General features: G+C 38.9%; 7 protein-coding genes across 8 annotated transcripts in view; 6 read left to right on the top strand and 1 right to left on the bottom strand.

Moving 5' to 3' along the window:
• The first annotated feature begins 217 nt into the window (after window positions 1-217).
• uba1 (ubiquitin-like modifier activating enzyme 1) lies at window positions 218-29,405 on the top strand. 2 transcript variants are annotated; one of them, XM_063015142.1, is made up of 26 exons: window positions 218-390; window positions 10,810-10,926; window positions 12,239-12,297; window positions 12,419-12,587; window positions 13,668-13,802; window positions 13,916-14,022; window positions 14,957-15,047; window positions 15,154-15,286; window positions 15,446-15,543; window positions 15,630-15,776; window positions 16,758-16,934; window positions 17,457-17,564; window positions 17,853-17,933; window positions 18,074-18,226; window positions 18,869-19,034; window positions 19,316-19,512; window positions 20,275-20,339; window positions 20,472-20,667; window positions 20,805-20,879; window positions 20,974-21,163; window positions 23,800-23,888; window positions 23,970-24,062; window positions 24,151-24,342; window positions 27,166-27,267; window positions 27,354-27,454; window positions 28,377-29,405. In XM_063015142.1, exons 2-26 carry the CDS (start codon window positions 10,810-10,812, stop codon window positions 28,510-28,512), a joined length of 3,177 nt encoding a protein of 1,058 aa, XP_062871212.1. In that variant the 5' UTR covers window positions 218-390; the 3' UTR covers window positions 28,513-29,405. The 2 variants fall into 2 exon arrangements, with proteins under 2 accessions (XP_062871212.1, XP_062871211.1); XM_063015141.1 differs by lacking the exon at window positions 218-390 and adding an exon at window positions 8,387-8,677.
• A 3,742-nt stretch (window positions 29,406-33,147) lies between these two features.
• On the top strand, window positions 33,148-43,621 carry arhgef3l (Rho guanine nucleotide exchange factor (GEF) 3, like). Its single transcript, XM_063015117.1, has 13 exons — window positions 33,148-33,226; window positions 33,472-33,529; window positions 33,638-33,700; window positions 36,480-36,521; window positions 37,440-37,547; window positions 38,071-38,235; window positions 39,799-39,861; window positions 39,957-40,053; window positions 40,130-40,206; window positions 40,465-40,722; window positions 40,851-41,021; window positions 42,165-42,357; window positions 42,862-43,621. Exons 1-13 carry the CDS (start codon window positions 33,171-33,173, stop codon window positions 43,101-43,103), a joined length of 1,593 nt encoding a protein of 530 aa, XP_062871187.1. The 5' UTR covers window positions 33,148-33,170; the 3' UTR covers window positions 43,104-43,621.
• A 2,066-nt stretch (window positions 43,622-45,687) lies between these two features.
• Window positions 45,688-53,059, top strand: usp21 (ubiquitin specific peptidase 21). Its single transcript, XM_063016049.1, has 12 exons — window positions 45,688-45,831; window positions 46,950-47,003; window positions 47,106-47,223; window positions 47,609-47,723; window positions 47,857-47,979; window positions 48,118-48,182; window positions 48,561-48,687; window positions 49,521-49,587; window positions 51,325-51,403; window positions 51,507-51,614; window positions 52,516-52,630; window positions 52,866-53,059. The coding sequence occupies exons 1-12, from the start codon at window positions 45,688-45,690 to the stop codon at window positions 52,954-52,956; spliced, it is 1,206 nt and encodes a 401-aa protein (XP_062872119.1). The 3' UTR covers window positions 52,957-53,059.
• A 4,470-nt stretch (window positions 53,060-57,529) lies between these two features.
• On the top strand, window positions 57,530-74,112 carry ccdc30 (coiled-coil domain containing 30). Its single transcript, XM_063016035.1, has 27 exons — window positions 57,530-57,742; window positions 57,929-58,049; window positions 58,340-58,530; window positions 59,677-59,766; window positions 59,927-60,010; window positions 61,195-61,348; window positions 61,427-61,498; window positions 61,584-61,699; window positions 61,822-61,896; window positions 62,563-62,633; window positions 62,989-63,181; window positions 63,525-63,611; window positions 63,700-63,825; window positions 65,290-65,427; window positions 65,537-65,715; window positions 65,967-66,177; window positions 66,339-66,461; window positions 67,230-67,400; window positions 67,503-67,712; window positions 68,446-68,603; window positions 68,724-68,889; window positions 69,236-69,357; window positions 69,493-69,634; window positions 70,529-70,665; window positions 70,970-71,087; window positions 71,225-71,289; window positions 71,382-74,112. Exons 1-27 carry the CDS (start codon window positions 57,530-57,532, stop codon window positions 71,590-71,592), a joined length of 3,744 nt encoding a protein of 1,247 aa, XP_062872105.1. The 3' UTR covers window positions 71,593-74,112.
• Window positions 74,113-81,508: 7,396 nt separating this feature from the next.
• On the bottom strand, window positions 81,509-91,479 carry znf362b (zinc finger protein 362b). Its single transcript, XM_063015568.1, has 9 exons — window positions 91,409-91,479; window positions 88,984-89,048; window positions 86,999-87,245; window positions 86,761-86,865; window positions 86,277-86,595; window positions 84,490-84,714; window positions 84,301-84,379; window positions 82,723-82,881; window positions 81,509-81,640 (listed from the first exon to the last, which is right to left on the bottom strand). The coding sequence occupies exons 2-9, from the start codon at window positions 89,044-89,046 to the stop codon at window positions 81,524-81,526; spliced, it is 1,314 nt and encodes a 437-aa protein (XP_062871638.1). The 5' UTR covers window positions 89,047-89,048; window positions 91,409-91,479; the 3' UTR covers window positions 81,509-81,523.
• Window positions 91,480-96,024: 4,545 nt separating this feature from the next.
• si:ch211-112c15.8 (tumor necrosis factor receptor superfamily member 25) lies at window positions 96,025-107,574 on the top strand. Its single transcript, XM_063016034.1, has 9 exons — window positions 96,025-96,082; window positions 99,577-99,699; window positions 99,827-99,961; window positions 100,105-100,183; window positions 103,508-103,551; window positions 103,761-103,952; window positions 105,967-106,019; window positions 106,386-106,407; window positions 107,264-107,574. The coding sequence occupies exons 1-9, from the start codon at window positions 96,025-96,027 to the stop codon at window positions 107,572-107,574; spliced, it is 1,017 nt and encodes a 338-aa protein (XP_062872104.1).
• A 10,681-nt stretch (window positions 107,575-118,255) lies between these two features.
• Window positions 118,256-121,896, top strand: part of ttc34 (tetratricopeptide repeat domain 34) — a 9,263-nt gene continuing 5,622 nt past the window's right edge. The window contains exons 1-2 of the mRNA XM_063016033.1: window positions 118,256-119,859; window positions 121,679-121,896. The exon at window positions 121,679-121,896 is cut by the window's right edge and continues 5 nt beyond it. Coding sequence (XP_062872103.1) covers window positions 118,256-119,859; window positions 121,679-121,896 — 1,822 coding nt within the window. The remainder of the gene's footprint in view (window positions 119,860-121,678) is intronic.

Below are 121,896 nucleotides of genomic sequence, written 5' to 3'. Positions count from 1 at the left end.
CAGGGATTCTAATGCGCTGAACAAAAAAAAGTAACCGATTTTATAAATGAAATAATACAATTAAAATAAAACACAAATTCAGCGTGTAGTTTCACTTTATTATTACTAAAAAAATGAGTTTGTGTTAATACGGACACCCCTTGAGGAGTGGACTGTGCTGAAGTCAAACAGTGCACATGTTGCTGCTCCGCTATAGTAGTGAACTGAAGAGAGGACAGTAGTTGAAGTGAGTGTTAACGGTACAAAGCCGGTCAGCTTCAGCCCATCCTCTCAACACGTTCAAACAAGCGCAACTTCCACTTATCAGCCCGTCCACTCCTGTTGCCGGAGAGCTCACTCGTTATTCGGTGTATTCAGTACGGTGGAGAGGCCCGGGTAATATCGGATGTGGTGAGTTGTGCATACTTTTGTGTCTGGTGAAATGCTAGCTAGCTGTACGCGCTTTTTGGAATTGGTTGTTGCTACTTGTTAGCTTGCTAGCGACAGTCAAGCAGAAATAAAGCTTGGAAGCTCGAAAGCTTTAACTGTTGTTAGTAAATAACGCATTATGTGTGTGTGTGTGTGTGTGTGTGTGTTTGTGTGTTTACGTGAAGAGGTTCGTTTTTACACTAAACCCGGCATAGCCTCACCTCAGCTTTTATTGTTTTGGGAAATATGTGAAGTTTTACGGACTGACTACTTTAGCTAAGACGCTTCCTCCCCCCTCACGAGCATACCAGGTTTGGGTGCTTTATGTAGGGTCGGTTATAGCAAACCCAAGCTAGTTAGCGACTATGCTAATGCACTGCATGGTCTGCTGTTCATATTTCCATCACGCATCGTTTCACTGCTAACTGCGTGTATCACTCAATTACAGAACAGTTATTCAGAACCATGTCCCACATATTCGCCTTTGTATTATTCTCGCATTTAAGTATACATATCACAACACGACCTTCAACACATTGTAGTTTTATTCACATTTATCACATTAAAACAGCTTTCCCGACATGTCTCTCTCTTCAAAAAATGTTGCTCTTAGGTAACGAGCTAATGGTAATAGCTTTGGCTAAAACTCGCATCTAAACGCCATTCTTTGTAGCAGTAAACGCAGTTGAATAAAAATGAGTTCAAACTCAAGTGCTTCACTTAGAAAGGGGGTTATACTGGGTATCTTCTCACAGTATGTAAAGTACACAAAGATCCAGAAGCACTAGTCACTTGTGTATATCAAAAATGCTTGCTATTTAGCAAGAGAGTCTGCCTTGTTTTCGTTGTGAGCATCTATAACGTGACTGATAAAAGGAATTTAAACAAGCCAGCCTAAGTGTTTTCAGTGTATTTTCTTTGGATGATAAATCTTCCATTATTCCCCCTATCAGCAATTCAGCAATTTGCTACAATGTGTTTCCTAGAAAATAAAATGAACAATAATTCAATTTAAAAAGATCCATTAACCTGCACCTTTTAAATCCAGCGATGAGCGAATGAACTACCTTAAAACTCAACGTCAGTTGGTTCTGGGAGTGGAGTTTCAAGGTATCGTTGATGCGTTCCACGGTTCTTTGGACTTGCGTGTATTTTAATGTAAAATGTATAATGGGGTTGTTTTTGATACTTATACACTGAAAATAGTGTAAAACAAGAAAGAAGTAAAAACAAAAATACAATTGAGACAGTTAAAAATAAATAACAGTTGCACAAAGCTTAACGTGACATTGTACTAAAACAATGAGCAAGGAATTTCATTAGTGGAGAGAGTCATAATTTTAATACATTAAGTGACTAAGTTTTTTTTTAGATAGATAGATAGAGCTTTATTAATCTCGAGGGAAATTGTTTACCGATAAGTGTTTCAGACTCTCTTAAAATAGTCTAAAACAGCTGATTCTTACAATTTCTCAGAACCCCGAGCTGTAACACAAGTTTAAAAGTGCAACAGCGAGGAAAATCCAGCTGAACACATACATGTGGAGCTTTCGGAGTGAATCCACACAAATGCAGATTCGTCTCATGTGCACACCTTGACGTATTACCGCACCGCTCAAGCCAAGTGCTGAACAAAGTGACTTCATTGTTAATTTGAAATTAAATAAATACATTTAAAAAACAAACTGAACACGTTGAGTTTAAGGGTACAAATTTCTCGACGAGCGTTGAGTTTCAAACATTTTGAGTTTAGGGGATGTTGAGTTACAAGGTAACGCTGTATTCCAATTGTATTTTATGCTTCAGACGTATAAGGCTGTTTTTATTTGTTTGTTTTTCTTTCGACTGCTCATTTATGTTCAGTGGTCGCCATGGTGGGTCATTCAGGTCAGCATGCCTGATTTGACAGTTTTTACATTGCTTGGCTATCGAATGCAACCCTCCTTATTTTTATCTGTGCTTTGAACCAGCGCTGAGATAACGACAACAAGTGCACCTTTTAATGGTTAGGCAGTTTGGACCTTCCCATTAAGACATAGCCAGCGGTGTCTGTTTAGATGCCTGACCAGCCAATAGCACAGCTGAGATTCAAACCCTGGATCTTGGCCGTGTATAGTGTATTTTTCCACTGATTTGAGCACCTGTGCCAGTATAATATGACCTTTTATAGTCATTTGTTTAGTATCTAGAACATAATATCAAAGGTCAAGTGTTTAGTAAAATTAATTAATGTGAAAAAATAAAGCCCTTAAAAGTAATGCTATTTAAAGCTGGCTCTGACAGTTGTGAATAGGCCTTATGAATGTGACATCACACAGTGACGTATAGATCCGCTTTATACTTCTGCTTGTAAATTCTGCTTGACTCTTGAAATGACTAAAATTAGAAATATGTACTTTCAGTCAGGGATGTAAACCTAATGCAGCCAGATCAGTTCAGCGTTCTGGTGATTATTTAATATCCAAAACAATAATAACGCTGTTTTTGTTAACTGAGAAGACACTGGTCATTTATATAAAGAGTAACAAGCGAAAGATGTTTGTAGATATTAGTTTAAAAAAAAAGCATTTCTCTGGGTTACAACTTTTTTAAAGTAGTGTATAAGCAGCACAAAAGAGACAGGAATAGGAAAAGGTATGTTATGAAGTGTACTACTGGCAAAATGCCTTTATATGGTATACTAAATGGCCAGAAGTCTGTGGACACCCATTTTAATTAAGTTCAGTTGTTTTAGCCAAATCAAATACTAATGTGTATAATATATAATCAATTATATAAGATTAATATATTGAACTTAGTTTATGTATTATAATTAGTATAATTGTGGCAGCATACCCTATTTGGAAGTCCCCTATTTGTTCAGCATTGTTGTGCACAAAGCAAAGTCAATAATGACTTTTTATTTATTATATATTTATTTTTCTATTATAGCACCACTGCCCTGTCTTCTTATAAAAGAAAAAAGACATTTAGTCATGTCCAGTACCCTTATTGTTACTTTCTCTGTTGCTGCACCTGAGCAAAAAGAATCTCAGGCTATCATGCACCCCCACCCTTCATTTGCCATCTGCTTCTTTTCCCCTGGCATAGGTAGACTCACAGAGAGTCGTATCTTATAGCGCCATGAAGTGTGTGAATCCTCCATCTCTCGTGCAGATGCCTCCACAAAGCTGCAGTTGCAGCAACAATAAGGAACCCATTCAACTCCCTCCCTCAGGCACAGTCAGTTGTGCCTGTTGGATGTCCAGCTTAGATTTGCGCTTAAGATCTTAGCAGTGGTGAGTTAGCACATAAGAGCGCTGCACTGCCCATGTGCCATGTAAAGACTTGGTTTGACTAGTCTGTTAGTTGTCTGTGTATTGTAGCCTATTACAGATTATATTATTTAGCTCAAGCGTTCTTAGTTTCAGTCCTAGGAAGCCACTTAACGGGCATGGTTGTCTCTTTCCAAAAGGTTTGATTTGCAAATATGGTATTTCAGCAGTAGGAAAATATTTTAAGCTCTGTGGGTCCACAAGCCTAGTGTTAAAAAAACTGTTCTACAGAATTTATTCTTTAAAATATTCTGAATTTTTGCAGAAAGTTGAATATCTTAGCAAAACCGAGGAGTTTATATCAATGTTAAGGTATCATCATCACTACAGATCTGCAGTAAGATATGCTTGTTAAAGCAAATTTCAAACCCATTTGCATGTATCCAGAATTGCCTTGACTGACTGCCTGCCTCACTGCAGCTAAAGCAGCCTTTACGATAGGGTTTTAGGAATTTGTGTCCATTCAGTCTGGCACCAGTGTTTGATAAGAAGAATTAGTGTTCCAATTCATTTAAAAAAAGGGTTGAATGAGATTGAGGCAAGGCTGTAATTAATATTCAGGTAAGCTCAAAATGCCCTCCAATATATCGATGTCAACATTATTAGTAAACATTCCACTTAGGTTTGTGTAACGTTAGGATCAGTCAGTGTTTCCATTAACCCCCCTTTCTTCTGTAGATTTGGTCACCCCCAGTGTTTAGTTCATGGCTACGACCTTGTATTAAGATATGGGCTCTGAAGGCCAGTGAAGTTTATTCATACCAAACTAATTAAACTACGATTGAACTGTTTTCAGATACTTGAAAGTGTAGCGTTTATACAGCAAGGACGTAGCCATGAATTGAACGTCAGAGAGGGACGTTCTTAATCATTCCTGCCGTATTAACAACTGATTTAAACACTGACAGATCCTAAGCTAGTAGACAGCTTTCCATTTGCCCACCTCAGTGGATCAAGAACCTGTCAAACATACTCTATGCATGCCAAAAGATGAACACCACAAGAACGAAATTCTACTATACAAACCATTACACGGAAATCTCCCAAGAAACTTAACACCTTATAATATATGAAAAATCTGTTAAACTCTACACCCTTACAGGCACGGAAACTACACCCTCATCCCTGTCCAAGAGTAAAGAAACAAACTAACCCCCACTTTGATTTTTTTAGGATCTAAATATCAGCCATGATAATAGCCATAGCAGCAGACATGGCATTAAGAATCAAACAAAAACAAAGCTAGTGAGTGGAATGTTTATTTATAAGTTTTACCTCACTGTACTGGGGGTGGCTCTGTGGCTAGCACTGCCACCTCACAGCGATAAGGTCCTGATTCGATTCCCAGGTGGAGTGGTCTGTGTCCGAGTTTGCGTGTTCTCCCCATGTCTCCCCAAAGACATGCAAGTGAGGTTAATTGGAGATACGAAATTATTCATGACTGTGTTTGACATTAACGACTTGAACTGAGAAATCTTGTGTAACAAGTAACTGCCTGTTCTGTCATGAATGTAACCAAAGTGTGTAAAACATAATCCTAATGAATAAATTGTAATTACGGCATTGTTATACAGTATTATTGATGTAATGCACTTGTTAATTCAAATGCTAAACAGGTGTCTACGTACTTTTGGCACTGTGGTGTAGCACAGACGTTTTAGTACTTTCCTCAGCCGGGCAGCACTGTCACCCTGGATTCGATCCCCAGGTGGGGCGGCCTGGGTCCTTTCTGCGTGGTTTGCATGTTCTCCCGGTGTCTGTGTGGGTTTACTCCGTGTGCTCCGGTTTCCTCCCACAGTCCAAAGACGTGCAAGTGGGGTGAATTGGAAATACAAAATTGTCCATGACATGATTGTGTTTGACATTAACACAGACTTGAACTGTTGAATCTTGTGTAACCAGTAAGTACCTGTTCTGTCATGAATGTAACCAAAGTGTGTAAAACATGACATTAAAATCCTAATAAATAAATTGTAATTATGCCGTTGTTATACAGTATTACGGCACGGTGGCTCAGTGGGTAGCACCGTCACCTCACAGCAAGAAGGTTCTATCTGTGTGGAGTTTGCATGTTCTCCCTGTGTCTGCGTGGATTTTCTCCTGGAGCTCTGTTTTTTCCCCCCACAGTCCAAAGACATTCAAGTGAGGTAAACTGGAGATACAAAATTGTCCATGACTTGAACTGAAGATTCTTGTGTAACCAGTAATTACTGTTCTGTCACGAATGAAACCAAAGTGTGTAAAACATTACGTTAAAATCCTAATAAAAAAAATACCGTTTTTTGTTTTGTTTTTGTTTTTTAGCATATCTGGACGGCACGGTGGTTTTGTGGGTAGCACTGTCACCTCTCAGCAATAAGGTCCTGGGTTCGAATCCAAGGTGGAGCGGCCTGTGTCTGCGTTCAAAGACATGCAAGTGAGGTTTATTGGAGATACAAAATTGTCCATGACTGTTTGACATTAAAAACTTGTGTGTAAACATGACTTTAAAATCCTGATAAATAAATAAATACTGGGGGCTTTTTGAGCATATCTAAATGTTGCTGGGGGACATATCACCTCAATACATGTTGGGGCGGCATGGTGGCTAAGTGGGTAGCACTGTCGCCTCACAGCAAGAAGGTCCTGGGTTCGGTTTCCTCCCACAGTCCAAAGACATGCAAGTGAGGTGAATTGGAGATACAAAATTGTCCATGACTGTTCGATATAACCTTGTAAACTGATGAACCTTGTGTAAGAAAACTACCTGTCCTGTCATGAGTGTAACCAAGATGTAGAACATGATGCTAAAATCCTAATAAACTAAAACTTCCTCCGGGAGCTCCGGTTTCCTCCCACAGTCCAAAGATGTGCAAGTGGGGTGAATTGGAGATACGAAATTGTCCATGACATGATTGTGTTTGACATGAACACAGACTTGAACTACAGATTCTTGTGTTACCAGTAATTACCTGTTCTGTCATGAATGTAACCAAAGTGTGTAAAACATGATATAAACATCCTAATAAATAAACTCTGGGGGTTTTTGAGCATATCTGGGTGGCAAGGTGGGTAGCACTGTCGCCTCACAGCCAGAAGGTCCTGGGTTCGATTCCAAGGTGGAGCAGTCCAGGTCAGAGTTTGCATGTTCTCCTCGTGTCTTTGTGGGTTTCCTCCCACAGTCCAAAGACACGCAAGTGCAAAATTGTCCATGACTGTTCGATATAACCTTGTGAACTGATGAACCTTGTGTAATGAGTAACTACCGTTCCTGTCATGAATGTAACCGAAGTGTAAACATGATGGTAAAATCCTAATAAATTAATAAATACCGGTGCTTTTTGAGCATATCTGGGTGGCAAGGTGGGGTAGCACTGTCTGCATCTAAAGACATGCAAGTGAGGTTTATTTGGAGATACAAAGTTGTCCATGACTGTGTTTGACATTAAAAACTTGTGTGTAAACATGATGTTAAAATCCTAATAAATTATTAAATACTGGGATATGAGCATATGAGTCATTCTATAATTTGGGGTACATTCCATGTCCAATGATAATAATTATATTTATTCTAACTATTTTCTTTAAAAATGTCATATTTTACCTATGAATGGAAAACATGTTGTAATATCACAAAAACATTATGTGCATCCTATGCTTAATTTAGCTTGAAATATGTCATGATGATCCTAAATGAACAGTTTTTGCTGTGTCCGTTTTTTAAGTTGTGGGGGCCTTGGTTTCAAAATAATGAATAAAATCGTTAAGGGCAACAACATCTATTTTTGTATTTATTTCAAAAGTTTAAATACTAAAGAAAAATAATTGATATAAATTGAGTTTCTCTTTTAAATAATTTAAATATCTTTATTTATTAATGTCCGCAAAAGTTCTGTCAACTATGTTACTAACAGAACTCCACTCAGCAACTCAAACATGGTTTGTTCTAAAACTATGTGACCAGCATTACATGATATCATTCATCTCTGTGGAGGGTATATTGAACAAACTGATGAATGTCCTCTTATTTTTTAAAATATTTTATCTATAATAGAACATTGTCAATGAGTATATTAATTGACCGTCAACTATGTTACATACATTGTTATGGTTACAATTTTTTTATAATTTAATTCAAATTGTTCAAGAAATGACATGTGGTCAGCCAGGCAAGGTCTACCACTGAAGTTATGGGTCAAAATAGGGAAATTGTCAACTATGTTACCTGTCAACTAAGTTACCTAGTAGTCTACATCTACTGTCCCTTTAAAATTAAAATAACTTAAGGAATATATAAGGAATATATTAACTTTTAAGATTGTTCTATTGAGAAAGAGAACATTGTTTTTGTACTTTTTTGGTGATGTGAAATGTACCCCAAATTACAGTATTACAGAATGACCCATATCCTAATGTTGGGGGGACATGTCACCTCAGTACACACTGTCATTACGGCGTAGTTATACTGTATTGTTGACGTCATGCGCTTGTTAGTGATGGGCGTGGCTACAAACGCTTTAATTCAAACCCTTCAAATGTGTCCATATATTTTTGGCAGCGTGCTGTATGTATGTATGTAGCACAGACGTTTCGGTACTGTACTCTCCTCAGGCGTGTTCGCGCAGTTGGTCAGTAAGCGGCGCTGGTTCTGCAGCTTTTCCGAGAATCCGCCTTTTCCTGTGGAGACTCAGCAGGTCCGCCCCTGCACTGCAGCTGCCATTTTGGTTTTGTTCCGTGTCGGGAAGCGAAAGCTGAAAGGCGATTAGTCGGACAGCGGTAGCAGCACAGTGACTCGGCAGGAACAGCGACGGTTTCATTCACGCACCGTGTCTGAGAGGACTGGTGTTTAGCTCTCGCTCTTTGTTGCTTTTTCTGGTCTGTTTTCCGCCATTCTTTCTTCGTGCCTGCAGTTCTAACCGTCGACGTTTCGCACGAGGAGCGGCTTTAGAGACGGAGTGGACCGAGAAGGGTTATTGGTGAGGCACAAACCTTTCAGCTCCCACTTCTAACCGAGTGTGTTCGCTTCCTTTTCGCTTAGCTTTATTCATTCGCTGTGCTGCCTGTGTTCTAATGTCTACCGTGACTTTGCGGCTGTGTGTGTAGGCCACCTGGACTCGCTGCTTATCCGGTTTCCTAAAACTCATAAACTCTAATTCGGTTTCGCTTTTCTCGCTCGACTGATTAATCGTTAGCACATCGCTGGCTAGCAGGCTGTCAGTAATGAGCCACCTAGGCCTCAGATCAGTGTCAGAAAGCGCTTGTATTACACGCTAGTGTGTGTAGCCTGTTAGCTCACTAGGCTCGATCGACTGTACTTAAGGGGGAAAAAAAACCTCATCATTGTTTGTACGATTTAAATCAAAACTCGTTAGCATGACTTGCGATTTAGTAAACCAGCAAACTTGACTTCTGATTGCTGGGATGGTTAATGGCAGGGCAGAGCAGATGACTGGGCATCTGCTGTCGACTGAATGAAAAGGCGAGTTGGCAGAATATCAGAGCAGGTGTAGCTTCATGTTATCAGATCATGATCTGTTCTGCTTCTGATTGACATCATTTCAGTCATTATTCTATTTTCTTTTTCTTTGTCGACCATGTTTTGAGCATAATCAGCTTTGTAATTCGTCAGATTTACTATCAAGAAGCTCACATAGGGATAACTACTGTAAAAAACTAATAGAATATTACACAAGTGTTAAAATATATATAATATTCAGCTAATTTAGGAAACATTCTCACACACACACACACATACCAGGCTTTATGTATGTTAATTTTGTGCACAATTTCAAAACCTGTCAACAAACATATAATGGTTTTTAATGAATCAGCATTTTTGTACTGAAATAATGGGCGAGCCGTGCCTGATAAACAAAAGCGAGTCTGTCCACAGGCTATTTTTAGCAGCCTGGGTACCTACAGTCTGTGGCACAGTGCCTATGCCCTGGCCTGATCGCTCAAGGACTTTCAGTTGGCTCCTTTAGTCCTGCAGCATGATACCCAGGATCACAGACACAGGTTCTCACGTCTTGATATTGACAATTTCAGGATATTATGTATTCCTGTTCATTTGCCGCAGTATTTAAAAGCCATCACGTGAACGTTTCTATTAATCCGTTCATACCAGGGCAGTTTTTACATCCGGTTACAGAATCCCCTGGGTTTCCTTCCATTCATCGTTTTCATTGTTAGAACATTCCTGTAGGCCTCCACGTTGTGAATGAGATGTAAATGTACTCATTTATTAGTGGAACTGTCCAGTGCTGAACCCAATCAGGTCCAGATTGTTCTGATTTATGTTTAAATCTGGGACAGCTGACCCACGTGGACAAGAAGTGTGCCAACCCCTGACCTGTTGTTAAAATGAGTTTCAGGCTGCATTTCAGCCCAGTATGCCATTGCACAAATGAGTTCCTTCAAATCAGCACAGATGTCGCAAGATTTTGTGAAGAAATGTTTTTAAATCAAGTCATTTGGATTCTTATTTTCAAGAATTGTGCCCCAGACTTCCAGCTGTAATTTGGATTAGATCTTTAGTTCAAAATTCACTTTGGTTCCCAATTTACCCTAAAACAATTGATACATTCCTGTGCAGTCGGAATATATGTATCTAATTCCCCATTATATAAATATTCCAAAAGTGCAACCTCACCATCACTACAGTCCTCTGGCAAGAGTTGTTACAGATCTGCATGTTTTTTGACTTTTTAGTATTTAATAAACTAACCAACTGCTTCCAATACTTAAATTATTAAAAGCGAACTCTTTTCTGCTGCACTTACAAATTTAAACATTTATGATTTAACTGGAATTTTATAGTTTTTATTGAGTTTTTATGAACACAAGAACAGTATTAACCCACCTCGCAGCCATAAATATAACAATGAAAATATAAAATAACCCAAATTATAAAGGCTAGATGAAATATGCAGACAGAAACATAATACCTATCTTGCCATAAAATGACAAACTTGTAAACAAAAATAAATAAGTGTATGCAGATAAAGAAACAATGTAGTTTTTTTTCATTGCCAAAATAGTGTTCTAGTAGTATTGTATTGTATTGTAGTAGTGGTTTTAATCTCATATTTTTCTTCTTGACTTTTAGATGTCCAGCTCGCCGCTGTCCAAGAAGCGTCGCTTGTCAGGATCAGAGACGAAGACGGGATCCCACTGCTCCTCCTCAAACTCTGTCAGAACTGAACTATCCCACACTCCTGCTAACGTAAGTTTTATGCTCTCGGGGCGGGCGACTTTATCATCACAGTTATGGTGTGTTTGATTTATCGTACCATTCGGTTTATTTGTTCGGTGCAAATTTCTTACCATTTTCACTTAATTGACCTGTTAAGGCAAAGTCATAATCAGAAGGTCCAACTGTGACAAACTGCTAATACATGCCAAGAAACATGTAAACTTGCTGTGCAAACTTGCTAAAAGAGTGGACTGCTCTTGCAGACCTTCTCCCACAAATCACGTTTATTTAAGTAATTTTTCTTATTTATTACCAGAACAATTTTCCAAAGATGTGAAAGAACACTATTTAAAGTAAATACATCAACACATTAGATATTAAGAAGTGAAAAGATGATCTGTTATTTTGTGTGTTTTAACTTCCCATATTTAGGTTCTATAACTGGTTTGCACAAATCCTTTTATTTTAGAGCCACTTTATAAGCCACTTTTGCGCTGACTGCCATGGTTTTCTATACAGTGAGGCGGTGCCAGAGTCCTTGCCGCTGTAGCACCACAAAGATTTTTTTTCTGCCCTTTGCAGCGTTCTGATTGAACTTTGATCTAGTTTGCCGCTGGACCTTTTTAAAGGAAGGACTGCCAGTGAGCCAAATTGTTTATATGAAATAGTCAAAAGCAAAGCACAGACATGGCAAAGAGAAATATTCTTACTTTCTTAAAACCATGAACTGTTAAATGAACACATAATAAAATACCTAGCTGGATTGTAATTTGCATGTTCTGTACACATCCACTTTTAGTATACATTCTCATAGTGTCATGGTTCTCATTTTAATAGATGTGGGGCTGGTTTAAATAAAAATGGTAATTACTCACATTTCTGGAAAATTCAAATGACTAGACTTGAAATTAAGTGTGGCTCTTGTAATAGGTCTGTACTTTATGAATGTGATGTTTGTAAAATGTGACAAAAAAGAAACACCACTGCACTTTTGATTTCTGGAGCTTACTTTCTGTTACGCACCACTGTAACTGTCAGAATTGTGTCATGAATATAATAGAGCAACTAGTAATCCGAAGTACAGTACAGATAGTTCAATGTAACGTCAAAAGTAATTTACATTGGTAAACTATGATTTTCTATTTGTCCTAATTCCCTTGTAAAGATATCTGTATTTATAAAGTTAAATTATATTTAATTATTTTTATTATCAACATTTAACTTGGAATTTGCATTACATTTCTATAAGATCCATGAAAACCGCTGTGTAGGCTTAAATTCTTTCATCTGCTTGCTATCTATTATTAATATAGTGCAATAATCATGGTGTTCTATTCATCAGGGCATGGCTAAAAATGGAAATGATGCTGAGATTGATGAAGGCCTGTACTCCAGACAGCTGTAAGTATTGGCGTAATGTTTAACCTTTGGCACAGCCACACCTCTTGGTATAAAGAAAAAATGTGTGGCATTATATCTATATAAATAGTCGTTTGAGGTGCAAGTATCTTGTGTTTGGCAGGTATGTGTTGGGCCATGATGCGATGAAGCGCATGCAGAACTCCAATGTGCTGGTCTCAGGACTTCGTGGCCTTGGTGTGGAGATTGCCAAGAATGTCATTCTGGCTGGAGTCAAGAGTGTCACTGTGCACGATGAGGGTGTGGCCGAATGGAGAGATCTTTCCTCACAGGTAGGAACAGTTAATGAAAAGGCAATAGGGTTTTAAATGGAGTAGTCTCCTGCCTAGGTTGAACAGAAAACCCAAACTGTCACTTGTCATCACCAGAAGAAAATTAAGTTGGGCATAAATTAGAAGCTGTTGATGCATGGATTCACACTGTTTACACCTAAACAAGCATTACCTTCGCATAGCTTTAGGGGCTACTGTACAATAAATAAGCCTTTCAGTGCTGCTTTAAAACTGGGTTTTTTTGGGGGCTGTGAACATTATCAATGACGTGTCAGCAGTTTCTACGAACGACAGACCTGTTTATTTAGTGATTGGAGATCATTGTATTCTATCTAACTGTGTACACACATTTTCCCTCAGCATAATGTAACTGGGTTTTCTTACAGACTTAGTTCATAATTATGGTGGTCCATCACCAGCAACAATTTAATATATCTAACAACTGTTGAAATCCCAAGACAAATATGTTCCTGTTGGGTGTATGTAAACTTGATTTTGATAAAAGCATTATATGTACAGGCTTACATATAATATCAATAATGGCAGCAAACTTGTCAGTTCTTAAATATTGCCTTATTGATAAATATAGACTTTTTTTTCTTGTTTGCATTTCATGACCAATTATAAATGGTTTACATATAAATGATCATAAATTATTAAAAGTCTAGTGTCTGGGTGTTCTGTAATACTAATTCCTTCTAATTCTTCCTTCTTAACATTTATCAATTATAGTGAAAAAAGAAAACGTCCGATAAACCAAAACTGCAAGGTCTGCCAGCAGTCCCATTAAATAAAGATTTTTTTTTATTAAACTCTAAAGGATTTTTATATTTTCAATTTGCACGTGTCACACTGCTTTTCCCACTGATTTTTAATTAATGCACAGTTCCTTTTTCTGTGAACTTGTTTTAAATATTGTTTTCTCACTGAGTCTTGCACATTCTTGCATTGAAATTGCTTTCCTAATACCAATAGAAATTCTATTTATCAATACATTAGAATCAGACATTTTAAGATTAGGATGAACAGGATAGACAAAGTCATGGTGAGAAATATTAAGCTCATGTCTTGTCTTTGTAGTTTTACCTTCGGGAGGAAGATCTGGGGAAGAACCGGGCTGAGGTCAGTCAGGCGCGGCTGGCTGAACTCAACAGCTATGTTCCTGTAACAGCTTACACCAGCGCACTCACCAACGACTACCTGACACAGTTTCAGGTACCTTATAACACTTTCCTAAAAGAAAGTTAAATGTGCAATGTACTGCAAGAAATAATGCTATAGACAGAGTAAAAGAACCCTTTTGAAATGTGAATGTCTTTCTGGTGCAGGTGGTGGTCCTGACTAACTCAACACTTGAGGATCAAACTCGCATCAGTGATTTTTGCCACAGCAAAAGCATCAAACTAGTCATTGCTGACACACGTGGACTGTTTGGGTAAGAAAACTCTTTCTTTTCTAGCCAACATTTACCCAGGACTACAAATCCTTCCATGGTTATCAAATCAATCACTAATATTAGCTCTGAAATTAGCTGAATTTATACTCCATGTGACCACCCTCGGGCTCCCAAACTTGTGCATGCGTCCAGACCAGTCCCGTCGACCTTATATGTTTGTGTAGGCGCTCGACCACAACATTGGCTCTGCTGAGGGCACACTGCAGTGAGGTGATGGCGCATTTGATCGCTGTGCCACGCCCAGCACCCCTATAAAGCACATTTCTGCAAAGTCAGTAGAAGACTATGGTAGTTGATTTTTGTACTGCAACAGCCTCAATGGTAAATGTATCATGAATTTGTGGTAAACAATCACGGTTTCTTGAAATATAAAATTTCCTTATTAATTATTTTATGTTGTGTATAATAATGATGTGGAATTATATTGAATAGTATTGTCTCTGGTAAGTGCACTCGAGCTGCATTTTAATTGTGATTTAATTATGAACTGTTATCTGGTTGGAATTAAGTTGTGAAGGACATCAAGAGTAAGGTCTGCAGTAGAAACGTAATCTAAGAAGTTAGAGAGAAATTGGCATTGTCTTTCATTGGGGTCATTCACTTCTAATGCATGTTGTAATTCAGCATCAAACTTTTGGACTTCAGTCTGTTACACTACTATGTACCAAGCTGCAAAGGCGCTACTGTCTATGACCCGATATGGGCTGTGCCCCAAATACCAAAGTATTTCGTTTTCATTTTGTCTTTTACTATTGTAGCTAACTTGCTAGACTTCCAACTTGTAAAAGTGCTACTCACACATGGTAAAACAGCTGCAGTTAACACTGAATATCAAATCATGTAGTGTTGTAGCTTTTCTGCATTTAATTATGTGTGCGCATGTGAAATTAATGTAGTGTTTGTTTACACACAGGCAACTTTTTTGTGATTTCGGAGATGATATGATGGTCTATGATACCAACGGAGAGCAGCCTCTAAGTGCCATGATATCCATGATCACCAAGGCAAGTACAGAAAGACAACAGCAATGGTGGTGTTCATGTGGGAATTTACTTGCTTTAACGTAGCCCACTATATAATAATACTGTTATAATGGCGGTGTGTGAACAGGACGGTGCCGGTGTGGTGACCTGCCTGGATGAGGCCAGACATGGCTTTGAGAGCGGAGACTCCGTCACATTCACAGAAGTGCAAGGCATGACTGAGCTTAACGGCTGCCAGCCCATTGAAATCAAAGCACTTGGTGAGCAGACACTATGCAGCATAGACGCTCTTTAATTTTCGAATGTGTTTAATAATTTAGAACAATGATCAGACTTCATTAAGTGTAGAGTTGAAATGTCTGGTTAAGCTGTAAGGTTTTGTCTCTTCTAACCTCTGAGGGAATGATGTCTCTGTGCAGGTCCCTACACTTTCAGTATCTGTGACACTATATCCTTCTCCGACTATGTAAGAGGGGGCATTGTGACACAGGTCAAGATGCCCAAGAAAGTTTCCTTTGTAAGTATATATAACTAAACATATTAAGTCTTATTGATTGTCCAAAATTGTATGTTTGTGTAATTATGATGTTACTGTTATTGCAGAAAAGCTTCAGCTCATCAATGTCAGAGCCAGAGTTTTTGCTGACTGATTTTGCCAAGTTTGATCGTCCTGGCCAGCTGCATCTGGGCTTCCAGGCTCTGCATGCCTTTGAGAAAAAACACAGTCGTGCTCCCAAGCCCTGGAACCAGGTCAGCCTTCAGTCTTTCTTTTTTAAGTGCATTTGTAGTGCATTTTTATTTCGTGCCCAGATGTGAATTTTTGGAATGCCTTTATTTGTCATATATGTGAGTGCAGTTTAATGTAATTATTTTTTCACATTTCCCAGCATGTTTAAAGCTGGGGTCAGAATGTAGGGGGCAGCCACTGTAAGGTGCATAGTGAAGCTGGGATTCAAAACCGCAATCTTCTAAATAATAGCTAGGATAGCGCTGTCCCACAGATGTCTTGTCTTAATGCTCAGATGGGGCGGCACTGTGGCTCAGAGGGTTGCACTGTTGCCTCACAGCAGGAAGGTCCAGGGTTCGATTCCCAGGTGGGGCGGTCCGGGTCTGAGTTTGCATGTTCTCCCCATGTCTGAGTGGGTTTCCTCCAGGAGCTCTGGTTTCCACCCACAGTCCAAAGACATGCAAGTGAGGTGAATTGAAGATTCAAACTTGTCCATGACTGTGTTTTAACATTAAAGACTTGAATTGATGAATCTTGTGTAACGAGTAACTACCAGTCCTGTCATGAATGTAACCGCAGTGGTCTCTAGTATAGCACTGTCCCGCAAATGTCTTTTTTAAGGAGCATATATCTAATGGTATGTTTAGGGAAATGTGTTTTAATGCTCAGATGTATTTTACCAACTGGTATAAAATTAGTTCTGCCATGTATTAGAATGTAAGCTGTCACTGTCCACATTTAAGCAAGCTGTGCTCCAGAATTCAAGCTTTTTCCTACTCTCAAAAAGTTGAGTATCACATGGATGTTTTATGGTCCTTTTAGACCATGATGATCAAAAGGAAATAAGGGTCAGGTATTTAAACAACTATAAGTACCATTAAGCATTTTCAGAAACACTTAATAATGGCTTAGTATTCTGAATCTTGAGTGTTCCTACTTAGTCAGAAGTGCTGAGGTTTAGCTGACTCGGCAGGTGTGTTCTCTGTTCTCTTGTTCTGCTGCAGTCGGATGCAGATGAGCTCGTTGCCTTGGCTGCTGAGGTGAATGCAGCACAATCAGGCTCTGCCAAGCAGGAGGAGCTGGACCAAGCACTTCTCAAAAAGCTCTCCTGTGTTGCTGCTGGAGACCTGGCCCCAGTCAATGCGTTCATTGGTGGGCTTGCTGCCCAGGAGGTTATGAAGGTAATAAAGCTTCCTATTCTGCTTTTTACTCTACTCATATGCCATTGCAGATCTAAATAGGATGATGGAGATAGATTTCACATTTGAGAATAAACCGCCCTTCACTATCAGTGAACTATCAGCACTATCAGTATTAGTTGGCAAGACCAATTCAAAATGACTTTACTTGGACAGTGTAATGCGTAGTTTTGAAAAGTAGTATAATTGAACTAGAAATCATTTGGAATTTGGTTTGTTTTAGTGTGACCAAGACAGTACATCAGCAGGTTCCTATTTAGCCGTGTTATATGGAAAAAACTTGACAGAATTAGGACTCATTTATCATCCGTGTGCAGAGGATTTATAACAGCTTAAACATTTTCATCAAAAACATTTGTTCTTTGACCACATCAATTTAAATATCTTTGTTTTTAAATAGAAAACATGAGCCATGTAGTGTTGTGTGGCTGTAATTATACAGATATTCCTGTATTTGGTTAAATTGCACATCTTTACCCTGTACCCATTATCTTTGTGTTTTAGGCATGCACAGGCAAATTTATGCCCATTATGCAGTGGCTGTACTTTGATGCACTGGAGTGTTTATCTGAAGCCGAGGGAGCAGTTCTAACAGAAGAGGAATGTGCACCAGTAAGTTTGACCAGTATGTTTTTTTGTATGTATGATTGTACATTCCCCCCCCCCCCCCCCCAATTCCAACTGACAAAAGATTCAATATTTTACAGTGTTACAAAAATAATGCATTCATACTGCATTTGAATAGGTGCACTATTCATAATCTTGGCATATGTCACATGCCCATTCAAATTACATGAAGTCAAATTAATGTGACTTAGTTTAATAATATTTGTAGCCCATTTTTACATATCTGAATTTTACATATCTGTATGTAAATCCTGCTCCTTTGTCTTTCCTCAGAAAGGCTGTCGATATGATGGGCAGATTGCCGTGTTTGGCAACAAGATGCAGGAACTGTTGGCCAGACAGCGCTACTTTTTGGTATGAATTGTTGTGTGTGTTTTTGTTTTAGTACAGATGTCTGCTGCAGCACCAGCTAATTATGTACTTAACACAATCTATTTTGCTTAACTGGGTTTCTTATAGTTGTTTTTAACACTGATGTTTGCTTTTTCCTTCAGGTTGGTGCCGGAGCTATTGGTTGCGAATTGCTTAAGAACTTTGCCATGATTGGCTTGGCCAGTGGAGAGGGAGAGGTCATTGTCACTGACATGGACACCATTGAAAAATCCAACCTTAACCGTCAGTTCCTCTTTAGGCCATGGGATGTCACGGTAAGAACACTTTTTATACACACCATGCTCAGCAGATCTGTTTTAAATGAAGGTCGGTGTAAATGTCTTTCCTGTGCCTTGTACCCTGTGGTATGGTACTTTTTAAAATGTGTCGGCCCAGATTTAGTGGTGGTTTCCATTGTTATTGAACTGTAATGTACTGTAAAGTACCCATGCTAACTTGACCAGGGAGCAAGCACACCAAAAGTGGACTGTATGAGAGGTGAAATGTGTAATGTGAAACTGTTGACACAATCACTACTAGAGTAAGGCTATACAAGCACTATATTTAAAACCCAATTCAATAAATTTAGACTACAGAAAATCCAACACCACAATGGGGCAAACAAACACTGCTCTTGTTTACAGTTACTGAGTCATATTTGCTTTTAGCATTTGGTGAAGTGCCGTCACAACCTCCCTTCACTCTGCCTACTTTTATGGATGCCATTGCACTATTGGAAACGGATAACAGCACATTAGCTGCAGTACAGATAGTTCTGGATACATATGATTTACTGTTTAACTTATCTAGGGTATACTTTATTATAATTATTACACTGCGCGTCAGTTCTAAGGTAAAACTAATGGCTAAAAGTAGCGGATAATTACATGTTGTGTCTGTTTTCTTGCTATGAGCAGAAGATGAAGAGTGAGACTGCTGCTGCTGCAGTGAAGCAGATGAACCCATCCATCCGCATCACAGGCCATCAGAACAGAGTAGGTCCGGACACAGAGAAAATCTATGACGATGACTTCTTTGAGAATCTGAATGGTGTGACCAACGCTTTGGACAATGTGGATGCACGTGAGTAAACAGAATTTAAGTGTTGTTTTTTTTTTAATATAATACACAAATATTTTATGGCAAAGTATTGTCGAAGTATTACCATGTTTGTATTGCTTGCACCATTGCTGCCTCTTTAAAGTGCAGGTTTTTAAACAGCTTGTATTTTCTGCTCCCTTTTATTCCCATATTTCCAGTTCTTTTTAATGATTTCAATGAGTCACACAAAAGTCATTTATGTACATTCGATTTGGAAAATTATCAGGTTCATTACTAACCCCCCTGCATGTCCCTCTGTGTAGGTATGTACATGGATCGTAGGTGTGTGTACTACCGAAAGCCGCTGCTGGAGTCTGGTACCCTTGGTACTAAAGGAAATGTACAGGTTGTTATGCCTTTCATCACAGAGTCTTACAGCTCCAGCCAAGATCCCCCAGAGAAGTCTATTCCCATCTGCACCCTGAAGAACTTCCCCAATGCTATTGAACACACACTTCAGGTAAGACGGTCATTTTTAGCATGACTTACCATCAGGTTTTTAGAAATACCATTTAATACCAGTCATGCATAAATTATAATACAGCAAATCATTCATCTCCATCTTGCTATGTCCTAAGTGTTTTCCTTTTGCACCAACCACCTGCATGTCCTGTTGCCTGGCAGCTCCATCCTCAGCACCCGTCATCCCTCCTCTGCACATTCCCTACCTGCACTGTCTCCCTAGTAAATTTCTTCTCACTACCAGCAAAAATTGCAGGACTGTCATCACTGCCACTTCAAGCTTCATTTGTCTTTGTCACTGCTGCTGCCTGCAAACCACACAACATAGCAGGCCTCGCTGCTGTCTTGTAAACGGTCCCTTTCACTCTAGCAGACGCGCATTGTTTTTGCCACTCTATGCTAACTTGATTCTTCTTTTTTCCAGTGCAAACCTCTATTCTCAACCTGCTCCTTACTCTCGCTACAATTCACAATATCATTTGTGAACACCGTAGTACAAAACCTCTTAAATTACCTTTGTGAACTGTGACTGAGATTAATGATCTGCTATGGAAGGTTTTGAGTATTAAAACACTGTGATGATGCAATGTGGAATGTGTAGTTGAGTAGTGCCTTCACCAGGAGCTGCTTGGGCAGTAAAAAAAGATTTGTTTTTCTTAATAGAAATGTTTTACCATGATTTAATATGACCAGTTTGGAGACACCTTCATAGTCTGATTATTATAATAAACCTAATTCTTGTCCTGTTGTCTCTTCTCAGTGGGCTCGGGATGAGTTTGAGGGACTGTTCAAACAGCCTGCTGAAAATGCCATGCAGCATCTATCGTAAGTCATTGACTGGTTTCTTTGGCAACAGTCAGTTTTTAATTTTTCCTGGTGTTTTAGATTTTAATTCTATTATACCGATCGAAAGAAGAAAAAAAAAGCATATGAATTATAACCCGATCTGCTATTTAGAGACCCAAAGTTCATGGAGCGCACTTTGAAGCTTCCTGGTGCCCAGCCTGCGGAAGTCCTGGAGGCAGTGTACAAGAGTCTGGTGACGGACTGTCCACGCAGTTGGGACGACTGTGTAGCCTGGGCACGAAATCACTGGCAGTGCCAATACAGCAATAACATTCGGCAGTTGCTGCACAATTTCCCTCCTGATCAGGTAGGAAATTGCCTGACTGTTTTACTGTACTGCATGTTCTTATCAACAGATATAGTTTCAAATGAAGTTATAACAAATTATGACTTTCAAAAGAAAAATCTAACCCTAACACTCCCCTTACCATATTTGTTTTTCAGCTCACAAGTTCTGGAGCTCCATTCTGGTCAGGCCCCAAAAGATGTCCTCATCCTTTAGAATTTAGCACCAGCAACGTAAGTGTTCTCACTGAAAATCATTACTTTAATATTTCACTGGTATATTTTCCTACTGGCACTATGTAAATGCAAAATTGTACATTTTTAATAGGATCTGCACATGGACTATGTAATTGCTGCAGCCAACTTGTATGCTCAGACATACGGCCTAAAAGGCTCCACCGACCGTGAGGCTGTGGCCAAGTTGATACAGCAAGTGAAAGTTCCAGAGTTTACTCCCAGATCAGGAGTGAAAATCCATGTATCTGATCAAGAGCTGCAGAGTGCCAACGCCTCAGTGGGTAAGGACTTCAATTTATGTGTACAAATATGAGTGATCAGAGGTGGCTCTGGTGCTTTGTGAACACCAGCTGTTTAGCATTTAGGTCATTAAAATTGTAATTAAATGTACAGATTGTAATTTTGTGGCTGAGAAAATGAGCATTGCTAGGTTATAATCTTAAACCGTTAGCACTTTACCATAAAATGTACAAATCAATTGGATTATAATGCACCAAATACATTAGATTTTTATACAGAAAGGAACCAGTTAAAAACATTTATTTCTCTAGTTTATTAATAGGAATAAAAATGCTGGCGTTTGTCTCTCGCTGGCACTTTGCCAGGCACTCTGCGGATTCATAATGCAGGCAACTGCTAACCCCACCCACCCCCTGTGCGGGGAAAAAAAATCCAGATACCAGTTTTGCTGGGATCCAGGGATACTAATTTACATGATGTGTATTTTTATTAGATCATAACTGTGCTTAAGTCACACCATGATATTAATAACATGAATGATCAGACACCAAAAATGCGATGTTGAATAGGCAATGTTGAATAAATCTTCTTTAAAACAACTAACCTAACACGGGGAATCTTAATTTACTGTTTGCAGCACCTCGGTTAATAATTTTTTTGGAAATAGTTTACAGTTTGTTACTGTTATAACTGGTTACTAGGGATGTAACGATACACTCTACCCACAGTGCGATACGATTCATGATACTGGGTTCACGATATGATTTTTTCCCCCTGATTTTTTTTAAACAAAATGAAATTAAAGACAAATTATGACAGTTTCTTTTTATTATTTCTCGTAAAAAATTAAATCAAATCTTTTATTTATCTGAATAATTAATGCCCTTTTATTTTTGAAGTAGGTACAAACTATGCAAAACAATGCTGCACATTTCCCTTTTTGTGTTAAATGAAATGAAATTTTGAAACAAATCCCACATTATATAAATAAATAAATAGTACAAATAAAGTATCCTTACATAAATACATTTGGCTGGAAAATTCTGTACAACTCTGTGTAGTGATGTCAACCAGGTGAGGTGAATAGCCCTCTGCTGTTTAAAGTGAATATCGATTCATTTTACATAAATGACCGATTCGAATCGTGGCACATGTGCACCGATTTTTAACCAACTTGTGGTGCATCGTTACATCCCTACTGGTTACTGTTTGTGGAATAAAACCACAAAGTTGTTAGACAGTTTCTAGCGGTTGGCACTTGAGCTGTCTGGCACTTCTAATAGAACACCAATGGGCAGTGCTAATGGGCAGTGGTAGCTTAGTGGTTAAGATGCTGGACTAGTAATCATAAGGTTGCTGGTTCAAGCCTCACTGCCACCACTGACTAGCTGTTAAGCCTGTTGAGCAAGGTCCTTAACCCACAATTGCTCAAACTCTATTCAGTCATAATTGTAAGTTGCTTAGGATAAAAGCGTCTGCCAAATGCTGAAAATGTAAAGAAGTCAGATTATTTAAGGATTTTATAAGTTTATTGTTGGTGTAAAAAATATACTTACAGCAGCTTGGATGGTTAGATCAGTCCTACTTGACTGCATCTATAAAGATGTATCAAGTACATGGAACGGTTATCTTTTGCTATGGTCAGTAAGTAGGGATGTAATGATACACTCTACCCACGATGCGATACGATTCACAATACTGGGTTGATGATAAGATTTTTTTTCCAATATTACACTAAATGAAATTGAAGACAAATTATGACAGTTTCTTTTAATCATTTCCCTTTGAAAAAATAAAATACTGTATTTGTGCTTATCTTTCATTTATCTAAATAATGAATGCCCTTTTATTTCTGAGGAAGGTACAAACTATGCCAAATAATGCTTATTGTATTAAAAAAAAAAATGGAATGAAATTTTAAAACAAATCCAACATTATAAATAAATGGTTAATACAAATGAACAAAGTATCCTCACGAAAATACATTGGGCTGGAAAATCCCCTACCTGGCAACTTTGTGAAGTGCTGTCAACCAGGTAAGGTGAATAGCGCCAGTGCCCTCTTCTGTTTAAAGTGAATATCGATTCATCTTAAATGAATAACCGATTCGAATCCTCGCACATGTGCACCGATTTTTCACTGTCTTGTGGTGCATCGTTACATCCCTATCAGAAAGGGAACCAAATCTCTTACCCTTAAGCTAAACAAGAGTTGTCTGCATGCTCAGACATCATTAAAAACAGGTCTGACATGAATTGGTTGGTGGTGAGACCTTGGTAAAAATAACAAGGAAAAAAAGTCCTAAACTTCAAAGTTAATCGGCCTAAAGTGGAAAAACTGAAGAAGGGCCTGCCTAAACACAAGGGAATGCATAGCTTGTTCGACTGTGGACAAAGAATTTAGGAATTAGTAGGCCATGGCACAAAATTAAATGATATTGATGACAAATTTGGTAATGGTATGTTCAATTTCTGTATGTATGTTTCTGACAACCCACAAAGAAGCTCATAGACCTTCAACTTGTGTCTGAATGTTTAATCACAGAAAATGATCTTGAGCAGAAATCATTAAAATCCTAAGACTGCCACAAAGTAACTTAGTTTAAAGAACATGTCAATGTTTAAAAATATGTAGTTATGAAATTGATATGTTAACCTTCAACCCTGTTCCTTGATAGATGACTCGAGGCTTGAAGAGCTGAAGACTCTGCTGCCGTCTTCAGAGGCTGGAGCACAGTTTAAGCTTTGTGCCATTGACTTTGAAAAGGTACCCCACCCGTTTCCTGTCTACTAAAAAGCTGTTTAGGGCGTGAGCTTTGTTTCACATGCACCGTGTTCTTTCGTTCAGGATGACGACACAAACTTCCACATGGACTTCATAGTAGCGGCATCCAATCTGAGAGCAGAGAATTATGACATTCCTCCAGCGGATAGACATAAGGTAAGCAGGAGCCCGGTTATCACCTCAGACTGGACAGTGAATTGCTGACATTGACATTAATAGCTTGGTCTCATTTTCTCTACCCAAGAGCAAACTCATTGCTGGAAAGATCATTCCTGCCATCGCCACGACGACAGCTGCTGTAGTAGGCCTGGTGTGTCTGGAGCTGTTTAAGATCATTCAGGGCCACAAGAAGCTGGAATCCTTTAAGAACGGCTTCATGAACCTCGCTTTGCCTTTCTTCGCTTTCTCCGAACCCATTGCTGCTCCCAAGCACAAGGTACGTTACTGGAATTACAATAATACCCTGTATAATTGATACTAGCTTAATAGTATGGTTTTAAAAGTGGGTCAGTTTAGGACAAGGTAAAGGATATCTGCACATTGTACAGTTTATATTCCTCACATAAACTGGAGCTCTGACACCACACTGACAAATTCAATTTGTCCTATATGTCTTATTAGTAGAGGTAGGGGGCGGCACGGTGGCTCAGTGAGTAGCACTTTCGGCTCACAGGTCCTGGGTCCTTTCTCTGTGGAGTTTGCATGTTCTTCGTGTGGCTGTGTGTTTCCTTTGGGAGCTCCGATTTCCTCCCACAGTCCAAAGACATAAGTGAATTGAAGATACAAAATTGTCCATGACTGTTTGACATTAAACTTGTGAACTGATGAATCTTGTGTTACAAGATTGTATGTAACCAAAAGTGTGTAAAACATGTTAAAATCCTAATGATAAAAAATAAATAAATCGTAGAGTTAGAAAAGGAAACTGGAGCAATGTCACTGTCATAGAAAAGAGAACTGCTATGCTAGATAGTGTCGGCAGGCCCGCCAGCTTCTGCAAGGTCTTTCCTGGTTAATGGCTTGTTTCTTTACTGACCACTATTTGTGGGTACTCACTATGGCTGCCTGTAAGGCATCTCTTGCTATTTCAGAGCTTCCTCAACCCACTGGTAAGGTCATGACAATTTGGCCCTTATCGTTCATTCAGATCATTCAGGTGACATCATGGTTGGTACCATATACCACAGGGCTCCTTAAGATGTCTTGTACAGTCCATGTCTTGCTCGTAGGGCTGCAACTAACGATTATTTCAGTAGTCGACTAATCTGACGATTATTTTTTATTTTATTTTTCGATTAGTCGACTATTCAGCGATTATTTATGTCATACCCTCCATCTCTGCCTTAACATAAATAACAAAACTCTTATGTTATTTAAGTTCCAATATCAAATTAAAATAATGACCCATGAAACATGAATATGAAACTTAAGCTTGAGAGTTTAATTAAATATATTTGAAACATTAATACACAATCACAATAAAAAAATTCTATTAAATAATAAAGCTTTGGACAGCATTAGAAACTTATGTTTCAGAAGTCAAAAACATATATAACATGTCGTTGAGAAACATGTGAATGCTGTCTGTGAAGACCTCAGCCATTTGAGGGGTGCATGAACCTCTTCTCTGGTCAAAGTCATCCACACTCCATTGCTTAGTGCTATTAATAGAAAGAGCAAAAGAGAAAGCTGTATTAATGATCACAAACTGAAGGCTATGTATCATAGTTTATTACAAATAGTGTACTGGCTATGCCAACTAAACCATAACAGGTTAAATATCTTAACTGAATTATCTGCTGAGCTAACTAGCTATCATTAAGTGGAGGAGGCTTATTATTTAGAATGAATGCTCTCATTAACGAGAGCAGAAAATATGGAAGACGAGACAGGGTAACGTTAGGATATAATGTTAAGTTATATAACGTTACTCATATAAATGACTGATTAACTATTGCACTTAATGCGTTAGCTAGCAAACAAACCTGAACAATAGCGAACTCTTAGATAGTTTTCCGACAAGTACTCTAGCATTAACAAACATTAACTACGTTGGTTAAAGCACAAAGCGGTGTAAAAACTTACCGGAATAACGCTGGTCATCACGGCTGCAAGGCGTTTCACCGGAGTGCCGGCGTGAAACCATAACTCTGCTCTGTAGTGTCTGCGTCCAGCTCGTTTCTTTGGGTTATTTTGGCTTTATCTTTGTCTCTCTGTCTTCATAAACTCCCCGCTGCGCCATGGAAGCGATGCTGCGCCCCCTCCAGTCCCTTTAGTGCATTGCATCAATAACGACTAGTCGACAATGAAATTCCATGTCGACAAATTTTTATAGTCGACGTTATCGATTACGTCGACTAACGGCTGCAGCCCTACTTGCTCGGTTATTGATGTTTTTACAGCATATTAGGCTGGTGGTCCAAGTGTTTTAACTCGTGTGTGTGTTTGTGTTCAGTATTTGTGCACTACTAGTTTTAAAACGTGCACATAATGGGTAAATAAGGCAGTCTCGCTGCAGTTTGCTCAAACTCGCACATGCTCCTTTCACCCACATTGACAAAGCTTTTCAGTTTAGCTAAATTTAACAACTGAAGCTGGAAGTGGTTGTTCCACTACTTTCAGTTTGTAGGTGCTCTGCTGCATTCACTTCTGTAACACTAATTAAAGTTTGTACACCACTATACAACAATTATGCAATTTAAGCTGATTTTTTTTCTTAGTAATCTAAGTTTAAAATGAAGTGTGTTTATTAAAATGATCAAATTAATACATGTTAGGTATGTATGTGTGTCATGTCAAGTAAATGTTTTTAACATGTTGTACCATCGTATTATCTTGGTCATGGTCGTCGTGGGCCTTCTTTCCCTATGATTGCTGGGTGCAATGCAGTAACGCACCATGGACAGGATGCCAATTGGCCCTCTGCCACCCCATTCTCAGAGATAGCCAGTGGTTTGTGTATATAGATGTCCAATCAGCTGATAGCACTGTGGGCTCGCATAATTTACTGCTGCACCACTCGAACACCCTACATTTAATTGTATCTAATCAATTATCCCTTTTAAAATGAATTGACTTGCCTTTCAATCATTGCACACTAAACTAAATGTTTCTGCTAAACAGTTACGACATGAGTTTGACTCTCCACTAGGTGTAAACATTTTGATGCTTAAGCAATTAAGACTCACGTGGCATGACGACCAAATGTAAGTCTTGTTGGTTCCACTGTCCTAATCTGAATTTCTGAATACATTTGCAGTATTATGATATCGACTGGACGCTATGGGATCGCTTTGAAGTGAAGGGCATTCAACCAAGCGGTGAGGAAATGACACTCCGCCAGTTCCTGGATTACTTCAAGGTATGTCGAATTATTCAACCACCTTACAGTGATCATTTGCACTTATGGCAGTATTGAAAATGATTTCTATTCTGTACCATCCTCAGAATGAACACAAGCTGGATATCACAATGCTGTCTCAGGGGGTGTCGATGCTTTACTCTTTCTTCATGCCCACCGCCAAGCTTAAAGAAAGACTGGAATTGCCGTGAGTATCAAATCTGTTCGTTTGCACTGCAGTGAGGTTCTGGAACTTTAGCAACAAGTCTTGTCAGATTTAAGCAAAGAGCACTATTAGTTTACCAGTTACAATGTGAGACATCGCTGCTTTGTAATCAACAACAGCAGTCAGGAAGTTAAAGACAATGACATAGGGTTCATGGATTTTTTTGTTTTTTTCTATAATGGGTAGTTCAGTTGGTTAGTTAGCAGTGTTGGCCAAACCGAGCACTGAAATATCTGCATCATCGGACATGCTCACTTTATTTCATTATTTATCTGTTGTAATAGTGTTCATTCCATTTTTATCAACTGGGGGTGGCAGGGTGGGTAGCACTGTCGCCTCAAAGCAGTAAGGTCCTGGCTTCGATTTCCAGGTGGATCGGTCAGGGTCCTTTCTGTGTGGAGTTTGGATGTTCTCTCTGTGTCTGCGTGGGTTTCCTACCACGGTCCAAAGATATGCAAGTGCGGTTAATTGGCAAGTTTGAGATTAAACTTGAACTGACAAATCTTGTGTAACCAGTAATTACATGTCCTGTAATGAATGTAACCAATTTGTGTGAAACATGACAGTAAATCCTAATAAATAAATACATTAGGAGTTGTGACTGGTCTAGTTTGGTTGATTAAACTCTGAGCTCCAGGCAAAAATACCCTGGAAAGGTTGCCAGTCCATTGGTACCACTGGTGGTAGCAATGCTGATAGCATTGATGGGCTAGTGTCACTTAAGACTCCTTGTTGTTATAGTCCCATGCTAAACTGTCCTTAATTAAGCTGTTGGAAGGGAAAAATTACATGAATGCATCCACAATCCAGGTTAAACCTGAAATAATGAACTTCAAATGAAATGAGTTTTCCTTTTTAAAATCGATCAGAAAACCCTGACATCTGACTTCCTTTTTTCTTCCAGTATGACCGAGATAGTGACCAAGGTGTCAAAGAAGAAGCTGGGCAAGCACGTCAGGGCACTCGTGTTTGAACTCTGCTGCAACGATACGACTGAGGAAGACGTGGAGGTGCCCTATGTCAGATACACCATTCGCTGAAAGACTGTCTGGGATGGGGGGAGGGGGCATTAGTTATTTCAGCAGGTGGGAGGTAAATCAGCCGTGCTTAAGAACAACGGGGGGAGTCCAAAGTTAATTAAGAAACAAATAAATCCAAAACGTGACCATGGGGAAGGGATTGACTTCTGAAAGCAGTGTATTTAAAACCAGGTTTTAACCCAGGAGTCAAAATTCCTACATTTAAAATGTGTCTTGGGCCTGTCGGGCACTGGGATGGATGATAGTTTGGGGATATGAATGCGATTGGACCTTTTAACTTGAACTGTTATTTAAAACTGGCTGCATTAAATCTGCAGTGTATGAGTATGCACTCTCCCTGTATAAAGAGAACAACACTCTGCTCTTTTAACCTGTCTTTTGTTCCATTTGACTGCACTGTTCACCCTTTTCCCAAAATGATGGGCCAATATTCTTGGTTTACATTTTTTTTTTGAACATGGAATATTAAACGATGCAAAAACAGCCCTAAACAAGAGCATTTAAATATCAGTGCTTTATTTCCTCATTTGTTCCAACCATTTGATTCATAGCCAATACACTGACACTCTAAACACTCGTTAATGAGGAAAGCTGCAGGTCTCGTCACTTGTGCAGCGCTGCTTGTAGTTAAGGTCTTGACAAGTTGATCTCACATTGAACACTTTCACTTCCATGGGTCTTGTTGGAGTGTTCTCTCTGGCTTCTGCCACAGATGTGGCACCTGCACATAACTTGAGGGGGTTTTTTTTGGGGTGGATGTGCACACACCGTGTAGGACAGTCTCTTTTTTTTCTTTTTCTTTTTACTTTGTGTAACTCCAGACATTACAGTAAAATGTGATTTTATTCTGTAATGGGAGCACTTAGTGTTTAGTGAATAAAGATGTAAAAGTTTTTTGTTTGTGGGTTTTTTTTTTAGGTTCAGCTATAGGAGAGGGTCAGTTTAAGTAAATCAGAATACTAAGCATGAACATGTTAAACACAATGACTTTTTTATGAGCTTTACAGCACAGGGTTTATGTAAAAGCACAGTTGTGCTAGGCATATTATTAGAGCTAAATTTCACAGACAAATACAGATGTCATGGAATTTTAAAGAAAAGTGCCACATTTCACAGCAGTCATTAAATAACACTCATAAATTGAATGATTTATTCAATTGAAGCTACAATACACAGCACAGCCTACATTAGGTAATAGCTCCCTCTTAAAGACCAAATACTCATTCGTGTTTTGACACACCATCTTCTGCATCCACATAATCGGTTGGAAGTTTTCCAAACTTAGTTACCTGAGTAGTGTTTTTAGCTTATTTAGACTTTGACATCTTGTACATTTTGTCTAACCGATTGCTAATGTAACTGAACGCCTGACGAATTATTGGGAGTGTAATACTTGACTGGTTTTTCCCCTTGAGCACAGACTACAGAGAAATAATCACATGTGTAGAGAAGCACACTTTATGGAATCCCCAAAGGGGATACATAAACACGTACATCAAACATGGTCAGCACACTACACCACAGAAAAGTCCGTTACACTAAACGAATTGCCGTATGATTGCTAGGACCGCCTCATATTGCATATTGTGCCCCATATACGCTACCCGAATGAAAAATGTTAAATCACTTGACACAAACCTTGATTTTTTAATTTTACAGCAAATCGCATATTTCGCGATCTGTGGCGCAATTTTTACAGCTGTGAATTAGATTGGGCCTTACATATTATTTAGCAATATTTCAATAATGCTACATTTAACTCTAAAATTCTGAATTTTCGTCTTGGGGCTGGGAAACCAAGTGCATTTGTAATTCCATCTAGGAAAATTGAAAGGTTCTCCTTAACCCTGTGTTTTCTTCATGATGTTATATCCACTTTTTCCACCTTTATTGTGAATTATTATTTGTACTAATCAACTGAAAAACAAACTGAAATCATCATAAACTTAAGCTTTTTATCTGGTAAGAACTAATTGTAAAATAGAGCACTAGCACCACATGATATTTTGACTTTATTAAGTTCAATTCTAAATAAATCTGTTTATTAATTATGTCTATATAGCTAGACTAAGAAAATCTGTGGTAAGTGGTAATAAGTAAATTAAAAAGTAAAAATTCAAAATGCAATAATGCTTCAAATCTTTACTGGTTCTTGTACCCATCAAAAACAGTAAGAACAACACAGCTGCCTATTTTTAATTGTTAAGTGTAAACCCAGTACATCCAGCGACGGTGGAAGGCTTCATATCTCAAATACAAATTTTCATCCGTGTTTGAGTCCCCACCCCCCATCGTGCGTCCACAGAATTGAATTGTGAGGTTTCCAAACTCAAAAGTCGTGTTTAGCTGCTTTAGACTGCTTGGACTTTTTGATTATCCGATTGCTAACTTGATTGTACATAATTAATCAGTAAACAAGAGGTACTTGAATACTACACGAATAAAAAACGTTAAATACAAACCTTAAATTTAGACTTTCACAGCATATTGCATTTTAAATGGGAAAATAGGACTGTTTCCTAAGGCAGTGTGGTTCCTACAGATGCTCATATAATTCCAACAGTTGCATCTACTGGTCATTTTATTTGGACACTGTATTAGGCCTGGCTATCCCATCACCCTTGACACGACTGCTATAGCTAACTGCTGCAGACTTTACATTCAGGCTGTAAATTTCCCATTATACATTGCTCATCCCAATTGTATGTCTTGGATTTAGACTTTATTGACTGGGGAGCAGTTTGAGGTGACTTGTGCTTTGGAAGTAGTTAATGTGGTGGTTTACTTGTTAACATAAAGTGATACATATGGTCTCAATTTGTAAAATCCATTTGCAGATGGGCTGTGGTACATAAACGATGCTTGATTGGTCACATGGGCCCAGTGTGTGCCAGCACATATCCCACACACCATTACACATTCTCCAACCTAAATTGTTGGTACAAGGTAAGTTGGGCCAAAGCCAAATTCTGAATCAACCATTTGCATCTCACCAATATAATAGCTTTTACTTCAGGTTTAACCAGCCTGTCCATTTCTTTTGTATACAAGGCACTGCTGCTCACTGAATGGTTTTTGTTTGCACCATAATTCTCTGTAAAATAGACAGGCGAGAGATTAGTGGTGTTTGATGCGCTCAAGCTGGTCAGTCTGGTTCCAGCAACCACCCCACAAGGTAACTCATTATATTCTTCCTCATTCTGATGTTTGACGTGAACATATACTGAGGTCTTGACCTGTGTGTGTGATTTTATTTATATTTTAATTTGCTGCTGCCACATGATGGCTGGCCAGATAATTACAACCCCAGATAAGAAAAAGTTGCGAAAATGCAAAAAAAATTACTTTTACTTATTTGGTTGCAGTGAGTATGAATCCAAAATTTCTCAGGTTTTGTCTGGTCTACTTCATTTCAGGCCTGCAACACATTCCAAAAAAAGTTGAACAGGGGCAATTTAGGATGAATAATGAGGTTCAAAAACAAATAATTATCTGATTTTAAACAGGTGATTAATTATAATTGGGAACAAAAGCAGTATCCACAAAAGTCTGAGTCTTTGAGGAGCAGAGATAGGCAGAGGATCTTCAGTTTGACAACAAATGCATAAGAAAATTATTAAAATGTTTAAAAACAATGTACCTCAAAGAAAGATGTAGGAATCTTCTACAGTGCATTACATCAATAAATGACTCAAAGAAACTGTAGGAAAAGGACCATGCAGACTGTTATCAGCAATAAGTCCAAATGCCAGGGTCTGTCATGGTATGGGGCTGTGTCAGTGCCCTTGACAAAGGTAATTACACTTCTGTGATGGCAGCATCAATGCAGAAAAGTACATTAAGATTTTGGAGCAACCTATGCTACCTTCAAGACGTCATCTTTTCCAGGGATATTTAAGCATTTTTCGACAAAACAATGCAAAACCACATGCTGCACACATTACAAAGTCATGGCTTTGGAAAAAAAGAGTGCGGGTACTGGACTGGCCTGCCTGTCATGACCTCGGTGTGAAGAAATGGCAACATTACAAAGTTGTAAATGCTTTACAGTCCCAACTTTTTTTGGAATGTGTTGCAGGCCTGCAATGCAGGAATGGATGTTTATTAATAAATTAAATGAAGTTGATCAGACAAAACATTTCTGTACTGTATTTTTCATACTTCCACTCCCAGTTTTTGTCTACGTAGCCTGCATGGCTGTGGACAGCACCTGTTCTTAATGAATTAAGCTAAAAAGTCTATATAGTCTATATCCCTCTTTATCATTTGTATAATTTTATGTTCCAAACAATGCAAAACTCATAGATTTGACCTTTTGGTCAATTATAGCCTATTTCATTCAAATGAATCAGCTTCCTCTTCTGTTCACTGCTGGTTCGTTTGTAGATGTGTTTTAAAGGCAGGTCTCTGGCCAGTCTCTAAATCTGTTGTGTTAACAGGAAGCAAGAAGTTCTTCTCGTACAGGATGTGGGTTTCGAACATGCAAGGGTAAGAGGAAGAGAGGAGGCGTAGAGAGTCAGGGTGCACATCGAAATTTGCCTCTTTCCACATAGAGGTGCGACAGGTATTTGTGAAGAGACTGGCGGATTATAGAAATATATATATATATATTTTAATCGTTTGGCTTTGTTGTGTTGATCTGTAAATGCGAAGATGATATGAAAGTGACAAATATGGAGCTCCAAGAGACGGAGACGGATTCATCACCTTCCTGGTAAGGCTTCTCTTTATGGGGGACCAGGCCTCTGAGGCCCTGTGGCATCACACTTTATTATATTCATTTATTACCTAAGACCCAAAAATGTATATATTAAGATATTGTTTATTTTTTCAAGATTTAATCCTTGAAAATTTTGCTTTCAGGACATTATTTTATGTTTTATATTAACATACTTTTAAAAAGATAATGAGTTAAGCCATGTTGACTTCTAACTAGATATTCATTTGGGATATGTTAAGGTCTCCAATATCAAGAGAAAGACTCCTGACATACGCCAACCTTTCTGATATTGCTGGGGTAAGTTGATTTCACCATACATCAAGCCTAAACAGTAGACGTTACAGGGTAGACCGAACTCTACCCCTTTAGTAGGAGTCATTATGTTGTCTGTTACTTTCTGAGCAGAAGAAAAGAAAACAGGACCCCAGCAGCGATGCTGAAATTTCAGCCCGAGCTTCAGAAGACTATGTGAGTTCTTATTAGCATAGAATTTCAGTATATCCTCTGAAATCAGTAGTCTTGTGAACCTGTGCAATGTGGGATATCTATTTTTGCATAAATTACAAGGTCATGCTTACTAATTTCATTTCTGTCAGTTATGTGTGTTCATTTTGCTCTTTTGCTTTGAACCGTAATTGCTTTGCAGCGGAAGCTAATGCCACAGAGCTTCTGCTGAGACCAGGTGATTCTCAGCATAAGCAGTGCAGATGGTGGGGGTTGAAGTTGACAGGAAATTGGTGACTGTTTCAGGGGCCTGTAGTAGATAAGCACTTCAAGGGTATCCCTAAAAATTTAAACAGTCCAGGATGGAAGGTAGAGCATTCATCTGTCAGGGTCAAGAATTACACTTGACATCCCTTGCATAACTGGAATACAATTTTCCACTAGTTGAATCCACTGAAGACAAAAAGACTTTAGATGTACGTCCGCTGAAATGTATTGACCTTTGTCTTGTATGGTTGTAAACAGCTGACAATATACACCAACTATGCATAACATTATGACCACTGACATGTGGGTGGGATATATTAGGCAGCAAGTGAACATTTTATCCTCAGAGTTATCCGCCAAATTGTGATGGCTAGACGACTGGGTCAGAGCATCTCCAAAACTGCAGCTCTTGTGGGATGTTCCCGGTCTGCAGTGGTCAGTATCTATCAAAAGTGGTCCAAGGAAGGAACAATGGTAAACTGGTGAGAGGGTCATGGGTGGCCAAGGCTCATTGATGCACTTGGGAAGCAAAGGCTGGCCCGTGTGGTCCGATCCAACAGACGAGCTACTGTAGCTCAAATTGCTGAAGAAGTTAATGCTGGTTCTGATAGAAAGGTGTCAGAATACACAGTGCATCACAGTTGCAGGGCTGTTTTGGCAGCAGAAGGGGTACCAACACAATATTAAGAAGGTGGTCATAATATGCTCTTTTTGTAGAGCTAACACTAGCTAAACTACTACTAACAGAGTTAGAAAAAAGTCTGTCTAGCATGCTTAATGACATGATCACATAGTAACAGGTTGTTTAATGCTTGTTCCCAACAATGTGGCAGTAGGAGCTAAAAATAAAAGCCTTTAGCAAATAAATATAAAAAGTAAAGCCCCTTCTTCCCAGGTTTCCAATAGTATTGTGGTCATATCATGTGCACACTTTGACTATTCCACAAGCACGGGCATTAATACTGACCCTGTGATTGTAATAGCCTCTATTTTTAAGTGTGTCTGTGGAAACCTGAACCCATACAATGAGGTCAGACCCTAATGTCAGGTGAGAAGATCTGGCTCGCAATCAGTAATTCAGTTCATCACAGATGTATTTAATGGAGTTGAGGATCTGAATAAAAAAGCAAGAGATGAGTCATGGATTACAGAATAACCTAACCCTAACCCAAACCATGAAGTCCAAGGAACTGTGGTGTTCTCCCAGGACCATAGTAAGCATGATCTTTTTGAAATGGAAAACTCTTAGTACAATCTTGAACCTTACTAAAATTCAGTATCAGGCAAGAAAAGCCAGATGGGAGAGTCAGTTGGACAGACGACCATCTCTGTAACACACTATAAATCAGGCTCTAATGGCAGATGGAAGCCTCTGTTGACTAAAAGGCACATGACAACCTGCTTGGAGTTTTCTAAATCACATGTAAAGGACAAGATGAGGAAAAAATATCCTCTGACTTGATGAGATAAAAATGTAATTCTTTTGACAGAAAAGCAATAATACTGGTGAAATACAGGCATTGCTCTTCCTGTTGCTAAAACCACTGCTACCGTGAAACGTGGTGATGGCAGCATTATACTGTGGAGATGCTACTCAGTGGCAGGGACAGGGAAACTAATAAGAATTGAGGGACAGATGAATGCAGGGATACAGAAATGCTTGGTGGGTAGCACTGTTGCCTCAGAAAGAAAGTAGGTCCTGGGTTCGATCTCAGGTGGAGCAGGTGGTCCGGGTCCTTTCTGTGTGGAGTTTGCATGTTCTCCCTGTGTCTCTGTGAGTTACCTTTTGGAGCTCTGGTTTCCTCCCACAGTCCAAAGACACTCCAGTGAGGTGAATTGGAGATAGAAAATTGTCCATGACTGTGTTCGATATTGAACTTGTGAACTGATGAATCTTGTGTAACCCGTAACTACCTGTTCTGTCATAACCAAAGTGTGTACAAAGTGTGTTTTTTAATCCTTTTTTACTAAAGTAATTTGTGGCTTAAGAATACTTACATATAATATTAAATTCTTGCTAAATATTTATGTTTAAAGTATTCTGCCCAATCCTGCACGCATTGGTATTCCACCAAATATAAAACACAAATGTATTAAAAGGCCAACAGATCTCAGAGATACTACAACTGTAAATGTACTTAAACTCCTCTCAATTTTTAGTTGGTAGTGACATTTTACAACTCTATTTCCTGTGCCACACCGGAAAGAAGCCACACAAACTGCTTTTCTCTGCTTTTCTGCTTTCTCATCTTTGGCAGATTTACATTTTCTTACCATCTGTTTATTCGTTTATGTTTAGTTACCACCAACTCCCATTACAGTTTCAAATGATTTTCTTTCCATAAACAAATTCACATCGTGAGGAGTGACTGCTAATTCTGGTATTTAGGTAGTTCAGGTAGTTACTTTCTATCTTAGATATATAAGAAAATCATCTTTGATTCAAGTCAATGCAGAGTCCCAACTAACTGCACATATAAAATAGTGTCATCTAATTGTTGCTTATATTGATGCCTGTAATCCGTCCTTGTTTCAGGATGATGATGACTTTCCTGTTGACAACACGCAGGACTCTGAGGTACAATATGCTCTGCAACTATACTAATGTCTTTGGTTTCTGGTTGCCCTATATTGTAATGAGGAATCCCCTCCGCTCACCCTTCCTCAGAAATGGCCAGTCATGTCTGTGTAGCCTGGGATCCCAAAGCTGGGATTCGAATTTGAGAGTATGAGATCCCACAGGTAGTGGGCATTCCACTGCTGAGGCACCCATCATTTATTTATACTTTAAATTTACATTTTTTAAAATTTGACAATAGCACCTACAGTAAATAGATAGCAAATGCACTGAATAGTTCTAGAGATACAGAGAGTGAAAGAGGAAGCTATCACCAGCTGTCACCAGATTCCGGAGGAGGCAGGTGGTCAAAAACCCTCAAGACCTGCAACAAGATTTGGTGGCAGCAGGAACTGTGGTTTTAGTTAGCACAGTAAGGCACATACTAAACGCTGAAAGACTCCGTGCTCGTGTAGTTTTGAGATTGTTCTTTGCAGCGATGAAACAAAATTTAAAACCAGCAAGTGTATCTGGAAGAGGGTAAATAAGGCATACCCTGAAAAGAACACCCTGCCTACAGTGAAGCCTGGTGGTGGCTCAGTGATGCTCTGATTATCAATAAATTGTAGTAAAGTAACTGGTATATATTCTCAAACCTTATTGTCCAGCTGTGAAATAGAACTGATGGCAACTATTATTTTCTTCCGACATTTTGCTCACCATAGACATGAATTATTATGTCATATTAACTTTTGGTCTTACAGTGCATTCAGGGGTTGTACATAGAACTAAACTTCCGGATTGAAATGCTACAAAAATAACACTTGAACCACAACCGGGGTTTTAATTAACCGGATATTTAAAGCATCAAGTCTTGTGAACTTTTACTGATGAGTGTCACAGTGCTAATGTTAATCCTGTGTTGCTGACTTATATTAGGGACCTTGTAACAAACGGGTCAAACCGGTGGACAGGAGTAGTGAAGTAACAGGCATTATAACACCACTGAAGACCCCTGCTTTGAAACGCTTGGGACAGTCCATTCAGGTGAGCCGCAAGCAACAACTAAATATGTATTGATTCATTTTTTGATTTGCTGTGTGCATAACAGTATTGATACTGTTGATTGATACCTAAACTAGTTGAACTTTAAAAGCTGTACAAAGTTTTAAGGACCCTACATAGTAAATTAAGGTATTTTGTTGGTGATTAAACAGAACATAGTTTGTATTTCCAGTCTACTGTTAGATTTATTGTTTTAAACCACATAAAAAATTCACATAAAAAACAACCCGATTACATAACAGTGACCATATACATTAATTATTAAACAAAAATAGCAAACAGGTTACACAGTTGCTAAAACCAGACGTTTGTTACAAAGTGTGATCACACTATAGATTTGACACAGTTGTTGTTTTAATTATAAATAAATTTGGATATTTAATTTGACTGAATTTCATCATATATAAATCATTTATTATGCATCTTATGTGAATTATAAGTGCCTGTGTCTATTGCACATTTCTCTATGTCAAACAAATGTACCTTTTTTTGTTTATTCCACCAGCGGTCCATCAGTTTTCGTACAGAAGCACGCCCAATGCCCCCAATGCCGATCCGCTCTCGTACCAAGGCTTCGTCTTTTCCACGGCGTCGCAGCAGCCAACTGTGGAGTGACACTGTGGACAGCCTAAGCCAGGATCTTAGTGCCAAGGAGATTAAAAGACAGGAGGTAGGATCAATTTTAGTCAATAACAAGTCTGACTACTAGTAATATTCCAGCTAGTCACTATTCTTACTATTCTTCTTAAAGTTCAAATTTCAGTTGGGTTATTAACCTGGGCCAGGCATCTAACACGCTCAGTCTCAGGGATTAAGGTTAAATAGGTTCCTTATTGATGCTGTTATATAAATAATAAATAATAAAACACAGATTTTTATTGAAATTAGTGCTGTTTAGAAGTGTTGGCAGGATAGTAGTTAGTTTTTAAATGCCCCACAAAAACAAACAGCATCATTTTATGACGATACAAAATATTGGCCTATAAAACACAATACATACCAGAATCCTCTGTTTGTAGCTAAGTTTCTGTTTTTAAATGTGGAAATATGAATGCATAGACCAATTTTATCATTTGTAAGGGTTTCTGTGAGCACTATGTTCTATAAGTATTAAATGTTTGCAAAGAATGAGAAGTGTTTATCTTCTCCATCCTGCAGTTCATTAAAATAAAAGCTCACTGTAAACACAAATTCAGCCCGATTGAGCACTGCTCAGTTTCCAACAGTAACATTAATAGCTGTTTGTAATACTTTAAAGCTGTGACTATGAGGGATTACTATATATCCTTTGTGTGTGGTGAAACAGGAAGTGAATGAGCTACTGTGGTGGCCATGTCCTCTTTTTTTTATTTCATCAGTAACAGCTTTATTTCAGCAAATGCAGCACTTGGCATTAGTTTTTGTGTGTGAACTGTCACACTTTTTTAAATGCCTTTTAAAGGTGTTGTCTGAGCTATAAGAAGTGTCAGTTAGGTTTTGCTGTTTTTGTGTACAGTATTTGGTCATACAGCTGACTGGATGACTGTGTGTTATAGGTTATCATATTTGATTTTATTGGGATTATCAATTCCAGACTAAAAGGCTAGAGTTCAAAAACACATTGTGGTTATTTTCCTACTAAAACGTACCTAACAGGTTATTATAGTATTATTGTTAACTAATTACATGTTAACAGGGTAATACTTCCAACCCTGTCAATTTAATCAAATTCATACAAAATGATACAACTTTTTCTTGACATTGTAGCATGACATTGTAGGAACATCAGTAACCTGCAAAGAGCCCTGACCTCAACCTGATTAAACACATTTGAGATGAGTTGGCTTGTAAAATGTGAGCCTGGTCTTTTCCTGACCTCACAAATGCTTTTTTGACTAAATACAGTCACATTCCTCAGACACACTCCAAAGTTATGTGGAAAACCTTCCCAGTGAAGTTAAGGCAGTTATAGCCACAAGGGAGGTGTGTTTATGTGCATGAAGAGTGAAAAAATGATTATTGATTGCATGTTAATGCGCATGGTATAAAAATTATATATCCAATGAAGAAATGGCCAGGTGTCCACATAATTCTGACCATATAGTATAACTGAAATTTGAGCCATGATTTTGAGCTACATTCCAAATGACTACTTTGTGTCAGAAAAATATTTTTTAGAATTCATTATATTGTACCAATAATGTACTGCTGTACAGTCGCTGCACCTTCTTTTAAGCTCTTTTTTGTCCCACAGGTGATATATGAATTAACACAAGGGGAGAAGCAGTTAATCGAAGACCTCAATTTGGTCAAAAAGGTTTGTTAAGTAAATTACATGTGGTTTTTAAATTGTGTTCTTTATCTGCTCTTGTAATGTTTAAGTATAACTTTTCCATTTCTCTGTGGTTTTAGGTTTACTACGAGCCCATGTTAAAATTAGACATTATGACAGAGAGTGAATTGGGCCAGATATTTGGGACTCTTGATTCTTTGATTCCTCTCCATGAAGGTTAGTGTTAATAGTTCTTTATAGAGGTGACAGAAACCTCTAAGCTATAGATTACTGACGATGATTGTGTTTGCAGAGTTTTTGGCTCGTCTGGAGGGGCTTCGAGGGTCAGAGAAGACGGTGGGAGAGGTTGGGCCGACCCTGCTGGACTGGGTGAGTCTGAAACTGAAAGTTTGTGTGCATATTTCTCCATTTTTTTATCCAAAGTGACTTACAGTACTGTGACAGTAAACTGTCTAAGCAATTGAGGGTTAAGGGTCTCGCTCAAGGGTCCAACAGTGGCAACCTGGCAGTGGTGGGGCTTGAACCAGCGACCTATGGATTACTAGTCCAGTACCTTAACCGCAAGGCTACAACTGTCCTTCACTGTTCTCTCTGACCAGTGTATTTTTGGTTTTGCCACCATTCCAGTTTCCTTGTCTGGATGCCTACATCACCTACTGCTGTAACCAGGTGGGTGCCAAGGCCCTGCTGGACCAGAAGAAGCAGGTACGACGAGTGGAGGAATTCCTCCGCCTATGCCAGGAATCATCCTTCAGCAGAAAACTTGATCTGTGGAACTTTCTGGATCTTCCACGCAGTCGTTTGGTGAAGTACCCGCTGCTTTTAAGGGAGATCCAGAAGACCACACCAATTGATCACCCTGATGAGGAAACCCTGCCTCAAGCTGTAAGTGAGAGTTTCCATTACGTGTCTCTATGTTCCTTAGTGATCAAAGTAGATCCATAACTGGAGGCGTGTTATTGTATGTGTGTGTGTGTGTGTGTGTGTGTGTGTGTGTGTGTGTGTGTGTATAGATGGAGCTGATCCAGAGTATAATTACTGAGGTGAACAGTAAAACCGGTGAGGCTGAGTGCCAGTTTTATAAACGAGGTCTGTGCTACCCAGAGGAGGGTCAGAGAGTACCTGAGATTTATGCTTCCCGCTTCCTCTACTGCCATGGTGAACTCAAAAGTACAAAAGGACAGGTGAATGCACTCTATTCTGTTATCTGACTTTCTGGTTATTCTCCTTTGAGGTAAAACAGTGTGTAGAATTATATAGAATTAGTCATATCAGAATGATTTTGCTGATTAAGAATTCTCATATAAATAACTTGCATTACCAACAAATGCAAGTAAACCCAAGAGTCAAAAACTGGACCAAGTTAATTGGTATAAAATTAGCAACAACCAAACAACTTATTAGTATGGGATAGATTCCTTGAATTTCTGCCAAGGTAATTGATTTTTCACAGTCAATTAAATGTACTTGACTTACAACACCATGACATCTCGTCCTCTATGCTAAACCATGATAGAGATGTAGTCGCTGCTGTATTTCTCATTAAATCTCTAATGAGAGCTTTTTGGAGCATCACCATACAACTTAAATTGTAGTTCAATACTCCACACAGCTTAAACTTTCTGTACTCTGCAAAAAACATCATTGTCTTTGATGTTTTTCTGAAAGAGCAATGTTTTAACACATCTACTACACAGAGTACATGCATATGGCCAACACACTTGTTTTTGTTCCCGTAATGTCTTTTGGTCCCGTTCCCCGTTACTATTCAGGTTAGAAATGTGTTGTACTGTTTTTTATGTAGCTGTTTATATTGTCTTGTGATTTGCACCATGATTCTGGAGAAACAACATAGAAGAAGAATGCCTTTATTTGTCATATATACATATACAAGTGTACAGTACAACGAAATTCTTTCTTCGCATATTCCAGCTTGTTTGGAAGCTGTGGTCAGAGCGCAGTGTCAGCCATTGTACGATGCCTCTGGAGCAGACAGGGTTAAGGGCCTTGCTTAAGAACCCAACAGTGGCTGCATGGATTCAGAGCTAGGATTCAAACTCTCAACCATTTAATTGATAGCCCAAAGCTCTGCCCACTAGGCTACCACTGTCCCAATATGTAGTTGTATACAGCTGAAATGACAATAAAGCCTCCTAAACTCTTGAACTTGAACAACCTTGAAAAAGTCTTGCTTTCTTAGGTCTTTATTTTAACAGGCTTTTAACTGTCTGAGATCTGTGCATTTCAGACATCATCATCATTGCAACTTTTAATCTAATTAATATTTTTACATTTAATTTAAAACTCCAGTTTTTCTTATTTTGCAGAAACTGCATGTGTTCTTGTTCGAACTGGTTCTGGTTTTGACAAGGCCAGTGGTACAGGATAAAGATGGTATGGTACAGTTCCAGGTTTACCGTCAGCCCCTTCCCGCTACACAGATAATGCTAGAGGACCTGCCTGATGGTGAGGGAGGAAGCTCTGGATCTTTCCGTGGTGCCTTCACTGGCAATGACAAAGGTAACAAGACTATGTAGTTGAAGTACTGTTTACTGCTAAAGAGAAAGTGTATTTTAGGGGACTGTTAGGGGACTTGTATGTATGCAGTCATTTAGGAACAGTCCAATTAGAGTGTCATATGTTTATTGTGTTTTCTGAAAATGTGGTTTAAAAAAACTCTACAAACGTCTGGAACATGACATACACTGTCCATATCAGCAGTGGAGTCCGTGTAGGGCAATGAACTAAAACCCCTACTAAATATGCGTGACCGTCAAGCCCTCAGACAACATGTTATCCAGACTGTCAGAGTCAGTAATTGTGGAGCTAACTGTATGCTGTATCCTCAGGTGTTACTGAGTAGCTTCTAGAGAGGAAATCAAATTCTTAAAATGCTTAATTTTTTGGTTGTTAATTAAATTTATTGCATTATAGCTGTTGATCTAAGCACCATTAAATTAATTGACATTTTCCGTCATTATTTACTCTCTCCTACTGTATTCTCCAACTCTCTGTCACTTCCAGTGAAGAACTGCTTCCGTGTCAGCAACAGGAGGCGTCCCAAGGCTCAGTCGCACAGCCTGCAGGCCAGCGACTCCTTTAACAAACAGCAGTGGATTACCTGTCTGCGCCAAGCCATCGTCCAATCGCAGGACAGAGACTCTCAAGCCAGCCATTCCAAGGCAGCCCAGCAAAGTCCTGACCCTGCCCTCTATCACATTGCTGAACTGAGCCTGAATTCGGATGTGGAAATGTCAGACACATAGGCCACATTTCAGAGGTCATATTATTTCTTTACAGGGACAAAGCTAAAGTTCCTGGTCCTTCCACTTACACCTGGAACTGATTACTGGTTTACAGACTTTATTCAATGTGAAGGCTATTTATATTCATTAAGCACTGTATTATGGGTGTGTTAGTCAGACTGGAGAATGTGGACTGAGTGAAAGTATGTTTGTTAGGTAGTGAGGCCTGGTGCTCATGCCTGTATCAATGTAGCTTGTAGTTATATAATTAAGGCCTTTAAGTACAGTATTTTAAATAAAATATGTTTATGTGTGCATGTTAGTATACAGGCACTGTAATAGTGATGATTTGAATGAACATCTGAATGTAAATGCATTTGTATTTCACCCTCATGTGGACATAGTCAGACAGTATAAAATATTATTTCTTTTATTTTTAATAATGAACTGACAGTTTTCAGGAGAATTTATTGTTATGAGTTATTTACTTAAGCTTTTGTTTAATACAATGTTATTTTTTTATAAATAAATAACTATAATTCTTTAATCGGGAGGTGTTTAGATTTTCCTTTCTTAAGTTAACTTACAGTTAGGTGTAAGTTGTGGCCAATTAGATTGATCACTGGTTTACATCACTGGAATGCTTGGTTGGTGCTACAGTCTAATGCACTAGCTCTCCAAAGCCACTGGCTTGGTTGGGTGGTCAACAGGCACAGTTTGCCTATCCAATACGGTGGGAAATGACCATATAGTAACTTCAACAGTGTGGTCAAAGTGCCAGCACTAACAGCAGAGACATATTATGAGCATAGCATGTTTAAACGCTTGTCAAAATCTTCTGCTGGTTGGTGTAAATAAGTGGTGAATGGCATATCATCTTTGGGCAGCAAGAGTTTTGTGTATTTGGCAGAGGTCACCAGAATGCATAGGGAATTGGATATTGATTGTTAGATGTTAGTTACACATATGTCCGCATTCTCCACCATTTGTTAGATTTTACTCTGTCACTTAAAGTCCAGGAGAAGAATCATTTGTTGAATCTTGTGCATGAGCAAAGCACCCAGACAAGTCGCCAAGTCAAAGTATGAATGCCTTTCTTCAGATTCAGCAGATGATTCTTCTTCTGGTTGAGTTCTTTCTTTTAGCTCAAGGGACAGGACTTTAAGTGACTGAGTAAAAATCTAATGAATGGTGGAGAATGCGGACATTTGTGTAACTAACATCTAACAATCAATATCCAATTCCCTATGCATTCTGGCGACCTCTGCCAAATACACAAAACTCTTGCTGCCCAAAGACGGTATGCCATTCACCACTTCTGTACACCAAGCAGTACAGCATGACTTTAAAAGTGCACAGATTCATATTTTACAGTTCACACTTTGACAAATAATGTAAAACCTGAAGAGCATGATCAAACAAAATAGTTGAAGCAATAGGAGTTCTTTTCTGGAGGAATTGTTCAGTTATTATTGATTGGTATTTAGAATAAATTAGTCCTAACAGATCAAAATTCAAGATTTGTGTTTCCAAACTGAATTCCAAAATTTGACAGTGTTTTTACCTGTCTTTCACAGGTAATTAATTAACAAACAATACAGAGAGCTAATTAATGTTTTATCTAATAAAAGTGTTCATAAATTCATGCTAACAAGTAATCCTGTGATGTTTGGGTAATAAAAACACATTAATGAAAGGTGTTTAAAAATGTAAACATACTAACTATTTTTATATTGTACCTAGATTATTTTTAGGGGTTTAAAAAAACCAGCAAGGAGACGTGGTTAAATATAGACACTCCTGCAAAAAAGATTAGTGATGATTAAAGGTTCACCAGCCTCTATAGTGGCTGCTAATCAGCAGCCTGCAGAGAGTGTGTGAAAGTCTATCAACCGAAACCATAATACCTGTAAAACGTCTGTTTTATCTTGTTACTCAACCATAAATAAGTGATGAAGAACTGAACTGATCTGTTGGAATTTGATTACAGGTAAGTGTAAATATATTAGCTTTTCTTTACGTAATACACTTATCACAGAACAACTGATTTACCCAAGGAGTGTGAGGATTGACAGGAAATAAAAAGATTGATTATACATCAAACAATAATCAAGAAATTCTTAAGATGGTAATAAATCTACTGAATCTCCTTTTTCATCTCCTTTTATTTTCAGTTTTATTTCAAATATTTAATGTTATTTAATTTTATTTTTTTCTGATTTATTTTCATTCCCTTTTTTATGTTTTACATCTCTTTTTTAATCTATTCAAGTTTTCTTTAATGTTTCCTTTTTCTTTTTTAAATTGATTTTCTTTTTTTAATTTTCCACTTCTATTCACCCTTTATTTTTTCCTTTTAATTTTTATTTTACAAACATTTTCTGTGGAACTGTTATGTCAGCTTTATGCATGAAATATTTAAAAATGTACAGATTTTGCACGGCAGTACTTAATTTAATTAGCAGTGAACAATTTATATTTTTACTGCAAATATGAATACACTGCTTTCTTTTATCAGCTGAATTTTGAAAGAGTTATACAGAACTTCTGTCATACTGTACACTCTGTGTTTTGTACATTGCCAGGTGTGAATTTGGAAGGGTCAATGCCAAGAGCTGCCTCTACTCTGATGGACACCTCATACCAGGCCCTGTGCCGCTCACTGGTCACCCAAAATAAAAGTGTAGACATCTCACAGTCTGTGCTTTACACCTCTTTCATGGGCTTGTTGCTGGTGGCTGACAAGGAGGTGAGACTTGTGGTGTCTTTAATGTGAATAGAATGTGATGGATTTTAGCAATAATGCTTCTACTGTGTTGAAATCTGGACATACAGGGTCCCAGTTTGGTGATTTATGACCAGGTTTATTAGTGACAGCACACAGTATAGGAGTCTGGCAGGATTTAGTGTTTTTAGACTTTAAAAGGTTTATACAAAGATCTTAAGCTACAAAAACATGCAAAGGTGCTTCACAATGCTTTTTTCACTCTGCCCTCCAAAAGTGTCCTCCCTGGCCATGATAATAGGATTAGAGGTTTAAAAATAGAAACATAGAACATAGTTTAGTCTAGTGGGATATTGTAAATAAGTAAATTATAGCAGGGGTAGCTTAGTAGTTAATGTACTGGACTAGTAATCAGAATGTTGCTGGTTCAAGGCCCACAACCATCAAGTTGCCAGTGCTGGGCCCTTGAGCAAGGCACTTAACCTGCTAAATGCAAAAACATGTAGGTATAATAGAGTAAAATACTTGTATGACCTAATTAAAAATAAGCACATTTAGCCTTAATCTTTACATTAAAATGTTTTGTTTAAGTAAACAGATATATTTATAATTATTCTTAATAACTGGCAGAATCACCATCAGCAGCAATAAAGTTTTACATAACTGGTGTAACAATGATGAAAGTGTATGGTAGACCATTTCTAGATTTCATGTATAAACAGCCCTCTTCATTTACATTACGTTTTAATTTAGGCATCTCTTAACAGCTGCTGTTTGTATGATATTTGCAGGATACCTACTCTTAGGAAGAGTAACAACAATAGAACATTTTTCCAAATTGGAGGTTGATAACCACAATTAGTTATAGATAGACAGATGGATGGATGGATAGATAGCCCTTATTTTATGTACAAAACCTTCTTGTCCCTAAAGTCCACTCTCTTTTTAATGATTGGCATATATTTGTATCAACAGCTTATGATGCAGGGTTTAGTTAGTTTTAAAATCTTAGCATAATGTTTGCACCACAACCAGACAAGATTGAGTTATGCCAGTATGTACAGCAGTACAATTATGTCCCCTGTTGTCTGGTTGAGGTTCTAAAATGTGAAATTAATTAATATCCAATGTTTGTTTTACAGAAAGACCTTACATTGGGCAATGGACAGGTTGGACTGTGTAATGCAGGGAATATAGTATGTAATATGCTAAATTAAAGATTTTTCAATATATAATAGAAAGTGATTTCATTTCATTTTTTTATATTCTGTCTTGCTTTTGTACGTTCTGTCTTGCAGTGCTTTCTGAATGCAATTGTGCAGTGTCTTTCACACACTCAAGGCCTTAGAGACTACTGTCTGGCTAAAACGTACCTCCGGGACATGTACCACAGTCAGGAACCAGTGCTGATGAACGGTGGGTTTTTATACATTGTATCTGTCACATTTTAAGCCTTTCACATATTGAACACTTAGGAACTGCACAAAAAGTTATTGTCAACAGGTTTAGCAAATGCTAAAGCTGGCTGTCTTGAAACTCCAAATCTAAATAAATAAAGCCATTCCTTAAGTGTTCTCCACCATCAACCAAGTGCATACATGCCATTAAACAGAGTAGATTTTTGGACACAAAGAAACAGACTAAAGCACATTAGAATCAACCAATGTCTTATTGATTAAATGCATAACACTGGAAAATCAATCAATATTCACAATCACATTTGCTCTTGTTAATGAGCTCATTCATGTAATGACCTTCATTTTCACTGCTCTTATCTCTACCCATCCTCTTCCTCTCAAAGAATTCACAAAAGTTTTGGAAGGTCTGTGGAACACTGATGGAGGAACGATTACAGTGAATCCTGATAAATTCTACTGTATCTTTAAAGAAGCAGTGCCTTTCTTCAGTGGATACAGGTGCGCACACCAGTCATTTATCATTAAATGCCTTTGCTCATTTACATGTATGATTAAAACATGTCTGTGTCATTACAATAAGTGTAACATGCAGTATACATGTGTTTTGAATTTCTTTTACTTCCACTAACAGTCAGCAGGATGCTCAGGAGTTCTTGCGTTTTCTTTTGGACCGGTTGCATACAGAAATTAACCGCAGACCCCTACAGTGCCCCAGCGTAACTACTAATCCTGAGCCCAGCTATAAGCAATTCAGGTACACAGATAAGATCCTGGATTTCACAAGTCTGTCTTGCAACCTCTGGACTGACATTAAGAAACCTTTCTTGAATCAGCTACAAAGCACATTAATCACTTAAACACATTAATATTTTACATTTTCTATTTTAATTAGGCTTTCAGAGGAAGCTTCTGCTATGTGGAGAAAACATCTAGACAGAGATGACAGTATAATTGTAGGTAAGAACAGTTGCCAGGTAGCATATTTGATTTTTTTTATCATAATGGTGACATTTTTGTAGGCAAGCAAATGCAGACACATTGGGACCCCCATAGGCATGGCCCAAATAAAAACTATCCAGCTAGATATAGAGATAACAGAGGTAAATTACAGCACATGCCTGCACAGCAACCAGGTCACTGTATTGCTTGTTCTCCTTGTGTTCTTGTGGAAATCTACACCTTCACCATGATCAGTTAGAGCAACTGTAGCCTACTGTAGGATATAAATTCACTAATGTAGTGTCCTTCTCTAGAAGTGGGAATAGGCCATGACAAACTTAAGAAAATAATGGGTAAAATAAGTTTTATTAACTTCTCTATTCTGACTGATCCTAGATTTGTTTTCTGGACAGCTTCGCAGTTCTCTACACTGCTCTGTCTGCTCCCACTACTCCAACACTTTTGATGTGTTCTGTGATCTGTCACTGCCTATCCCAAAGGTGAAGTACAGTTTTATTATTTAGTCCTAGTCGGAAATATGTATAGCAATCCAGCGCCTCAGGATTTCTTCTATCTATATAATTTAACAATTAATATAATCACCAACATAATTTGTTTCCTTATTTTGTAATAATGTTGCACACATACAGAAGAGAGGTGAATGTGGGAAATAATAAAAATAGCATATTTTAATAAAAGCACATAATAGTCAGTCTTCACAATGTGTATTGCTTACAAAAAGCTTAAATATACTTTAATAACACATATTATTTTAAATAAATAATATTTCAAAATTATGCAACTTTGGAGTCCACCTGTTACATTTGAACTAATTAGACACAATTAGAAAATTTTTCTTATTCAAAGTATTGAATAAAGAGTCTTTTTATGGGTGAAATGGCAATAATATCCATTCAAAATCAAATCCACAACACATTAAAGTATGCGAAAAATCAAGAGTTCTGAATGCTTTTTGAATCCACTCTGGAACTCAGATGGAAAAATTATTTTATACCTAGAGCGATAGGGTTATTAAATTTGTAATATGAATTTTTTCTTATTTCTCTATTTATATTACAATTTTATATATACTTAAGCTGCATTATGTGTTTAAGCTGTGTGTGTTTTTGTCGTGTTTTTACTTTGTGTTGTATGCCATGCTGCAAAACAAATTTCCCTTCGGGGACAATAAAGCTGAACTAAACTGAACTCTACAGTATATGCAATGCTATAAATGTTCAAGCTATCAGTGGAAAAAAAACCTGATTGTCTGGACATCTTAGGTTTTAATCCCGCTGTTGAACACATTTGACTCTCACCTTTTATTCTTTTTTAGAATGGTGACTCCAAGACAAGCGTGACCTTGAAGGAATGTTTGGATCTGTTCTCCCAGGAAGAAAAACTTGACAAAGAAAATTCACCTGTATGTTAAAAGCACAATCTGCAAGTTTGTATACATGCTACATACAGTGTATCACAAAAGTGAGTACACCCCTCACATTTCTGCAGATATTTAAGTATATCTTTTCATGGGACAACACTGACAAAATGACACTTTGACACAATGAAAAGTAGTCTGTGTGCAGCTTATATAACAGTGTAAATTTATTCTTCCCTCAAAATAACTCAATATACAGCCATTAATGTCTAAACCACCGGCAACAAAAGTGAGTACACCCCTAAGAGACTACACCCCTAAATGTCCAAATTGAGCACTGCTTGTCATTTTCCCTCCAAAATGTCATGTGATTTGTTAGTGTTACTAGGTCTCAGGTGTGCATAGGGAGCAGGTGTGTTCAATTTAGTAGTACAGCTCTCACACTCTCTCATACTGGTCACTGAAAGTTCCAACATGGCACCTCATGGCAAAGAACTCTCTGAGGATCTTAAAAGACGAATTGTTGCGCTACATGAAGATGGCCAAGGCTACAAGAACATTGCCAACACCCTGAAACTGAGCTGCAGCACAGTGGCCAAGATCATCCAGCGTTTTAAAAGAGCAGGGTCCACTCAGAACAGACCTCGCGTTGGTCGTCCAAAGAAGCTGAGTGCACGTGCTCAGCGTCACATCCAACTGCTGTCTTTGAAAGATAGGCGCAGGAGTGCTGTCAGCATTGCTGCAGAGATTGAAAAGGTGGGGGGTCAGCCTGTCAGTGCTCAGACCATACGCCGCACACTACATCAAATTGGTCTGCATGGCTGTCACCCCAGAAGGAAGCCTCTTCTGAAGTCTCTACACAAGAAAGCCCGCAAACAGTTTGCTGAAGACATGTCAACAAAGGACATGGATTACTGGAACCATGTCCTATGGTCTGATGAGACCAAGATTAATTTGTTTGGTTCAGATGGTCTCAAGCATGTGTGGCGGCAATCAGGTGAGGAGTACAAAGATAAGTGTGTCATGCCTACAGTCAAGCATGGTGGTGGGAATGCCATGGTCTGGGGCTGCATGAGTGCAGCAGGTGTTGGGGAGTTACATTTCATTGAGGGACACATGAACTCCAATATGTACTGTGAAATACTGAAGCAGAGCATGATCCCCTCCCTCCGGAAACTGGATCGCAGGGCAGTGTTCCAGCATGATAATGACCCCAAACACACCTCTGAGACGACCACTGCTTTATTGAAGAGGCTGAGGGTAAAGGTGATGGACTGGCCAAGCATGTCTCCAGACCTAAACCCAATAGAACATCTTTGGGGCATCCTCAAGCGGAAGGTGGAGGAGCGCAAAGTCTCGAATATCCGCCAGCTCCGTGATGTCGTCATGGAGGAGTGGAAAAGCATTCCAGTGGCAACCTGTGAAGCTCTGGTAAACTCCATGCCCAGGAGAGTTAAGGCAGTTCTGGGAAATAATGGTGGCCACACAAAATATTGACACTTCAGGAACTTTCACTAAGGGGTGTTCTCACTTTTGTTGCCGGTGGTTTAGACATTAATGGCTGTATATTGAGTTATTTTAAGGGAAGAATAAATTTACACTGTTATATAAGCTGCACACAGACTACTTTTCATTGTGTCAAAGTGTCATTTTGTCAGTGTTGTCCCATGAAAAGATATACTTAAATATCTGCAGAAATGTGAGGGGTGTACTCACTTTTGTGATACACTGTATGTGACACTAAGTGTGTATACTTATGGTACTTTGTTTTGTGAGTTTTAGATGTGCGGAAGGTGTAATCGCCGCACAGAGAGCACGAAAAGTCTAACCATTCAAAGATTCCCTAAAATTCTCGTCATACGTATCCTTTAAGCATTATCAGATGGGTGACAGAAGAGATGGGAGATGGGAAGTGAGTAGTGATAGATGCCGTGTGGTATAATACTCTTAACTCAGTGTCTCAGACTTTAAGCGGTTTACTACATCAAGGTACTCAATCCGCAAAAGCACAGTGCCAGTGTTGTTCCCTGTTACCAATCTGGATATGGGACCCTTTGGACCAATTGACTCTGGTGAGTATAAAGCAAATCATTAATTTATACATGTTTAAAAATGTGTTCTCAAATGCCGAATTACAGCTAGACTACATGGCCAAAAGTATGTGGACACCAAATCATAACACCCATAAATGCCTATTCATTTTTTTTAATTACACCCAAACAAGGTGTGAATTAATTGCAGCGCAACACACATTTACACATTGACTTATTACTTACACCTGAAGTCAATCAACCATTTAAATGCTGAACCACATTGCTCTGCAGCACCTGCCCCATGTGCAAGCATCTCATTTCAAAAACATGGACATTAATATGATACTGGACACCCTCTAACAACCTCCACACTTATAATTTCATAGATTTTGTGTGACAGACCATGTCTGGATCATCTTCCACCTTTTATTTATATGCAGTCTATAACTAAATTACATATTTCCCCCAAAGGGCATTACTATACATCATCAGTAGTCTATCACAATGTTTAATTTTTTTCTGTAGCATTTAAGCCAAAATCGCAGTAAGCTCTGTAAAAACCAAAATGTGAGTCAGATGTCAACAAAATGACTCATGCTGTGCCAACATTTGTCACACATAACACCACAGCTGTGAGAATCTTCCTAAGCCCTGTATGTGTTTAGCAGTAAGCAGTCCTGTTTTGTGATCTTGTGTGGCCTTCTTTAGTTTTACATTATAGCCTTGTGACTAATGATGCCATTATGTAACGTAATAAACATAATAAAAATTGGTGGCTTACATTACTAGTTGTATAATTACAGAAAAAAACATCAGGCACCCAACAGGTATTGGCTAATTAATTACATCGTGGGAAAGATAAGAGGACATTTTACTTTCTGCCAAAATATTTCTTGGAAAGGTTTGTGAAAATGTAACAGATGGTTATCAATGTGTTTAGGCCCAGTGCTCTATGATTTGTACACTCTTTGCAACCACACTGGCACAGTGAACCTGGGGCACTACACAGCCGCATGTCAGGAAGAGGTTGGCTGGTGCAATTACAATGACTCATGGTGAGAATTTTTTTCCACAGCTCTGCAATGCTTAGTCAGACATTTTGAACATGACTTAAAATGTACTAATAAATAAAATGCATTGGAAAAAACATGATTGTCACTTAATACATGATAGTTGAATAATAGTAGTGTCAACATTTTTATCTATCCTAGGTTTATCTATTAAGTAGCTCTGTTTGACCATGTTACTATGATCACAATGATAAACTATGTTGTTTTCCTTCTTTAACAGTGTTACGCGAATATGTGAGGACCAGCTTCAGTCCAGTCAGGCATATCTGCTCTTCTACCAACTGAAAAACAGCACTGTCTCCAGAAAATAAAGACATTTTGCCAAACTTGGCTAAAAAGTATTTTGTAAACATGTCAAATTGATTCTACGTTGTGGTCCCCTTCACAAACAAAATTTAGCTATAGAATCAAGTTTGCCAGAAGAAAATTGTTCATGTCAAATAATAATAAAAAAAACAACTCTGTAAATGATGGGACATTTTGTATATTAAAACAAGAATCTGCCATTTGTTAATTCTTCAAGTTTCAATTACACTTTTAAAACAATAGAATAAGCTGGTGAATTGGTAACAGATGAGGGTATCAAGACTGAGTGTAAAAGAAGGATCCAACAAAGGCTCCATCACTTCAAGCAAATGTGGGTCATGGCTAACCACTTTGTGAAAGAATTGTCAATTCATTCATAAAAAACTTTTTTCAATGCATGATTGCAAAATTATTTCTTTTTCACCATCTACCATACATAATGTTGTAAAAAGATTCAGGGAATCTGGAGAAATCTCAGTCCTTGTAGGGCAAAGCCAGAAACCGTTTAGGATCCATCAGGATTGCAATTGTCGCCACATAGGCACAGGAGTACTTGTGCAGTTTATCGAATGAAAGCGAATCTTTGCAATGATTCAAAATGTTGTGGGAAACCTTACTAAAGAATGGCAGCAAAGAGACACCAAGACATAATTAAACCATGCCTAAATACAACTGTGACTTTCTGCAGGGTAGTTCGAAGCCAATATGTCTGAGTAAGTGTAAACAAATTAATGTGTGATCCCACTATGCCTGGTGTATATGGAATTTGCTCCAAATCCACAACAAGCCTAACCAGGACAAAAGTGGTTACTAAAGATAAATAAATGACAAACTGTAGAATGTCACACAGCAAGGTAAGGCCGTAGCCATAATTGAACATTTTGGGGGGGACCAAATCTACAGAGAGAGGGGTGTTCTGCCATTCTAAAACGTTGCTTTGATCTTAACATTACGCAAAGCGAGTGGAATGTGTGTGTTTATGATTTTATTGAAGTATATTGGGGGCATTTTTAGCATTTATCTAAATATTGGGTGGTCGTATCTCCCCTTTGCATCAACGCAATGGAGCAGAATGAGAAAATATCGTCGTTTGTTGGACAAAACTATTTAAACAAACCTCCCCCATTCTGAGGAGATGGTATGTTCCGTTACCAAGGTGCTTGGCCCAAGCTCCTTACAAAGATACGGCAGACTAGCTCGAGCTCTTTCAGTGTTTACAATAACGGCTAGCTAACGTTTCTTGGTTTCGTTAAAAAGTTTCTGCTCGGTTTTAAAAAGCTAATTAATATTTTAGTCACCGTATAAGCTAACGGTAACTTTTACTGGCTGGCTAACGCGTTTGGCTCACTTGTTAGAACTGAGCTGTGTTAAGTTGGACAGCTAGCTTCTTAGCAAACTACTTGAAGCTAGTACCAGTAACACTCAGGGCGTTTACACGCATAACAGCGAGTACGCGCACGACGAGAACGCGCTTTCGGACTGTGGCTAATGGTCCACAAAGAGATGTATTGGAATGCGTAACGGCTGCGCTGTTTATGTGTGATGAGCAACAGGTAGTGTTTGTATTAGCACTAGAGACTCTCTTGTTTATGTCACATTAATATACTTTTACAACCGAGTTCCCATGCCATATAAGGAAACATAATAAGGCACAAAAATGGCCCGTTTGTTTTGGTCATCAAATGTTCTAAGCGAGCTGCTGAAGTGGTCATATCAGCACAGAGAGGTGGTTTGCAAGTGATGCATGATCTGCTGTTGGACTTCATCTTACCATGGAGCAAACAGAGGTATGCATTAATCTTATCCTTACACTTACAACTTAGCCAAGTACATACATACCTTCATACATACCTTCATATGTTTATAGTTTTAAAAAAATGCAGGGTGAAAAGTATACATGCCCATTTTGTAAAATGCAATAACAACAAGAATGTGATTTGTTTATATTGTCTGTCTGTCTGTCTGTCTGTCTGTCTGTCTGTCCGTCTATCCATCCATCCATCTATCCATCCTCGGGATATCCATCCATCCATCCATCCATCCTCCTTCGGGATATCCATCCATCCATCCATCCATCCATCCATCCATCCATCCTCCTTCGGGATATCCATCCATCCATCCATCCATCCATCCATCCATCCATCTTCCTTCGGGATATACATCCATCCATCCCTCCCTCCCTCGGGATATCCATCCATCCATCTTCCTTCGGGATATCCATCTTCCTTCGGGATATCCATCTTCCTTCGGGATATCCATCCATCCATCTTCCTTTGGGATATCCATCCCTCCCTCCCTCGGGATATCTATCTAATCTATCTCTTGGATCCTTATTAAACTGACAAAATGCATTTTATGGACCAACCTTATTGTATTTTGCAAATATAAACAAATGATGAGTTTAATGCCTTCAAAACACTACCAAAAAGTTGGGACGGAGACATGTTTACAACTGTGTTTAATCACCTTTCCTATAATTTACTAGGGATGTAATGATTCACCACAAGACAGTTAATAACCGATTCAAAAATTCCACGATTCAAATCGATTTGACATGTAAAATGAATCGATATTCACTTTAAACAGCAGAGGGCACTGGCGCTATACACCTTGCCTGGTTGACGTCACTGGCGCTATACGCCTGGTTGCCAAATTCGGGGTTTTTCAGCCAAATCGGGCTTAATTCATAGTTTGTACCTAGGGCGGTACGGTGGCTCAGTGGGTAGCACTGTCGCCTCACAGCAAGAAGGTCCTGGGTTCGATCCCCAGGCGGGGCGGTCTGTTCCGGGTCCTTTCTGTGTGGAGTTTGCATGTTCTCCCCGTGTCTGCGTGGGTTTCCTCCGGGATCTTCGGTTTCCTCCCACAGTCCAAAAACATGCAGTTAGGTTAATTGGAGACACTGAATTGCCCTATAGGTGAATGGGTGTGTGTATGCGTGTGTGTGTGTCTGCCCTGTGATGGACTGGCGCCCCCGTCCAGGGTGTTACTGTGTGCCTTGTGCCCATTGAATAGCTGGGATAGGCTCCAGCACCCCCCCCCTAATTGGATAAGCGGTTAAGGCAGTGAGTGAGTGAGTGAGTGAGTTTGTACCTACCTCAGAAATGAAAGGGCATTCATTATTTAGATAAAAAGATAAGCACAAACACAGTATTTTATTTTATTTTTTTAAGAGAAATAATAAAAGGAAACTTTGTCATAATTTGTCTTCAATTTCAGTTTAAAAAATCTGGAAAAAGTCGTATTGTGAACCCAGTATCGTGAATCGCATTACATCACATTGTGGGTAGAGTGAATTATTACATCACTATTGATTACACAATGTAATTATTTGGGAACTGAGGATGCTAATTGCTGCAATTAGATTTGTACCAAATTAAATGTATTATTATTATTATTAATTATGCAAGTAGAATTCTTGCCACTTCTTGCTTGCTGCAAGACTTTAGCTGCTCATCAATCCATGTTTAAAGTTGTCAGATTCTTCTCCTCATAATGCGCTGTACACTTTCATGAGCAGACATATTTGGACTGCAGGCGGGCCAGTCAAGCACATGCACTCTTCTCCCCAGATATACATTTTATCTTGATACCAGCTTTTGGCTCTTTAAAATATCAATAAACGGCACTCTGTCAATTTTACTTCACACATATGCAAGTCACCTCAGACACTGACGCACTATCTAATACAATCTAACCAATTTTATACATCTGTTGGCTTTTGCACCTTTCACTGATAACAATCCGAGTGTTCCGTATTTTCGTTTTCGTATTTGGCAAGAAGAGCTCGATGTCTCTTTTCCCCGAAAACTTTGGACCATCTGCAATGATTAAGCCGAAATGCAGCCCAGTGATTTATTTCTGTTAAATAAAGGTTAAAAAATGATCAAATTTCAGATTTTTATTTTTAATACATTTTACAAAATGTCCCAATTTTTCCAGAAATGGGGTTGGTACATACAGCAGCTTGAGTTATATATTTATTGGTCTATTGGGTTATACAGTATAATTTTATGTAGCATAGCCTCCAAATTGTTGGTGATTGACTACAGCCAGTGACCTCCCTGTGCCCATATCAATAGAGTTAGTTTGACTTCACCCATTAAAAGAAGTACATAAACAGTGGCCTTTTGCCAAGGTTGGGAACATGTCTTTTAGATGTAATCCAAGAACCACCAAAACCCAAGTCTGCAAGACAGGGAAGGTTTTAAAAAAAAATAATTTTTTATTTAAGGAACATTGTGAAGTGGAGCAACGTAAATGATTTAGAATAAAATAGTTTAATTTGAAATGCGTACCATATAACAATGTTTACATATTACAATTAATATTATAATGTTATATATAATACAAATAACAGAAACACGAATGGATGATTGTTTCCTTTTTTGTTTATTTTGTTTGTAAATGGTAAAGCAGACCTTTGTCTAAACATGCCTTTAACATATTGCTCAGTTGCACCAAGTGTTGAGTTAATGAATGCGTGAGTTCAAAGTTAGCATATCAAATAACTTGGGCCTCATTATCTACTTCTTCAGTTCTTAGAAACTGTTGCTGTGGGTGTACGAATTGGTCTAATTGATGTATTGTTCCTTTGTCCTACTTGTCAAGGAAAAAGCTGAGCTGCACGAGCTCTGCATGCGCTTGGAAAAGGATGGTCTGTCCCCCGAGGCCTCTGTAGACAAGCGTCAGTGCCACTTGTGGCGTCTGCTCCAGCGCAGTGAGTGCAGTCTTGCGTCGACCACGGAGGAGCTGCAGACTCTGCGTGCACAGCAGGCCAGCGAGATGAGAGAGGTGAGCCTCCAGATGGCAGGCACAGTAGCCACTGTGAAGCATGACTAAGCACGGCCTTCTTCATCAACATTTTATTTTAACTATACAGGCTCAGCCCTGAAGTACACCGCCATACACACCATCAGTAATATTTATTTGTATATAATACTTTTCACATTAGCAGTTACACTTATTTGTGTCTTTTAGGTGGAGAATTATGTGGAGCACATTCGAAACATGTTGGAGCAGCGAGAGTGTCTGACAGCTGATTATGAACGTGAGAACGAGGAGCTCCGCACTGAGCTTGCACAGTTGAAGCACCAGCAAGGTAAGCTCATTACAATGATGGGGACTAGCCCTACAAATATCACCTTTTTCCTGACCTGTGTTAAAGGATGAAATCAATAGTGACTTAATTAGATGGTATAAAACAGTTATAGTTTTGTTTTGGATATATTTCAAAAAGGCATCAAACAATACCCTATTCATGAGGAGTTACTTAATGGTGTAAAATGATTATTAATCAAAGCTCATTAAAACTCTTCTGGAGCCTTACATTTGGCATCTGTCTGCATGGCCGTCCCATCATCTAGTTAAATTAAACTGTGTCTGTTCCAGAGTGCCAGTATAAGGAGGTGATGGAGATGCTGGAGCAGGAAGGCCTTGCTGAGATCAGTCACAGCAGCTCAAGCGAGCAGGTGGCTTATCTCCTGGTGGAGAGAGTAACGCTGCTGGAGAGGCTGGAAGCTGCCGAAAGGAAACTTGATACACAGACCCTTACAGGGAACCTTAGGGAGGTCCATCTACAGGTATTGCTTTAAAAAGATGTGGTTCTTAACCTTGTTTCTTTACTGTATCAGGGGCCAAAAGGAAGTTTTGTGGCTGGAGACCACACAATATTTAGCTGTAAATGTGCAGTAACAATAGGCTTTATAATCTGGCTTATAGTATTAAAGTGAAGGATAACCTCAAAGCAGTACAGTAAATAGTTGATAAATTGGTCAGCCAATTTAACAGCTATTGTTAAATTGTCATATTTGTGTGGCATTAAGAATGTTTGTGTTTTTATAGAGTTTATGTGCTTGGAAAGAAGATTTAAGTTTCTAAACATCTTGCTTAAGTGAAAGTACTGTCACTTAAAAAGCCATTTAAAACCTAGAAAGTAATTTAGTAAAAATAGGCACATTACTTATTACACAGGACCAAATGTTCGTATTTGAATCATGGTGGTGAAAATTGAGACCAAAATGATTGAATATGTATTTACATGTATTACACTAATCAGAATTAACTTTATTTTTGTTATTATTTAGACTTTAGAGGACTTGAAATTAATCTTTAACAATAAATCAAGTCATGCAGAAGCCCAAATTGCTTTCTGTTCACTAAGCTCTACATAGGATATTATAATGACAAGTCTGATAAAACCTCTACAATATTCAGCCACAGAAGTATTTTTTTTTTTTACAAACTAATGAAATTAAGTTGCTTCTAAAAGTTGCTATAATCAAGCTGCTATTTACCTGCTACTGTAGAATATATAATAAAATTATTATAAATTAAAATATTATATAATTCTATTAAAATTATATTATATCTTTTTTACATGATTCTAACTGTAATCAGTAATGTTTGTCCTTTTGTCTTTTCAGTTTGTAATTATTGCAACTAAATCCGATATTTTAATACCAAAAATAGAAAAATGATGTCTGTGAAACTTAATAAACATCTTTTTTCTGCTACTTTCTGATTATTAGACTATGAGAACTTCCCAGTCTCGTAATTAAAGTCCTGTGTGTAAAGTACTGTATGTTATTGCTGCTTATTGTTTTGTTTATGGCTATGACTATGGCTAGTTTTTTGCCTTCAATTTTGCCATAGAGATTACAAATAGTTCAATGATTGTTAGCACAGATAATGAACTTCAATTTTTTCCACTCTGTTCATAAAATAAGGAGGAGCTGGACCACATCAGACATACACTAGAGCTGGAGCTCAGACAGCAAAGGGAAATGATGCAGCTCACCAAAGAAAGTTTCAACAAGGTAAGAGCATCTCATAAGCTCTCATACTGTATTGATCCAATGCAGAATGAATATAAATTCTGACCTTATGTTCATTAATTGCATTTAAAATCAGTCAGTATGTTATATCCTTGTAGCTCCGTATACTTTATGACTACACATCCATGATTTTTGTCCTAAGGGAAAAGAAACCACTGCTCGAAGCCCCTGGAGGAAGCTTTTTGGTGTGCACACAGCTACACGAAAGGCACAGAGCCTTTTCCCTGTATGTTATACACCTGTGTTTGCCTCTACCCGTATTTGCATTTTAATGATTGGCAGGAATGTATATTCAGTGTAAGGCAGAGGAGTAAATTGTTGTCAGTGTCCTTACGTTGATTCACTTAAAGCCGGTTGGGTCTCACTTTGCTACCCCCTGTATGCATCATCTCGAAAAACAAATGTAATAAAATGTGTGCAGCTTTTGGCATGAACTGTTTAACAGTGCATAGAACTGGGCGATATGGAAAAATTGCTAAATGTTTTATCAAAAAAATTTATTACAAAACGTGATTAGGCAAAAACAATGTTAATTTGATTTGTTTTATAGCTGTTTAAGAATTACTTGTGGTTTTGTATGCTGGTTAATACACTGAGAATATTCAAAGTGATTGCTATTTCTATTCTCTCTTTGAATCATCATGTGCTTAACAATACAGATTTTCATTTTTCTTTTCATCCAACCTTTTTATTGTAAAGTGCAGTAAAAAGTCACAGCTGGTTAATAGTGGTGGTAGTGGAAAGTATAACCGATTTAATGAAAATTAATAGCTGTGAAACACACTCATGATGTTCGGTTGCTGGAAAGACGGGCACTATATATAATACACACACAGACACACTATGTATTTCAGTGTTTACTACCGCACAGTAGCATGTCAAGTCAAAACGTGTTTAGCAAAGAACGGAAATGAGGGATTAGTGGACAGGACTATATGTTATTGAACTGCACCCAAACAAACAGAACTCCAACCAAAATAACCTCTGGCGTATAACATAATTTTCCAGCCTATCACCTAGGTGTTAAAATACCAACTTACTGAGTTTTCCTGGGGTGTAGACACTACTTGTACTAAATGTATGCAGAATAAACCATGTAAGATATGGCTAAGGTGAATATGAAAAAGTTTAATTATCGCCCAGCTCTATAATCCCGTTTACCCAACAAGAAGTTGGTTTAAAATATGTTTTTAACCAGAGGATGTTTTCCCTGAAATGCTTTTTTTGTTGGATGTAAGCTTTTATTGCACTAAAGCATGCTCCCTATTCAGCTTTACTCAAGCCCCTCAGTGTGGCAGTTGCACGGTCAGCATGGGCATGGATACCAGCCTAACTCCTACAAAACGCTTTTTAGACTAAGAGCTAAAAAGTGTTTGGCCTTTGAACATTAAAAGTCAGTTTCTCTAACAGGCTCACAGTGAGGAGCTGGAGCAGGAGCGCACAGAGAGAAAGAAGCTAGAGAGGGACCTGGAGGAGGCTTCTCACAGGCTGAGTATGGCTCATGAGGAGATCCGCCGCCTCACTGATGAGTTAGATCTGGCTCGGAAAACCCAGCAAGTTTGTGGTAAGTGAACTATGTACTTTTACACTGGATCACAATTTATCAATCGAAAAGGACCCTTAATAATTCTCTGTATGTTAGGGTCTGACCTGCAAACAACAGGAAAGGAAGTGGCTAGACTAAAAGAAGAAGTAGAGCAACTCAAAAAGTGTGGTAGGATTTGTCTAAAAACTCATCAATTCGTAACCCACTGTACCATAATTAAAGGTTGCTGCTTCTGAACAGTAGTTTTTGTCAGATATGGCAGAGTTACAAAAGGCCAAGGATCATAATGAGAGACTGGACAAAGAGATCTGGGCACTAAGGGACAGAGTACGCTCGTTAGACGCTGAGAGAAAGACTCTTTTGAAAATGGTGAGTTTTAAAATTTTTAGTTGCTGTAAGCAAGAAAGACATTGTTATTATGCTAATGGAAATAAACACAGTATGACAAATAGAGATGGTCTTAATGGGAAAAATATATCTTGTCTTCACAGATCGAAAACTTTAAAATACATAACAGCGATGGAGGCGAACTTGAGACAGAAAACGGTCCCACTCGGTCTGTCCAGGTTAGTTAGCAGTTATGCACCAAAGTCTTGGTCAGTTTAAATTTGAAGTGTTTTTGATGGGGGTTTACGTATCAAGACACATTTACATTTAAATCAGTTTTTCTATCCACACCAGCTATGTGAGACACTTCATACTTTTACATGTATTACAGTGACAAGGAGGGTAATCTTCTGCACCACTCCACCGACTTATGGATTTTTTGATAGACGGAATGCATTATGTGAAAGCTGCAACAGTATAAACTCCTAAGTGTCTGTGTACTACTACTGTGCAGACTAATTAGTAAATAGTGGACTAATTAGTGTGTCAAACTTACACACTACTAATGTCTGCTTCTATTCTGACATACCACTTGGTACATAATGACTGGTTTGAAAAGCAGTCAAGCTCATGCACACATTAGAATCATGGTTGTTTTATGAAATCTCTTAAAATATTTTAGATTTGGAGTATTGAAATATGATGTTTGTATGACTATTTTCTTGAATTTAAGATCAGATTAGCGGTGTTTACGTACATGCAAATTTATTACTCTTAGTGTCATTTAACTGTGGTCTCTAAAGTCAGACCTGTGTTTAGAGGGTTACATTAAAAATAGTAATAATAATGAGCAAAATAATGCACATATTGCTTTAATGAACTGACCAGTTGGATCTTTGTGTCAGGTTAATGGAAATGACAATCCTGGACTGTTTGGTACACCGTTAAATAATGAACAAGATCAACTCCATAAAAGGTATTAATTTTCATATTTAATTTTATTTTTATTAATTGTATATTTGTTAAATAATTAATTGTATATTTGGTAAATAAAACGTTTAAAAATGTTTGTTTTTAATTACAGTTCTAAATTGCAATTTCTTTGCTATATCACCCCCGTTCTGGCCATGGGGAGTTGTAGACTAGCGCACACCTCTTCTGAAACGTGTGCAATTGCTGCACCACTAATACAGGAGCTATAATCAGCCTTCTCACTGTACCGTCAAGTCACCCGTGGGCTAGCGTATTAGACCAACTGGCAAATGTCCATGTTTGAAAACTGTTCTGCAGCAATTAAATTAGTAAGTGTGTGTGTATGTGTATGAAAACAGGTGTCTGAGGGAGTCTGAAGATAAAGATTGCCGTCTCCGGGAGCTGGAAAGAAGGCTGCAGAAGCAGCAGCATCAACATGAGGAGCTGGTGGAGAGGAACGAGGAGCTGGAGGCTTTACTGGGGGAGGCACAGAACAAAGCTAAAGAGGAGAGGGAACGCTACGAGTGTGAAGTGGAAAGCTTGCAAAGAAAGGTATTATAGATATTACAGTACAGCAACAGTTATTGTTCAGTTTTGTATTGTACAGTTATCTGAAATGCAAGTATGTGAGCGCAAGTGGCAGCATGAGGCCAACGTAGTGCAATTTCATGTTGTTGCAAGCATAATTAAAGTTAACATGCATTGTACATGCATTCGTTAGTGACATTAATGTTAGTGCGGTCTTAGGATTTTTACAAATTCTCTTCTGTTTCTGTATTTGACTGTATGGAACACACTTACAAATTATTTAATACATTTGCTTTCTGCATTTACATTTATTTGACATGAGATTTTTATGAAATGACATGTAAGATTGAGTATATGGCTTTTACAGATTCAAAATCTGGAGCTAGAACTGAATAGGAAAAGCACACCAAGACCTGTAGAGAAGAGTGATCTGACAAAAGAGACTGCTTTAGAGGTAGGTACCTACTGAATCCCAGAGATGCCATACTTTATACATTTTTATACACTTTTTACATTTATGATGATTCATTTTTAATCTTAAGCTAAAGGATGGTATTCAAGAGAGGGTGACATATCTTGAGAGGCGACTTGCTGAGGAGAAGGACTGGAGAAAACGTCTAGAGGTTGACTTATCAGTGGCCCAGTCATCTCTCAAAAAAGAGAAACAGGTAGGCTCACAATAGGTAACAGTTAGAAGCAAAAAAGGTCACACTTCAGTGGCTTAAACTATTCTTATCAAATAATTTATAGCTACGGTTGAATTCAAGACCAACATATACATAGTGTCAAGTTTTATAATGTCATTTAGCTGTGGCATAATCTTCTTGTAGATTTTTTGGATTATAGCCAAAGTTTTTTGTGCCCATATAAATAGGTCTAGTTTGATTGAAACCATGACATTGTGCAATCGTGTGGTCTCTTGCCAAGGCTGGAAAAAAACCCAAAACTGGGGTTTTGCCTAAGGTGCCCTGAGAAGCACCCTTGCCTAAGGTGCCCTGAGAAGCACCCTTGCCTAAGGTGCCCTGAGAAGCACCCTTGCCTAAGGTGCCCTGAGAAGCACCCTTGCCTAAGGTGCCCTGAGAAGCACCCTTGCCTAAGGTGCCCTGAGAAGCACCCTTGCCTAAGGTGCCCTGAGAAGCACCCTTGCCTGTGTTTGTATGGACTGGCCTGAATTTGAAGCTGCTGGAACAGGGGTACACTTGACATGGGGTTAGCCTGCCATGCAAAAAATAATCTCATGCTTTATTCCTCATTGTGATCAAAAATTTTTTTTCAGTAAAGCATTTTAAGCACCAGTTTTAGAACAGCATGGGCCTTTTTTTGGGCAGAAACATCTAAAGTCTCAGGACATTTTAGTATTCACTTGAATCATGTTCCAACAGCTTCTAATTAGGGGCAAACCTGTTTTTGGATTACATTCAACCATCTGGGCAAATTTCTTTTTAGCATTATGTGGCAGGGTTTTTTCTGGGGATGGGGGAGGAACAGTTACAGAGTTCACTGGCAGAGTTCATTTAACTGTATTAAATATGCATATGGTGTTGGTGGCACCCGTGCGTCCCTAAGAACCACTGTTGTGAAAAAATTACAAACTAATTACTGTTGATTTGGGTTGGCCGAGGCCCTGCAATGGATTGGCATCCTGTCCGGGGTGTATTACCACACTGTGCCCAGTGATTGCTGGGATTCTGGACCCACCAAGACCCTGAACACATGAAAATAAAATGAAATGTTTATGCTATTATTCATTTAAAAAATGAATAATCCCCACCTGGGGATCGAACCTAGGACCTTCTTGCTGTGAGGCGACAGTGCTACCCACTAAGCCACCGTGCCACCCAGGATGTTTACCAGCATAATGGTAACAACAGGTCTTTACTGGGAAAAGAAATGTCCGATTTAAAACTGAAAGGTCCTCACAAACATGGACATGAACATAGATTTAGGGATGAATGCATTTTAAGTTACTGTGTGTCTACATTTATTTAAACTGACATACTGTGTTATGTGTGGTCCCAGGAAAAAATGTGTTAATTGGTATTGTTATAAATATCAATCAATGTCAATGCCCCTATAATCAGGTATGGGGGCATTTATTATTTGTATTTAGAATGTGGACTGCTTGTCTGTAGGCTTCAGTCAGAGAGCATGAAGAGCTGAAGAAACTGCGTATAGAGGTGCAAAACCTACAAGCTGTGTGTCAGCAAGAAAAAGCCCTCAACCAGAGCCTCAAACAGGTTAAGGCAGAAAAGGGGATTTTGGAAGAAAAGGTGACTGACTGAGTGAATTCTGTGAGACAGTGTGACGTTAGCATGTAGACTTCAAAGCATTTTCTATTTTCCGTTACCTGTGTGTCTGTAAATTACGTGTCACATTTAGGTGGCCCAGTTGGAGCGTGCTCAGACACGACTTGAGAATGAACTGCTACATCAGACAGAGGGCAGCAAAGTACAGGGGGACCTGCGAAATAGCATGGAGGAGGTGACCAAGCTCAACGCTTTAGTTGCACAGCTGCAATCACAGCTGTCTAAACTAGAAAAGGAGCACAGCACACTGAGGTAAGAAGCCTGGCTAAGTATGTACTGTTATTGCAATAATATTTATAAAATATATAATATGTAGGTCACTTTATGGTGACCGGAAAATGTATTACATATTGAAACATATAACATGAGTCTGTGGCATATAACCATGTCACAAATTCACATAGATCCGAAATCTGATCTCGGTAGGTTCATGCTGTCTGTATTTTTAGTTCAAACGTCTATAATGACAGATCAGCTAAATCAAAGATGTGTGTGTGTGTTAGAGATGAGACTGTGGAGAAACGCAGGCAGGCGATGGAGCTGCAGACTGAGCTGAGTATCCAAGCTCAGGGGCGACTCCAGGCTGAGAGTCAAACGGAGCAGCTCGGTCTGGAACTACAGCTTATGAAAGAACAGCTTCACACCGCCAGGCAGAACAGGCCCTCTGACTCTAATCCCAAACCTTCTGCTGAAAAGAACAAGGAGCTGCACCAGGTAAGGCTCTTAACATGCTTACTGAGCGGTATCGAATGTGTTTATTTTACTTTCTTTCTGAAGCTATATATAAGCTAAATATTTGATCATTGCATGTTTTGGTTAATAATTGTGTGTACCTGATGTCTAGCTCTTATTTAGCTGCTGTATTTACCTCTTAGGTGACATGTACAAGTTCAGAGTTAAGGAAGCTTTATGTCAACCTGGATGAAGGAGGACTTTTGGCTGCTCAGCACCAGCTGGCCTTGCAGGCCCAGATTAGTGAAGCCCAGGCCAGGGTCAAGGTCAGTTTGGTCATCAGTGCCTTCCCCAATATACACACAAGAAATAAAACACTGTGAACAAACCAAATAATATATCTTAGCAAATTACAATCTTACATATAAGACAGTTTAGCTTTTCAAAGGTTTATAGAGTAAAAATGTAGTTCTGTAAATTTCACTATTAACTTTGTGAAAGTGGTAATAACATGGTAGTGTGTGTTATTTGTCATTTGTCATTTGTATATTTATAAACTACTATTTGTATGTTGGTCGTGGAAAAGCTGTCAGATACAGGCTGAGTATATTTCTTGCGATGCTTCATCCATCCAATTAAATTGAAGGCTTCTTGTTGCATGTCAGAAGTTTTTCTGGCAGGAGGAAACAAGCCAGCTTGCAATGTCCTTTAATTTTGTTTATCACTGATTTATCCTCGTCGGGGGTTTTTATTTAGTATTTTTTAGGTCATTTCCATCTAAACCTCAAACTTAATTTGTACCTAAAATTCTGTGTGTCCTTTTGTTTAACGATTTTGGTCTTTTAGTAAAAGAGAGTGAGACATTCCTCTCTTGCTTTTTTTCGATTTGAAGGATGCTAGGTAATAGTAGGTGTTTGCACACGGGTATAGGGAATAATGCAGTTAGTGCTTTCTAAGTGCATTCAGCAACAGGCGACCTTAGTGTCCCATGTAGAAGCATGACATGAAAAGTGTTTTTAAAATGCATATTTTACCTAAATGTGTATTTTAGAGAGTAGTGTTGTTTTTCAGTTTTAGTTGTTTCTTTTACTCAGACTCAAGACTCAGTCCTGCAGCAAAAGGGAGAGGAAAACAAGCAGCTAAAGCAGGACTTGCAAAGGACTCAGCATCTCTTCACTTCAGCTGAACGAGAACTGCGCTACGAGAGGGAGAAAAATCTTGACCTCAAAAGACATAATGCACTTTTGGACCAAGAGAAAATCAAGGTGGTTCAAAAAAGTAGCTGGTTAATAATGTGTGCTTTGTTTATATCTTATGCAAACGTTATTAACGAACATCTTGTTAAAAAACTTGCTGGTGCTCTTTAGCTGTGTGCAGAGCTGAAGCAGGCTCAGACCAAACTATCACAGCTGGAGGTGTGTGCAGCAGCTCACGCAGCAGATCTGGAGAAGCTACAACAGAAAGCAAGAGATCTAGAACTGGAGCTAGCCAGGAACAGCCAAAACAGAGCGAGCAGCAGCAGTCTTAAAGAGGAGCTCAGTGCAGAAAGAGCACGTGTTCTTGCTGCTGACAAGAAGGTGAGTGTTGATGGCTAGATACCTGTCAGATATAGGCTGATGCTTCATGAGGTGTTCATGAGGTGGGGGTTACGCTTAGCCTTTAAATGACTAATAATTTTAGTGTGTCTCTTCATTGCAGATTCTGCCAGTTACATTTTAATCAGTATTTGTTGTTTAAGAATTTAATTAATTAAGAGGCCCTTGGGTGGCGCGGAGATAAATCTCGCTAGCCCACCACCACTGGGATCCAGCATTTGAATACCCAGCGGTGCTATCAAGTTGGGTGTCTACCAAAATGATTGGCCTAGGGTGGTGGCCAATGCCCCATGATGGATTGTCGGCCTGTCTGGTTTGGGTTACTTTATTTGCTCCCAGTGATTCCACAGAAACCTAGACCCACCACAACCAGTGACGTGACATTACTAAAAACTGGACAAAGGCGCTGCAGGAATTTCTGGCAAGTACTGGCAAATCTGGCATATGAGTGATTTTGTCTGCGAAAGACGTGCTGATGATCACACACTGCAACACTGGCTTCAGGATAGCAGTCCACTCTCAAAAACAAGTACTGACTGCGTTTTTACCACCTTGTGGCTTCTTTACATAGAACATATGCACTGGTGCTTGAAGAAAAATAATGCTCAAGGAAGGCTGTTTGAAGCATTGATCTAGATATTTTCCTCTAGGAAAAAAAACTATTACTTCTTGATCTTTAAAATATATGCATATGTAATGCATGTTTTTATCTAAGGTTTTGGAGATTCAGCAGCAGTTGAAGAATGCTATGCATCAGTTGCGTCTGGAGGAGGCCAAAGCCGAAGAGACCAGTAAGATCGAGAGAGACACCAGAGACATGTCCGATAACCTGTCTACGCTCCGAGCCAAACTGCAGGAGGAAAAACTCCAAAGGTAAGCTAACCCAAGTCATAAAACACAGCAGCTGCCCAAAACCCTTATTGCTTATTTTAAACACATTAATGATTGAAAACCTAAACTTTATTTGTGCTTCTATTTTCTTGTCATTAATAGGAAGTTAGTGGAGCAGAGGGAGGAAGAACTGCAGCAACAAGTGCGTGCCCTACGAATGAAGGAGGCCAGTCTGAACCGTGCTAACTGTGAGCTCACACACCGAAAGCAAGAGACAGAGACTCGGCTGCAGGTTTTAGAGAACGAGCTGAGCTCCACCAGGGAGGAGGTTGGTGATTTAGCTATTCACACTGAAGGGCACTCTTATTTTAGGGTCACCAGTGTACTCTTCTTCACAAAACATGGGAAGATAATAATTATGGTTTTGTCTGTTCCATCTTTTTGTCAGTACTAACACACTGTTAGTATATTGGAAATGCAAAACCACAAAAACCTATTCCTTATATACACAATGTGGGTGGCACCATGGTTCACTGTCTCTTTACAGCAAGAAGGTCCTGGGTTCGATTCCCATGTGGAGCGGTCTGGGTCCTTTTTGTGTGAAGTTTGTATGTTCTCCCCGTGTCTGTTGTGACCTGTGATGCAGTCTGTATGTTTTGCCTGTGCCTTTGCAGCTGAGGCTCAGTCAGAAGAATTGCCACAAGGTGGAGGAGCAGCTCATATCCTCTCAGCAGGAGATCGAAAGATTGCAGGAGGAGTTAAAAAATATCCTTCAGCAGCTTGATACAAACATCAGGTAAAAGACTACAAACCCCTGATTGATTTGTAGGCAGATGTAGTAATCCAGGAGCTGGGTTCTGGAAAGGTTCATCATTAAATTGTTTTACTAGGAAATGTGTGTTATGTTTTTTGAATGCTCTTTTCTTTTCAGGCGATACAATGAAAAACACTCGCTTCATAAAGCCAAGATGCACAGAGCAAAGCAGCACTTCTTGAAGGTGACCACCCAACAGGACCTGAGAATCCAGAAGCTGGAGAGTGATCTAGCAATTGCAATGAGCCTCTCGGAGAAAGTAAGTCACTTCATTCTATGATGTGACTATACGATAATTTCATAATGTAACCGCCCTTCTTCCAGTATGCCTCTGTAATTGTGCATTTGTCACATTGAAAAATTTCTAGATAATTAAGCAAAACACAATTTGAGAACACAACACATTTGTACAACACAGCTACTTTTTAAGGGATTGAACCATCTTAAGGAACAACTGCAACCAACACTGTCAGTAATTTGATATTACTCCTTTTAGAAAGCTTTGGAAACATTTTAGCCCACTCTTCTTTGCAGAACTGCTTTTAATCAGACCACAGAGGTGGGTTAAACACGAACCGCATATTTTAGGTTTAACCACAGCATCCCTCTTTGGGTTGAAGTCAATACTACAAAACATCGATTCTATGTCTTTTTAAACCATTCTTATGCCATGCGTTAGGTGACCATATGTTTTTCTTTCTAGAATTGTTGATTAGTAGAATCCATTGTTCCTTAAATTCCTTTAATGATAGCATGTCGACCAGGTCCTAATTTAGCAGAACACATAATAAGACCCTTGTTCTTAATCTGTTCATAACCTGTTCATATTACATTCCAATAAGAGCTTTGGGAATCATCCAGCTATTGTTTACAACAGTTAGGTGAGAACTAAAGATAATGGCTTTTACTGTAATTTGACTGACTTACTGTTTGACTGACTATTTCAAAAGGGTGTTTAAAATCAAACCTGACTGTGTTTCATTTTAAATTAAGAAATGTGTTTATTATGTATTGTTATGTATGTAAAAACATCCAGTGTGGCAAATATGCGTTAAGAGAGGCGGACAGTTACTTTTTAGCACCTTGTATAAAAACCTTGTGGAAAAACTAAAAAGTACACAATCTAAACACTGCCTTCTAAACGGTTAATAAGGAAAAAGACTGGATTCAGACGGTAACTGAGGAGAATGACCAGCTCCTGCTGGAGAGGCGTGAGTTGCTAATAAGGATGAGTGAAGCTGAGGAGATGGGCAGCTCTGGAATGAGAACAGCTACAGACACACAGCAGAGGTATGCATCAGTCTGGCACAGAATACTGGTACTGGAAAAGGATTAAGCTATTACCAGATTACTAAAACAATACAAAACCACAATTTTTATCTACCCACTTTGATTATTGTTATTAGTAGGGAAGGATGTATCAGCATTTTGATTGTCTATATACATTCATGGCAAATGTTAAAATTGTCAATATCTGCCTTTTATATTTTACAACTCACAGTATCAGCCAGGCAGAGGAAACATAAGCCAATCCTTGACCACATATTTACTGAATTTTAAATGTGGTGTGTATTAATTATACTTTCTCTCCTAGGTTGAAGTTCTTGGAGATGGAGAATAAGCAGCTTCAGGAAAAAACCCTAAATCTTGCCAATCAAATTGGAGTTTTAGAACGTGCACTGAGGAATCTTCAGTTAGTGTGTAGTCGTGAGGTAATAAAAATAAATAATTCTGGCTTTTTAACAATAGGATTGCTCATTTAAAATTGTTTAATTCATGCAGCCCATTCTGAACTCAATATGTAAACCTCATGCATGTAAATAATTTGTGTATATTTATTTTATCACAGGAGGTAACAAAACTCTTTTCAGCTGGAACTTCTCCTGATGGCCTGTTACAGATGTCAACTTCAAGGTATGCCTTGAGTTTAGAAACAGCCTTTGAATTGAAAAATGTATCATGTTTTCACAAATTCTTTCATCCTGTGTTATAAAATGTTGATGAAGTCCGAAGCTGGGGCTGTGCGACTCGTGGGGACTGTTGGACGTCATCCGCTGGGTCAAAGTGGGCGAAAATGTCAAAAGTTTGGAGTCGTCTCTCTCTTTGCCAACCTCCCAGGCCTCGGAGATCGGGTACCTAAACGTGAGCCCCTCCGTGACTCCCAATGCCACCCTTAAACTGGAGGAGAATTGCAGCATGTCCAACAAAGATGCCTAAAAGGACTGATTGCCAACTATCTTCAGCAAGTCTGGATTGTGGTCATCACTGCATCCGAAGTTGCCTGGTCATCATAATTATGAGTAAACTACAAAGCAGTATCTGCCTGGTTAATGTCAGATTGGTTTCGGCTAGCCTTCTCTGCTAATGATGAAAGCAGTGGGGAAAATGTACTCTCAGATTCACTTTCCAGTTTCAGTGCAGCGTTACGCATGTGTAGCAGGAAGTCCTATCACGTCACATCTGCTCTGTGGTTAGTTCACTAAATATCTTCACTGACGTTCGATCAGAATGCCTCTCTTCCTCTAAAATAGGAGGTCTGTTCCATGCAGGGTTGGAAATCAAGGCTGATTGGTTGCTAGATTTTGTAGACAATCCTTTCAATCAGGGTTATTCTTCGATAGCGATGGTGATTAAAATGAGCTTGTTTTTAAGTGGCCGTTTTTTAAGTATTGAATATTATTTGTGCATATTTATGCTCAGGGTCGTCAGCACTTAACTTAAGGTTATTGTCTTCATTGCTCATCCCATGTAGCTGTTATTAAGAACCTTGAAAGCAGTTCTTTCCAGGCTCCCTGCATTGCATTGTTAAACCTGTACAAAACAGTGGCAGGGCTGTCTGAACACTGTGTTTGGGTGGCTGCACACACTACAACGTAAGCAACTGCATCTTGCTTGCTAAAAATGGGTCTTTTTTCATAGTTTTTTGTTTAAAGATTGCAAGTGGCTCGAAGATGCGAGAGAACAAAATGACTGAGATTTAAAGACATTTCTAAAGCGATGCTTTTGATATCAAAGCCAAAGCAGAATTAGTGTAACTAGGAAACACTAAGGTAGAATTTATATGGTGCAGCTGTTACATGCCATGTGTGTTGTTTTTATTTTTTTAGATTGCTAATCCATAAGGGAGAAACGGTACTTAAGGGATAAAATTTTAAGATATGCTGAAGCACTTTAAGGTTCAAGTAATACATGGTGAAGATGTTTACAACAGGAAAACCACTATTGCCCGTTTGTACATGTTTAAATCTAGGACAAGATATTAGTAAATGCCACCAGATTACAATCTGCATTTCAAAGTGCTCACAACAGTTGTTATGCAGTGCCAGGTGTAATAAATGTATATAATCATTTTACAGGTACTTTTTAGGACATTAAGATATACTTTATCTGTTGGGGACTACAGCTGGGTGATTTAAATATATATTAAATAGAATTTTCTTACGTAAGCAAATTACATATTGTAGTGTTCCTGGTTATTTCTATGCTTTAGGTGGGGTTTAAATAACAACTAACTATAGTTTGCTTCCACTTGCTTGCAGTTATTTCCTGTAGGAACCCTTATCGTTTAGTGGGTTAACGCTTATGATTAGGGCCCTACTAAATTCAAGGGAAATTTTGCCTAATTTCTTGGACCTCGTTTGTCATAAAAGAAAAGTGCCACAATTCATGACAGTCATTAAACAGTTGAATGTAAACCTAGAACATCCAGCGACGGTCTAAGAGACAAAAATTCTTGTCCGTGTTTTGACATCCCCCTCTGTGCCCACATAATTAGTTGGGAGTTTTCCAAACTCGCAAGCTGCTTTAGACTTTGACATCTTGGACATTTTGACTAAGCGATTGCTAACTGAATTGCCGTAGGATTGCTACAATTTTACAGCAAATTGCATATTACACGGGAAGATGCTAATTTTACAGTCCGTGATGTGATTTTCAAGGCCGTGAATTAGGTAGGACCTTACTTATGATTGACCTAAAGCCTAAATGATCAGAATGTTAGTCTAGGTCTTAACTTGCTCTTACATCCTAATGTCTATTATACCAATAAGGACTCTAAACTGTAGCAATATTCAAAAAACTGTGAACCAGTTCTGTCACAGATTAATTAATCTACGTGTGACAGTAGCAGCAAACTGTATGGCTTTGGTTCTGCCTCGTATTGACCACACCACTAGTGTAAACAGCAGACCTCTATGGTCCTACAGAAGAATTCATGTCTGCTATTAGTTTTGGCTCTACTTGCTTATAATACTGATAGCAAACACTTGCATGTCTGTGATACTGTTACCTTGTCATAGACGCAGAGACAGGAGTGGGGAACCTTACAGGACTGGCTATACCTGGATCCACCTGTTTAATCAGTACAAGAACAACTGATGAGGTTAATTGGTTCTAGTTGCTGATTAGTAGGAATAAAAACCTGCAAATACAAAGGCTTGTGTACGAGGTTCCCCATTCTGCTTCAGAATGTAGCAGTAGATTAAATCTTATTTTGACTTGCGTTTCAAACAGCATAATATTGATAAATGTCGTTATTATTTTTTAAAGAAATGCCTGTGGCTAATATATTGCACTTGTGGCTTTTTTTTATGTAATCATTTGCAGTCTTATTATGAACAGCCTTCCAGTGTTTTGTGATATGTATAAAATCTTTGGTATTTTATTGAAATGTATTATTTGTATACTTTAATACTACTTGCAGTACACAATCAGTAACTAGCATGTTTCAAAAGTTAGTAATTGTCGACTGAATACAAAATATGTATATTTTCTTATTAAATTTGAATTATATTTTCATTGTTGTACAGTTCTTCTGTTCTTAGCTCATAGCAGTTTTGAACATCATATTTATTTTAAATTTAATTTGAACACATGAATTAATATGTGAACTTAATTTAAAGTGAAAACTGGGCCTCCAGTTATTGTCTCCAAGGAGTTTGGGATGTTCTTCCTGTGTTGATGCTTTTCTGTGGATTTTCTCCCTACCTCACAAAGTCGTGTCAGAAGAGATTTGCTGCCTTGTTTGAATGAGAGTGGGTGAGTGGATGGGCGATATAGTCAAAATGTTTTATCATGGTATATGTAACAGTCACTATACAGTAAATACATGTATGTGTGTGTATAAATATATATACTGACCAAGCACTTTGTAGTTCTACAATTACTGACTGTAGTCCATCTGTTTCTCTACATACTTTTCTAACCTGCTTTAACCCTGTTCTTCAATGGTCAGGACCCCCACAAGACCACCACAGAGCAGGTATTATTTAGGTGGTGGATCATTCTCAGCACTGCAGTGACACTGACATGGTGCTGGTATGAGTGGAGTTTTTAAATACCACGTCCACTCTCTGTCCACTCTATTAGACACTCCTACCTAGTTGGTCCATCTTGTAGATGTAAAGTCAGAGACGTTCGGTCATCTATTGCTGCTGTTGGAGTTGATCATCTTCTAGACCATAATCAGTGGTCACAGGACGCTGCCCACAGGGCGCTGTTGGCTGGATATGTTTTTGGTTGGTGGACTATTCTCAGTCCAGCAGTGACAGTGAGGTGTTCAAAAACTCCAGCAGCACTGCTGTGTCTGATCCACTCATACCAGCACAACACACACTAACACACCACCACCATGTCAGTGTCACTGCAGTGCTGAGAATGATCCACCACCCAAATAATACCTGCACTGTAGTGGTCCTGGGGGGTCCTGACCATTGAAGAACAGCATGAAAGGGGGCTAACAAAGCATGCAGAGAAACAGATGGACTACAGTCAGTAATAGTAGAACTACAAAGTGCTTCTATATGGCAAGTGGAGCTGATAAAATGGACAGTGAGTGTAGAAACATGGAGGTGGTTTTAATGTTATGGCTGATCAGTGTATGTAGTATTTATATTTAGTTTTTTACTTATTTATATTTTGCTGTTTAGTATTAAATTTGCATACGGATTTACACAAAAAAAAGACCAATATGAGCACATATATTTCAGTCTGAGTTTATTAAACAAGATAAAGATACAAAGTGTTCTTGACATTGATTGATTGTTCTTTAACTAATTAATTTAGCTTTTTTTGTCTGTGCATCTCCCAAATCTTGAAGACCACAATGCAAGACAAATTAAACATAATCGTTTCTAGACATATTATAACAATGTCATAAAATCTAACAGTTAATAACAATTACTGTGTTTTTTTAAAAAGTCCATGCGGAAAAATAAAAAAAGGCTTAACTGGGTGAATACTGAAAATATTAACAAGGGGGCTGGAAAAGAAAACAGTCATTTAATAATAATTAAAAAAAATCAATGTACAAATAAATGATACAAAAAGAAGGATATTAAAAACAGAGATCATTATGAATAAGTGAAAGAAATACAGAAAATAAAACAGTACACAATTTAAACTTAGCGATTTGCACTAAAATGAATACATGGTATATTTTGTAGTTAATGTACACATTTTGTTGATATAGGATATTTAGGTAAATCGTCAACTGGCTAAAGGTATCTGGAGTTTTCTATCAAAGCCCCAAATAGGACATAATGCATCTGAGCTGGAAAAACAAACAGAATCAGAATGTGCAAAACATGGAGTTAACGATCAGTTCTTCCAGTCTGCTATGAGAAATGGAAATGGCTAAAAGCACAAAACATACTGACTGGGGCTTTGATAAGTAATCATGCGTAGGATTCATCATATTCATCATCTTTCTATTGAGGTTTCTATTGTTTTGAGAACAGTCTCCTCTGGCAACAAACACTGGCAATCACAATCGACTCAGATCGAAATGATAAGTTCTGCTCTCTGCATTCTAGTTACATGGAAATGTCACTAATGCAGAAATTAGAACATTAATTCTGAAGTTACTCAAAGTAAATAGTAATATTGTGCTAATTTAAGGTAATACATTGGTCACGTATACAAAACCCTGATTTGTATGAATCGGCTGTGTTACTGTATTATTATTGAGGGACTTTAAGGAGCGACGTATAAACCTTTAGAAACAACAACTGGTCAAGTTCTGGTAGTTTAGTATTCCTGGATCAAACGATGAGCTTAACAAGAGACTGGTTTGCTCTGACTAATAACAAAATGTTATTCAGCTGCTTATGTAATAACACAAAGAAAAAATATGCATCAGAAACTCATTTTAGTGAATTCCCATAGTTATCCATCCCAAACACCATTGCACTTGTACAGTATACTCTATGTAGAACATTGTAAGGAGAATGCATTCGCACCTTCATTTCTATAGCTCTGGATTCAGGGGTCATTGGAATAATACTGAACACCAACATTAACTAATAATGATTTGTATCTATGTCAACATACAGTATACTGTGTCAAAACTGAAAAGTGATGTAGTCAAAACAATATAGCAAAAAAAAAAAGACATAATCTCATACACTCTGTGGTGTAGACTGTAGGCATTCATTTAGTCCAATAGATTTTACCAGCCTCTTTGGCAGCTAGTACAAGATTAACTGAACACAATGTTCCACAATAACTTTGTACATTCACTGTTACATTCCTATATATATACTTTAATATTGAGGAAAGATTTTCTTTAATACTTTAATACTGCTGCTTTCAAAAATAAGGAAAAACAATCGTAATGAATTGGATTATTGGATTGAGTAACTGCTCAGAACAATAATGGATCCATAAAGTCATTTGTGAGTACATTAAGATACTCTGCATGGCTAAAAGTATGCCATTAACAGCCCCCATTAGTTTGTAAGGCATGACTGCAAGGGTTTACTTCTACTTCAATGGCTAAAATCACATTAATAAACTGGGTAATGATGAGTTTTGTGATCAAATTAAATCCAAAGTCGGAGCCTTTGTTCAAGCCAAACTCAGACTTTGCTTTGTTTCCTGGAGAGAAACAGCTGGCACACAATCTAGATTATCTCCATCATTTAAACCATCATATTCCTTCTTCACCAATCGGTACAATTGGCACTGTTCATTTTAGTCTGTCTGGGAATCTGGCAAGGAACACTTGGCAGTAATCAAAGTGTTTGGAGGCTTGTACACAGCCTTGGAAACCCAGCTAATCAAGAGCGAACTAACAGTTCCTGTTATGATGCAAGCTGTAGTAAGTGTAGCACCAGAGAATAAACATTTATATGCAATATGCATTTTATGCACTGCTTATTAATCTTAAAGCAGATCTTAAAGGTAGTGCTGTAGATTTCAGTATGATTTACAGAGGTACCTTGTAACTCAACATCCCCTAAACTCAAAATCTTTGAAACTCAACGTTTCCCTTAAACTCAACATGTGTGCGACTGCTGCTTTGCTCAGCCTGAGCGGTGCAGTAAAACGTCATGTGAACATGAGACGAATTTGCATTTGTGTAGAATAAGCAGAGGTCGTAATTGCATTAGTTATGAGAGAGAGACCCTATCCGGCTTGATCCCACTCATATCTGAACAACAGGCCAATCGTTGTTCATGTGGCCGCTCAGCCTAGCCGGCAGGCAGAGCTGAGATTCGATACGAAGTATTCGAGATCCCAGCTCTGGTTCCAGCGTGTGTTTTTACCACTGCGCCACCTGAGCGGCCCTTTTAAACTTGTGTTACAGTTGGGGTTCTGAGAAATTGTGAGAATCTGCCTCTCCAAGAGTATAAAATGCTTATCATTAAAAAATATAATAATGTAACTTAATGTATTAAAAGAACGACATAGAAACACTAAACCTTGCTTAATTATTACTGCTTATTTGTTGTCTCCACTAATTAAGAAGCATAAGGAAGCAATAAAAAGGTAAAGGTAATGTACAGGTTTTATTGTATTTTTGATTGATTTTAACTGTTTTTTATACTTGTGTTATTTTCAGTGTATAAGTGTCAAAAACAACCCCATTGTTTTACATTAGCCTGAAATATATGCAGTTCCACGGGACCATGGAACGCATTAACAGGTTTCCCAAACATCCTGATGGGAAAAAATACCTTAAACACCTTTTAAACTCAACGCCACTCTCAGAACCAATTGAAGTTGAGTTTCAAGGTACCACTATATTCAAGTGTAAATGTTTGTCTATGAAGATTGTATAGCTGTTGATTGTACGCTCTTGTCAACAACATAAAATTGGGTTGAAATAACAAAAGAAGTTCCTCTGAATATAATTTTGTCCGAATACAGTATCGCCACGTTGTAATTTTCAGCTTTTACAAATTTTTGCATCATTTTTGCATCCTATTTATTCTTGACCTGCCATGTCTAATACTGGCTTTAAATACAAAGACTGACTCCTAATATTTTAGTTATCAAAAAGATCAAGGTGCTTTTTCATTGTTAATTTTACAATAAGGATCGGAACAGCAAGTACAGGAGTATTTTCATCACATTAGCCAGGGCTTGTACTGTAGTTCTGATGCCGTTTCACACCTGACTACGCCGATCCATTTAATGGACGTCGTCAATACTGCCAACAAGTGCTAAAATGCGCCTTTCCCTACAATAACAGGATTGGCTTTACGAATGGGACAGGAAATTTTGATTTCCAAAACATTGCACAACAAAAAAAAAGTACAATAATACAAGCAATTATTTTAGAGAGCACCTGGTAGCTCTTTGCACAAGTTCTAAAAAAGTGTCAGGGTTTTTTTTTTTTAACATGTTAAAAGGTATAAAAATACACAGGATCCTTAGCACATACTGTTGCTGCTGGCATGCTGCAATCTGATTAGGGAGTGGGAACAAATATGTGTAATTAATAATGTAAGCTTAAAATTTAACAATATATAACACTGCTAAATCACTGGCATGATTAAATTATATAATGCTGGCTTTCTTGTAGTCAGGGTTGGGCAGAATTAATATTCGTGGATAAATACTAATATACTATGTAATGTACATCCTAAATATATTCTGTATTAATACCTAAAGTACTTTTATTAGGCTGACAAAAGTTTGCTTGATTGATCAGGGCAGTGCTTGCTCAGTGGTTAAGATACGGTACTTATCAGGTTTATGGTGCAAGCCTCACTGCTGCCAAGTTGCCACTGTTGGACCCCTGAGCAAGATGCTTAACCATCAAATGCTTAAACTGTATTGAAGCATAATATAATTATCCTTTTTTTTTTTTTTTTTTTAATATATATGCATTTCTCCCTTTTTCTCCCAATTTTTAGCGTGTCCAATTTTTGACCCAACTGCATTATGCCTTGTCTACACCGGAGCTGACCCCCGCCCCGATTGAAGAGCGCGAACTGACACACGCCCCCTCCAACACGTGCGCAGTAGCCGACTGCATCTTTTTACCTGCACAAGGTGAGTTCATATGCCGATCAGCTTTGTGCACGGAGAGCCACACCCTGATCAGCATTGTTCCTCTACTCTGTGCAGACACCATCAACCCTATCCGGCTTGTCCTACCCTGTGAACAACAGCCAGTCGTTGTTCATGCAGCCGCCCAGCCCAGCCGGATGGCAGAGCTGAGATTCGTTACGATGTAGTCGAAATCCCAGCCCTGGTGTGCTAGCGTGTTTTAATTACACTTTTTAATACAATCCATCACGTGGCAACCTAACAGTGGTCGGGTTTGAACTGGCAACCTTCCAATTACTAGTCCTGTACTAATGAGTAACTACTGGGCTAGCACTGCTGTTGTGTATACTGCCACGTACTACTTTCTTGCTGGTGCTACAAACCTGATTGCAGCTCCACCAGAATTAAGGTAGTTTGTTCCAATGGTGACATTTCAGCTCAATATTTTACATTTGGTTGAACTGAAAATATTCATAAATGTGAAGAAGCTTCTTCTAGTTTAAGTGCATCATGGCCCTATTAATTCTTAAGTATTATAATTATAAGTATTAAGTAATAATTAATAAGTATGGACCAATACCTACATTCAGAACATACAATTAATTAGCATTTGTATTTTAAATACTCGACTACCCAACCCTGCTTGTAGTAATACTATCTAAACTCCACTAACACCACTCAAAGGCATCCAAAACTGTCTCATTTCCAGACTGTCGGTCCCCAGATTGCACCACATTGCACCCCAACATGATTGAAACGTTGCTCTTCAGTCAAGCTTAGTATTCAGTGGCAGTTAATCAATGGTTAGTCAAAGGAGCTGAAAGTGGTGTGAATTTCATAACACAAATACTAAACACAACCCTGTAAAACCTATACTAACACTTTCTAATTCCCTGTTTACATATGGTCATTTCATGTGTTTGGTATTTACTGTGCATATATTGGTCTCCGATGCGACATATTAAACTCTGACTATGGTATCGTGCATAATATGCTTTTCTGTTGCTGAAAATGATTTATCATGGTATGCTTGCTTGTGTTTGCACCATCCAGGAGATCAGTTATGTTCCATGTATTAAGGGGTTTTATTTTGTTAGACGCTTCTTAATGAGATGCATTTACATGTGTATGCTATGTGGATATTAAGTGTTTCATTTGATTCAATTGAATAGTCTTTTTAATGTAGCTAAGGTGCATTCCGACCTGCATTTTTTGTGAATAATTTCTGGGTATTATTTGTTGTAGTCAAGACTTTCTTAGTCATGACCAAGACAGACTTATTTTTCCTTACAGTTCCTTTTAGGATCAAGAAATGTAATACTAAACCAGCAGTTTCTTTGATTGACTTTCCGCAAATCAGGTGTACAACCTTTTTTCCTTGTGGTTTCACAAATCCAAACCTTGTCATGGATGTGGATGCAAAAATTGTTGTGCTTAGCACACTGCAGTTCACTACTGGAAAACTGCCACCATGCTGGGTCCAATTCTGTTACCCAAGTCTCACAATGCAATGACCAAGTGTAAACAGGCCCTAAACATCTCAAATAAACCCTAAAGATTAAAAGTGCTTAAAGAGTATGTTGGATGTCACTTTTGGACGACACGCTCTGTAACATGAGAACAAACTAATAAAATGTTCTTGGAATGCATGTGTATAGTTTCCTGTTTAGACTGGTGTTTTAAGGTGAACCAGCAGCAGACACCAGGTACACCAAATCTTTCTAAATAGCTAAAAGACCCAACGTCCGCCGCGTTGTCCCCCGAGGACGGCGTTGCTGTGTTTTCTCTTCTGTCTTGTTATTTCTACACAGAAGAGCAGTCTGGCGCACAGATTTAAGATTAAGAAGAGGTAAAGAAGAGCAGAGGAAGCTCAGATGAGAGAGACACGTATGGGGATGCTGGGAGATTCTGTTCTCTGTGGAGAGTGATGGCTCACCAGATGCTCGACCACTGTGTGTTTTGACATGTGCTTCATTAGGTAGGTCTCCTAAAAAAACCACAGGAAAAATGTTAGTCATTGTGGTGTGGGAGATAACAATGTGTGTATACAGTATATACGACACTGAAAATGTCTACTGTGAGCTGACCAACTTCTGAGTGCCCTATCTAGGGCTCTGTAGTGCCTGCCAGAGGGTAATAGGTGTATATCTAACTCATGTTTACCTGTGACATGCAAACTAACATTGTAAGCAGGTAATAAGCTTGTGTCCGAGCTCAGCGGTGCTATCAGCCGGTCGAGCGTCTATTTGGACATGACTGGCTAATGTCTGAGGGGTGGCTGAAACAGCCTAACCATTTGGGAGATGCACTTGTCAGTGTTCTCTCATTGCCAGTTCAAGCGGCACGTGGCTCGGTGGGTAGCACTGTCCCCTCACAGCAAGAAGGTCCTGGGTTTAATTCCCAGGTGGAGCGGTTTGGGTCCTTTCTATGTGGAGTTTGCATGTTCTCCCTGTGTCTGCGTGTGTTTCCTCCAGGAGCTCCAGTTTCCTCCCACAGTCCAAAGACATGCAAGTGAGGTGAACTGGGATACTAAATTGTCCATGTCTGAGTTTGACATTGAACTTGGACTGATGAATCTTATGACTATCTGTCCTGTCATGAATGTAACCAAAGTGTGTAAAACATGACATTAAAATCCTAATAAATAAATAAATAAATAGAACAATGGCAGTTCCAAGTCTGAATAGAAATAGGAGGGTGGCATTGGGTGTAAAAACTGTTTAAAAACTGGTATGTGGACCAGATTCGCAGCAGAGATCCCTAAATATGGGGCCAGCCAAAAGAAAAGGGGGGGGGAGGGGGGGGGGGGCTTGTATCTTGGGATGACAAGAGGATAAATGGCAATAGTATGATAGTGAAAAACTTTAGATCCTTGTATTTTAGGGAAGGTTAAGCTGTTGAGATGTTCTTAGGTTACCTTAGTTTCTAGGCCATCAAAAATATAATTTTTTTTTGTCACTTTAGAGGCACTTCAAAATGCTTCATGCCTACCTAGAGATCGTATAAATCGTACAGTGCAACATGTTTAGAACATTTCCTTTCATGCAGATGTATGAATTTGGAACTTACAGACGTGTATGCGCGACCGCACATACTGCAGCAGTAAGCTTTAGCGTTTTTAACAGCATGGGCTGACAGGTGTATCTGTAGAGAAGCTGAGTCTGTGTAGGCACGGTAGCAGTTTGGACACTTGTACGGCTTGTCTTTGTTGTGTTGCCTCTGGTGGGACTAGAACAGAAAATAGAGAACAATGCTTAGCATTTGCAAGGAAATGAAGGCTCGCAGTGAAGCCAGCATGTGTGCTTACTAATAGATGTCAATAAGAGAAATCAATATTGGATGGAATAACCCTGATTTTCACTCAAAGCTTTCAAGCATCTTAGCGTGCTCTCTACTGGTCTTTCTTATTGCTGTTGGGTGACTAGGTCAATTCTGGTGTAGGTTTTCAAGGGAGTTCAGGTCTGGCCATGAAAGGGTCTTGATCCATGTCTGTCTAACTCATGTTTACCTGCGACATGCAAACTACAATTATACGCAGGTAATAAGTGTATTCTAGCTCAGCTGTGCTATCGGCTGGTCGGGCGTCTGCATAGACATGACTAATGGCTAATGTCGGAGAGGTGGCTTAAACAGTGCCCCATAAATAGGGGGGCAGCCAAAAGAAAGGGGAAAATGCTTGTATCCAGGGATAACAAGAGGACACAAGCTTGAGCTGGCTGTGTGGCATGGAGCATTGTCCAACCCTCAGAGTTGGACAACATTGGCAGAGCAGAAGGAAGAAGTTTTTTCCTTCTGGATAACCCCAGATCATCACCAAATCCATCTAATTTCAGAATCGGTGTAAAACTAGCTTGTAGGCCTCTCCATGTCTGGAAAACTGGTTTCGTCAAAGAAGATAACCTTACTCCTGTCCTCACTTATAAATGGCATATAAGTTAGGAAAAAATTAAAACTCTACACTCTTATAGCTACACAAACAACCTAACCACCATACGCACAAGTAAAGAAAGCAAACTGACCCACCACTTCGATGTTTAAAGACCGAATAATAGCCATAGCAGCTGACATGGCGTTAAGAATAAAACAACAAACTCCAGTCCTCTACGGGCCATTCTATTGACAATAGTAATCATTGTTTCCAGTTACTTTTGAGGCACTATTAGCATGGTTTCTTTACCCAACTCTCCAGCAAGAGGACATTGATGACCACAGCAGTGGATTTTATACTGTACATTTCCTTGTTAAATACGATTTGGTTCAGGTGATCATTTAATCAGTTCCTAATTAAGTAGAATAAGGTGTCTGTGTTGGAATTCAACATACAGAGGAACAGAATTGCTGCCGTACACGTTAATTTCCCCCCAAAATTGGAAATGGTATACACATTTTTTCCAGAGTTCTAGATCAAAGCAGCCTATCTGCAAAGTACTACTTTGGCATACAGTTTAATATAACAGTATGCAGTTTGGGATGTTGTATCTGCTTTAAAGCTCCACCACACACCCACCACACCCATTTACACACCTTTTCTGACCAAGTACATCAGAGTTAGCCTTTCTGATTCAGTGTACAATTTTTCCAAGCTGCCCAACAGCATCAAACCCTTACATGAAAAGCAGCATAAAGCCGGCTCTATACTATACTCACTTGTAGATTTGAAAGCTGTGTGAATGCTTTTTCACATCCAGGATGAGCACACTTGTACGGTCGGTCCCCTGTGTGAATCCTACCAAATAAATCAGGAATACATTCATGTTAAAACACGTTAACACGGATCGGTCAGGGTTCAGTTGGCTCAGTGGAAGCATTTTATCAAAAGTAATCAGAAGCATTGACCTTGTGTGCTGTTGCAGGTGAGAGAGCTGGCGGAAGGAGTTCTCACAGTAGGAGCAGTGGTAAGGCTTGATCCCTAAGTGAATCCGGAGGTGCTGAGATAGATACGAAGCGTTGGCAAAAGATTTGGAACAGTGAGGACACTTATGAGCTTTGGCCTCTGTGTGGGACTTGGAATGTATCTGCATCTCGGATTTGTTGAAGAACGTGAGTGGACATACTTTACACCTGTATGAAAGGCACACATTTTGTCAACATTATGATTCATGATGGGCTACAGAATAAAGTCTCACTTATTCAGCTGAAAAGTTTTAAATCAAGAAAATAAGACTTAGGGCGCATTCACATGAGAGGCAGCAAAACTGTTTTACAGCATCCAGGACCAACAGACCCCCTATTGAGCAAGCCGAGGGCGACAGTGGCAAGTAAAAACTCTCCTAAAATCACAGGAAGAAACCTTGAGAGGAACCAGACTCAGCAGGGACCCATCCTCCTTGGGTGCGACCTATCCTCCTTGGGTGGGACCTATCCTCCTTGGGTGGGACCCATTCTCCTAGGGTGGGACCTATCCTCCTTGGGTGGGACCCATTCTCCTTGGGTTAAAATAGTGTGTCGGTGCTGCTTAGCTTGCCCCTGCACTTCCCTAGGTGGTGCGCACTGTGCACTTCTGCTACATTGGGATCATGAATTTTGACCAAAAACCCCTATTAAGCAAGCCGAGGGTCACAGTGGCATGGGAAAACTCCCTTAAAATTATGGGAAGAAAGGAGAGGAACTTATGGGAATTATGAGAGGAACCAGACCTCCATCCTCCTTGAGTGGGACCCATCCTCCTTGGGTGAGACCCATCCTTCTTGGGTGGAACCCATTCTTCTTAAGTGAGACCCATTCTTCCTGGGTGAGACCCACTCTCCTTGGGTGGGACCCATCCTCCTTGGTGGGACCCATCCTCCTTGGTGGAGACCCATCCTTCTTGGGTGTGACCTATCCTCCTTGGGTGGGACCCATCCTCCTTGGGTGTGACCTATCCTCCTTGGGTGGGACCCATTCTCCTTGGATGAGACCCATCCTCCTTGGGTAAGATCCATCCTGCTTGAGTGAGACCCATCCTCCTTGGGTGGGGCCCGTTCTCCTTGCGTGGGACCCATTCTTCTTGGGTTAAAATAGTTTGTCTGTGCTGTTTAGCTTGCCGCTGCGCTTCTCTAAGCGGCGTGCACTGCACACTTTTGCCGTGTTGGGCTTACGATTTTTGAAATTGCTGTGGCGCTCAAAGTTCACATGATTAAACTTTGACCCAGTTTGCCGCTGGCCTTTTCCAAGTGCCTCCAGTGAGACAAACTGTTTGATATGACAAGGTAAAAGCTTAATGTGACTTACTGTATTAAAACGACAGAGGAATTCCATTAGTGGAGAGAACTTATGACCTTTAATAATTAAGAGAGGTTTGGTATTCCTTTTTTTAACGATAAGCAGATTCTCACAATTTCTCAGCACGCTGAGCTACAACACAAGTTTAAAAGTGAAACAGTAAGAAAAATACAGTTAAACGTAGATGTATACGGATGCTTTCAGAATGTGTTTGACGGTTATTCTGCACAAATGAATATTCGTCTCATATTCACACTTTGACGTTTTACCGCTCAAGCCAAGCTCTGAGAAAAGTGGCGGTTTGCTTCTCATGTGATGCACCCTTAGACTTGGGTCCAAACATGTTTAAAATAAACCACAAGACAAAGTTGTTGTATTTCTTGCAGTGAACAGTGTACACTCATTATAATATAAGTTCAGACCTGTAGGTTTTCCCCTCCTTGGCGATGGTCACTGCCTGATCCGGACCTGAGGCCAGTAAGGGGTAGGGCACTACCAGCAAGGGGCCTGTGTTCTCCGCCTTGATCTTCTTGCGGCCACGTGGCGTTTTGACTTGTGACCCCAGCATGCCTGCCAAGCCTACGCCTTTCACCTGGTCAATGCAGTGGGCAGTGGCCAGGCCAGAGATCACATTTAGGGAGGGTACGGCTCCTAGTCTGCTCTGACTGCTAGATGTGGGAGTGGTGGGCGTCATGGCCTCTAAAGTGCTGTGACTGTCTGAGCGAGAAGAAAGTGCCGGACCTGAATTCAAACCAAAGGAATATTGTACAAGTGTTCTGTGGCATTTTAAGCTTTATGTTTATGCTTGATTGACCATTTAAATGTTTTAAAATCTAAATATCACTATAAATATCAATATTAAAGTTATAAAAATGGGCATTCCATATACAGCACTCGGCTTTATACCTGAACGATGGTTCACTCTAGCAGCTTGTTCCACTGCTTGGCGCATATGCCAGTCTTCCCATAATCCTTTAGCCTTCAAAGCTGACTTGTCATCCATGTTCAGCTCTTGATCAACAAAAAGAAAATACTTACTTAAAAATACGGTTTGCAATTTACCATAACCAAAACTGGTGTATTTTTGTAACATTCATACTATCTTATATTACAGCAACGGCATTAAAGTCTGTGTTTTCGCTACCTGCCGCACTGCTGGAGGCTCGGCGGGCGTGCAGGGCGATGTCAAGCTGCGCGGAGTTGTGGGCTTGGAGGCTCGGGACCTGCTGTACTTTGGGGACTGACATCATGTGCTGGGTGACTTCTGAGGGCGGCAAAGCCACCAACAACGTCTGCTGAGAGGGAACAGTGGTGGGCGGCAAATGCGCAGGTCTGATCTTTTCTGCCATCAGCTGCTCTTTGATCTTGTCGATTAGAACCAGGTTATCCAGCTGTGAGGAGCATTTGTTATACTTAAACTGGAGGCGTGGTCTTTACTCTGGATGTACTGTTCTACTAAGCTTAGCATGAATATAACGCAACTGCTATGTACTTTGTTACCACAGTAATGCTCACAGTAAACGGTTTTATTGGAGGAGTTGATAAACAAGCAGACGGCAAAATAAAGTAACATATTCTCTATAATCAGACACCAAGTCACAAGTGTTTATTACAGGGGTTTTGTAAACATTTTTGGTCCCATATTTAAGGCTCGGAATTTTTACGACCCTACCGCAACCCCAATCTAAATGTCACGAGCTGTATTCTTCCAAGGCGTTAATGTCAAGAGGACATTAACACAGTACAGTAAAGACAGTAAGTAATCTTCACATGATTACAACTGATCAATTAATATGTTATTTACACTAGTATATTGCCAGAAGTATGTATCCAAACTCTATATTGGTGGATGTTCAGCAAGCTTGACATCCCCCAATATAGAGTTCCCCTTACCTCCCTTACTATGCACTTTCATAGCCTCCACTCTTTTGAGAAGGCTTTCCCATTATATTGTGTATGCATTAAGTCAAAAAAGCATTTGTGAGTGTTGAGGTTAGAGCTCTGTGCAGGCCACTAATGTTTCTCCACACAAATTTGCCAAATATGGGCCTTCCTTAAACTGCCAGAGTTAGAATAATAGAATTCGAACTGTTAGCAATGGGTGTGCCGGAAACACATGGACTCAATAATTAGAAATGTATAGTGCATAGGATTAGGAACATACACTGATCAGCCATAACATTAAAACCACCTCCTGTCCATTTTATCAGCTTCACTTACCATAGAAGCACTTTGTAGTTCTACAATTACTGACTGTAGTCCATCTGTTTCTCTACTTTTTAGCCTGCTTTTACCCTGTTCTTCAATGGTTAGGACCCCCACAGGACCACCACAGAGCAGGTATTATTTAGGTGGTGGATGATTCTCAGCACTGCAGTGACACTGACATGGTGGTGGTGTGTTAGTGTGAGTTGTGCTGGTATGTGTGGATCAGACACAGCAGTGTCCACTCACTGTCCACTCTATTACACACTCCTACCTAGTTGGTCCACCTAGTAGATGTAAAGTCAGAGACGATCGCTCATCTATTGCTGCTGTTTGAGTTGGTCATCTTCTAGACCTTCATCAGTGGTCACAAGGCGCTGCCCATGGGGCGCTGTTGGCTGGATATATTTTTGGTTGGTGGACTATTCTCAGTCCAGCAGTGACAGTGAGGTGTTTAAAAACTCCATCGGCATTTCTGTGTCTTATCCACTCATACCAGCACAACACACACTAACACACCACCACCATGTCAATGTCACCTCAGTGACCTAAATAATACCTGCTCTGTAGTGGTCCTGGGAGAGTCCCGACCATTGTGGAACAAGGTGAAAGGGGGCTAACAAAGCATGCAGAGAAACAGATGGACTACAGTCAGTAATTGTAGAACTACAAAGTGCTTCTATAATGTAAGTGGAGCTGATAAAATGGACAGTGAGTGTAGAAACAAGGAGGTGGTTTTAATGTTATGGCTGATCGGTGTAATTAGAACATAATTACAAAACATGTTTTTTTGAGTGTGTGTCAATTTCTTTTATCCATTTATCTATATAAAAGTATATCAGTGCTACTTAATGTTGTATTAACACTAAATACACACTAAAGAGACCAGATGTGAACCAGTAGTACAAGAGAGGAAGATCTCACCTGAGTAGGCATGGACGGAGGTGGTGGCCAGAAATAAGGATTATTGAATCGAGACTCTGCCATGTCTTTTAGGAAAGAAAAGCATATAGTTTAGGAACAAGCTTATTATCACAGAACACAATGACGACAACAAAGGTTATTCATTCAAACAAATTCATAACAATTCATACTGGCATATTAGTTGTCCTTAGGGATGTAACGATGCACCACAAGACTGTTAAAAATCGATTCACATGTGTAACGACTCAAATCGAAATTCACTTTAAACAGCAGAGAGCACTAGCACTATTCACCTTGCCTGGTTGACGTCACTACAGGGTTGCCAGGTTCGAAATTTTCCAGCCAAATTTATTTATGTGATGATACTTTCTTTATTTGTATTATTAATTTATTTATTTAATGTGGGATTTATTTCATTTAAGTTTTTTACACAAAAAAAGAAATACGCAGCATTGTTTTGCATAGTTTGTACCTACCTCAAAAATAAAACATTCATTATTTAGATAAATAAAAGATGAGCACAAATACAGTATTTTATTATGTTTTTTAAAGAGAAATAATAAAATGAAACTTTATCATTTGTCTTCAATTTCATCTTGTTTAAAACAATTGGGAAAAAAAATCGTATTGTGAACCCAGTATCGTGAATCACATCGCGGGTAGTGTATCGTTACATCCCTAGTAGTCCTATAAGCAAAAAATATGGGAAAAACATGTTATGACTGTAATATGGCATGTCATTTAAATACATTATATAATGGGTGTTTATTATTATTACATTCATTCTTTCACTGTCTGTCCGCTTTATCCTATTCGCAGCTGCGGTGAGTGTGATTCACTGGGCAAGAGGCAGGAAATACTCTGGACAGGTCGGCAGTCCATCACAGGGCAGGGATGTGTATTATTAACAAATTAGCTGAATTATTTGATCACTGGTTTCATTTAAATTAATTTCCAATAGCTGATGGTTGACTTGAATTAGGATTATGTATTAGTCAATTTTTCATCTAGCCCTATTCATGTAAATAAAGACAATTCATCAGCTGTAGTTAGACAGAATTTAAAGTTAAATTACTAATTTATAATTCAAGTTGCTGTATATTTCTAAACAGTAATTAGCAGTAACCAAATCTCACTGCACATGTAAAGCATTTTATCTCTCTGGTTTTAATTTCATGTTCTTTTAACTGTAACTATATTTGCAAAAAGCCTTTCTGAGGTTCTAGATCTTTTCTTATGTAAGGGGCAGCACGGTGGCTCAGTGGGTAGCACTGTCGCCTCATAGCAAGAGGGTCCTGGGTTCGATCCCCAGGTGGGGCGGTCCAGGTCCTTTCCGTCTGGAGTGTCTATGTGGGTTTCCTCCGGGAGCTCCGGTTTCCTCCCACGGTCCAAAGACATACAAGTGAGGTGAATTGGAGACACAAAATTGCCCATGACTGTGTTTGACATTAAAGACTTGTGTACTGATGAATCTTATGTGATGAGTAACTACCGTTTCTGTCATGAATGTAACCACAGTGTGTGGTTTTAATTTCATGTTCTTTGAATTTGCAAAAAGCCTTTATGAGGATCTAGATCTCAGTAATGTTTTTCATTCTTTCTTATGTAAAGGGGCGGCACGGTGGCTTAACGGGTAGCACTGTCGCCTCATAGCAAGAAGGTCCTGGGTTCGATCCCCAGCTTTCTGTGTGGAGTTTTTCTTACGTAAAGCGCTTTGAATTGCAACTGTGTATGAAAGGTCCTATATAAATGAACTTGCCTTGTCTTGCCTAGACCAGAATATTTCCAGAACATCCCAATAAATTGAAATAAAATAACATTTGTAGGAATTCATGAAATTGGAACATGAAGGTCAGATCAGACAAACTGCAAATGTGGAATAGGGAATAAACTAACTGGGCCTTCATGGTGTCTCCACACACACATTTAGCCACTTTTAGCAAAATTCAGACAAAAGAAAAAATGGCAGCTTGTTTTATTTTGAACTGGAGGTGCGCCATAAATCCACACACCCTTCCAAATCCAGAACTGCTCTTATTTACCACAGACAACACAACGGTGTAAACATGTGTAGACTATTTGTTTACACAGATTTGCATCTTTGAATTGCCCGGCCCCTTTAGAAAAAAAAAATGTCACTTCCTAGAGCAAGCTTGCTGTGCAATAAAACAGCATCACTGATGCTACGGTGCTCAGATGTGGTTTTACATAATATGGTTTTTACTGTTTTATAGCACTGCTTAACCCATTTGCACAGAAATCCAGATTTTTGCGCTGCGGAACGGAGCGCGCACATATAATAATGACATGATGTACGAAATGTAGCATGCAGAATCGTACAGAAAGCATCATCCATCTGCGATTTAAAATCATACTGTCCACTCTGTGTATATCTGCAATTTAGAGTAAAATCCAGCGGACAAACCTTCAGATCGGACCGCAGTTTCTCCTCACACAAGATTAATGAAAGCTAACAGAACTCGCTGTTCTTTCTGTGCGCCTCCACGCTGCAGAGCTTCCGGGTCGCTCGAGCTTCACTTCTGGTGCTTCACATACAGCCACGATTTCTGTCAGTCTTTCAGTTAAAGAGAAACTGCTGCGAATGTATGTGGACACCCCACCATTCTTATTTACAAGGGCTTCTTTTCAAATTAGGAACACTGGTTTGAATGTTTTTACCCCCAACCCTACTGAAGAACTTCCACCAGATTTTGGAACACACCTGCTGGAATTCAGTTCTGTGTAGCCTCAGGGCCAGTACTAATACCACACACTGATGTGGATGTGATACATTTACATTTCCAGCATTAAGCAGACGCTGTTATCCAGAGCAACTTACAAAAGTGACTTACCTTACTGTTAGGGTTGCCAACTTTCAGAACTGGAAATAAGGAACACCCTGGGCTGGCGGGTTGGCGGATAGGGTCGCACCTATGAATATATTACGGGTCTTACACCGTCATAGAGACATTATCAAAATGTTCAATTTAGGCTGTTTAACATCTATTATTTGCATTCTTTATAATAATAAATCAGAACCATATTTTAGGCAAAACAACATGCATAAAGAACATCATGTAAAAAAAAATTCTCAATAGTGCAAACAACATTTTTACATAACCTATCTTCACACGGGCATCTACTCTTTCAAGAATTCTTGCAATTTTACTTCAAAAAAATAAAACAGACCTGGTGTTATAAAAAATGCTGAACATTTCTCACACTTTTTCATAATTACTTGGGTATTATTCTTGTTTAGTTTACAGTGGGCACTGTTTGGAATAAACTTTACTGTGTGGCATCTTTTGCTGGCATGTTACTTTTTTGTATTATATTTTGTTAGAATTTCATATCACATGTACACTGTCAATTTGATATTTTCTTCCACAGATATTTTCTTCTCTCCCATTGATAAAAATACGAAATAAAGTGCATCCCGTATCAGTTCAGTACAGTTTCCAAATAAGGAACGATTCCGTATTTTCCGGGATGGTTGGCAACCCTACTTACTGTAGTTTAAATAGACAACAGTCCAAGGATTCAAATCTGCTGGAAACCCTGTTAGGACCAAAGTTCTTAAGTGCTTAGTGAAGGTTTTGCCATCACTTGGGCGCAAGTACAGAGAAAAGCCTTGATGCTTGTCTTCCTCGAGTCCTGGATGGAGGATCAAGTTGAGCGAGACTAGTGGCTCGGAGGTTGCGTGGTACAGAGCAAGGTTTTCCAAGCTGGTCCATTTTTGACTTTGTAGGCGAGCATCAGTGTTTTAAACTGAATGCGTGCAGCTACAAGAAGCCAGTGAAGAGAACGCAACAGTGGGGTGATGTGGCAGTGTTTAGGTTGGTTAAAAAACACCCAAGCTGTTGCATTTTGCATGAGTTGTAAGGGTTTGATAGTGGACATAGGAACACCTGCCAGAAGGGAGTTGTAGTAGTCCAACTGTGAGATTACAAGTAACTGGACAAGAATCTGAGTGACTTCCATTGAGAGAAATGGGCGAATCTTATTGATGTTTTAGAGGAGGAACTGGCACGATCTTGTCATGTTGGCTACACGAGGAGAGAAGGTCAGCTGGTTATCCAGGACAACACCAAGGTTTCGCACATTATCAGACGGTCTGATTGGGGAGTCATCAATAGAGATGACTAGGTCTTGGGTTGGCAGTTGATCTCCAGGAATAAGTAACACCTCTGAATTAGAAAATTGCCATGTTAGTGATACACAGTAAGCATTAGGATGGCCACTTCCACAACCCCAAAAATGAGGTACATCAGACCCCAAAAAGGAGGGCATGACAATGGGTAGTCAATATAGTGTCTGCAGCACACAGCATTAAAACTGCAATTGATATAATTGTGAAATGGACTAAAAAAACTGCCATATTAATAAAAGACATGTTTTCATTTTCAGTCAGACAGTGATGCATGCAAGTTCTGTAAAAAATAATTAACGTTTGCAGAAAATTATTCCAGAAAGTTTTTTCCCATAAAAACAGATTGCTGACACTTTGTTTCTTTTTTTTAGAGAACAAAATGTAATTTTACCAGAGATGCCCAAACCGCACAAACGGATGTGTTAGTTTAACTAACAAGTTTTTCAGTGAAGGTATTAATAAACGTGTAATAGGCAATAATGTTTTACCTACAATAACAAAGGTCCTTTTTCTTATCTTCAATAAGATATGTTTGAAGGTGTTTTCTGTACACGTGTCCTGCTCTTTAAGACAAAGGTTAGCTTTTCTCAAGCTGGGTCTGTGTATTTGAACCCGTACCTTGATCAAAAGTAATTTAGGAGGACAACTGAAAAATTGTAAAGATGCATGAGGTTGGAAAATGCCATAATAGCATTTATAAAAATGGGTGTTTATCAATCATTCAATCTTCAGCAAGATTCAAAAGTGTGGAACTAAATGGTTTTTGGAAAAAAAGGCACTATACACCAATGGCAAACCTCTGCTTTAAAGCATGGTGGAGGATGTATCACTTTTTGGGATACAGCAAACAACAAAAGAATATACAACAGTAACAGATAATGGGTAACATTTCTTTACATTACAAGTATTCTTAATGCCCCAATGGAAAAAATAGATTTAATTATTTATTTTTCTTGTACTTGAAGGGTTTTATTGATTGATCAAAAGGGAATTCCTTTAGAAAAGTCTCCACAGCATTTACTTGCTATGCAGTGAAGCCCATAAGGCTTGTATGTATGATTTATTTTTGGAGCTTGTGAAGTCAGTTAAACCTTTAGTTCTAGATATTTCTCAGTGACAAAGTCTTTTCAACCCAACAGATGCTGGGATATCTGCTCAAGACTATGAAGGTGTTGTTGCTTTGACGTGTTTTCCTGTGTCTCATATTTCTGAGAATGCTTTTTCATTGCCACCACATAAAGTTTCACGTCCTCAAGACTAAACTTCCTGTTATAATAACCACTAGTTTTGTCTAAGGCAGACCTGAAAAATCGGCTATAGGATTGTATACCTGACGCTACAATGTAGGAGAAGTACTTTATTCATTAAAGGTTATTATTTATTTTATTGTGAGTAATGGACATGTTCAGATGAGGGGTAAAGCTTGAGTTTTTGTTCATGGATATTATAACGCTTCAATGAAAACTGCAGTTTTAAAACTAGACCCATGACCATGTCTCCATTGTTTATGGTAAGTCATATTTCTTAAAGTCTACTAACTATCCTCTAAATTCTACTGTAGTTACTGAATAATTCATTGTAGTTATTAAATAATGTTTTTGAATGAATAACAAGAATTAATAGTATTTTCTGTAGACCTGATTTTTTGATTTGCATAATTGTTTCAGATCTTTAAGTATAATTTAGTATGACAACCTGAATAAACACATTGTTTAAAAACAGATTATTTCATTAGTTAAATGTTAAAAGATTAGTTTAATGTTATTTAACTCCTGGCCTTGTGTTACAAAGTAGTTACCCAGTAATTAACCAAATGTACTAGATAAGTGAGTTTAATTTGACAAGAAACATTCAAGTTTGATTGCTGCTAACCCTAACCATTAACATTGCATAATTAAACATTTCTAGGAATGAAACATAAGCCAAGAGGTCTCAACCAACAGCATACTACTATAATTTAGAAATGTATTAATATATGTAATTCTTAAAACCATTATAAAGTCATAAAGCTTTGGGACTTTACAGAACTACAGTAGGTGGCATTATCTCCAAACTTGCCACCATGGCAAATTTTCCTGTTCCATTTGACATTAAGCTAACAGCATTCCACAAAACATTATATCAACAGGTAAACGTAGTAGTAGTATTGTGATGGTGTGGGGAAACTTTGTGGTTTGAAGGTCTGGCATAATTAATGTAACCGTAGTTCAGCTCTCAGTGCAATTTGGTCATGAGATACTGGGATGTTGAGAAGCTATGAAAGTTTTTAAACAGGCAGTCCATGTTTGAAAGCTGTTCAGTGTGGCTAAATTAGAGCAATTCTGCAATGACAAGTGGGTCAGAATTCCTCCACAGTAATGTCAATGTCCTTTTATGGAAATATTTGGTTGCAGTTGTTGCTGGTAAAGGTGGCACAAGCAATTATTAGATGTAGCCAGATTACTAAGACATTAGAGTTGTTTTCTCTTTTCAATGTCTTATTACTTTTTGTGTGAGGACCTTTTCATGTCTACCTCCCCCACTATGCCACCAACCTGACTGATGAAAATGAAATGAAATGTTCCAGACATTATTACTTAATTAATAGTTTATTTGCAAATATATATTAAGATGTCATTCGGAAACCACTGTTGAATGTGTTTGACCTTTGAGCTGTAAGAGGGCGTTTCATGCTTCTGTATAAATGTAGCCACATGGGCTTGCGAGTACTTGTCACTTAACACAGTCTACCGCTGCATGAAGAAATACAAACTGAAACTGAGCCGTATATCAATTCTATGCAGAAACGCTTTAGAGTTCTCTGGGTCCAAGCTTATTTCAGATGGTCTGAAAGACAGTGGAAGGGTGTGCTGTGGTCAGATGAGTACTTGTTCAGCTTGTCTTTAGGAAAAATGGATGTTGAGTTCTCGGGGCCAAAGATGAAAATGACCATCCAGAATGCCAACATCTGTAATGGCTTGGGGTGCATCAGTTAATATAGCAATGCTGACTTGCATATGTATGACAGTACCAATGACACATAGATATATCTTGGGATTTTAGAGAGAGTTGCCATCAAGCTGACGTCTTTTCCTGAAAAGTCCATTATTATTTAGCAAGGCATTATTCTGTAGGTGCTACATTAGTGTGGCTTTATAGACACAGATTGCGTGTGCTTGACTGACCTGCCTGCAGTCCAGATCTGTCTCCTATTCAAAATATATGGTGCAGCATAAAGAGGAGACTCGGACAACCTTGAACATGGACCGCCAAGCAGCAGATGGCTCGTATCAAGCAAAAACGGACAATAAGTCCACTTGCAAAACTGCAGCAATTAGTTTCAGTTCCCAAACCATTAAAAAGTCTATTAATATGGGAAGTGATAGCTCAGTGGTTAAGGTACTGGACTAGTAATCAGAAGGTTGCCGGTTCAAGCCCCACCACTGCCAAGTTGCCACTGTTGGACCTCAACTGCTCAAAATCGTGTTCAGTCATAATTGTAAGTCGCTTTGGATAAAAGCGTCTGCTAAATGTAAATGTAAATTGTTAAAAAAAAAATGATGGGTCTCAGTGATAAACATGACTTTTCTTGAAGTTTGACTATCAAACCACTTAATATTTTTGTCAAAATTGGCACTATATTGTGATGCATTAAATGTTTGGAAAATGCAGGTATTTGAAGTTTAAATGCTGCTGTGATTTTGGCTTTTTGTTTATGGTTTCTTTTTGATGAGTTACTTCAAAAGCACTTGTCAGGCTTTACAGTGGCATATTCACTGCCAATTTACAGTGGCATATTCACTGCCGTATTTAGTCTTCAAATCTGAATAATAGAGACTGTGAGCAGCTATTTAAAACAACATGTTTTTACAAAATGGCTATGAAGAAATAATTAGATGTTTTATTCACTGGTAAGTATTTGGAAATGTCTTCATTAGTCTGTGTGTGTGCACTGATAATTGTTTTTTGTTCTTTAGGCATTTGCTGTAATAGCAGTGTTTCTCTGCCAAAGTGGAGACTGTAATGCTGTTTGTACAAATAACAATATTTCAACTCTGATTCGTGCTGAGAACAAGACCTGTCCACCAGGTAAATGAATCACTACCGGGGGTCATGTCATAAATATTGTTTTTGCAATGTTGATGAGTTTAATTGAGTTTACTATTGATAGCAGTGGTCATTTTATTAGGTCAAGTTGTATTAGATTTTTTGTGAAAAAGTCCTAGTTAAAAACTAAATTAGATTAAGAATCTGTCTTGGCCGCTCAGGTGGCGCAGCGGTAAAGTATGCTAGCGCACCAGAGTTGGGTGGCACCTTTCCGACTGGGCTGGGCGGCAGCATGAACAACGATTGGCTGTTGTTCAGGGTTAGAGGGTAAAAGAAGTCAGATCATAGGTCCTCATAACTGGTGCAACTGCGGCCCCTGCTGGCTGACTGATGGTGCCTGCACAGGGCTGAGGAATAATGCTGATGGGAGTGTGGCCCTCCATACACAGGGAACTGGACTCGTGCAGGTAAAAAATGCAGTCTGTTCTGACAGCCAAAGGGGGCGTATGTCAGTTGAGAGGCGTCCTCAGTCAGCGGTGAAGGGTCGAATCAGTATAGAGGACGCAATCAGGGTAATTGGACACGACTAGATTGGGGGAGAAAAATTCTGGGAAAAAAGTGGGAAAAATAGAAAAAAAAAAAAGAAAAAAAAAGAAGAATCTGTCTTGACTAGAATTACACTGTAAAAAAAGGATCTGTACATCTTAAAATACTAATACTCAGAACATTCAATGAAGGACACAAATGTACACAAACCACTTTTCTTCATAATAATTGTGATTGGTCATAATAAGTTCTAATAAGTAATCTAAGGAAATAAATTTAAACAAAAAGAAAAACTTAATGTGTCTCTGTTGTGATTAAGACGATGTAAATACAGGGGCCGCTCAGGTGGCGCAGTGGTAAAAACACACGCTGGAACCAGAGCTGGGATCTCATCGAATCTCAGCTCTGCCTGCCGGCTAAGGATGAGCGGCCACATGAACAGTGATTGGCCTGTTGTTCAGATATAGGCGGGACTAAACCGGATGGGGTCTCTCTCCCATGACTCTGCTGGCTGGTTGATGGCGCCTGCACAGAGATGAGAAAAGAGTTCTCTCATGGTGTGTCTCTCTGTACACAACGCTGAGCTGCACTGCACTCGTCAATGTGTAGGTGATAAGATGCATACAGCATGCTGCCCTCATGACGGAGGGGGCGTGGGTTAGCTTTGTTCTCCTTAATCAGAGCAGGGATCGGCATTGGTGGAGAGGAAGCATGACGCAATCGGGCAATTGGACGCGCTAAAAAAGGGAGAAAAAGGGGAGAAAATGCATAAACAAAATAATTTAAAAAAAGACGATGTAAATACAGTATATAAAATTATGTAATTTTTGTTTGAGAGTTTAGCATATAGAAAACTTAAAATACAAGTATCTACAAATATCACAATTATATTTGCAAACAATTCCACACTTATGAAGTGTTATACTGTAAAAAAAAAAGGCAACCAATAAATAATAAATAAATAAAAAATACATATATACATACATAAAATGACAAAAGCAATATTTGAGGAGAGCAACAACTGAGACGTCACCTTTTGTGATTTATGGATTACTTTTAACCATAGGATAAATATCCTCTCAGCACCTCTCAGGTTACAGTTTGTCAAAATGACCAGTATTTTATGTTTTTGTAATGAATGCACTCAAACTAGCCCAATTTATACAGAAACAAAAAGTTACCTGCTATAGTAAAGTAATGGATCTTTTCCAATGCATGGTACACTATGGTATGGTTTATAAGTTTAAGTTTATAAATCTGTGATCCTACATTTATTGGTTATTTTCATTGATCTGTAAGGTACCTAAGTGCCCATTATAAATTGGCCAGAGTCCGATCGGCCTGAAGTGGATTGCATTGTTGGAGTGAGAAACACTGAGGTTGCATACATTGTCAGATGATTTGATCTGGGAGTTATTAAGAGAAATGAATAGGTCATGGATTGGGGACTGATCTCCAGGAATACTATCGCTATCACTAGCGCTATCTTGCAAAGGGGGTCAAGCCACAAAGATGTATAACGTTTATATATATATTAATGAAGAAACTTTCTGCAGCATTAGATTTTAGGTTGCTGTATGTAGGTATATATTTGGCCCTGTATATTTTTTGGAAAACCTTTAAAAACACCTGAAACAACTCAATATGACAATATACAGTATATTGTTATTTTATTTCAACAAAGAAATATGTGACATTACAGAACTGCTATGACACGCCTGTCTTTACTAGTGTATGTAAACATTTGAGTTGAACTGTACATTTGGAGTTACAATAACTTTAATATAAGAGATTTATGCTTTTCAAACTCATTTTGCAGTTTATTTTGTGTTGCTTTGTGAGCTTATTGTAAATCCGTTTTGATTTTTGAGGCTACTACAAGTTCTGTACAAAGAAAGGCACTATATTTTGTGACCAGTGTGGAGATGAGGAGTATGCTGATGTAAAACATAGCCTTCAACATTGTCAGCCGTGTCGTCGTTGTGACACTGTGGGTAGGTAAAATGAAAAAGAAAAAAAAAGTTGATGTTCTTTTGTTTACTGCAGACTTAAAGCTTGTATTTGTTTGTGTATATATGTACAGTATGTATTCTATGATTAGAAGTACTGTTTTGTTTACAGAAACTGAAATTGTTAAAAGTGAATGTACACCTCTAAACAACCGGGAATGCAGCTGCAAAGATGGGTTTTACTTGGATCACAGCTCACCTGCACTGTCCTGCAAAAATTGTGGAAAGTGTGAAAACTGTACAAAATGTAAGTAAAATGCTGATGAATGAATTTATTATAGAGTACATATCCAAAAAGGTGTCCTATTAAGTGTCACATCAAGCAATACATGTGAATCATAACATTCTGATGTAAGAGTATATGGTTTTTTGTGTCTTATGGTTCTTCAGGTCCTACATGTATAAACTGTGGTGCTTGTAAGGGCGGTCAGTTCTTGGATCAAAAAGGGAATTGCCGGTCATGTCTAGAGTAAGAGATATCATTATTTCTTTCCATCTCTATGCATGTAAAAGAACAAATACTTATTGAAAAAACACCATTGATCAAAATAGAAGTATTATACATTTTTACTATTTTTTAAAAATTTTTTTAACCTAAAGTCAAAGTGCTATTAACCTGATGAAAAGATGTTAAAAACCACTGGATTCTGGTTGCATAGTGGTAAAAACACACACTGGAACACCAGAGCTGGGATCTCGAATACATCATATCGAGGTTCAGCTCTGCCTGCCAGCTGGGCTGAGTGGCCACATGAACAATTGACCTGTTGTTCACATAGGGGTGGGATATTAAGAGCTGGATCGGGACTCTCTTATTACTAATGCAATTACGACCTCTGCTGGCTGATTGATGGCGCCTGCACAGAGACGGGAAAACAGTGCTGTCAGGGTGTGTCTCTCCGTACACAGTGCTGATCCACATATATGCACTCGTCAAAGTGTAGGTGACAAAATGCATACGGCTGCTGCCCACGTGTCGGAGGGTGCGTGGGTTATCTTCGTGCTCCTCAGTCAGAGTGGGGATCGGCATTGGTGGAGAGGAAATTGGGCAATTGGACGCGCTAAAAGGGAGAAAATGCATTAAAAAAAAGTTTAAAAGTTGATCATCATTTTTAGTTACTGTCTGTTAGTAGTTTGGAATGTTCTTTCTCTGTCCATGTAGGTTTCCGTCATGTACTCCAGTTTGTCATTATATTTCAAAAACATGCAGACGTTGTATTGGCTGCTTCAAATCAAGTCCAAAATGACAATATATACTGGGTGGGACAGGTCCCGAAATTGTCCTCCCCAAACATACAGATGTGAAAATAAACATATTTCACTCATTAGCTTTGTGGAATGTTATGATCCGTCAGTGTATATATCCAGGAATGTTTTAAAACATCAGGAACCCCAAAACCCCTGGCACATTTGCCCCATTGCTTTCAATTCATGGCTATGACCTTGCTTCAAATCAAAGTGAGCATGTCCCAGAAGCATGGAAAAGCCTGTCTGGCTGCTCTAAATTGACACTGAATAAATGTGTGAGTGTGTGTGTGTGTGTGTGTGTGTGTGTTTGTGTGTGTGTTTGTGTTTGTGTGTGTGTGTGTGTGTGTGTGTGTGTGTGTGTGTGTGTGTGTGTGTGTGTGTAGTCCTGTGATGAATAAGCTCCCCACCCAGTGTATCTAAGCATTACCACTACAGTCCTCAGCAAGGATGAGTCAACAGAGAAGTAGAGAAAAAAATGTGTTCATTGAAAGGTACCTTCTCATTTTGTTATTTGAATTACTCCTATAGAGGGTAATAACTGGGGATTACACCACCTTAATATCAAACAATGATGCCTCGTATTGCATATGGGCATACCTGAGCCGAATCAATTTTGCTCTGAAGAGTTGACTCTGGGTATCGACTCATTTCTCACTGCATGGAATCTGTGAATTGATTCCTTGTCATTCTTTACACTTTATATGACCTTAAATGAGTTCATAGAAGCTCCAAACTCCTAATAAATCAAATGTATTTGATAGGTAGACAAAGTAATAAGTAAAAGATGTGTTCAGGTAAAGTTGAGTCTGTAAATCTGTTTTTGTTCAGTAAAAATCCAGCTAATGTGAATTTCAGAAGAACCCTACCAGCCATGACCACTTCAAACGTTAAGGAAAGTTAGCAGAAAAGTTTCAGATTCTGTTAGATTTTTTAAAAGGTAAATCTGGTAGCATTTAGGTTAGTGGGTTGTGGGTTTCCTGTATACAGGACTGAATGTGTTTATCAGAATTTCCTGCCATTTTACAAAGTTGTGCTAATCAGCTTTTCTGAAGAAATGTCACCTCCATAACACACATCTGTGTTATATACTCAGAAGCTATCGAGGGTTGTTCATGAAAAGTAAAGAAATGTACCGTATTTAAACGCATGATTTATCTATATATAAAAATGGCTAAAACCTGAAATTCAGTGACCTCTTTGTTATAGACGCCTCCACTTTCCAGTACACACTTGCTGTCATGACATCCCGGTGTGGTTAGATGTGTCTAAAGGTTGAAGGGTAATTGAAGGGAAAAACAAAGTGTTTCAACACTTTGCACATCCATTTTGCGTAGTTGTTTCTTGGTTACGGCTTTATGACTAAGCTGTGGCTTCATAAAGTGATTTAAGAAGAGTTGGCTTTCTGTGACGGTCACACTAGAATAAAACTGACTCTAGGGTTAGAGGTAGAGGTTAGGGTTAAGGTTAGGGTTAGGGTTAGGGATATATCTGGTAAATCCTCTATGTGTTATGTTGCTTTTTATATGGGGGGGGGGAGGGGGTAGACAAAATAATACAAACTGACAACAATACAATAATGATGAATGGCAAAATGTAAATGTTTAGGGAAACACTCTAGCACAGCATAAATTATACATGAAATACTCCTATTTAAGTAAATAAGTAATACGTTTTCTTTTAGTTTTTCAACTGATAAAGGAGGTACATCAATTGAAATTCTTATAATGGTTTCCAAATGTGATGATTTAATAGTGTTCATCTAATAACTCTTTAATTATTTTATCAGTGTATAAAGTGCATTTTTATTTGGAAATATGAAAGCAATGCAAAAATAGTTTACACCAGTATACCAGTGGTATATGATCTGCCTGTCCTGTAACAATTGGAACCAAAGTGTAAATGATGACTTTAAAATCCTAATAAGTTAAATAAAAGCTGATCTCAGATCAGCAGTAAATAAACAGATAGATATTGCTTTAGGTATGCCTACGTGTGCTAAACCACTTAGAAATTTATAAGCAATTAAAAGAACTTTAAAATCAGTCATAAAAAATACAGGTAACCAATGATACTTCTGTCCAGGGCTGATATGAGCCATCGATTTGACACATTTTGTGTAGCATTATGACACATTCACTTCATCTCCAGTATTAGACAATTATACACAAATTGAGTCACAGTAGCTGTTGGTCCATACTAGACGCCACAGGCTTTATATCCTTTGGCATTGTTAAGTCTTGGCGACTCAACAACTTGTTGGCAGTTCATAACTTGTCCCTCTTTGGACCACTGTCAGTGGGTACTCAATGCAGCTGCCCATTGCTGTTTTGAAGATGCCATAACAATTTGGCCAGTTATAATCAGTCAGATCTTTAAGCCTGATCATAAGTGTTGCATTCAACAAACCCTGACTGTGTTTGGACTGATCAGTATTTAAGTTTACAGAACATACATGTTCGTATGTTGGTTTTATTATTTAGTTTTTCCTCTTTATCCCAGTTATTTATATCTATATTATTGTTTCTATTTTCTTTTTTTATTATAGGAACTATTGTCTGGACAAATCCTGTCACCCCTTTTGTAAACGAGGTAATAATGCTACACTTATATAAACACAAACACTGCATAACATACTGTATTTAAATACACTTCAATTGTAATTCACATAATTTTTTGTTATGAGGAGGACAGTAAATTGGGTTCTACCACAACGTACCATGTGTTGAGTAAAACATGTGTCCAATAATTGTAATACAATTGAATAATAAAACAAAAATCATGTGTTTGCTTATTTTTAGTGCATCCTCCTAGCTCAACATGGCTCGTGGTATTTGTGATCATCCTGACCGTGTTGCTATTGTTAGGACTTCGTCTTCTCCCCTTTATTTGTAAGGCCTGTAAAAAAAGACAGTTTTGTTGCTGGGGGCAAAAGAAGGAAAATATAAATGTTGGACAAAATGAAGTTCCACTGAATCCACCGACCTTACCAGGTAAATATTTTACATAAATACATATGTAACTTTATGTAAATGTTTGGTGTTTTTTGCCCTGATTTGTATAACCTGCGTTTCTGGAAAGTTGGGACATCAAAAGAGTAAATATGCCCCAAATTACTGCATATACCATGTAATTAATTGCATTAATACTTGTTTATCTTATTAAAAAACCATAGACATTATTATGAAGTAGGTTTGCCCTGCTACAGGTATTGGCTTTTTTCTTTGAATCCACACCAAATCCAAATCCATAAAAAGCAAGTTTGAACATACTTTAGCATTATTTCACTAAGGGCTTTATCATGTAGCTCTATCTGGTACATACAGTTATTTCAGAAAGTATTCAGACCCTTTGACATGTTGCACACTTTGTGTTGTTAAACTGGATTGTAAATGGGTATGATATTCTTAAATGTATTCAGACCCTTGATTTCATTCTCCAGTGGGGTACAAATTTGACAGTGACTTGGTGAACAGGTAGCATCCTGGGAGTTACTTAGTTCTGATTATGATTTATTGTAATTCAGAAAGTATTCAGACCCCTTGACATTTTGCACAGTTTGTGTTGTTGGATTTGATTTTAAATGGGTACTCATCATAGTGATAGTGAAAAGGTTTTTTTTTTTTTTAATCAGTTACATTTAAAAGCTTTTTCTTAAACGTATTTAGACCTTTGATTTAATTGTTGTTAGAATTTCAACCCTTTCAGTGTGCAACAACATTTATGGGGCATCTCCATTAGGGTAGAAACATGACATAGTTAATAGGAGTTCCTAGTTCTGATTATGAATATATCTATTGTAATGTCAGTAGTAGTCTAGAGATGACATTGCTTAATCTTTAGTTTATACATGTTAGCAATGTGTAGGGGGCGGCATGGTGGCTCAGTGGGTAGCACTGTCACCTCACAGCAAGAAGGTCCTGGGTTCGATCCCCAGGCGGAGCGGTCCGGGTCCTTTCTGTGCGGAGTTTGCATGTCTCTGTGTCTGTGTGGGTTTCCTCTGGGAGCTGCAGTTTCCTCCCACAGTCCAAAAACATGCAGTCAGGTTAATTGGGGACACTGAATTGCCCTATAGGTGAATGGGTGTGCGTATGGCACCCCGTCCAGGGTGTTACTGCTGGGATAGGCTCCAGCACCCCGCAACCCTAACTGGATAAGCAGTTAAGAAAGTGAGTGAGTGAGCAATGGGTGTAGCTGAAATAGCAAAACTCACTAATATAACAAGGAAAGTTTTGTTGTTATCTGAAAGAATTACAGCTCACGTTTCCAGCTCAGTGACACATAATTTAACTAATGAATTCATTAATTACTATTTTGTGGGTTTGTGTTGGAGTTGGAAGATTTCTCAGTTGTGCAGAGTGAGTGGCACACCATTTCTGTAACATCAGTTTTGGTTTATTGAGGAGATTCCTTTATGTTATTTTCTGAGTTGTAAAGTAAGAAAACATTCATGATCAGTCTCGAAAATCTAGGACTCTTCATCGAGTTTCTTGAAAACGAAATACGGTCTTTCCAAACAGCTCTTAACCGTATCTGTGTTGCAATCAAGTGGGTGTTTGTGATGGTGTCAGCAAAGCTGGAGGCTCATTGATGAAAGTCAGTGATAGAAGGATTGTTCAGCCGCTCGATCAGATAGTCAGTCTCACACGCTTCCTGTAGCTCTGTCAAATTATCACCAATATATAAGGTTTTTCTGTAACTGTTTATGCCTGTGACTCATTTAATTAATTTTTATATTTGTTGAAGTTCCCCCTGACATTTTTGAAGCTGACAATAATAATATGCAAAAAATTACATGGCCTTTTAAAATTGGGCGTGATAAAATGCTTGGCACATTTAATGTTTTATGTCAGATAGATATAAAACCTTTATTTTTATAATACTTGCTTACAGTGAAATGTGAAAATCTTCACTTTCCAAGAAGATAAAAAGAAGAAAGAGCAGTAATATCCTTTCTTTTTTTTCCCCTTCGACCCCCCCCCCCCCCAATTTTCTCCCCTAATCTAGTTGTATCCAATTACTCTAATTCTGTTATGCTTCACCTCTACCGATACAACCCTCCACTGCTGACTGAGGAACTTTACAACTGACACACGCCCTCTCCGACACGTGTGCAGTACCGACTGCCTCTTTTTACCTGCACGAGGCGAGTTTATATGCAGATCAGCCTTGTGCATGGAGAGCCACACCCTGGTCAGCATTATTCCCAAACCCTGCGCATGCGCCATCAATCAGCCAGCAGAGGTCGTAATTGTACCAGTTTTGAGGAACCCTGGTCCAGCTCATCCAGCTCGTCATGGCTTACCACTTTGTGCCACTGATAGGATTTCAGTCCATTTAAACAGAGCATTAAAAAAGCATTTCTAAACTCAGGATTGCATTAATTTTTTTTCTTTACCATTTACCATACATAATATTTTAAAAAGATGGGAATCCTGAAAAACCAAAGTCTGAGTTGGGAAAGGTCCTGTGTGGGTTTCCTCCGGGAGCTCCGTTTTCCTCCCACAGTCCAAAGACATTCAAGTGAGGTGAACTGGAGATATGAAAATTGTCCATGACTTTGTTTGATATTAAAAAATTGAATCTTGTAACCAGTAACTACCTGCCATGTCATGAATGTAACCAAAGTGTGTAAAACATGATGTTAAAAATCCTAATATATAAATTAATTAATTAACGCTGCTGTAACAATAAATGTAGAAAACAAATAATCAGACACAGTGGAAATGTGTGCTGTGGTCAGATAAAACCATGTTTAAGAAACTGACATGGAGACAAAATGGACCATCCATTTACATTTTCGGCATTTAGCAGACGCCTTTGTCCAAAGCGATTTACAGTACAGTTACAGTATATAGTTTGAGCAATTGAGGGTTAAGGGCATTGCTCAAGGGCCCAACAGCAGATCCCTGGCAGTGGTGGGGCTTGAACCAGCAAACTTCTGATTACTAGTCCAGTACCTTAACCACCAGGCTATGGCTTGCCATCTAGACTGTTATCAGCAGAAGGTACAAAAACCATGGCATGGTGGTGCATCAGTGCCAACAACATGGGTGAGTTGCATGTTTATACAACATCTCTTCCCAGGAAGTCATTATTCAGCAATGCCAGCCCTCGTTCTGCATAGCTACAATAGCGTGGCTTTGAAGACACCGAGTGCATGTGCTGGACTGGCCTGCCTGCAGTCCAGATCTGTCTCCTATTGAAAATGCATGGTGCATCAGATGACAACGACACTTTGTAAGCACTATTCATTTTATTTCAGTAACAGTTTTTCAAACGTGCATTATTTTTCTTCCAGCAGTGTACAGGATTGAGGTGGAGAAGGAGACCTGGCCATCGGCTGTGCTGTATGCTATCATCAAACAGGTTCCTGTACGTCGTTGGAAGGAGTTCTTGCGGCTGCTTTCTGTCTCGGATGATCAGATGGAGAGGGTGGAGATGGAGGAAAAGCTCTATTCAGAGCAGCAGTACATGATGCTGCGTCTCTGGAGCCAGAAGAGCGATGCTAACCTGGAGAACATCTACTCTACACTACATTATATGGACTTGTCAGGCTGCATAGAAGAACTGAAGGAGAAGATTCAGGAGCTGGAGGAGACCCACCTGGTTTAGAATCATCTTGGGTTACTTTAATTTTTTTTATCTTGGGTTACTTTTCTTCATAACCTAAGCCTTAGTGTTCTCAAAGACTGTACGAAGGGCACATGTGCAACACAACTGGCTTGTCTTGGCAAGTTATGCCAAATGAAGAACAGTTTGATGTTAAAATGCTTCTAATTTCTTTGTTGAAAGCTAACTAAGAGGCTCTCGGTGGCACAGAGGTCTAATGCTTCAAGTCCACAATAAAAACCCGAGTTCAAGTCAGGTGGTGCTGTCGGCCTGGTAATGGATGTGACTGAGTAAGGGATGCTGGATTGGGAACCCAGCATGAAACAGATACATCTGGGGTTACCTTCAATTTTTATTTTGTTGTTTTGGACCTAGGTGTTCTCATAAACTGTACATGTGTCTGAGGCTAAAGTTTAAGTGGACTATTATGTTTTTGTATTTTACACTTGATCATAGTGTATCTTTAGTAGGTAAAATAATTTCAGTGTCTATTTGCACCCTTAAAAAAGAGGGGATGTGCAGCAGCATTGGCGTTTCTTGATTTTGCTGAATGAAAGGCATGGCAGTGCCAACAAGAGCAGAGCATAAAATACAGTTTTTTATATTATTAATATTATTTAATATTATTTTTTATGTTTTTTTTTTTTAAATAACAGCTGTGCATACTGAAGTAAAACATGGGTAAAGCATGGATTAAATGCCAATAGGTAAATTGGTGGATATAAATTCCCATTGGGTGTGTCTGTCAATGGGTGATTGTACTGCATAATGCCCAGCAATGACTTTGTACTCTGTGTTCCAGTTTTGTGCTATTTTTTCGGAAACAACATAACTAAGAGGTACTCGGTTGGCACAGAGGTCTAATGTGTCTAATCCACCTTGTAAGCTTGGGTTTTAAGTTAGGTGGTGCTGCTGGACTGGTTGTGCACTCTGTAGACAGAACTGGCTGTGTCTGAGTAAGGGAAGGTTAGTTTGGGGTTACCTTCTTGGTCCTGGAGCAGCAGTGCAGCATATGACCAAGGAAAAGAAGTGGTGTGTTTAGGTAAAGAGAGTTTGGAGTGAATATAAAGTCTTAAAAGCGGTCTGACTGGATTTGGCTAGTTTTTGGGGCACGAACAGTGGGTTAAGAAAATATTCAGACCCCTTGACTTTTTGCACACTTTATTATATTGTGGATTTGATTTTGAATTAATACAATTGCCATTTGTACCCATCAATCTACACTAAATCGCCCAGAATGACAAAGTAAAAACATGTTTTTAGAGTTAAAATATTACAAATAAAAAACTGATCACTTATTTACCAATATATTCACTTTATCCATTGCTTTGTAGAAGCCCATATGTCACTTTAGTCTTAACACTTTTTTGATTTGGGCAGTTTATCCCATTCTTCATAGCATGAAATCCTCTCAGGCTCTGTTAAATTAGATAGCAAGTGTTAATGGAATGTTATCTTCAAGTCTCTTCACAGATATTCCACTGGCTTTGGTTTGGCCACTGAAGGATTTTTAGAGACTTACCCCAAAGCCACTCTAGTGTTAAATGTCAAGGACTTTTCATGCATATTCAAGGGGGTTTTCTTAAAGGATGTTTCTGCATTCAATCTATCCTCAGTTCGTATCTCTTCTCAACTCTTATCTGCAGCTGTAACAGCCTCCACCCTTCCGGGAAGCTCATCACAAGATTTTGATGGCAACACCACTTTTCTATTCCAAAATCTTTCTTGTAGTTGCTTTAAGGAGCTAGCTCAAGTTCAATATCATTTAAATTAAATAAGTAGTGAAAAAGCATGTGCTAGCTTTTACCTAACCAGCTTGGAGGCTTTTATGTGGTAGAGTCAGACCTAGCTAGTTGATATAGCCTATTATAAAGTGTAATATTAATAATAAACAGAATTATAAGCATACTTGGTCATATATGAGTACGATGGATCTTCAAAAAGTTTCCGCACTTTTATGTTTTGGTTGGAGACGGTGAGGGTGGGAGGAGTAGTAATTGGTCATGTCTGAGAGACTGAGAGATCATATAGTCTGAATTTAGTGCCATCTGATTTCCGCCCTTTTTGGTCCGCTCAAAGAAGTTTGAAGGGGAAGAAGATTTCATGTGATGTTGATGTGAAAGCAGTGGTGCATCAGTGGGTACACGCTCAACCAATAAAACTTTTTGCTGATGGCATTAAAAAGTTGGTACAACGCTGGGAAATATGCATGGGAAGGAAACTATGTGGAAAAGTGATGTAATTTGTTTCTGAAATTTTTAATAAATAGAGTTTAAAAAAGTGCGGCAACTTTTCGAAGACCCTTTGTAATTCAAGTGTGGTGCAGTAAATAGTGAAATCAAGATAAAATGGTTGTCAGGGTTGAAATATCAGTTGTTGATCATTTATTGTGTTACCATAAACTGGACTGTTTGTGTTTTTCTTTAGCTATGTACTTTCTTATTACACACATCATTGTAATTAGTAACTAAACTGTAGGTTTTTAAAAACCATTATGAGTTATGGAAGTTGTACATCTGTGGCCACGAGTGGTGGGCTGTGGGTGAGGTACAGTAAGTGACATTTCTGAACGTCACACTAGCATGTTACATGCTTTAATTATGATATTTATCAATGTTTATGCTCCTTGTGTTACTTTTTCTTGTTGTGTGAAAATAAATGTAATGTATCACATTCACAGAATGTGTTGGTGTGCATTATGCCCAGTTTATACTGGAATTTTTTGTAGACATATTATCAGTTAGCAGTCAACTTCTTTGTTTTGAAAATGATGTAAAAATTGTTTTAATGTGACATTTTGGTTTTTATTTATGTTTTATTGTAGTTTGAATGAGTTTAATTTAGTAAATGGTTCAAAGTTGAAAGGATTCGTGTGTGTGTGTGTGTGTGTGTGTGTGTGTGTGTGTGTGTGTGTGTGTGTGTGTGTGTGTGTGTGTGTGTGTGTTTGTGTGTGTGTTTGTGTGTGTGTTTGTGTGTGTGTGTGTGTGTGTGTGTGTGTGTGGGTGTGTGTGTGTGTGTGTGGGTGTGTGTGTGTGTGTGTTTGGGTGTGTGTGTGTTTGTGTGTGTTTGTGTGTGTGTGTGTGTGTGTGGTTAGAGGAAACACATTATCAGTGGTGTAGCTTACAGGAAAGTAAGAAGCAGAAAATTCTATGGGGCATTGATGGGCCTCCCACAAAGGTTGATCACAAAAAAACACCAACAGTCTACTGTGAAAAAAACTTTAATATCTCTGTAAGACAGACAAATACCTCTGGCTTTGGTAGAGGAACCCCCCACCCACACACACACAATTTACCAGCACTTATATGATTCCAAGTCTAGTCTGATTTTTATTAAAATACATATTACAGTGCTCCGTGGGTAGCACTGTCACCTAACAGCAACAAGGTCCTGGGTTTGCATGGGACTTTGCACGTTCGCACCATTTCTGCGTGTGTTTCCTCCCACAATCTAAATACATGCAGTCAAGTTAATTAGAGATACTAAAAAGTGTCTATGTGTGTTTGCCCTGTGATGGACTGGCGACCTGTTTGGGTGTTTCCTGCCTTTCGCCCATTGAATTGCACCCACCACGATTGTGCAGTGGCACAACTGTGCTGCTGTTGTACCAAGGAGGAGAGGAAGGATGAGGTGAGAATGAGGATGTTCAAGAAGGGCAAGATGGAAAGGAATGATCCATGTGGTGACCCCTAACAGGAGCAGCCAAAAGAAGAAGAGAGCTGCAGACTAGCACATATTTGCTTTGACAAGTGTGAGGACATCAGCCTCTTCTTTTCTCCCAGCCAGCAGTATTCCTACATAGATCAGATACATCTTTGCTAAACGTCATTGTCACCTACTATGTCCACTTTGCATGGTTAATGTTAGCTCTGCCTTCTACTGTCAGCCCTTAAAAGACAATGAATGACTTCCAGTTGCTTCGTTGCTGTTGGTGTAAATGCAAGTTAAGAGTCTACAAAACCATGTTATTACTGCTTTAATTTGTTATTTTTTTATTTAAGTTTTATTTAGATGTAAGAGTTTTATGTGGATTCATTGTTTGTTTATTAGGATTTTAACGTCATGTTTTACACTTTTTGGTTACATTCATGACAGAACAGGTAGTTACTCATTACACAAGGTTCATATCAAACACAGTCATGGACAATTTAGCATCTCCAATTCACCTCACTTGCACGTGTTTGGACTAGGGGAGGAAACCGAAGCACCCGGAGGAAACCACAGGGACACAGGGAGAACATGCAAACTCCTAACAGAAAGGACCCGGACCGCCCCACCTGGGGATCGAACCCAGGACCTTTTTGCTGTGAGGTGACAGTGCTACCCACTTAGCCAGATTTAATTTATACTAAGTATGCTGTATCTCGTCAAATGTGCACTCCCTTAAATACAATACCTTAAGGTAGGACACATCTTACTATTTATTGGTACATGGGTTGTAAATGTAGCTTAAGATGTTTTTTTTTCTTTCCCTTTTACTCCCACTTTAGCGCAGTGTACGGAGAGCCACACCCTCTACCGCACTCCTTTCCCATCTCCGTGCAGGCGCCACCAACCAGCCAGCAGAGGTCGTAATCGCACCAGTCTGAGAGAGAGTCCCCCATCCGGCTCAATTCCGCCCCTATCTGAACAACAGGCCAATCGTTGTTCATGTGGCCGCTCAGCCTCAGCCGACAGGCAGAGCCGAGACTCGACACGATGCATTCGAGATCTCAGCTCTGGTGAACAGCGTGTGTTTTTACTGCTGCGCCACCTAAGCGGCTAGCTTAAGATGTTATTTAGTGAAGTACAGAAGTAAGTTGGTTCCCCCCCCCCACAACCACAGTGTCATAAAATGTTATCAAAAAAATCTGACATGTTTTCATTTTATAGTGCACAGTCCTCTTGAGCAAAAGTCTATAATATGATTAGCAGAAATTATATAAATAAACATGGCCCAGCTATGTTTTTTTATAATGTTAATTGTGGGTTTTCTATAAATATGACTAAATCTGCTGGAATAAAATGTAAGTACAGCAACTTAAATAATGTATTTAGAGGTATAGAGATGTATATAATGTTAGTCCTATAATTTATTTTACTAGCTTTAGTTTTTGTTAATTATAATAACTGGTACAAACATGCACGTATCCAGCAAAAGGCCAACTGTAAATCCTGGTCAGTGTTGTTATAGTAAGAACCGTGAAAGGAAATCCCCAGATATTCATTTAAGATCAATATCATGTACTCTTATGCATACGTGCTCTTTGTAATCATGTTTCCCTCACTGCATATGCACGTCATTAAAGTGTTAGTAAAGTGGAACACTTTTCCATTAGCCACAAAAAACTAACAAAAAAAACAAAACCTTTCCATTGGCCTGTAGCTCTGACATGTGACCTGGACTGTGACTCACTTCACATCATTTCCTTCCTCTTTTTCCTTTAACCACTACATTGCTTATAAAGTTAACCATATTCTTTCTAAATGACATGGCAAATCTTGTATTAGGGTTTCCCTCATTAAAAAAAACTATTTTTGTCTAGCTTTTGGCTGTGTCCCAAACTGTATACCACATTTTAATATTTTATATATAATTATCTATTATAATAATATTAATTGCTGGTGTAGTACTTTTAACCTACTAATTATTAAATTATTAAACTGGATTCCTTTACTTGTAGATTCAGGACAAAGTCTCTAAAACAGACTCCCAACATGTGGACACGCAGGCAACATTTTCAACAACTGCTTTATCCTAGTCAGGATCCAGGTAAAACACTGGCAAGGCAGAAATACCATAGACAGGGAGCCAGTCCATCGCAGGGCTTTCCTTTGTTTGATCTTGTCCCCTTGTAATTAGTTTCAGTTATTTCATTAGGGGGAAACTTTTTCAATAGCATTTTATAATGCAGGTGTAGTACATATTTTGTCAATGGGTAACTACTACAAATTTTATTTTATTTTATTTTTTTAAATAATTTTTCCCAATTTTCTCCCCTAATCTAGTCGTGTCCAATTACCCTGATTGCGTCCTCTTTACTGATTTGACCCTTCACCGCTGTCTGAGGACACCTCCGGCACGTACAGTCAGTACAGACTGCATTTTTCACCTGCACGAGTCGAGTTCATACACCGACGGGCACTGTGTACGGAGGGCCACACACCCATCAGCATTATTCCTCAGCCCTGTGCAGGCGCCATCAGTCAGCCAGCAGGGGCAGCAGTTGCACCAGTTATGAGGACCTATGATCTGACTTTTTACCCCTAACCATGAACAACAACCAATCGTTGTTCATGCAGCTGCCCAGCCCAGTCAGAAGGCAGAGCTGAGATTCGATACAATGTATTCGAAACCCCAACTTTACCGCTGCGCCACCTGAGCAGCCTCAAATTGTATTATATTAAAATATGCATGTAATAAGTTTTGGGTTTTTTGTTTAACGTTATGATTTATTACTGTACCTTTAATGTAGGACTTTTATTTTATCCAGCCTGTCCAGTAAGTAGTGCATGTCACCAGGTGTACCCACTATAAAGCAGAAATACACCTTGCACCTGGTGTAAGTTACACTTGTTTACACCTAAAGGGTATAAGTTTCAACTAAAGCTAAATGTCTAACCAGTGTACCATTCAATAGTCAGACTATCAGTCCTACTTTAAATTATTTTATTTAAGAAAGTGCACGTTTGATGAGATACATTATACTCATTTAAAAAAGCTGGAATAATAAGATAAATGCAGTTCTTTTATTTAACACCCACATCAGCTTGGACACCAGCAGTAAAATGGCCCAATTGAACTAAACCTCAGACGGATTTGAGTCTTCAAAGCAGTTGTAAAAATGGTTTAACATTATGACTTACCATTGTATTTATACTGCATGACTTTTATTTTATAATACAGGTGTAGTAAGTGATTAATAAATTCAATAATTAACTACTACAAGCTGTATCGGACAGCACAGTGGCACAGTAGGTAGAACTGGCACCTCACAGCGAGAAGGTATTGGGTTTGATTTCCAGGTGGAGTGCTACAGGTCCTTACTGTGCTCTCCTTGTGTCTGCGTGGGCTTCCCCCAACAGTCCAAAAACATGTCAATTAGGTTAAATTTAGATACAAAATTGCCCTTGACTGTGTTTGACATTAAACTTGAACTGATGAATCATGTGTAACTAGTGACTACCTGCCCTGTCATGGATGTAACCAAAAGTGTACCAAAACCAAAAATCCTAATGAAAATACAAGCTGTGTTATTAACATTTATAATTGATGAGTCTTCGTTTGGAACAATATTAAACTGATTAGGCAAGCTGGTGCAGTGGTTGGCATTGAACTGGAACCACTGGTAACAGTGGCAGAAAAGAGGACACTGTGTAAACTCTATTCCATCATGGACAATGTCAATCACCCACTGCATACAGTGATCATTAAACAGAGGAACATGTTTAGTGACAGGCTGCTGTCACAGAGCTGCTCCACGGACAGGCTTAGAAGGTCTTTCGTACCCAGAGCCATTAAGCTCTACAACTCCACCAGGCAGGGACGGCTGGCTGTAGCTAAAGACTGAGGGTCTTATATATGTGTATATGTATGTATATGTGTATATATGTGTATATGTATGTATATGTGTATATATGTGTATGTATATATATGGCTATATTGGCATCATTGTGCAATATTATTACGTCACTTTACTATTTGATAATTCAATTACTATTTAACCTTTACACTGAAACTATACCTCATGCATAGTCATTACATTTACCAGTTATCCATTTTATGTATAATACAAGAACTACTCAGTTTTTCTGTTTGCTTTTTTGTTTTGTGTTGTACTGTTAATTATTTGTTGTATTATGCTACTGGGGCTTTAATTTCCTTCGGGATCAATAAAGTATCTATCTATCTATCTATCTATCTATCTATCTATCTATCTATCTATCTATCTATCTATCTATCTATCTATCTATCTATCTACCATCTATCTATCTATCTATCTATCTACCATCTATCTATCTATCTATCTATCTATCTATCTATCTATCTATCTATCTATCTACCATCTATCTATCTATCTATCTATCTATCTATCTATCTATCTATCTATCTATCTATCTATCTATCTATCTATCTATCTATCTATCTATCTATCTATCTATCTATCTATCCATCCATCCATCCATCCATCCATCCATCCATCCATCCATCCATCCATCCATCCATCCATCCATCCATCCATCCATTACTGTAGCTATACCGTACAGGGACTTCTATTTTGTACGACAGGTGTAGTAAGTAGCTCATGTTACTAGGTAACCACTACAATGCATTTTAAACAGTCTGTCCTCTTAATGCACGTTTCAGATGCCCCCACATGACTTCAACTCAGATGAAATTGCTTTTAAGACAACTTCAACTATAATTAATAGGAGAACTTTTTTTTTTTTTTTTTTATAGTTAGGCTATGTTTAACTGTAGTGTGTTCATTGTTTACAGCAGAGTGGGTTTAGCCTATGTAATTCTATATTTAATTGTAGTTTCTTTCTTGTTTACTGCAGAATATATACATGTCATTTTGTTCATTTTTGGAGGATAACTGACCAAGAACGAGAAGAAAAAAACCCTAAAATATCAGGCGAATGTGCAAATATAAAAGCAACTTTATTGTGATCATTTACCGGAGCTATAATATAATATAAGCGTTACATGGACAGGTGAGTTTACTACAAACATATTTATACACAGAAAACGGTGTATTATTGTTATATTTGATTTGTTTTGTTAGTCTATGTGTTTACATGTCTGTTTTTCTTTCCCTGTTAGTCTACAAAGTTTGCTTAGGGTCGCTATCAAGTTTCAGTCATGGTAACGGCATATTGCGTTTCTTTCTTGTGTCTTTTCAATGTGATTAAATGTAAAACGTTACTATTAACAAGTAAAATATAATTAACGACAGAACAACAAACACAATTAATCCATAATGTAACGTCGATGGTTTAAATAACTTACAGAAATACAATGACCTTTTTGTAAAAGACAAGGACCCCTTCATGTGAGGGACCCCATCGATTTATTTATTTATTTATATTTTTTAATTATTCTAATTCAAAGCACCTCATGGATCTACCATGTTACAGTTTAATTTACTTGTTATCTTGTAACTGTTCAAAATTTGTAGAACATTCATATATATATATATGGTCAGGACCCCCACAGGACCACCACAGAGCAGGTGGTGGATGATTCTCAGCACTGCAGTGACACTGACATGGTGGTGGTGTGTTAGTGTGTGTTGTGCTGGTATGAGTGGATCAGACACAGCAGCCCTGCTGGAGTTTTTAAATACCGTGCCCACTCACTGTCCACTTCTAGAGTAGACACTCCTATTTGGTCCACCTTGTAGATGTAAAGCCAGAGACGATCGCTCATCTATTGCTGCTGTTTGAGTTGGTCATCTTCTAGACCTTTATCAGTGGTCACAGGACGCTGCCCATGGGGCGCTGTTGGCTGGATATTTTTGGTTGGTGGAGTATTCTCAGTCCAGCATTGACAGTGAGGTGTTAACTCCATCAGCATTGCTGTGTCTTATCCACTCATACCAGCACAACACACACTAACACACCACCACCATGTCAGTGTCACTGCAGTGCTGAGAATGATCCACCACCTAAATAATACCTGCTCTGTGGTGGTCCTGTGGGGGTCCTGACCATTGAAGAACAGCATGAAAGGGGGCTAACAAAGCATGCAGAGAAACAGATGGACTACAGTCAGTAAATGTAGATCTACAAAGTGCTTCTATATGGCAAGTGGAGCTGATAAAATGGACAGTGAGTGTAGAAACATGGAGGTGGTTTTAATGTTATGGCTGATCAGTGTATGTATATAGGTTATTTTCTCTACATTTAAAGTTATAGGGATAAACAGAATGGTAACTATTTACATTGTTAGCAAAGACATCAACACAGTGTTGATGTACTGTTATGGCAATTAAAATTAACAATTCAAATCCATTCTTAATATTTGGCAGTTTTCCATATTTCTCAATGTTTACTTATCTGGCTATTATTTAATTCAACTATTTGACTTTCTGACTATCTGCTAATTTATTACACAGATGCCTCTACTTATGTAATAAATGTGAGTATGTCATTTAATGAAGTAAACCTAGTGCACTTTATAACAGTCTTATAACAGGCGAAGTGGTGTTGTTTAATATTAAAACAGTCACATCATGGACTAGAGATGGCAGCTGGATGGGAACTTATTTTATAAGTTTTCATCAGTGCTATAAGCCACTAACCAGCTTTATTTGCTTATGATACCATTCTTAATGTTGGGTCAGGACATCCTTAGTGAGTATACATTTACTAAGACACCTTAGCTCATAGCAGCAAGATATGTAATCACTGGCACTGAAAGGGCTTTAACTAAGATCACTGGTTACTTTTACTTTTTAAAAAGTGACTGCAAAATATGCAAACATACAACCAAGCCTTATTTTTTTATTTTGACAGAGGAAATGTTATGTGAGTGTTATCAGAGCACAAAGGGCACTGGAAAGAAGAAATGGCAGTCTTTCATCAGGGTCTAGGAGCAGTGGAGCTGTGCAAAAAAGGAGACAAAATCTATGCAGCTGGAGATCCAGAGCAAGCTGCAGTGTTGTACACACATGCATTCGGGTGCAATGCAGGATCCACTATGGCACACATGCACAGCTTGGACAGGATCTGCTTAGAACAGGTCATTTTGGCTCTCGAGTCTTGGCTTGACAGTCATGGGGTGACACAAAAATCCATGGACGGTCTTAACAAAGGGTTGGCCGCAGTATTCCTGTCAACTCTGTGTCCCAATAATGTTTCAGCTTCGGTTTTCAAAATGGAATCAGTCCTGCTAGGAGCTGGCTATGGCTCAGAAGAGATCTTTGCCCGCTGTTCAGCTCTTTTGAAGGAAAAAGCTACGCCTTGTCCTAAGGGTCTGACACGGTTGATTTTGGAGTTGACTAGCGCTCTTGCCTGCTTGCTATCAGATATGTATAACCCTAAATGTGCTAAGCTGTATCTGCAGGCTTTCCTTGGAAACAGATCAGAAACAGTGAGGCTGGTCAAGGGTCGCCATGCTGAGCATTTACCCAGAATAGTCAAAGCTTTTTTTGAGCAAATGGCTCCAAAATTCCCAATGGTCTACACTGAGTGCAAACTGGATAACATAGACAATTTTTCAGCTTCTGATTCAGTTGAGTTTCTACTTGCTATTTCACCTGATAACACACTTGTAAGGGAGCTTCAGGCAGGTGTGTTGTTCTCCCAAGGCAAATTTGATGAAAGTGCTGAAGCTTTGACCCTGGCATTACAATTAAGTGATACCCAGACAGATGCAAAAACAAATTTTGACTTGATGGTACAAGGAACGCCACCAGAACGGAGAGCTAGTTTACTTGTGGCCAGAGCGGCTGCCTTATTCTCAGCCGGTGGTCGAGTGAGTGAAGCTTGCCAAGACCTTGCTGAAGGTTTTGCTGTTTACCCAGCAACAGCCAGACACCAGTTCCAGAGGCTGTTCTCCAAAAACGGCACAGGAGCTCTAGTTCGTATCGAATTGAGGCAGCAGGCAGAGAAAGGACTCTCCAGTTTCAGAGAGACAGTTCTGCTAAGATCTGACCTGCGTTCCACAGCTGGTATGGAGCTCCTAGACCCCGTCATTGCCCAGCTGCGAGCTCTGTGCCACCTGGAGCCTGGTGGAGGAGGTCGGGAACTTCGTGTACGATTGGCAGACTGTTTGCTTCTACATGGAGAATTTAGAGAATCTATGTCTATCAGCAGCCAGCTTGCAGCGGCTTCTCAGGCCCAACAAAGCTACCAAAACACAGTGCAGGTACTTCGTGGCTTTGCTCGGCTCCTTTCCGAAGACCAGCAGGGAGCTCTGAAGGATTTCCAGGCTGTGATTGAGTACAGTGCTCCTCATCCTCAGAGCTGTGTGCGTGCGCTGTGCGGAAGAGGCTTGCTAAGGATGATCACTGGCTCACACTACCTGACTGCTCTGGACTACATCACAGCAAGCCAGCTTCAGCCTCAGGACACTGCACTGACTGTGAGGTGCCTGGTACCATGGAACTACCGTGGTCTGCTGTGCACTGTTTTGCTTGAGCAAGGAAGGACAATGCTGGAGGAGTTTGGAGGGCAGAGAAAAACAAGTTCTAATACAGTCCAGGACCATGAAATGAGCAACCAGGTGCCATCTACACAACCAAAAGACAATCACAATCAATCAGTGCCAACTAAAGAGGTGCACAACATCAACAAGGACAGGTATTATTGCTTACATACAGTGTATCACAAAAGTGAGTACACCCCTCACATTTCTGCAAATATTTCATTATATCTTTTCATGGGACAACACTATAGACATGAAACTTGGATATAACTTAGAGTAGTCAGTGTACAGCTTGTATAGCAGTGTAGATTTACTGTCTTCTGAAAATAACTCAACACACAGCCATTAATGTCTAAATAGCTGGCAACATAAGTGAGTACACCCCACAGTGAACATGTCCAAATTGTGCCCAAATGTGTCGTTGTCCCTCCCTGGTGTCATGTGTCAAGGTCCCAGGTGTAAATGGGGAGCAGGGCTGTTAAATTTGGTGTTTTGGGTACAATTCTCTCATACTGGCCACTGGATATTCAACATGGCACCTCATGGCAAAGAACTCTCTGAGGATGTGAGAAATAGAATTGTTGCTCTCCACAAAGATGGCCTGGGCTATAAGAAGATTGCTAACACCCTGAAACTGAGCTACAGCATGGTGGCCAAGGTCATACAGCGGTTTTCCAGGACAGGTTCCACTCGGAACAGGCTTCGCCAGGGTCGACCAAAGAAGTTGAGTCCACGTGTTCGGCGTCATATCCAGAGGTTGGCTTTAAAAAATAGACACATGAGTGCTGCCAGCATTGCTGCAAAGGTTGAAGACGTGGGAGGTCAGCCTGTCAGTGCTCAGACCATACGCCGCACACTGCATCAACTCGGTCTGCATGGTCATTATCCCAGAAGGAAGCTGACGCACAAGAAAGCCCACAAACAGTTTGCTGAAGACAAGCAGTCCAAGAACATGGATTACTGGAATGCCCTGTGGTCTGACGAGACCAAGATAAACTTGTTTGGCTCAGATGGTGTCCAGCATGTGTGGCGGCGCCCTGGTGAGAAGTACCAAGACAACTGTATCTTGCCTACAGTCAAGCATGGTGGTGGTAGCATCATGGTCTTGGGCTGCATGAGTGTTGCTGGCACTGGGGAGCTGCAGTTCATTGAGGGAAACATGAATTCCAACATGTACTGCGACATTCTGAAACAGAGCATGATCCCCTCCCTTCGAAAACAGTTTTCCAACAGGATAACGACCCCAAACACAACCTCCAAGATGACAACTGCCTTGCTGAGGAAGCTGAAGGTAAAGGTTGATGGACTAAACCCAATTGAGCACCTGTGGCGCATCCTCAAGTGGAAGGTGGAGGAGTTCAAGGTGTCTAACATCCACCAGCTCCGTGATGTCATCATGGAGGAGTGGAAGAGGATTCCAGTAGCAACCTGTGCAGCTCTGGTGAATTCCATGCCCAGGAGGGTTAAGGCAGTGCTGGATAATAATGGTGGTCACACAAAATATTGACACTTTGGGCACAATTTGGACATGTTCACTGTGGGGTGTACTCACTTATGTTGCCAGCCATTTAGACATTAATGGCTGTGTGTTGAGTTATTTTCAGAAGACAGTAAATCTACACTGCTATACAAGTTGTACACTGACTACTCTCTAAGTTATATCCAAGTTTTATGTCTATAGTGTTGTCCCATGAAAAGATATAATAAAATATTTGCAGAAATGTGAGGGGTGTACTTTTGTGATACACTGTACATGCATATGTATATTAAAAGTTGATTGTTATTATGATTCTTATTTAGGAACATCTATACTGTAGTTATACATCTGTTTTTCTGTTTTTCATATTAATAACTGTCTTATATTTAAAGAGAAAAATTCAGGCCACACCCACAGACCACAGATTTGGAACTTGAATATTCAGCCTTGCCTATCCAGTCATTTGATTGCTGTTGCATTTCTCTGTTTGCACGTAGAATAGCTGTAGGTGTGCATGCTCTTGCTCTTCTACTGATGGAGTTGCAGCCAGGTACAGATGCGCCTCAGATCCTCGCAGCAGATGCTCTGTACCAGCTGAACCGTGCTGAGGAGTCATATCGTCTTCTCCTCTGCACAGAGCACTCGACTCCTCGCTCCCAGGTCCTTGCCCGACTTGCCCTGCTCCAGCTGCACCGCGGATTTCTCTATGATGCCC

Source organism: Trichomycterus rosablanca, chromosome 19, assembly GCF_030014385.1.
Source record: "Trichomycterus rosablanca isolate fTriRos1 chromosome 19, fTriRos1.hap1, whole genome shotgun sequence".
NCBI lineage: Eukaryota > Metazoa > Chordata > Actinopteri > Siluriformes > Trichomycteridae > Trichomycterus > Trichomycterus rosablanca.
This window is presented reverse-complemented; position numbering and strand designations above follow the sequence as displayed.

Coding starts and splice junctions, on each gene's coding strand:
- uba1 (XM_063015142.1), top strand. CDS start 10,810: ATGTCCAGCTCGCCGCTGTCCAAGAAGCGTCGCTTGTCAGGATCAGAG. Junction 17,565..17,852: donor CAGAAGAGGAATGTGCACCA/GTAAGTTTGACC, acceptor GTCTTTCCTCAG/AAAGGCTGTCGATATGATGG. Junction 20,880..20,973: donor TAGAATTTAGCACCAGCAAC/GTAAGTGTTCTC, acceptor CATTTTTAATAG/GATCTGCACATGGACTATGT.
- arhgef3l (XM_063015117.1), top strand. CDS start 33,171: ATGAAAGTGACAAATATGGAGCTCCAAGAGACGGAGACGGATTCATCA. Junction 33,227..33,471: donor ACGGATTCATCACCTTCCTG/GTAAGGCTTCTC, acceptor GGATATGTTAAG/GTCTCCAATATCAAGAGAAA. Junction 36,522..37,439: donor ACAACACGCAGGACTCTGAG/GTACAATATGCT, acceptor GACTTATATTAG/GGACCTTGTAACAAACGGGT.
- usp21 (XM_063016049.1), top strand. CDS start 45,688: ATGCCAAGAGCTGCCTCTACTCTGATGGACACCTCATACCAGGCCCTG. Junction 47,004..47,105: donor TGTGTAATGCAGGGAATATA/GTATGTAATATG, acceptor TCTGTCTTGCAG/TGCTTTCTGAATGCAATTGT. Junction 49,588..51,324: donor TTGACAAAGAAAATTCACCT/GTATGTTAAAAG, acceptor TGTGAGTTTTAG/ATGTGCGGAAGGTGTAATCG.
- ccdc30 (XM_063016035.1), top strand. CDS start 57,530: ATGTATTGTTCCTTTGTCCTACTTGTCAAGGAAAAAGCTGAGCTGCAC. Junction 65,716..65,966: donor AAGGAGCACAGCACACTGAG/GTAAGAAGCCTG, acceptor TGTGTGTGTTAG/AGATGAGACTGTGGAGAAAC. Junction 69,358..69,492: donor CAGCTTGATACAAACATCAG/GTAAAAGACTAC, acceptor TTTTCTTTTCAG/GCGATACAATGAAAAACACT.
- znf362b (XM_063015568.1), bottom strand. CDS start 89,046: ATGGCAGAGTCTCGATTCAATAATCCTTATTTCTGGCCACCACCTCCG. Junction 82,882..84,300: donor CACAGCTTTCAAATCTACAA/GTGAGTATAGTA, acceptor TTTCTGTTCTAG/TCCCACCAGAGGCAACACAA. Junction 81,641..82,722: donor GCGGTCGCGCATACACGTCT/GTAAGTTCCAAA, acceptor TGGTTTTTTTAG/GAGACCTACCTAATGAAGCA.
- si:ch211-112c15.8 (XM_063016034.1), top strand. CDS start 96,025: ATGGATGTTGAGTTCTCGGGGCCAAAGATGAAAATGACCATCCAGAAT. Junction 99,962..100,104: donor GTGTGAAAACTGTACAAAAT/GTAAGTAAAATG, acceptor ATGGTTCTTCAG/GTCCTACATGTATAAACTGT. Junction 103,953..105,966: donor GAATCCACCGACCTTACCAG/GTAAATATTTTA, acceptor CCCCTAATCTAG/TTGTATCCAATTACTCTAAT.